General features: G+C 37.5%; 1 pseudogene; it reads left to right on the forward strand.

Moving 5' to 3' along the window:
* Positions 1 to 121,373: 121,373 nt before the first annotated feature.
* LOC101445224 (homer protein homolog 2 pseudogene) lies at positions 121,374 to 122,591 on the forward strand (annotated as a pseudogene).
* Positions 122,592 to 144,179: the final 21,588 nt, after the last annotated feature.

A 144,179-nucleotide genomic window follows, 5' to 3' on the forward strand; every position in this document is an offset into this window, starting at 1 on the left:
TAGATCACACTAAATTTTACATTTTAAAATATGGCATTCCCATATACCCCACTCCCTAAATTCCCCATCCTCCCACATTAACAACCTTTCATCAGTGTGGCACATTCCTTTTATTTAATGAATACATTTTGGATCATTGCTACAAAGCTTGGATTATTGTTTACATGTTAGTTTACACTCTCTTCCAGTCCATTCAGTGTGATATGGTAGGATATATAATATCCTGCATCTGTCCATGAGATATAGTTCAGGACAACACCAAGTCCCCAAAAAAGCCACCATATCACACCCTCTTCTTCCCTCTCCCTGCACTCAACAACTCCAGTGGTCACTGTCTCCATGATAGTAACACAATTTCTTCCATTGCTAGAGTCACAATAAGTCTATAGTAGAATACCACTAAGCCCACTCTAATTCTTATTTTATTCCTCTATCTTGAGGATCTTGGGATGGTGATGACCACTCCACCTCTAAATCAAGAGGGGCCTTAGATCCCACATGTTTGATGGATGGAATTCTGCTTGCAGTTGTGGACTCTCTCTGTTCCCTGGTGTGGTGGTTGACCAACATTTTGTTTGCTTTCAGATTTGGAGTTTAAAAATATAGCTGTTGTAAACGTTCATGTGTGGACTTTTGTGTGGACTCTCATTTTCATATCATATATATATATATATATGATATGATGTGTATATATATACCTAAAAGCAAAACTGCTGGTTTGTATGGTAAGACAATGTTTAGTTTTAAAAGAAACTGTCTTCTGGATGAACCATTTTGTGTTCTCACTAGCAGTGAATGAGAGATGTATTGCTCCATATACTCAACAGCAATTGGTATTCTCAGTTTTTAGGTTTTTATCTCTTCTAATAAACATGTGGTCATATATTATTGTGTTCATAGTCTTCCAAGTCCCTAATGACAGATGATGCTTAATTTTTAAAAGAGTTTTAATGAGTTTATTTATTCATTTATTTATTTAAATTTTAAAAATTTTAAAACAGGTTTAGATGACATAAATGTTACATAAAATATAGAGGGGACCCATATGCCCCACCCCTTCACCCTCCCACTCTTTCCCATAGTAACAACAACTTTCATTAGTATAGTACATTTGCTACAATTGATGAATGCATATAGAAACAATGCTGCTAACCATGAATTATAGTTTATATTATAGTTAAGAGCCTGTCCTGCACAATTTTAGGTAATGATAAAACATATAATGGCCTGTATCCGTCATTGCAATGTCATGCAGAACAATCCCAATGTCCTGAAAATGCCCTGATATTACACCTATTCTGCCTGCTCCCTCCTCTCAGAATCTCTGGTGGCCATGGCCTTTATATCAATGATAAACATTCTTCCATTGCTAGAATAGTAAGTCTATAATATAAAAATAATGTCTACTTTAGTCCATTGTTCATTCCCCAATCTTCAGGATTTTGTGATGGTGATGCCCACTGTTTCTAATTGAGAGGGGCCTTAGATCCCTTGGGATATATGGGTGGAACTAGCTTGCTTAGAGGTGCAGACATTCTTTGCTCCTTGGGATAGGTGTTGTCCATTACCATCTCCTTATTAGTTGTTCTACATAGGTCCAATGAACTGGAGAGTAAGTGTTGAAACTCTGCTTAGATTAAGGGTTCAACTGGCACATGAACAGACCAAAAACATAATGCTCTGGCTCATGTATTTAACAAGGATAGTGCCAACACATGGCTTTATGTAAATAACATTTAGAGAAGAGCCACATGTTGGGAATCTACAAATGAGGCTAACTCTTTTACACTGGGGAGCATAAATTCCAAAGTAAGGTCTACTGACAGGGTGCCAAATTCCTGAGATTCCCTGCACTATTTACAGTGTCTAGATATCTCTAGAACCATCAGGATCCCTACTGTTTGAGGCACTGTTTACTGTAACAGATAGTGAGATTCTGCTGAGATGAGCATAAGCATAACCTCTGGAATGACCACCAAACTCACTTTAAAATTTCTTAATCATAAAATTTCATCTGCACTGAATATTTCCCCTTTTAGGCCAAGGTCTTTTTCAGAGACATTGCTAGTTGGCATTTGGTCATAATACCTAGGTGCCAGTGAAGTTGAATTTCTTTTTATATATTGTATTTTGTATTTGTATTTTGAATTTCTTCCTAAGTTAGGATTCTGTTTATATCTTTTGCAGATTTTAAATTCAGCTTATGCTTTCTTATTTTGTGGTGTTAATATTAATTTCTACATTTGTATACAAATCTTTTATCAGATGTGTTTTGTAAGTATTTTTCCAAATCTGCATGTTTCCTTACAACCCCTTATCAATGTCTTTCACAGAGTAGATATTTTACATTTGAATAAAAACTGACTTATAAATTTTAATCTCTCATGAATCATGCTTCCATTACTATATAAAAAACTCTTTTCCAACCTATGGGACCTTAGATTTTCTTCACATTTTAGTCTAGCACTTTCACAATGCATTTTACTTTAAAATGGTATGATTCATTTTGATTTAATTTTTGTGGAATGAATTCAATCAGTGCCTAAGTTCCTTTTTTATTTGGCATGAGTGCATCCTATTGTTACCATATTCTATCTAAGTTCTTGGCTATGCTGCAGAAGTGAATTTCAAGAACACGCCAGGTGAGTTAGGCCAGTAATTAATTCAGGTAGGAAGGGAAGAGAAATGGGAGAAAATAACAGAGCAGGGCCCCAGCAGGTAGTGGGGAAGGGGCTGAAAAGGGATGAAGAGGGCTAATTTACAAGCTACAATTCCCCATTATAGATTATAAGTCCCGAGGGTAACTTGCATGGCCACATGGCAGAGGAAAAATGATGAAAGTGACATGCAGAAGGCAAGACGGGTCAATAGGCAAAAAGCTAGGCAAGAGCAAGCTCAAACCTCATGGTTTGCTTTTAAACTGCTAGTTATCCACCCCTTTGCTAATGGCAGGGGAGGGGGTTTCAGCTGTTTGCTCTTTGGATTGATTACCCTGCCCATCAATTCCTTAGTGAGGACCCAGTGATAAAGTTCCTAGGGAAGATCCAGGCTTTTCCATATTCTCAGGAAGGAAGCTTTGTTCTGGGTAGCAAATCCCAGGGTGAGATTCCTCCAGCAGCCATCATTAGGGGGTTTTGATGTCCATGTCGACTCTGTCCGGTTCTAGATCCATCTATTCCCTATCTTACTAGCCTGCTTCACTTTTGTTCCAACACCTCTTCTTGAAAAGATCATACTTTCTACACTGAATTACCCCTGTCCTCTGTGAAACATCAGTGGAACACATTTGTGTGGGGTCATTTGTCCATTTCACCAAAAAGATTTTTTAAATTATTGTGTTTTTATAATAACTGTTACAACCAAATAACATGGTTCCTACTACTTTGTTCTTCTTTTCTATTTTGTCACAGGGTACAAAAACATGGTCATAATGTTTGTTGCTTAAAATAAAGTCTGAGAGAATTTATCATGGAAATTATTGCCTTGGCAAAGTGTATTCTATTATGACCAAGGGTTTCTAGCCATCACAACTATCAAGGAGAAGCAGGAACATATCTTTTCCCTATTTTCAGAAAAGGGTACTAGATCTCTATAAAATCCATAAAAATATTAACTTAATGTAATTACAATACAAACAGTACCATTTATTATATTTTTCTGATTATGGCTTGAGGCTAAATTGCATTGTATTGAATATCTCCTCAGGAAATTCATCATCCACATGGAAACAGAAAACCAAACATATGCTTTAGAATTCATCCTCCTGGGGCTCTCAGAAAATACAGAGGTGCAGTCCCTCCTCTTTGGAATGTTCCTGTCCATGTACCTGGTTACATTCATTGGCAGCCTGCTCATCATCCTGGCCATCATCTTGGACTCCCATCTCCACACACCCATGTACTTCTTCCTCTCCAACCTGTCTTTTACTGATATCTGTTTCACCTCCACCACGAAACCAAAGATGCTGCTGAACATTCAGACAGGCAACAAAATCATAACTTTTGAAAACCGTCTCACCCAGATGTATTTTTTTCATGCTTTTTGGACAATTAGATAACTCCTTCTTGACTGCAATGGCCTATGTCCGCTTCGTGGCCATCTGTCACCCCCTGCACTACACAGTCATCATGAACCCCTGGCTCTGTGGCCTCCTACTGCTGGTATCCTGGTTATTGAGTGTTTTGGACTCTCTTTTGCATGACTTAATGGTTTTGCAATTGTCTTCTTGTACAGAGATGGAAATGGCCCACTTTTTCTGTGAACTTAATCAGGTAGTCAGACATGCTTGTTCTGAAACCTTCCTCAATGACCTTGTGATGTATTTTGCAAGTGGACTTCTGGGGGTTATACCACTCACTGGGATCTTTTTCTCTTACTATAAAATTATATCCTCAATTTTGAGAATCTCAACAGCTCATGGTAAATATGAAGCATTTTCTAATTGTGGATCTCACCTCTCAGTAGTGACCTTGTTTTATGGTAGGTATTGGAGTGTATCTTAGCTCTGCTGCTACCAAAAACTCAAAGGCAAATGCAATAGCCTCAGTGATGTACACAGTGATTACTCCCATGTTGAACCCCTTTATTTACATTCTTAGAAACAAGGACATAAAGCAGGCCTTTAAAAAGCTGGGAAACATTCTGTCTATAAAAGGATACTTTGTCTCAAGTTTACAAACGTGCTCATGATTAACAGAGATCAAACACTAGAAGATTCTTTTTTTGAAAATGAAATATTTTGTTGTCTTTTTTTGAAGATACATAGATAACGCAAAATGTAACATTAAAAATATGAGGTTCCCATATATACCACTCCCCACCCCACCCCCACTCCTCTCACACCAACTTATGGTTGTGTGGATTATCATTTGCATTGTAGTTTGCAACTCCCCACTGTCCATTCAATGGCTTATGGCATGATATGTAATGTCCTTCATCTATCCGTACTATATCATTCAGGACAACTTCAAGTCCTAAAAATGCCTCCATATCACACATCTTCCCTCTCCCAGCACTCAGCAACTCCCACAGCCACTGTCTCCAGACAGAGTAGTGTGTCAAATCCTCAGCATTGTTGCAAGTATCTGTGAATCGTGTCTTTCAGGCAGTGAAGCTTGGTTGTCACTGTGGGCCCCAAGGGGTGGGTGAGAGAGGAATAGAATAGATGGAAGATGGGACAACCGGGGGCAGTGGAAGTGTTCCACAAGATTATGCAGTGATGGATATAGGCCTTGTTAAAGTTCACCAAAAAATTAAATGTAAACCATAGTACAACCAAATTTTTATAAAATTGTACAATCTAAAATATAAACCATAATGTAAACCATAGTGAAACCATGGTTTGTATCTATGTTTCAATATCTGTTCATCAGCTATAGCAAATATACGCACATTAAAAAGATATTTGCAGGGGGAAGAGAGAAAAGTGTTTGATGTTGGCATATCAGATTCCCTTATATTGTATATGTGACTTTATTGTGATCTAAAACTTTTTTGAAGACATTATAACTTTTTTTAAACAAAGGATGAAGACCCTGAGAAAAGAATGGGAGAGAGAGCTTTTCTACTGTACATACACAGCTACACCTATTACAGTGATGAAGGCAAAATGTAAAATATATTTTATGATATTTTGCATTTTAATACCCTGATTTATTTTTTACTTTTAGTTTTTCTTAAATATAGAATAAAAATATTCTATTTTTTATCTTTAAACCTATCACTAATATTTCATTTTCCTGTTAATTGAGTTTAGAAATATATTAGCATATAGTTTTGAAGAAGTTTTGGATCACAGTGTGTTTCAACAATTGCAGGGCAGGAGCACTGGTGTGGGATGTCATTGATGGGGGATGCATGGGCAGGGGGCAGTTCTCCAGGGCATTCATGCAGGGTATATAAATATATTTTGGATATTAATTTTCATATTAGGTAGAGTTTGACATGACAACTGAGGAAGTGCTGAGTTCCTATTCTGGGAAACTATGTTGCACTCCCCAGTTGAGGAGCAACTATCCCCCAAGTGCAAGAACAAAGACCAGTGAAGAAGGATGGTCCAATGATGGGCCCTTGATACTGATGACAATGCTTATGAGCCTGTGTGCTTGAAATTTCAACTAGGTCTAGAGATGCAAGGTGCCTAAGAGTAACCTCCTGAGAGCCTCCATGTTGCTCAAATGTGGCCACTCCGCAAGACAACTCAACATTACCTTCCCTCCAGCATGGGACATATCCCCTGGGTTGAGAATCCCTCGTGCTGAGAAATTACTACCAAGCACCAGCTGGTGATACAATTAGAAAAATAACTTGAATAAAAAGGGGAAATGGGAAAGACAAATTAGTTCATATGGCTAAGAGACTTCAAAATGAGTCAGGTGTTCAGATGAGTTGGACTTATGCATCTTTCAGCAGGATCTCAGAGACAGCCTAAGTAGGTACTACCCCAGGTAGTGGTTCTCCTGAGGACTACAGAGACACCTCATTCCTATGGTCATGGCAGATGATTCTGGAGTTCAGTGCCTTGCCAGAAGATACTACTTTGGAATTTGTACCCTGAAGTGTGATGGAGTTGGACTCAGATGTGATCTTTCTACATGTGCCTCTCTGTCACTTTTACTCAAACTTTTGTTGGTGCTGGGGTTGTTGTATGGTCAGGAGACTTGAATGAGCTTCAGGAGAGTTGCAACACCTGCTCTCAAATTCATTGGATTTGCCAGTGTCAGCTAACAGGGAGGTGAGGATGGTCAACCACCATACCAGGGAACCGAGAGAGTCTACAAGTGCAAGCAGGAGAATTCCACCCATCAGCCATGTGGGATCTAAGCCAACTTTCAATTTAGAGGTGGAGTGGACATCACCATCCCAGGGTACACAAGGTGGAGGAATAAAATATGGATTAGAGGAGATCTTAATCTAGGTACTTTGTAAGTGTATAGAGAGATAATCTTGCATTTGCCTAATAAAAACTTACATTTGTTTCATTTTGGTATATCATGGATTCCTATTTCTTTTGTATTATTTTACATCATGTGTTCCTTCATTGTATTCCTGGATTCAGGATTGAAGATAGAAACTGCTGCCTGGATTTTCAGCAGTAAAATATTTCATTCAGTTTATTCTGTATATATAAAATTATAGCAGGTGCTGGAGGGATGAAAGTGTATTGCAGTCACTCCCAGATGAAAGAAACTGCTTGTGTTTTATGGTGTTAGTGAAAAATAAGCTCTCCTAGCAAAGGCTCTGTACCACCTACCAGGGCTTGTTCATTCATTCCTGAAAGAGGTCACATCCTGAACTGGAGATGTCATCTGACTGCTTTATAGTAATCCACATTCTATCTCCAAGATGTGCCTTTCTCCTGCACCTTCAAAATCATAATTCAAGCGAGGTTGTAATCAACAACACATTCCCTGATTTTTCAAACAATGATGGTTTCAATAATTTCTATCATTCTTCCAGCGATGTAAGTTTGCCCTTTATAAAATATTTCCATATTGAAGGATATTTTCTGGAAATTTCTTTCAGCACTCCCTACAATAATAGTCCTCATTTATGGGTCATAAAAAGCAAATATGTGTTTTTCTGCCTTTCCTACTATATCTTATTCTTATATTAAACCCAGATATTAAGACATAATTTCAGACTTTTATGTAAGCTTGCTGTTTTCTTCTGGGTAGACTAAGGTGAAAGCTTCATTCATCAACTGATTTCCTTGCCATCACTACAAATGGCAAACCAGAGCGGCATTTTGGAAGTAATGATTTCTCTGAGCTAATGGTCGTATTTGAAGATGTAAATAATTGCTTACATATTTTATTCACTTCAAATTCTTTGACAAAGCTGTGAATTCATTTTCACTTGTAATTTATTGACACACAGGTGCAGTCTCTGATGTGAGTCATACACTTATCAGAACTGAAATTTTCAGGAAAAGATATTTCATTCATGCAGTTTTATAAAATGTCTATGTTTTGATTACACCTTAATCTGAAAATTAAAAATCCTCAGCTTGTCACTTTTTTCTGGAATTCTCTCCAGTGCAAGTAAGAGCCCCACCTTATTCCACATTAACTTGAATTAGGATTCTCAGTAAAATCATTTTTCACATAAACCAGTTTGTCAATACCTTTCCTACGTGCTTTCTTTAAATGTTACTGCAAACAATATATTGTGAATCATTTTTTCTAAGCTATACAAGAGCAATTATGTACATTTACCACATGGAAATAGTGTCAGTGTTCTTCTCACTCCCAACAATTTGATGTATCAGTTCCCAATTGCTACCCTGCAAGACTGCTATTTTGTAATCAGTTCTGGTACAAAATAGTTTACATGAAAGGCTTATTTTTGAGCAGAAATCTCTTTCCAAATAAAAGCTTTTCAGAATTTTTACTTTAGTCCATTGTACATTATAATAACTAGATATTATTATTCTATTATAGATGTGTTATTATACTAATTAAAGAATTTTATCATTGAAATAAAGGCATTGGCCACCAGAGGTTCTGAGCGGAGGGAAGGGAAGAATAAGGAGTAATATGGAGACATTTTGGAGACATAAGAATTCTCCTACATGACCTTTCAATGATGGAAACAAGGCCATTATACATTTTGTCACAGCCTATAAAATTGTCTGAGACTGAGGGTAAACTATAATCTACAGTGTAGTCCATGGTTAGTAGCAATGCTTCAATATGTGTCCTTCAATGGTAACAAATGTACAACTCTAATGAAACAAGTTGTTAATGTGGTAAAGTGTGGGATCTTGAGGGGCTGGAGCATATGGGAATCTCCTGTATTTTTAATGTAACATTTATGTAATCTAAAGCTTCTTTAAAAATAAAAACATTAAGAAAATTTTGAAAAAGAATCTTGAGAAAAAACGTGGTAGTCATGAACACTCATGTTACTGAAGAAACTAGAGTTATGTCTTTCAATATTTGGAAGTATGGAAAAGAGTGAAAAACAGTCCAGCTAAGAAAGGTGATACTTCTGTTATAATCAGGAACACTGTATAATCAAGAAGACTCCACTGGAATTATTGACCACACAAATATGCCCCCTTTCTGCAGTCAGGGAGAAGGAGTCTCATGTCTTCAGTATTGATTAAATAGGCACCACCACCTGCAGTTTCCCCATCTGGAGGACAGGAATACAAACCAGAAAGAGGGAGAAAAGACTGCTAAGAATCACCTACCCTACTGAAGTCACACCATAAGAAGACTCAGTTGTGGATGCCAAACTTACTTACACTTTGATTGTATTTATGAAGAGAGGGTGATTGGTATCTTTCAAAATCCCCTAAGAAACTTCCTGTTTCCTTTCTAAATATTTAGCTGGTACACTGATTCATAAGGTAACATTTTTATTAAGCAAATATCATATGTGAGTGATGGAGACCTTTTCAACTTTATTATATTCTCCTCGAACTTATGTTATTACAAAGATCTTTTCTTATTTCCCCATTCCTGCATCTTCTCTTTTCCTTTAAAATAAAAAAGTATTCCTGGTTTTGTCAGTAGAATTTTATTCTTCTCCAGGATCCTAAAATATGTGAAAACAATGATTCACTATAAACTGAGGGTAAAATTTGTTCTCATGTAAAACAAAGTTTATTCCTTAAGAGTCTATAAATGGCTATAAGGGGAAAAAAGCATCCTATTGTCTTTTATCAGTGAAACTTAAGTACAGTTAGGTTTTTTTAAAAAGGGAAACCTTGCAGAGAGTTCCTAAAATATAGATTTCATCGAAAGACACTTCCATAATTTCAGTGAGAGATAAACACCAAGTTACAGAGGGAAAAACTGTTTTTTTTTCCTGGATAAGTGGGGGATTTATTTGCTGTCTGAAAACCATGAAATATATGTTACATAGAAGGAGGGCAAGATACATTTTGAGTGATCTGTGTTCTGTTTAATTGAATGTTTTATGAGTAGAATAAATACTTTGGGACCCTAACATGAGAAATTTAGAAAAGATGAATACTGCCAATTGAAGATTTACTGTCCAGAATGGGGAAGTGAGAATAAACACACTCAGGTCCAAGGAACATCATTTAAACCAAGAGAAAGTAGAAAACTGTAACAGAATGCTTATCTATTATAATGCATTGTAATAAGGCAGCCCATGCCTAAGTGAGTATATTTCAAACATAGGAGCAATTATTCCTCCCTCCACTGCCAAGAACTGAGTTTGCAAGAGAAGCAAATTCTCGAGTAACAGTATTGAATGAGAAGGTCCTGGATTTCACATTCTAATGTCTTTCTCCAATGTCACACTTCCCATTTCGCCTCATTTCCAGATCATCCCTCTCAGAAGAATTGGAAGCACCTGCATATTAATAGCTCTGAGTTACATCATCCTAAGTGTGGTTATATATATATATATATATTTTTCGTTTCCTGAATGAAAATATTTTGTATTTATTTATTATCCAAGAAGGAAAACCTCAGTGGAACATTAAATCACTGAAATCAACCTGTAGATCTGTTTCACTGTGCAAAGAAAATATGAAAGGGAATGTTTTACTGGCAGTAAATGGAGGGACATGGATAAAATGTCAAGTGTAGTAGGTCCACAGATATAAATTTGGTTTATTTTCCATTTCTGTTTCAGGATTAGTGGGTCTTTGATTCCCATGGTAGATAAATTTCTCCCATTCCTACTTGGAAATTTTACATTTTCATCATTGTACATTTTAGCTTCAGAGGTTCTATTTATTTAATTATTGAAATATACCATTTAATATAATTGCAATTATTCTTTTTAATCTTCTAAAACTCATTAAAAAGTGTTGTTTCATATTCTCTGAATATTTTCAAAATCTGAAAAACTTAAAAGCTTTTATTTCTATTGTCTGTCTTTTTTTCTGTCTTTTAGTCATGATAACTTGCTTTCTTAGGGTCTGTATAGATATTTTTAATTTTTGAAAAGATACTTAGATTACACAAATATCATATGAAAAAGATAGGGGATTCTAATATGCCCCACTCCCCACACTTCCCACATTTTCCCACATGAACAACATCTTTCATTAGTGAGATACATTCATTGCAATTGATGAACAAACTGTGGAGCATTGCCACTAAGCATGGACAAATGTTTACATTGTAGTTTACACTCTCTTCGACATAATTCCATAGGTTATGGCAAGATATATAATGGTTTGCACCTGTTATTGCAATGTCTTTTAGGACAATTCCCAATTCCAAAAAATGCCCCTGTCTTATAACACTTTTTACTGTTTCCTACCCTCAGAACCTCCAGTGACCACTACCTTCAGATTCCCTACATGTGGCTTTTCTGTCCTTTCATTTGTACTTGTAATTAGTACTAGAGTTTGTAGGTTTATGTACAAGTGACTTAAGTTTGGGGGCTGCCCATGTGCCAGCTGGGCCCTGAACCTCAATAGATTTGCAACACTTACTCTCCAGTTCATTGCTTTCACCCAAGACAACAGGCAAGGGGGTGATGATGGACAACTACATACCAAGTAACAGAGAAAGCCTAAAACTGCAAGCAACATAGTCCCATCCATCAGCTCTAAAGGATCACAGCCCCTCTCTATTAGATGTGGAGTAGACATCACCATCCCAGAATCCTCTGGTTTGGGGAATGAAATTTGGACTAAAGTAGACTTACTGGTATCTTACTATGGACTTATTGTGATTCTAGCAATGTAAGAATTTATCCATTGATATACTGAGTTTTAAAATTCTGCTGTTTAATTTGAGGACATATTTGTGTGAATTCTTGGAGGTCTCAGTGGAAAAGAGAGGATTCACGTTTTACATTATTTGGAAATTAGCAAGCTAAAACAATTTAATGTTAAGTTGTGCACCTTGAGCCTTTAAGGTCACAAAGCTTCTGTGATTTCAGACTGCATGCTGGATCCTCATTCAGAGAGCTTTGGCACTTGTAGCACCATGGTCAGGAGAAGTGTGTCTCTTCATACACATACTTGATTAATGTATTTTACTTTGTTAACCTTTACAATGCAACTATAATTCTAAGGATCCATCTTTTATACAGGAATCTCTTACCAGAGTTCCCACTTAGGATAATTTTCTAATTCATTTTCATATAGAACTTATTTAGTAATATGGAATCTCAAATTCCTTAATGTGGACAGTCTCTCAAAACTGCAGCTGGCATTTGAAATCCACTACACATCACAGTCCATTTTATTATTTATTTTGTGGCTAAACTAATTCATTCTGTTAGGCCAGATTTGGGATGAATTTGAAATATTCAGGGAAATTTGTAGGTGTGAATCCTCATATTTTAAAAAATAACACATCAAATACCTATCTACAGGGAAGCAGACTTGGCCCAGTGGATAGGGCATCTGTCTACCACATGGGAGGTCCCCATGGGAGGTCTGCGGTTCAAATCAGGGCCTCCTTGACCTGTGTCCAGTTGGCCACGCACAGTGCTATTGCATGCAAGGGGTACCATTCCACGCAGGGGTGTCCCTGCATAGGGGAGCCCCATGCGCAAGGAGTGCACCCCATAAAGAGAGCCACCCAGTGTGAAAGAAAGTTCAGCCCACCCAGGAATGGCACCGCACACACGGAGAGCTCACGCAGCAAGATGACACAACAAAAAAGAAACACAGATTCCCATGCTGCTGACAACAACAGAAGCGGACAAAGAACATGCTGCAAATAGACACAGAGAACAGACAACTGAGGGGTGGGGGCAGGGAGGAAGGGGAGAGAAAATTTTTTAAAAAAGCCTAACTACAGATTTGTGGGAAATAGAAAAAGAAGGGCAAATTGTACCTAAATCTAGAAGAAGGAGAAAAACAATATAGATTTCAGTGAAGAGAAATGAACTAGAGTATAGAAAAAACAATTGTGTGAACCAATGAAATTGTTTCTTGGAAAAGATCAATAAAATAGAAAAGGTTTATTTAGATTGAAAAAGAAACAAGAAAGAGGATGTAAATTACCAAAATAAAAAATGTAATCAGGGATGTTGCTAAATATTGCTGACATTAAAGGGATTATGAATTAAATCTATGAATAATTGTCTACCGAAATCTAGAAAATAGAAGAAATGGACCAATTCCTAAAAACATGCAATTTATCTAAATTGACTGAAAAGAAATAGATCTCAACAAAAACATAATGAGTAAAGAAATTCAATTAGTTATCAAAAACTTTTCAAAACTAGAAGTCTAGGATCAGACATATTCCAAAATGAAATCTATGAAATATTCAAAGAAGAATTAATGACAATATTTTTCATAACCTTCCAACTTGAAGTCAAGATACATATAGCTTCCAAATTCATTCTATGAGACTAAAGTTATTTTGATGCCAAAACTACATAAAGCATATCAAAGAAAGTAAAGCAAGGAGCAATTTCTCTCATAAATATAGATGCAAAGCACTTAACAAATACTAGCATGTCAAATCCAAGAGAATATTACAAGAATTACCCACTAAGACAAAATGGGATTTAAAATGAATGTTCAACTTAAGAAAATCAATGTAATATACCCATTAACCTAATGAAAAGGAAATCACATGAAAATCTAAATTGATGCAGAGAATGTGAATGATAAATTCCAACACATTTTCATGATAAAAATACTTAGAAAAAAAAGAATATAAATAACTCCCTAAACAGAATAAACAAAATATATAAGAAAACAGAGGTAATCTTATCCTCAATCCTGAAAGTGTGGAAGTTATCTCTTTGAGATCTGGAACAAAACAAGGATGACTGCTGTCAATATTGCTATTCAGCATTATACTGGAAGTTAAGAAATTAGGCCATAAAACTAAATAAAGTCTACCCAATTTAGAAAGAAAAAGTAAAATCATCTGTTTTAAGAACTGTGGTGATCCTTATCTATATCATGACAAGCTGCCCCAAGAAAACCCTAGAGATCATAAATGAATTCAACCAAATGAAACCTATCAGGTTTACATGAAAAAAAAAGTTTTATATTATACAACAGAAAGAACATTCTTAAATGGACAATAAAAAAATCCACTCACCATACCATCTAAAAGAAGAAAATGCATAGGAATAACTTTAACTAAAAAGGATGCACAATGAAAACTTCAAAAAAAAAGTTGAATGAAATAATAAAAGAACTAAGTAAATGGCAAGGTAGTCTGTGTTCATGAATAGGGAGAATTAATATTGTTAAGATGTCAGTACTACCCAAAGTTATCTACAGCTTCGATGTAATTCCCATCTAAGTCCTAAGAGCCTTTTTAGCAGAAATGGAAAAGCTGATCCTGATATATGGAAATATACTCCAGGAGGATTCCAGTACCATCTTATTATGTTGCATTTACTTATTTGCTTATCTCATGCCTTCTAAAGTCTGTGAGCTGTTTGAGCAGAAGCAAAATATCTCACTCTTCTATTCATTCCCAGAATATAACTTACTATTTACCATACAGTATTGTTGAATAAATATTTGTCAAATGATTAAGAAATAAATGATTGAGTGATTTGCACATATATTGCTAAGTTTTGGGGAGAATGGAGAAGAAGTGAGAGAAAGGAAATCTTGTTGAGAGAGGGAAGTCCCATGACTCCAAAGGAGACAGATTGGAAACAAGATATTTTAGGGTACCCAGAATCTTTTTTACTATCAGTGATAGAGAAACCATTTTGGGAAACCTTGTAATATTAGAGTTCACATCTATAGAAAGGTGACTTCCTACAGGGAAGGAAAGTGTTCAGTGGGATAAGAGATGGACATGATTCTCCTTATCTGTCTTCTGAGGTTCAAAACTGGCACGAGTTTGCTTTGTGGTTTTCTTTCTTACCTCCAGAGAAGTATGTATCTTATCAAGAAGAGAGACAAAAGAATAATTCATTAATGAGTTTCATGGGAATGAAATCCCTAAAGGTCTCTGTGGCAGGTTGATACTATTTATGAATTCCAAGAAGAGATTTCAATTATGTTTGTAAACTGGTCTGTTCCTCTGTATATGATACCCTTTGATTGATTTAAATTCATTTTTTTTACATTTACTTAATTAAATCAAGATTAGAGCTTTGATTTGATCATATCACTGGCGGTACTCGTGTTTGAGTCCCTGCCCCCTTGGTGTCCTATATAAATGAACACTCACTCATGAAGATACAGTGGAGAAGACACACAGTGGAACATAATTTCATAGATAGAGATTTTTGTTTCACTGCTTTTTCTTTTTCTAAAATTTTGGGAAGAATCCGGTTCAACACATGACATTTAGTCATCAAACAATATGAAGAATTAAATATGAATTTGGGAATGAAGAATTGAGCGACACATTGTTTCTTTTGTAAAAGATTATATCTAAACAATTTAAGAGACATAGAAATGAGTACATGCAATATCCTGAGCTGGCTCTGAATTCCTAGTGAAGAGGGTCTAGAACTTTGGACTCATCCTGTGTTGTGTGAGTTAATGAAGGCATCATATGGGACCTCATGATTGAACTGAGCCTTGAAGGAGGCATTGGAATAATTCCATGAGGATGTGGAGGTAGAAGCACAACAAAAAGAGATAAGAGGGACACAAATGTGCGTTCAGTATAACCATAGGATGTGGTGCAGTTTTAGAAATAATTCTGAATATCTGATGAACAATGATGGGCATTCATGAAAAGTTGAAAATGAGCCTTGTAAAAGAGAGTCTTGTATTCTGTCCACAAATTGGATCTTTATGTTTGAGGTTATTGGAGTCTGTGTATGGTTTAGAGAGAGTGATTTTCATGAAAACCCTTGCCAAGTAGAAAGATTTCTCTGGGTTAATATGACTCTATCTGTTGTACAAACTTTGGAAAGATGATGAGGGATGAAAATAGAAGAGTGGATGCATGGAAGGAGGTGTGGTGAGTTAGCATATGTGGGGTTGAATCATAAAGTTTTCACTATTAATGCTTGTCATAATGTCAATCATTTCATGTTTATCATTTTATTTAGTTATTCCAATTACTCTGTGAAATCGGAGTAATTTTCCAATGCATATAATTGTGTCGGTATTGAATCTTGGAGTTTTATGATCCCAGGAATTTGCATTTCACTAAAAATTTTACTTCTTAATAAACTTAATATTTAGAACAGTTTTAGAGTTGCAGAAATCCTGTAAGGATGTTATAGATAGTTTCCAAGAACCTCTTACCCCCTTTCCCCTGTTTGTACCACCTGCCATCCAAAATAACACCTTTTATTTATTTGTCATAACTTCTTAGTCACTTTGTGATTGTGGCAGCTTCTCAGACTCTTCTTGGTTTTGATAACCTGGATACTTTCGAGGAGTGTAAGTAAGATATATTGTAAAGTTTCCCTCAGTTTGAATTTTCTGATGTTCTTCTCATGATTAGACTGAGCTTATGGGTTTTTGGAAGAATGCACCAGAAATAAAGTATCATTTTCTTACCATCATAACCAGGGTGCATCCTATCAACATGACTTATCATTGTTGATATTGACTTCTTTCAGCAGTGTTTTGTGGTTCCCCAGCATAAAGTTCCTCATATCTCTAACCTTCCTTATATCACCTTTGTGAAGAAGTCACTAAGTGAAACCCATACTTCAAGAGTGGGATTTTTCTCCATGGCCTTGAAAAAGTAATATCTACATAAATTATTGATTTTTTTCCTGCAAGAGAGATTTGTCTCTTCTTATTTATTTAATCAATTATTTATTAATATCAGGATGAACTCATGAAATTTATATGATACTTTTAGTAGTGATACAATATTACTTTTCTTGTTTAATTTGTTCCACTTTTGGCCATGGGGGTAAAATGTCAGCTGTACTCTTTATCTGTAGTATAACCCCATCATTGAGAGTTTTATTTTAGCACATATTTACTCTATGGTACTATAAATTGTGCCAGTCATTTCTTGCATGTTTCTCTCCTAGAGTCAACAATTTCTCCAAGAAGACACTTATTGGATAATGGTGATAAATTCCATGTTCTGAGTTCCATGGTACTGTGCCTTCTAAGGCCTCTCTGAAGAGAGTGTGAGGAAACATATGTGTGTATATACATGTTTATAAATATGCCTACATACAACACTCTATATTTACTGATACATGAGTTAATAAATCTAAACTATTAACATATAGAACATTCTAGTCTCCTCCCTTGCTTATCTATAATCACCTATTTCACAGTGTGAAAGATATTCCCTCATCTGTCAACTATCTATGAAACTTGATTCCAGTGCAAATGCATAGAAGTATTAGAATTGTTAATCCATACATGGTGGGTTGGTACATTGTTAATTATAGAACTGTACTTTCATAGTTTCTTTTGGCTTTATTTTACAGAGTCCATTCATATCCAATATTACTTCTTTTTTTAAAGTTTAAAACATATCATTGAAAATGTCTTTAAAGATAATTAATTATGAAAATAATACACATTTATAGGGAATGAGTAGATTTTTTTCCAAAATGTTACACTGAAAAAATATAAGAAGTTCCTTTACAGCCCACTCCCCACACCCAATTACTTCATTTTTAATTGTATTGATACATAGATCACAAATTACATCAAAAAAATAAGAGGTTCCCATAAACCCCCTACCCCACTTTTCCCACATCAACAACCTCATTCATCATTGTGGTTCATTTGTTGCATTTGGTGAATACATTTTGGAGCGCTGCTGCACCACGTGGATTATAGTTTACATTTTAGTTTATACTCTCCCCCAGTCCATTCAGTAGGTTATGGCAGGATATATAATGTCCAGCATCTGTCCTTGCAATATCATTTAGGACAACTCCAAGTCCCAAAATTGTCCCCACATCACCTCTTTTCTTCCCTCTCCCTGCCCTCAGCAACTACTGTGGCCACTTACTCCACATCAATGCTCAATTTCTTCCATTGCCAGTCACAACAATGTGTGCGTAAGTGGCTCTCTGAATCTTGAAGTTTCAGAATCAGCAAGGCCAACTCTTTCTTCATCATCTCTGAACACTCTATTCTTAAAAAACTTTTTATATTTTATGGAAGTATATCATTCATACATTAGCAAGCACACTAAAGATTGTGATCTTACAAAATATACATACATAACATCACACAGGTGTCTCATACATCACCCTTTCACCAACTCTTTGCATTGTGAAACATTTGTCACAAAATGTGCATGAACATCATCACAATATTACTACCAACTATAGTTCCTATCTTACATTTGGTGTATTTTTTCCCCAACCCATATTATTTTTTAAATATATTTTTATTACAAATATTGTGAACTTGCAAAACAATCATACAGATGTGTAAATTTCCCATACAATTCCACACCCTTGTTGAACATTTGTTACAGATTATGAGACAATATGACCAGACTATTACTATCAATCATGGTCCATTAGCATCCTTTTTTTTTTAGAGTCATGCAAACCTTTATCTTTCTTTTTTTTTTAAGATTTATTTATTTATTTATTTCTCTACCCTTCCCCAGCCCGACCCCAGTTGTCTGTTCTCTGTGTCTATTTGCTGTGTCTTCTTTGTCCGCTTCTGTTATTGTCAGCAGCACAGGAATCTGTGTTTCTTTTTGTTATGTCATCTTATTGTGTCAGCTCTCTGTGTGTGTGGCACTATTCCTGGGCAGGCTGCACTTTCTTTCATGCTGGGCAGCTCTCCTTCTGGGGTGCTCTCCTTGTGCATGGGGCTCCCCTACGTAGGAGACACCCCTGCATGGCAGGGCACCCCTTGTGTGCATCAGGACTGCACATGGGCCAGCTGCACATGGGTCAACGAGGCCCAGGCTTTGAACTGCGGACCTCCCATGTGGTAGATGGATGCCCTAACCACTGGGCCACGTCTTCTGCCCATAGCATACATTTAGCACACTTTTTCCATACACCTCCTTTATCAACACAGTACAGCTTGACATTTATGCAAGAATATTATAGTATTGCTGTTAACCACAGTCTACAGGTCACACTAATTGTAGTTTTCCATATATATACAATAGTGATATACATCTGCTCTAGTTCACAGAAGAACTTGCTTGTATTTGCACCCTTAACCACAATTCTCAACTGCCTCTGGGTTTACTGTGTATTTCAGTCCTTCAGGTATTCTTTTATTTTTTTTAAAGATTTATTTATTTATTTCTCCCCCCCCACCCTGCCCCAGTTGTCTGTTCTCTGTGTCTATCTCCTGTGTGCTCTTCTTTGTCCGCTTCTGTTGTTGTTAGTGGCACGGGAATCTGTGTTTCTTTTTGTTGCGTCATCTTGCTGTGTGCTGCCTGCCATTCCTGGGCAGGCTGAAATTTCTTTTGCACTGGACGGCTCTCCTTATGGGGCTCACTCCTTGTGCATGGAGCTCCCTTATGCGGGGACACCCCTGCGTGGCAGGGCACTCTTTGTGTGCATCAGCACTGCACATGGGCCAGCTCCACATGGGTCAAGGAGGCCTGGGGCTTGAACTGTGGACCTCCTATGTGGTAGATGGATGCCCTATCCACTGGGCCAAGTCTGCTTCCCTCTCAGTTATTCTTTAGCTTTCTTTCTATTGACATTTACTTCCCCAGACTAACTTTTTCAGGCACAATCCCATTTATAATCCAGTTACTACTCACTATAATGTGTTATTATCAACTCTATCCATCACTACACTTTTAAGTCCAGTTAATTAAAACTTCTACAGGAGGAGGCAGGGCAAGGTGGTGTCTGAGTGAGTACAACTGCTAAGAAGCAGCAAAGTGGTGTTGGAGTCTTGCCGGAGCAGGCTGTTTCAGGACCTTGCAAGGCAGGTGGTGTATGGACGTCTGTTTTTTAGAGACAGTGACAGAAGTAGTGCTTGCTAAAGGTAGAATTGCAGGTTACAAGCACAGAGGTTGAAAGCTGTGGGGAGGCGGGACCCTTCCACTTATGGCTGGTGGCCACAATGTTCCCTGAGAACTGTCAGTTGTGTGGTGGTGTCCCTGGCCACCATGATCCCCAGATACGTGGTCCCCAGGTCTGTGTCCCCTAAGCTCCATAGCCCGCATTCCACACACCTACATACTCTGAGTCTGCAGTGTCCTGGGCTTCCGTTTCCCAAGTCCAGCACTTCTGGAGGTCCGGGATTGCCCAAGCCCTCCAGTTTTGGACTGAATCCATGAGTGGGAGGGATTCTGTAGAAGGTGCAGCAAAGGGGCCAAGCGAGTGAAGGTTCAATTTTCTGGTTCTCCCTCCCTCCTTTTTCTGTGTATCTGTGCTTCGAGGAGCATACCAGCTGGCTTGGGGAGAGCCTTGGAAGAAATGAGTAGTGAATCTGCTGACAAAACCCAATTCACCTAAATACCCTGTGATATGAAACTTGGTCTGGGAGAAGGTGGAGTCGGAAAATCAACTAGCCCTCTCATAGCACACCTAAAAGAGAGGGACTGTAGGAGGTGCTTTCCAAGCTTCCAATAGCATACTTGGGGTTCCTGGTGAGCTGTGGGTGCTCTCTCTCTGGAAAACAAAAGTCACTGTTTTCTGTGCAGAGCTGGTTCAACAAGGACCCACTTGAATCTCCTACTGGACCTCTCAGGCAGCTTTCCTGCTGCCCTGGGTGACAGGGAAGTAAGGAGGGGAAAAGGAGAGAATGTCAAATCCCTAAGCATTTTATTTAACTGCAAAGAGATACCTTGCTTGAAACTTTGTCTGGCATTTTATTGGGTTGTCTTCTTGTTTTCTTTGTCTTAATCCCCCAAGGTCCTTTTTCTCTTTCTTTTTCTTTTTTCTCTTTTTCTTTTTCTTGCTTACTTACCCCCTCCTTTTTGTCCCTTTTTTCCTTTTCTTTCTTTCATCTCCTTTTTTAAATTTTTTAAAATATTAGGTGCTGCAGGGAGTGCATCACATTTGCTGTATTTCCTCATCCTCCATTCCACTTTTGTGTGTATATTGATTTTGGTCACCAACACTATCCCCTTTCCTCTACATTTTTCTATCCTCCATCATTTATTGTTTCTCTTACATTACACATCTCTTTGTTTGCCCCCCTATTTTTCTGAATTTATTTCTAATACCTTTGCTCTGTTTTCTGTCTTATATTTACTTTTTATATTACTGTCCTTTTTTTACTCTTTCCCTCTCTCCTGAACACACTGGCCTTTTAATTCACACTATATTCCTCCCCATATTTAGTTTACTGTCTCATTATACATACACTACTTTTCATACTGTTATAAGTATACATACCTTACATGAGTCAAATATCCTTTCTCCTAGATCACACATGGTTCCTCTTAATATTTATTATCAATGCTACTATTGTTCATTTTTCTTCTCTTACTCTTTTGGCTTTCCCTGACCTTAATATTTTCCTTCAAGTGAACTTAGCCAACAACAAGGAAATAGAATAAGAAGAACAAAGTGACAAAGAGAAGAATAAACACACATGCAAAAACAACTAATTAAGCACCAAACTAGACAAAGAAGATAAGCAACTGATTAAAACCATCAATATAAAATGATGACAAGACAGCAACAAAAATTTACAACCCAAAATAATAATCAGGAAAACATGCTCCAATCCAATGAACAAACTAAAATCAGGAAGAGTAACAGAACATCAAACAAGAAATTAAAGCTCTCAAAACATATATTAGGGACAAATTTGATGAGGTGGAGGAAGAGATTAAGAATATGAAGAAAACACTTAGAGAGAATACAGAAGAAATTGCAATCATACACAAAAAGATAAAAGATGTGATGGTGATGAACAGCACAATTCTAGAAATCAAAAATACACTCTCAGCAAATAACAGCAGACTCAAAGAGGCACAAAAAAGAATTAGTGGTGTGGAAGACAGTATATCTGAAATCAAACAGATAGTAGAAGTGATCGATAAAAAGAAAGAAAAATTCCAGCATGGATTTAGGGATCTGAATGACAATGGAAAACACACAAACATATACATTACAGGCATCCCAGAAGGAGAAGAGAAGGGAAAAGGGACAGAAGGGGTGTTGGAGGAAATAATGGCTGAAAACTTCCCAAATCTACTGAGGGAGATGGATGTACATGTCCAGGAAGCACAATGCACTCCAAACAGCATAAATTCCAACAGGCCTACCCAAGACATATACTTGTACAATTACATGCTAGGCCACAGAAAAAGTCTCAATGAATTCAGAAAGACTGAAATCATACAAAATAATTTCTCTGACCACAGTGGAATGAAGCTGGAAATCTTCAAGGGACAGAGACCAAGATTTGGCACCAAGATTTGGAAGTTAAACAGCACTCTTAGAAAAACAGTGGGTCAAGGAGGAAATGACAAAAGAAATTAATAACTACCTTAAAACTAATGAAAATTATAACACAACATATCCAAACTTATGGGATGCAGCAAAAGCAATACCGATAGGGAAATTTATAGCCATAAATTCATACATCAAAAAAGAAGAAAGAGCTAAAATTGAATAACTAATTGTACAATTGGAGGAATTAGTGAAAAAGCAACAAACTAAATACAAAGGAAGAAGAAAGAAAGAAATAACAAAGATCAGCACAGAACTAAATGAAATAGAAAAAAAGAAAGCACTTGAAAAAATGAGCAAAACCAAGAGCTGGTTTTTTGAGATCAATAAAATTGACAAACCGTTACCTAGACTAACAAAGAAAAAAAGAAGGAAGATGATGCAAATATGCAAAATAAGAAATGAGAAAGGAGATATCAACATTGACCCCACAGAAATAAAGACTATTATAAAAGGATACTTTGAAAAACTATATTCCAAGAAAAAGGACAATTTATAGGAAATGGACAATTTCCTAGAAACACATAAGCAGCTTACATTGATGAAAGAAGAAACTGATGATCTCAACAAACCAATCACAAGTAAAGAGATAGAATCAGTCATTAAAACCTCTCAACTAAGAAGAGCCCTGGGCCAGACAGCTTCACAGGTGAATTCTACCAAGCATTCCAGAAAAAACTAACACCAATCATGCTTAAACTCTTCCAAAAAATAAAAATACAAGGAACATTGCCTAACTCATTCTATGATGCCAACATTACTCTAATAGCAAAGCCAAAGACACCACAAGAAGGGAAAATTACAGACCAATCCCTCTAATGAACTTAGACATGAAAATCCTCAAAGAAATACTTGCTAATCATATTCAACAATACACTAAATAAATTATACACCATGCCCAAGTGAGATTCATTCCAGGTATGCAAGGATGGGTCAACATAGGAAAATCAATTAATGTAATACACCATATAAACAGACTGAAGGAAAAAGAATCACATGATCATATCTATAGATGCAGAAAAAGCATTTGACAAAATACAGCACACTTTCCTAATAAAAACAATGCAAAAGATCAGAATAGAGGGAAATTTTCTCAACATGATAAAGAGCATATATGAAAAACCCACAGCTAACATCATTTACAATGTTGAAAATCTAAAATCTTTCTCTCTAAGATCAAGAAAAAAAGAAGGATGCCCACTATCAGCCCTTCTATCTAACATTGTCTTAGAACTACTTGCTCAAGCGCTGAGGGAAGAACCAGACATAAGAGCCATCCAAATTGGAAAGAAAGAAGTGAAAATTTCACTATTTGCAGATGATATGATCGTATTCATAGAAAACCCTGGGAAGTCTACAAGAAATCTTCTAGAACTCATAAATGAGTTCAGTAAAGTCACAGGTTACTAAATCAATATGCAATAATCAATACCATTTCTGTATACCAATAATGATCAATCTGAGGATGAAATCAGAAATCAAATACCATTTCCAATAGTAAATTAAAAAAATAAAATACCTAGGAATAAATTTAAATAAAGATGTAAAGGACTTATACACAGAAAACTACAAACACTGCTCAAGGAAATCAAAGAAGACCTAAATAAATGGAAGAATATTCCCTGCCCATGGATAGGAAGACTAAATATCATTAAAGTGTCTATCCTACCAAAACTGATCTATGGATTCAATGCAATCCCAATAAAAATCCACGCAGCATTCTTTAATGAACTAGATAAACTTACTATGATATTTATTTGGAAAGGAAAGTGGTCCCAAATAGCCAAAGACATATTGAAAAAGAAAAATGAAATTGGAGGAATCACACTATCTGACTCCAAAACGTACTACAAAGCTACAGTTGTGAAAATGGCATCGTATTGACAGAAGGATAGACATACTGACCAATGGACTTGAAATGAGAGTTCTGATATAGATCCTCAAATAAACAGCCATATGGTATTCAACAAGGCCACCAAACCTCTCAACTGTGAGAGAATGGCCTCTTCAACAAATGGTGCCTGGAGAACTGGATATCCGTATTTAAAAGAATGAAAGAGGATTACCAATTCACACTTTTTACAAAAATCAACTCAAGATGGATGAAAGACCTAAATATAAGAGCCAAGACCATAAAGACTTTGGAAAGCAATGTAGGGAAGCATCTACAGGACCTTGTAATAGGAAACGGCTTCATGAACTTCACACCCAAAGCATGAGCAGCCAAAGAACAAATAGATAAATGGGCTTCCTCAAAATTAAAGCCTTCTGCACCTCAAAGGATTTTGTCAAGAAAGTGAAAAGAGAGTCTACACATTGGGAGAAAATATTTGGTAATCATATATTTTATGGGAGAAATATCCTGCATTTATAAAGAATTCCTATATCTTGAAAATAAAAAGACAAGCAACCCATTTAAAAAATGGGAAAAAGATTTGAACAGACGCTTCTCAAAAGAAGTTTTACAAATAGCTAAAAGGCACATGAAAAAATGCTCAAAATCACTAGCTACTAGGGAAATGCAAGTCAAAACACAATGAGATACCATATTACTCCCATAATTCTGGCAGCTATCAAAAAATCAGAGATCTACAGGTGCTGGAGAGAATGTGGAGGAATGAGAACTCTCATCCACTGCTGGTTGGAATGCAGAAGGACCCAGCCATTCTGGAGGACAGTTTGGTAGTTTCTCAAAAAACTAGGTGCAGATTTACCATATGAACCAGCAATTCCACTGCTGGGTATATACCCAGAAGATCTGAAAACAAGGACACAAGCTGATATACACACACCAATGTTCATAGCAGCACTATCCACTGTTGGCAAAAATTGGAATCAATCCAAATGCCATCAAGAGATGAATGGATATGTCTACATAAAATACCATGACTTTAAAATGCTGTTTGACCTAAAGTAAGGGGGAAATGGAAAGGAGAAATGAGTTTATATGGCTACGAGTTTCTAAAAAAGAGTCTGGAGGCTGGCAGAAGGTTTGCCCTCATGCACAACTGAGCAGAGTCAGAGAGACAGATAAAGCAGATACAACCCCCAGATATTGGTTCCTTTGAGGGCTAAAGAGACTCACGGGAGTTATGGTCATGGCCGATGGGGTTAACTACCAGGGCAGATGGCCCCTCTTTGGAAATGGTGTTTATGTGTGATGAATCTGGACTCAGATGGGATCTCCCTTCATAAGACTTTCATGCCAATGTGCTGGAGGTGCAGTTAATGTTGGGGTTTAAGATATATTTAGGGGATTTGAATCTCTGGACTGACAATGTGATAGCCGGATCCTGAGCCTCAGCAGACTCCAGCACCTGCAATCTGATTTATTGGACTTACCACACTCAGCTAAGATGGAGTTGAAGAGGGACAACCACCACACCATGGAGCCTAGAGTGATTGCGACTGGGAGTGGGAGGATTGCATCCAGCATCCAGGTGGAATCTGACCCTCCTCTTGACATAGAGGTGCAGTGGACACAACCAATCCAATGTCCACATAGAAGAGGTGGCATTGGAATGGGAAAAGTGGACATAGAGGATGAAGGGTATGGGGAAAGGCAGGAGGAGATGAGAGGTGGGGGCGTCTTTGGGACATGGAGCTGCCCTAGATGGTACTTCAGAGGCAATCACCGGACATTGTAAATCCTCACAGGGCCCGCTGGATGGAGTGGAGGAGAGTGTGGGCTATGATGTGAACCAATGTATATGAGGTGCAGAGGTGCCCAAAGATGTACTTGCCAGGTCCAATGGATGTGTCATGATGATGGGAACGAGTGTTGTTGGGGGGGGGAGAGGGGGTGGTGGGGGGATGGGGTTGAATGGGACCTCACATATATATTTTTAATGTAATATTATTACAAAGTCAATAAAAAATTAAAAAATTAAAAAAAAAGAGATGAATGGATAAATAAAATGTGTATACATACAATGGAATACTACTCAGCTATAAGAACAAATACACTACAAACACATTTGATAACATGGATGAATCTTGAGAACTTTATATTGAGTGAAGTAACCCAGGCATTGAAGGACAAATACTACATGACCTCTCTGATAAGAAATAAGTAAACAAAGCTGTTTCAGAGAGATAGAAACAGCTTCAGAGTGACTGGATGATATGCTTAAAGGAAGTTGGGGAGTAGAGAAAGGGTGCAAGCTGACACCTGCATGGGTGAAAGCTATGATAAGCTGAATATAAGTATTTGTACAGAGGAGGGATAAAATGGGGGCATAAGGATACCTCGGGGCAGGGCTTTGTGAGCATGAGGGGGGCTGGAGATGAAAGGATGGATCAGATGGCCCAATTTTTTGGGGGGACGGTGGGCAGAACATTTGAACATAGGAAACTGTCAGGTATGTGGTTGAAATTATAAATTAGAGAAAACTCTAGAAAATATAGTATGGAAGGTTACCTGTTTTAAGATGCTTAAGGGGGGGGGTCTGACACATGGAAAGCTTCTAGGGAGAGTGTCATAATGGGTTATACTATTGGGTGGAGACCCATACAATGAGGGTGAAAGTATACCCACATCCTGGGGAGAACTGATGTTCTCAAATAGAGGGAATTTTACCTCTTGAGAGAATTGGTGGCTCCCAGTGGGTTAGGGCAGTCGAGTACGTCAAGCTCTCAACATTGTTGCAAGTATCTCTGAATATGGTCCTTCATGTAATGAAGATTGAATGTCACAGTGGGCCCTGAGAGGATGGGGAAAAAGGTGTTGAATAGATGGAATCAGTGTAACTGTGGGTCAAAGGAAGTATTCCATAAGATCATGCAATGATGGATATAGGACATGTTAAATTACACCAAAAATGTATTAAAGTCTATAGGCTAAAATATAAATGATAATGTAAAACATAAGATAACTAAAAATTTAGAAAATTGTATAGTCTAAAATATAAACCATAATGGAAACTCAAATGGAATCATGTTTGAAAGCTATTGTTTCAATATCTGTACATGAACTGCAGCAAATAGAATATGAACATGTAGAAAGATCAATGTTTGTGAACGGACAAAGGGTTTGATGTTGGATATGTGGGAGTACCATATATTGTATATGTGAATTATTGTGATCTAAAACTTATGTGAAGATAAACTTAATAGTTGGAAGAAGAAAAGAAAAGAAAGTATGTAGACACTGAGGAAGAAATGGAAGAAATTGCCTTGCCACGGTACATGCAGGGCAACACCTACAGCAGTGATGAAAGGCAAAATGTTAAAACAAAACTTTCAATTTTTCATTTTTTGATACTCCAATTTATTTTTCCTTTTTTAAATTTTTCTAAATTAGTATATATTCTGTATCTAACCTTTAAACCCATCATTATACACCATTTTGCTATTTATGGAATCTGGCAATATATTAGGCTTCCTTTCTAAAGAAGTTTTGGAGTACAGAAGGGTTCAACTATGGCAGGGGAGGAATACTGGTGTGGTGTGTTATTGAAAGGGGGCACGTGATTGGGAGGGAGTTCTCCACGGTGTGTACACAGGGTACATGAAAATGTTTGGGTATTTTCATAGTGGTTTCAGTTAAAAATGACAACTGAGGGAGTGCTGAGTTCCAATCCAGGGGAGCTCTATCACATTCCCAAATGAACAGCAACAATACCCCAAGTGCAATGTCAAAAACCAATAAAGATGGGCGGCCCAGCAATGAGCCCTTGATACTGATGGCTACGATTATGAGCTTGTGTGCCTGAAATATGAACTAGGCGTAGAGCTGCAAGGTGCTGAAGAGTTACCTCCTGAGGACCTCCATGTTGCTCAAATGTGGTCACTAAGCCAAACAGCATGTAAATGCATTACCTTCCCCCCAGCATGGAACATGACTTCTGGGGATGAACCTCCCTGGTGCCAAGGCATTACTACTAAGCACCATTTGATGATGTAATTAGAAAAAGACCTTGAATAAAAGGGCCAACTCAGACCAGCAGAATATCTCAGCCTACATGTAATATCAAGTGTTTAAAACTGCTTTTTGTCTTGGACAAAAGGGGGAAATGGAAAGGACAAATGAGTTTGTCTGGCTATGATTCTCCAAAAACAGTTGGGAGGTCATCAATGGAGTAACGTTTATACACATCTCAGCAGGGTCCCAGAGACAGCCAAAGTAGATAGAAACCCAGGTACTGGTTCTCCTGAGGGCTGCAGAGACCCTATGTTCATGGCAGATGGCTCTGCAGTTCAGTGCCATGTCAGCTGGCCCTGCTTTGAGTTTGCATTCCTGAGTGAGATGGAGTTAGACTCAGATGTGATCTTTCTACACATGCCTCTTCTGTTACTTTTACCAGACCTGTAGTTGGCTTTGGGTTTCGGGTATACTCAGGAGGCCTGAATCTCTGGACTGTCCATGTGACAGCCAGGCCCTGAGCCTCAGCAGGCTTGCAACTCCTACCCTCTGGTTTATTGCTTTTATCCTGGCCAGCTAACAGGGAGGTGAAGAAGGTCAACCACCACACCAGGGAGCCAAGAGTGCCTACAACTGCAAGCAGGAGAATTGCATCCATCATCCATGTGGAATGTTAGTCCCTTCTTGATGTAGAGGTGGACTGGACAGAACCATCCCAGGGTCTACAGGATGGAGGAGTAGGATATAGATTAGAGGTGACTTACTGGTGTTCTGCTGGGGAACTATTGTGATTAGTAAGGGAAGAAATTGTAGTAGTGATGTGAAGAAAGTGGTCACGGTAGCTGCTGATGTTAGGGAGAAGGAAGAAAAGATATGATGTGGGTGCATTTTCAGGATTTGGAGTTGTCCTGGGTGATGATGCAGGACAGCTGCCGGACATTGTGTTTCCTGCCATGACCCACTGGGTGGACTGGAGAAGAGTGTAGATTACTATGTAGACCACTGTACATGCGGGACTGCAGTGCTCCAAAATGTATTCACCAGGTGCAGTGATTGTGCCATGATGATGCAAGAGGTTGTTGTTGTGGGAGGAGTGGGGTGAGGGTGGTGGGAGGTATAAAGGGGCCTGTTATTTTTTTAATGTAACATTTAAAAGAAAATAAAGAAAAAAACTTCTACATACATTAAGCATCTTTATTCTCAAAAATCCTCTTATCTCCTAATAACATATACAATTCCATGTGTTTATTATTTGTATTTAGTTTATATTAATGAGACCATGCAATATTTGTCCTTTTGTGTCTGGCTTACTTCACTTAGTATAATGTCTTCAAGACTCATCCATGTTATCACATATGTCCCAATTTCATTTCTTCTTACTGCAGCATAATATTCCTTTGTATAGACCACATTTGTTTATACATTCAATCATGAAGGGACACTTGAGTTGTTTCCATCTTTGGCAATTGTGAACAACTTCGTTATGAACATTGGTGTGCAGATGTCTGTTTATGGCCTAGTTTTTAGTTCATCTGGATATATTCCTTGTAGAGGAATTGCTGGATCATGTGACAGTTCTATATTTAGCTTCCTCAGGAACCTACAAACTGTATTCCATGAAGGCTGCACCATTTTACACTCCCACCAACAGTGAAGGAGTGTTCCTGTTTCTCCACATCCTCTCCAGCACATATTGTTGTCTGTTTATTTTATTTTTTAATAATGGCCGTTCTATGTGGTGTTAAATGATATCTTATTGTTGTTTTAATTTGCGTTTCCCTAATAGCTAGTGATATGAAACATTTATTCATGTGCTTTTTGGCCATTTGTATTTCCTCTTTGGAGAAATGTCTATTTAAATCTTTGGTCCATTTTTAAATTTATTGCTTGCTTTTTTATTGTTGTGTTGTATGATCTCTTTATATAGCATGGAAATCAAACCCTTATCAGATAATTGGTTTCCAAATATTTTCTCCCATTGTCTTGATGCCTTTTCACCTTCTTGATGAAGCCCTTTGAATCATAGAAATGTTTAAGTTTGAGGAGGTCCCATTTATCCATGTTTTCTTTTTTTGCTCGTGCTTTTGGTGTAAGGTTTATGAATCCTTCACCTACCGCCAGGTCTTGAAGATGTTTTCCTACATATTCCTCTAGAGGCTTTATTGTACTTCCTTTTATATTCAGGTCTTTGGTCGACTTTGAGTTTATTTTTGTATAATATGTGAGATAGGGGTCTTCTTTCTTTCTCTTGGCTATGGATATCCAGTTCTCCCAACAAAATTTTTTGAATAAGCTTTTCTTCCCCAACTGGGAGGGCTTGACAGGATTGTCAAAAATCACTTGGCCATAGATGTGAGTGTCTGTTTCTGAACCATCAATTTGGTTCCATTGGTCTATGAGTCTATGTTTATGACAATACCATGTTGTATTTACCACTGTAGCTAATTATATGATTTAAAGTCTGTAAGTGAGAGTCCTCCAACTTCACTTTTCCTTTTGAAAATGTTTTTGGCCTTTTGGGGACTCTTACACTTCCATATAGACTGGATAATTATGTTTTCCATTTGCTAAAAAAAAATACTGGTGGAATTTTTACTTGTATTGCATTGAATCTGTATATCAATTTGGGTAGAATTGACTTCTTAATGATATTTAGTCTTCCAATCCATGAGCAAGAAACGTTATTCCAATTATTTAGGTGTTTTAAATTCCTTTTTGCAATGCATTATAGTTTTCGGAATACAAGTGTTTTGCATCCTAGGTTAAGTTTATTCCTAAATATTTGATTCTTTTGTTGCTATTGTACATGAAGTGTTTTTCTTGACTTCCTCCTCAGATTGTGCATTTTTCATGTAAAGAAACACTACTGAATTTTGCTTATTGATCTTGAATACTAACACTCTACTGAAATAATTTATTAGCTATAGCAGCTTTGTTGTAGATTTTTCAGGACTTTCTAGATATATAATCATCATCTGCGAATAGTGAAAATTTTAATTCTTCTTTTCCAATTTGCATGCCTTTTATTTCTTTTTCTTGTCTAATTGCTTTAGCTAGAAACTCTACCACTACATTGAAGAACAATGTGGTAGTGAGCATCCTTGTCCTTTCCCTGATGTCAATCAGAAAGTTTTCAGTCTTTCACCTTTGAATACAATGTTAGCTGTGGGTTTTTCTTATATGGCTTTTATCATGTTGAGAAGTTTCCTTCAATTCCTATTTCTTTGCGTATTTTTCTCAAGAAAGGATACTGTATTTTGTCAGATGCCTTTTCTGTGTCAATTGATAAGATCATGTGATTTTTCTTCTTTGACTTATTAATGTGGTGTATTACGCTGATTGATTTTCTTGTGTTGAACCAGCCTTTCATGCCTTGTATATAATCCACTTGATAAAGAGGGATAATTCTTTTAATGTGTTGTTCAATTTGATTAACAAGTATTTTATTGAGGATTTTTGCATCTATATTCATTAGAGAAATGGGCCTATAACTTTATTTTTTTGTAATAGCTTTATTTGGCTTTAGTGTTAGGGTGATATTGGTTTTATAGAATGAGTTTTGTAGCATTCCTTCTTGTTTGATTTTTTGGAAGAACTTGAGTCACATTGGTATTAAATCTTCTTTGAATGCTTGGTAGTACTCACCTGTGAAACTGTCTGGTCAAGGGCTTTTCATTTTGGGGAACTGTTAAATGACTGTTTCAATCTCTTTACTTGTGATTGGTTTGTTGAGTCTTCTATTTCTTTGAGCATCAGTGTAGGTTGTTTGTACATTCTTAGGAAGTTTTCTATTTTATCTACATTGTCTAGTTTTTTTAGCATAAAAGTAGCATAAAATTGTTCATGCTCCCCCTAAAATGAACTACAAAAACCATACAGTCTGACTCATGCCTATCTATTCTCACTTCTCCCTCCTCCAGAGCCTCTGTCTTCTTCAATGCACCTGTCAAACTTGGGGTCTATGCTCAGCTTGTCCCCATGCTTGTAATATCATTTTCTACATCTATGTCCCCTTTCCCTGCCTAGTCTCAATTCCTACTCCTCCTCAAGGTATCTTCTCTAATTTCCTTACCATGGAAGGGTTTTTCTTATTGCCATATCCAGATTAGGGCATCCCATTCTATTTTCTCATTGCATCCTGAATCGCCCTTCAAAGGCCAATGCCAACAATTGAACTTTTCAGTTAGACTAATGAGGACAGTTTCTGGCTCTATGGTATTCAATTTTGTATCTTCATGGAATAAATACTTAAGGTGTATTAATGCAGACATGTTGAATGAATGAACATACACACACAAATGAAATGCACACATAGTATCACACTTTTATACATTCACAAAATTTATTCAATTAACATATTGATGTCTAGTGTGCACAAGGTGTTGTGCACAGGAAACATTTCCTCTGAAGGCTTAAAGAGTAAAACGCATAATGTCATTTCAATGTCAGGGTAAATTCAGGTCCAGTAATTCAGTACTAGTGACTATAAATTATACCAGGTTAAATGTGATTCAGAAGTAGAGTGATTAAAAATCTGATCCCATCTTCCACTTTAGTACTTCCAGTAAGCAAGTCTATTCATTTTTAATGCATTCAGGTGAAAGAGGGGTACAAAAATTCTTTTAATATGATACCTAAAATGACTGGGCAAGAGCTATACAATGGTCCATTCCACCATTCATACACCACATGGTTTTCACACCTGGTCCATGCTATTTCCTCAATAAACTACTTGTCTGTGCCTGCCATTGTTTCTGCAGCCTCTAGTAATGGAAAAATGCTGTGTTTCTTGGTACAGAAGTCAGTTAAAGTTTATGTATCAGCTTGGTCTCCATGTCTTGACTGCGAGCACCTCTAGGGCTAGGGGCAACAGGGTATTCATCTGTGCACTGTTTGCACTGCAAACTATTCTGATGTTGGGGAATTATTGGTTTCTGTGTCCAAAAGCTGGAATCTCAGAAACCAAAGTTATGGACACCCAGTGTGCTACAGATGTGGCCCGATCAAAGCTTTGCTTATTATTCAATCAAGTAAAAGTGAAACCTCTGAATCAATTTAATCTAATATGCCAAGAGGAACTGACCAGTTCACAAACAAAATCTAACATCTATTTTTGGAATTCATAATCAATATCAAACTGCTACAGAGTGTGTCCAGAAACAGAACTTATATGTAGGTATTTATTATCCTCAATATATAGCAATTCAAATATGTGGAAAAATAAGGAATATTCCCAAAATGTTGTTGGATCTTTAAAATAACCACAGACAGAAGAAAGGAGGGAAACCTTTATCATGTAATCCAGGATAATTAGGAAAAAAAGGAAATTTGTAAACAAAAACTGAAAACCAAAGTGGAAGTCTATTCAAATGTATTCCAAACATACAAAACTAACTAGAATATGAGTATTCAATATTAGATTTAATGTAATGAAAAAGGACAAAAAAATGTAATTTAATGTTGAAAAGTTGGATGATGTGACTGTCATTCTCCTGACATTATTAGAGAAAAAATGTGATTCACTTCTTAATTGGTGAAGGTAAATGCAAGCATGGTGTTGATTTTCTTCAGGCATTCTATTTATTGCAGGACAATATTCAGTTACAACTTAAGAAGTAAGTCTTATTGTCCACAGAATATGTTCTATACCATAATCCATGGTGAGTGTTCCTATCTGGTCTTAATAAAATAATATAGCACCTAGGAGCAAAGATGTAGCCTAGTAATCCAGCACTGGAAGCCAAGCTGGAGAAGATTTCAATGGCTGCCATGACCTTCCCCTTGGTGCTGTGGTAGACAGAGAGGAAACTGACCCAAACCCTGCAGAACACCAGCAAGGTGTCAAGCAGGTTCCTGGCCATGAAAGCTACATTGAAGCTGCAGAGGGCCAAGCAGCCCAGGTATCCCAGGACACAGTAGAAGGCAGTAGCTGAGCCCTTAAGACACTCAATGGTAATATAACCAGGCTCAGTGTGTGCATCTTTATCAATGAATGGGGGAGAGGTTCTGAACCAGATTCCAGAGAGTATCATCTGGATTAGGGAGCAAATGGAAATAGCAAAGTTAGGTGGCCCTGATTCCAAACACTGCCTCATCCTTCTCCCTAGAGCAGGGACCTTGAATTCCAGAACCACAGTGATTGTTTTGGCCAAAACAGTGGGCACAGCCACTGCAAAAACAATTCTAAATGTGATTTGTCAGAGGATGCAGATGGCTGTGTTGGGATAAATGATGAAGAGCAAGGAGCATAGGAAACACAGGGTAAGGGAGATGAGCGGGATGTAGCTGAGGATCCATTTATTGGCCTTGGCGGTGGGAGTGTCTTGGTGCTTCACAAAGACCCCAAGAATAACAGTAGTGAGGAAAGAGAAGCAAAGAGCTGTGCAGACCAGAGTCAACCCCAATGGGTCTTTTGGAGGGAATGAGTTCTCTCATTGTTTGCATTCTGATGATCTGGACACTTCACACAGTGTTCTATATCTGGTGAGAAATGCAAAGTGTCATCAGCCCATGTTCAGTAATTCTCACTTATTCACTTGACCCAAAAGAATAACATTGGACAATTTCAGCCAAATTTGTCCAGCTTGTGATGATTTTAAATAACCCTGTGCTTTAATGTGCTTGTTGTTCCTTCCCTAAACTTTCTCTTAGACCTCTGGCTTTCTTTTAAACATTCAGTCCATCAATTTGATAACAGTGTAATTTATTTACTGTTGAGCTTCCATTCTTTTCTTGTCCACACATCATACATTTTCTAGTGGATTTTCTGCTTGTTTCTGTAGATGGTCCCTGTATAATTTTGATGTAATTCACTATTGACTAGATCTATGTTAAATAATTTATTCCAATTGTGGCTTGACCATTCATTGCAAACAGAAAATATCAGTATTAATGTAATTAACATTCATTAAACTTTTCCTTTAAGGTTGATGATATATGATGATACATGTCTTATTAAACAAATTTTCTCCTTTGAAAATGAAAACATTCTTCTCCTTTTTGTTTCTTTAAGGTTTTTATTTTTACATTTAGAATTACAATTTTCCTGATATTGATGAATCTGCATGTGACCAATTTGTTTCTAGATATGTCATTTGGTTCATTTTATTTCCTTTTTGTCCTTATGATGAAACAAAATTATAGTGACTTAAAAAAAGAAACAGGTAGAATATACATTCCCATTTCACTCTTTGTTTTAAAGTTTGTCTTAGCAAAGCTTTTTGAAAATGATCTCATAGGAATGATTTAATAAGTTGTAATTGCCCCATAAAGTTGTGATTGTGGTAACAATTGCATTGACTCAGTCAATCAACTTGGAGAATAATGATATCTTTACAATATTGAGTCCTTTCAATTATGAACATGGTTCATCCCTCCATTTATTTAGTTTTCTTTCAATTTTTCTTGATAGCTTTATTATACAGAAGTCTTTCCAAACTTTCCTAAATATTATTTTTAGGCATTTAATACTTTCAAGATATTTTAAATATCATGTTTGGAAGTTTCATTTTATAAAGCCCTATGAGTTGCATATATAAGAAGCTTTTATATTACCCTTGTATTCAGACCACTAAACTGAGTTTATAAAATCTTCCAGATCTTCAACTTATGCAATAAACTCCTTTCCAAATTATGTCAATTTTACTTTATCCTTTCAAATAATTATTCCTTCCAATCTTTTTCTTGCCAATATTGCTTTGGGAAGGATCTCCAGTGCATTGTTAGATGTGTTAATATTGAAAAGTTTTGTTTTGTTATTGATCTCCCAGGCATGAAATACTTCAATATGATGTGAAATTTGTGTTAGTTTTCAGGAAGTACCTTTTAAAGGATGAAGATGGTTCTTCTCAATTTTTATTTGATAAGTTATGCATTTGTTGTTTGTTCTAAAATCACTGGTGGGTATTGAATTTTATTAAGTATTTTCCTTCATTGACTGAGATGACAGTTTCTACTTTTCAGGGGGTACATATACTGAATTACCTTGCTTTGCCAAGATAAATCCTCTTTATAAACTATTGCTGGAATTAGACTGCAGATTACTTTTTTATGATATGTGAGCTTATGTTTAAAAAGCTAGAAACCTGTAAATTTCCTATTTTTAATGGCCTTATAAGATTTTGATACAAATGTTAAGCCGTAATCATAAATGGAGATATTTTCCCATTTTTTTCCTATTCCTTGGAAAAGTTTGAGTAAATAAGTATTATTTTTTCCTAGAAAGTTTAGTGGAATTCCCCAATAAGGCCATTGGTCAATATGAAAATTTATGAGAATGTTTTCATCTATAGATTCAATCACTGAAGAAGATATGAATCTTTTCAGATTTTTTATTTTGGGGGCCTATTTTTTGGCAACTTTTATTTTTCTAGGAATAGGTGAATATCATTTATTTTTTTTGTCTTTATTTTTTAATATTACATTAAAAAAATATGAGGTCCCCATACAACCCCCAACCCCCTCACCCCACTTCCCCCCCATAACAACAACCTCCTCCATCATCATGATACATTCATTGCATTTGGTGAATACATCTCTGAGCACCACTGCACCTCATGGTCAATGGTCCACATCATAGCTCACACTCTCCCATATTCCACCCACTGGGCCATGTGGGGACATACAATGTCTGGTAACTGTCCATGCAGCACCACCCAGGACAACCTCAAGTCCTGAAAATGCCCCCACATCTCATCTCTTCCTCCCATTCCCTACACCCAGCAGCCACCATGGCCGCTTCCTCTACACCAGTGCCACATTTTCTTCGATTACTAATCACAATATTTCATGAATAGAATATCAGTAAGTCCACTCTAATCCATACTCTATTCGTCCATCCTGTGGACCTTGGAATGGTTGTGTCCACTCCACATCTATATCAACAGGAGAGGCTTGTGAACAAAGATCACATCTGAGTCCAGCTCCATCACACAGAAACACAAACTCCAAAGTAGGGCCAACTGACATGGCACTGAACTCCAAGTGCCATGACCATAGGACCTGTGGATCTCTGTAGCCCTCCAAAGAACCAATACCCGGGGTTGTATCTACTTTATCTGTCACTGGAACTCTGCTGAGGAATGCATAAGGGCAACCCCTTTGTTAATCTCCTGGATCTTTTTGGAGACTCACAGCCATATAGACTAATTTGTCCTTTCCATTTCCTCCTTTGATTCAGGTCACACAGCATTTTTAACTCCTGGTATTATATGTAGATTGAGATATTTTGCTGGTGCGAGTTGACCTTTTATTCAAGGTCATTTTCTAGTTACATCATCAGCTGGTACTTGGTAGTAATCCCTCCATGCCAGGGAGGCTCATTCCTGGGAGTCATGTCCCAATCTGAGGGGGAGGCAACACATTTACATGCTGAGTTTGGCTTCAAGACTGGCCACATTTGAGCAACACGAAGGCTCTCAGGAGGTAACTCTTAGGCACCCTGCAGCTCTAGGCCTTATTCTTATTTCAGGTGCACAGGCTCACAAGCATAATCATTAGTATCAAGGGCTCATTGTTGGACCTTACTTATTTTTTGGTCTTTGCTATTGCACTTGGGGGATTGTTACTGTTCCTTTAGGGGCTGTGGTAGAGCTCCCTGGCTAGGAACTCAGCACTCCCTCAGTTGTTTTTAATTGTATCCACTATGAAAATATCCAAACATTTTTATGTACCCTGGATATATGCCCTGTAGAACATCCTGCCAACCATGTGTCCCCTGTCAATAACATCCCACACCAGTATTCCTCCCCTGCCATTGATGAACCTCTCTGTGATCCAAAACATCATGAAAAGTGAAACCCAATATATTGCCAGGTTCCATTAATAGTAAAATGGAATATAGTGATGAGTTTAAAGGTTAGATATAGAATACATATTAACTTGGAAAAATTAAGGTAAAAATAAATTGGGGTATCAAAAAATTTAAAAATGCAAAAGCTTTGTTTTGGATGTTTTACCTTCCGTCACTGCAATAAGTGTTGCCCTGTATGCAAATAGGCAAGGCAAGTACTTCCGTCTTTTCCTCAGTGTCTATGTCCTCTCTTTTTCTTTTCTTTTCTCCTAACTATTGAGCTTCTCTTCACAAGAGCCCTAGATCACAGTAATTCATACATACATTATATACAGTACTCCCACACATCCACCATAAAACCTTTTCCCTTCCACAGTGATATTCTAATAACTTACTCATATCATATTTACTGAAACTGATGTACAGACTTTGAGACAATAGCTTTCAAACAAGGTGACATCTGTGCTTACATCGTGGTCCATACTTTAGGATACACAGGTTTCTAAATTTTTAGTTATCCTATGTTTTACATTATGGTTTACATTATTAGTCTGTCGTCCCCTATGTGTTTATGGTGTAATATTACATGTTTTATATCCATCCTTGTGTACTCTCGCGAAACTTCTCTCTTATCCCTACATTTACCTTGGTTCTATCCATTCAACATCCATTTTCCCCTCCCCTTGTGGCCCAAAGTGACAGTCAACCTCCATTTCCCAAGGAGCCACGTACAGAGATACTTGCAACAGTGTTCAGGGCCTGACTTGCTCAGCTGCCCTAATGCCCTGGGAGCCACCCTTTCTCTCAAGAGATACAGTTCCCTCTATTTGATGGCATTAGTCCTCCCCAGGATGTGAGTCCACCCCCACTCTCACTACTTGGGTCTCTACCCAATGGTGCAACCCACCCTGGCAAAATGAGCATTCAGACATTCCCCAGGAGTCCATCCCGCATCAGACCATCCCCTCTGAGCATCCTAAACAGGTAACACTCCTGATTATATTTTGATACGATTTTCTCAGTATTTTACTCTTAACCAACACCTGACTCTCTCCTATGTTCATATGTTGCCCCTCCCTCCTCCCAATTTTTGGGCAATATTACCCATCCACCCATCCCTAGCCCCCCTCAAATCTGCAAAGCCCCACCCAAAGGCAACCCCTTGCCCCCATTTTATCTCTTCTTTGTGCTCATACTTACCATCAGCTCATAATAGATTTCACACCTGCAGACGTCGGCTCACATCCTTCCTCCACCCCCCGATTTCCTGTAAGCCTATCTTCCAGTCTCTAGCTCTTTGAGGCAGCTTGCTTATTTCATATCATTGAGGTCATGTAGTATTTGTCCTTCAATGCCTGGGTTGCTTCACTCAACATAAGGTTCTCAAGATTCATCCATGTTATCACGTGTGTTTGTAGTGTATTTGTTCTTACAGCTGCGTAGTATTCCATTGTTTGTATATACCTCATTTTATTGATCCACTTGTCTGTTGATGGGCATTTGGGTTGATTCCAACTTTTGGCGATAGTGAACAATACTGCTATGAACATTGGTGTGCATATATCGGTTTGTGCCCTTGTTTTCAGTTCTGCTGGGTATATACCCAGGAGTGGTTTTGCTGGGTCATATGGCAAATCTATGGTTAGTTTTTTGAGAAACCACCAAACTGTCATCCAGAATGGCTGGATCCTTCTGCATTCCCACCAGCAGTGGATGAGTGTTCCCCTTTCTTCACATCCTCTCCAGCATTTGTAGTCTTCTGTTTTTTTCATAGCTGCCAATCTTATGGGAATAAGATGGTATCTCATTGTAGTTTTGATTTGCATTTCCCTGATAGCTAGAGATTTGGAGCATTTTTTTCATGTGCTTTTTAGCCATTTGTATTTCTTCTATGGAAAAGTTCTGTTTAAATCTTTTTCCCATTTCTTAACGGGTTGTTTATCTTTTTATTTTCAAGATATATGAGTTCTTTATATATGCAAGTTATAAGTCTCTTATCAGATATATGGTTACCAAATATTTTCTCCCATTGTGTGGGTTCCCTTTTTACTTTCTTTCCAAACTCCTTTGAGGTGCAGAAGGCTTTAATTTTGAGGAAGTCCCATTTATCTATTAGTTCTTTTGCTGCTCGTACTTTTGGTGTGATATTCATGAAGCCATTTTCTATTACAAGGTCCTGTAGATGTTTCCCTACACTGCTTTCCAAGGTCTTTATGGTCTTGGCTCTTATATTTAGGTCTTTGATCCATCTTGAGTTGATCTTTGTATAAGGTGTGAGATGGTAATCCTCTTTCATTCTTCTACATCTGGAGATCCAGTTCTCCAGGCACCATTTGTTGAATAGGCCATTCTCTCCCAGTTGATAGGGTTTGGTGGCTTTATCACATATTATATGTCTATATATATGAGGTTCTATATCAGAACTTTCAATTCGATTCCATTGGTCTGTGTGTCTCTCCTTATGCCAATACCATGCTGTTTTCACTACTGTTGCTTTGTAGTATGTTTTGAAGTCAGGTAGTGTGATTCCTCCAATTTCGTTTTTCATTTTCAATATGTCCTTGGCTATTTGGGCCTCTTTCCTTTCTAAATAAATTTCATAGTTAGTTTTTCTAGTTCCTTAAAGAAGGCTGTGTTGGTTTTTATTGGGATTGCATTGAATGTGTAGATCAGTTTTGGTAGAATAGACATCTTAGTAATATTTAGTCTTCCTATCCATGAACAGGGAATATTCTTCCATTTATTTAGGTCTTCTTTGATTTCCTTGAACAGTCTTGTATAGTTCTCAGTGTATAAGTTTTTTACATCTTTAGTTAAATTTATTTCTAAATATTTTATTTTTTTACTTACTATTGTAAATGGTATTTGTTTCCTGATTTCCTCCTGATCTTGCTCATTATTGGTGTACAAAAATGCTACTGATTTTTGCACATTGAACTTATAACCTGTGATTTTAATAAACTCATTTATGAGTCCTGGAAGCTTTGTTGTAGATCTCTCAGGGTTTTCTATGTATAGGATCATGTCATCTTCAAATAATTAAATTTTGACTTCTTCCTTTCCAATTTGAATACCTTTTATATCTGGTTCTTGCCTCAGTGTTTCAGCAAGTACTTCTAAGACACTGTTAAATAGAAGGGGAGACAATGGGCATCCTTGTCTTGTTCCTGACTTTAGAGAGAAGGAATTTAGGATTTCTCCATTGTAAACGATGTTGGCTGTGGGTTTTTCATATATACTCTTTATTATGTTCAAAAAATTTCCTTGTATTCCGATCTTTTGGAGGATTTTTATCAAGAAAGTGTGCTGTATTTTGTCAAATGGTTTTTCTGCATCTATAGTTATAATCATGTGATTTTTTTCCTTCAATCTATTTATATGGTGTATTACATTGATTGATTTTCTTATATTGAACCATCCTTGCATACCTGGAATGAATCTCACTTGGTCATGGTGTATAATTCGTTTAATGTGTTGTTGAATACAATGAGCAAGTATTTTGTTAAGTATTTTTGCGTCTAGGTTCATTAGAGAAATTGGTCTGTCATTTTCTTTTCTTGTGGTGTATTTGTTTGGCTTTGGTACTAGGGTAATGTTGGCATCATAGAAGGAGTTCAGCAATGTTCCTTCTGTTTCAATTTTTTGGAATAGTTTCAGCAGGATTGGTGTTTCTTCTTTCTGGAATGTTTTGTAGAATTCACCTGTGAAGCCGTCTTGCCCTGGGCTCTTCTTAGTTGGGAGGTTTTTAATGACTGATTCTATCTCTTTACTAGTGATTGGTTTATTGAGATCATCAATTTCTTCTTTTGTCAATATGGGCTGCTTATGTGTTTCTAGGAATTTGTCCATTTCCTCTGAATTCTCATTTTTGTTGGAATATAGTTTTTTCAAAGTATCCTCTTATGATAGTCTTTATTTCTGTGGGGTCAGTGGTAATATCGCCTTTCTCATTTCTTATTTTGTGTATTTGCATCTTTTTTCTTTTTTTACTTTTAGTCTCACTAAAGGTTGGTCAATTTTATTGATCTCAGAAAAACAGCTCTTGGTCTTGTTGATCTTTTCAAGTACTTTCTTATTTTTTATTTTGTTTAGTTCTGCTCTTATCTTTGTTATTTCCTTCCTTCTTCTTCCTATTAGATTACTTTGTTGTTGTTTTTCTAATCCCTCCAAATGTGCGGTTAGTTCTTAAATTTTTGCTCTTTCTTCTTTTTGATATATGAATTTATGGCTATCAATTTCCCTCTCAGTACTGCTTTTGCTGCATCCCATAAATTTTTGTATGTTTTGTTATCATTATCATTTGTTTCAAGGTAGTCTTTGATTTCTTTTGAGATTTCCTCTTTGACCCACTGTTTTTCTAAGAGTGTGCTGTTTAATTTCCAAATCATGGTCTGAAATCTGGGCCTCTGACCCTTGCAAATTTCCAGCTTCACTCCACTGTGGTCCGAGATATTATTTTGTATGATTTCGATCTTTCTGAATTCATTAAGCCTTTCTTTGTGGCCTAGCATATGGTCTATCCTGGAGAATGATCCATGTGCACTTGAGAAAAATGTATATCCTGCTGTGTTTGGGTGTAATGATCTATATATGTCTATTAGATCCAGCTCCTCTAATATACTGTTCAAATATTTTGTTTCTTTAGTGATTCTCTTTTGAGATGTTCTGTCCAGAGTTGATAGTGGTGTATTAATATCCCCCACTATAATTGTAGATGCATCTATTCTTTCACTTAGTTTTTCCAGCATTTGCCTCACGTATTTAGAGGCCCCATTGTTAGGAGCATAAATATTTATGATTGTTTGATCTTCTTGACAGATTTTCCCTTTTACTAAAATGTAGTATCCTTCTTTGTCTCTCAACATTGTTTTGCATTTAAAGCCTATTTTGTCTAATATTAATATAGCTACTCCTGCAATTTTTTGATTATTGTTTGCTTGTAAGATTATTTTCCAACCATTCACTTTCAACCTCCATGAGTCTCTGGGTCTAAGATGTGTCTCTTGTAGACAGCATATAGATGGGTCATATTTCCTTATCCAATGTCCCAGTCTGAATCTTCTGATAGGTGAGTTAAGTTCATTGACATTCAGTGTTATCACTTTCAAGGAATTATTTGTGTTAGCCATATTTTGATTGGAGTTGTGTTTGTCATAATTTGTGTGCTTTTTTTCCCTTGTCTTTTTGTCTTTTTTGTTGCTCTTACACTCTCCTCGAACTCTGCCTACCTGTTTTTTCCTTTCTTCCTGCAGAATTCTCTTTAGAATTTCTTAAAGGGGAGGTTTCTTGTTGTTCTAGATATGTGCATGTACACATCTTAGCATATACACATATATTTCCTTACACTCTCTGCAGAGAGGCCCTCAAGGCTGCAGTAACAATGAGCAGAGATAATGCCCAGACTTTAGGTTTTAAAACCATTCTCCAATAAATGCCTTCTTAGAGAAATTGCTCTTTCTAGGAAAGAAATATGCAAGAAGGATCTGGAATATTTTGTAGTACCAAAAAGTAAATAGATGTAAAATAAACCCGTCAATGATAGGGTTATAGTAAAGAGCAATAGGATACACTGCAAAGAGCTACCATGGCTAAAAAGTAGAACAAATTGAAAATCAACAACGAAAGTAGTATCGTATCACACCCCAAAGTTTGAAATAAATGTCAGGAGTCAATCCTGTCAGAATTGAGCCAACTTCCCTCGAGAGTCTGTAGGACTTGGGTGGTCTTTGGCATGTTTACTACCTTTTGTCTCCCAGCTCTGAAACCTTCAACTAAGGCCCTATGGAAAGTTTCTAAACAGTTGGGCCTGGTCATGTCATTGGGATCCCATTGGGGGTCCTTGTCTGGGAACTGAGTGTGGGCATATTGATCCCTGTCCAGGCTTCCACCAGATGGGTGCTCTTTAAGCCAGGTGAAAGCTCCTTTTGTGACTCACATTCTCTCCTTGAAATTGAGTAAGGTCATAATGAGCTGCTTACAGTCAGTCAGCCCAGGTGGGTTTGCAGGTTTGAATGATAGACTGGAAGAGGTCCATCATGACCTGAGGCTTCTCCAGGTATGTGGGGTGTGACTTTTCCAGATAAAGAGATCAGTAGTAGTGAAGTGTCCTCCTTGTATATGGTCATCAGTATCATAATAAATTGGAGCCCAGGCTTCAGAGAGAGGTAGCTGCAGGGTGGCCCTTCTCCCTGCTCCACCTGTCCCTGGGGCTCCTCGTGGTCTGAGTTGCTATCTTTCAGGGACTCCTCCTGAGTGATGGCCAGCACTATGCTTCCAGTGGTCAAGATTGGTGGAGACAGCCATTGCAGAGGTGCAGAGGCTGCACTGTTTGGAGAAAGCGGCTGTGGGAGTGGCTGCGGGAGTGGCTGGGCCATGTTGCTTGGAGAAATTGCCAGCAGAACCTGCTGTGGGAGCGGCTGCTGCAGCAGCTGCGCTGTTTGCTTGGAGAAAGCAGCTGCGAAACCGGCTGTGGAAACAGCTGCAGGAGCAGCTGGCTCCTGTTTCTTGGAGAAAGTGGCCGTGGAACTGAACCGGCTGTGGAAAGGACTGTGGGAGTGGCTGTAGGAACAGCTGGGCTGTGTTGCTTGGAGAAAGCAGCTGCAGAATCGGCTGTGGGAACGGCTATGGAAGCGTCTGCAGGAACGGCTGCGAGGTAGCGCTGCTCAGGGAGGACGGTGGGTGTGGGGGCAGTGAGGTCACGCTGTTCAGGAAGGATGGCAGTGGAGACAGCTGTCAGGGTAGCGAGGTCATACTGCTCAGGGAGGATGGCAGTGGAGATGGCAGTCGGGGCAGCGAGGTTGCATTGCTTGGGAAAATTGGCTCATCTCCACTCCTCGGCACTGGCACTGTAGGAACAATCTCATAAGTTGGTGGCCCCTCTAGAATGGGCGGTTGTCACTAGATTTGGGGCTTACTTTCTCTGGACCCTTTGCAAGGCACCTGTTTGGCCTTGTTCCTGAGACAGCACCTATGGGCTTTTGTATCAGGCAAATCCTGGCTTCCTTACTCACCCTTAACTAGGGCGGACTTTGACTTGCAGTGTCCTGCCAGCCATCAATGTAGGGGAACTGGCCAGGGCACTCTGGTTTTCTCGTTAACATCTCATGGACTTTACAGATGATCCGGGGTCAAAGGTGCCCTCCTGGGGCCAGCCCATGCCAAAAGCCAGCCATTGTAGTTCACAAAGCATTCTAACATTTCCTGGTTAGAACTTTATGCCACATCTTCGTGGAAAACTCAGGGAAAGTTTTTCTGCATATAACTTAATGGGGTCCTACTTTCTGTGCTTCCCATGTTTCCTCTGTGTGTTGACACTGCACAACACTCACTCAGCCTTTTGTTTCAACCATCCCCAGCTGTGTCCATTGTGGGAACACAAGGCACCTCTTAGCCTAAGCAAGTCAGTATAAGCTCGGGACTCGGAAGAGGGTTTTTTTTCAGGGAGGTGCCCCAGACTGCCCTTGACCAGAGCGGTTACTACAGAACTGTGGATCTTTTCATGTGCTTTTTGGCCATTTGTATTTCTTCCTTAGAGATATATACAAAGAATACTCAAAACTCAACCATATATATTCTCCTGTTTCTATCATTGATGGAGAATTAAAAATGAAACATAACACATGAATCTATTTTCCTGGTTAATCATAAGCATGTCTAACCTAGTACAGCTCATGATTAAATGTCTCATTGTGTGTTTGCAGCAGGCTATGTTCTGAATGTCACAGTTACTTTCAATGGGGAGAAAAATGAAGGAAGGAAGCTTCTTCTCTGACCATTAGAAAAAACCTCAACCATAAGAATACAAACATTCTAATTTTAGAAATAGCTAAGTGATCCTAATAGTACCTTTTAAAAAAATACATAGGTAGGAAAAAATATATGAAAAAAAGTTCTACATATTAGCCATGAGGGAAATGCAAATTAGAACCTCGTAGGACAACACTACCACTAGTTTGAAAAAAATGAGAATATCAAATAGTGGCATGAATGCAGAACAACAGGAACTCATATGTTTTACTCATATGAATACCAAACAAAACAAAACTGCCACTTTGGAATATAATATCAGTTTCTTCTAAAGTAAATCATACACTTAACAAATATTACTTTAGTCCCACTTGTAAATATTTACTCAAGAGAATGGAAAATATTTCCACATACAATCTTGTACACAAATCTTTAAGCAGCTGTTTTCTTGGTCACAAGAACTCAAAAAAATAAAAATAAAAATGATCATGAACAGGGTGAAAAATAGAGGAATGAGGAGAAAGGGCAGCCTGGTAAGTGTAACTGGGGGTGTGAGTGGCCCCTCTCATCCCAGAAAAAAAAGAGACAGAGGTAATTGACTCCTAACACTAAAGACTCTGAGGCCCTCCTCTATTTACATACAAAAGGAGAGAGACAGTTCTCTGCAGAGCTGGCTGATAGACAAGGCAGATTCCCACCAACAATTCATAAGGCCACGTTTTTACATAAAAAGATGGAGATGATGCTATGGACAGAACTTTTCTTTGAGCCTTGTGATAGAAGATACCCTGAGTATATCTCCAGCCTTGGGGAGGCCCCTTTGACACAGTCATGGAACATTTTTTGTGAGGAAATGCCTCTGCCCATGTTACCAGGCAGCCTGGATCAACCAAGGCTCCTACTGCCAGCAAGTCTTAGGCCAGGTGAGCTATCAGCAGGAGGGAGGGTCACACATCAGTCACAGATCAAACCCAGGCACCCACTCTACATGGGTCCACACACCCCTTTACAGAAGTGTCCCTGCCTCCTCCTCCTGTATAAAAAGCCCAGTCCCCTGCCCCTTGAGGAACTGTGAATATTGAAACAATTCTTATCCGAGAGCAGTGACTAGTAGTCACTTCTATTGGTCTTACTTCCCGTAGTATTGTTATTGATGTCTTAACACCTTGCCTGGAATAAACAGAATCCCTGACAATTGCATACATAAGATCACAGATGGTTCCCATTTGCCCTTCCCCAAGATCTGGGGATCAGCGGTCTCTGTGTTCTCAGGCCAAGGGTGGCATCAGCTCCATATAGTGGCCACTGGCTGGCCATCCTATGGTCTTCCCCTACCAACCTCCCTCCACAGGCCTCCCCAGGATTTTCACAGCCAAAACCAGATCCCAAAGCAGAGATATATGAAGGGCAATCCCAGGATAAAGGTCTCATCCCCAAATGGGTCACCACTATGGGGACTTTGCCTAAAACACTTGTTGAATTTCAGCTTAAGAATTAACTTACCTTTAGAGACCAGTCCTCACACTGTTATTCCACAGGAAGCTTCTGAGATTAGATGGAAGGGTGTCACCTGTCACAGGAATTTAGTGCAGGTTGCCAAATGTGGCATTAATAAAGTTCTTTTAGTTATCTGAGAATAATTTCCTATAGATGGCTTCAGGCTTGGTTGATCGTTTAAGATGCAACTCTAAGGAAGCAGCTGTGGCTCAAGCAATTGAGCTCCCATTTACCATATGTAGGACTCAGGTTCAATTCCTGGAACCTCCTGTTAAAAAATAAAGGCATCCCAGACCTGTGCAGTGAGGTGCAGCCCCCAACCCCACATGCAAAATGAAGCACCAAAAAGAGGATGGTGCAACCAGATAGAAAAAAAAGATACAATCCCTTACCTTTGCTCCCAAACCCATAGCAGATTTAAATCACTTCTTTCAAATGCAGACATTCTGAAAGCTAGAAGCATCAGTGTAAATGCAGTATGGGATACAGCCACAGGCTTCTTTCAACTAATCCCCCCCCCCACCCAGGTCGCAGGTTGAAAATTAGAGGGCCTCTCGGAAACCCCCAGTCTGGGGCAAATCCCATTCCTCACTTTTCCTACCCCTATTAGAGAATCACTGGCATGGAGGCAGACATTTAGCTTCTACCCAGATGAACTTTCTAGATCTCTGTGGACATTTCCTAAAAGGACACAGCAGAGAGTTGATGGGCATAAGAGAGGGAGGGCTCTGAGAGGGTGGGGACTCCATGGAGGGAGCCAAGCACCTGGGGGGAGGAGGGTGATGTGAAGTGGTGCCCCAGTGTAGCATCACATATGTGTGATCAAGATGTCCCCGGTGCTACAATCGGAGCCTGGGCGTGACAGCTGGAGCTGGGATAAAATATTGAGAGAAGAGTCTGGGTGAAGGGAGGATGCTCTCTGGCACCTGTTCCTCCTTCTTGACTCCCCATGACATGTTTCCCACTTGGGACATACTCCTGTCCAAATCTGGGGCCAGGATCCAGGTATCTGCTCCCCTTCCACAGCTTCCCTCTCTACCCTTGGGGCAGCTAAAGAAAAAGCAGTGGAACAGCAGGTGAAGCCCCTTTTTGGGTCGGAAAGGAAATTCCACAATTCACATGCTCAGGGAACACAGGAAGCACATTAACAGGATGTGCAACTGTGGGGAATTTAAATGGAGGATTTTGTCGTTGACCCAGAAGACATAACCACCAGATGGCAGTGACAATCTATTCATCGGACATGGTGTTGACTGTTTTGTAGGATGGACCCCTACAGAAAAGCTTCCAAAGGCCACAGGTGGGACGGAGTCCACTGAAGGGGAAGCAGGGCAAGGAGTGCCAAGGCAGCTTGGGACCATATAAACATCCCTGCTTACCTACAAATTGAGAGCCTATGTTGAGCTAGTTTCCTGGGGTATGCAAAGCCAGTTAATGCTAAATGGCTAAAAAATGTTTATTGGGCTAATTTTAAGACAATTGCAAGTGTAATTATTTGAGTTTAGTTGTTCCTCAAAGATCTCAAAATAAATTTATTTCTTCACAGTTATTTTCTCAAGAGGATTTTCTGCAAAAGTGAGAGCTAGGCAAGCCAGTCATGAGAGTTTTAAAGCTACTATATATGAAATGACTCATCAGCATTCCCAACACTGCTAAGCCCCTCCCACAAATGATTTGTCCCTGACCCTGTGCTGAGGGCTTTCAATGTGGAGGGATTCTTAGGGAAGCCTCCTCCTAGGGATGCATCCCCAAGGGCTGCTGCACAGGATGACAATCATCATAAGTGTCTAACACACCATTTGGAAGGTCTTTCATTTCTTGGTAGTGTAAGGGTAAGGCCATATTGGGAAAATAGGAATAGAACTACATTAGGAAATGGGAATTGCATGTGCCTTCAGATAAATAAATAACTTAGGCTGTCTCCAAGGAGAGTGTCAGTAAATAACTTAGGGCTGTCCCCAAGAAAAGGGCCAAAAAATAACATGGGACTGATCACAAGAAAGGGCTTTTAAAAAAGAAAAAAATAGATACACTATCTTCAGCTAACCACAGTGTTCTGCTTCTGTGCCTGCTTGCTTGCTAGTAACTCTCCCCCCCCATCCTCAAAGGCTATAAAAACACCTCTTCCCTTAACTCAGGGCTGCTGTCTCCTCCGCATAGGATGAGACAGTCACTGCACACCTAATGAAGCTCTCAATTGGAACTTTATTCAAAGTCTGAGTCTGGTTAATATCACTAATCCATAACAGTAGATAGATGTTTGTTTATTAAGAGACAATTCTAGCCCAAGTAATGCCATTTATAATGGCTTCCTGATCCTTTTTTTAATGTCAACTGACTTTCTTAAAGTAAACTCCCATGGGGACTCCTAAATCAAGGCAAAGTCCCACCTGGGTCTCTTATGACCACTTTCTGTCCTGGTCTACAGACCACAACCCTGTTTCCTACTTCACACAGTTGCCTAAATAAGACTGACTATAGGCTCTGGGACCGGTGAGGCGAAACTAACTGTGGCTATATTTACCTACACACACATTCACACCAATATTAATTTTTATCTATTTATATTTGTCTATGCATATTAACTTAAAAGTACACAATATACCCTCTCTATCACTCTGTTTACAGGTGCTTTAACACAATTGTACATGATTTTTTTTTGCATGGAAACATGACAATTTAAGACAACTCCTTTCCCCCTCCTTGTCCTTTTTATATAATCCCTAACCCTCCCATTCCTCCAAAAGCTCAGGACAAATGCTGTTTTTGGTCAGCAGAATCCTGCTCATTCTCTGTCTTTCCCCACCAGCCATCCCCTGAGTGGTCACCTTCTCTGAGTCCTGTTCCTCCTGGGCCCAAGACCCACAGATACACAGCCCCCCTTTCACAGCTCTGATCCTGTGGGCAGAAGATGCAGATTAATGCCACGTGGTGGTCCAGGGTCATGGCGGGCCTAGGCATCCCTGTTAGTCCTGATGATGATTTCAAAGTAGAAATCTTAACTACTTACAGATGCTTTTAGTTCTTGGAATGTATTTTATTTAAAGGATTTCTATGAACAGGAGAGCCAGTTAGGAGAGTTTGGTATATAAATGAAATAACAAACTGGTGTTATATTATCTATGGAAAAATAAAACAATAGAGGAATTTCTGTGACTGGTCTGCCAGGTAAGGGGCTTTGAATTTTTGTGATGTGGTGGGTTTTTTTGAGGTCCCAGGGACAGAGATTGAACCTGGGACATTTTAAGTGAGAAATCATCACTTATCCCCTGAGATTTGAGATTTTTTTTTTCATTTGTTTCCTTGGTGTTTCTTTTTTGTTGTGTTTTTCAGAAGGCACCAGGAACCAAACCCAGGATCTCCCATGTCAGAGACAGGCACTCAATACATGAGCCACAGTCACTCTCCTGAACTGTTTTTACTTAACAATAACTCCCTGATCTTTTAATTGTTCATAGTAATTGGGAGAATAATAAAAGAACAATAAATCCCCTACTCTGTTAATGTCTTATTTATGCCCAGTCATTTTAGGATTTCAGTTAGGGGTCAAGAGTCAAAACAGCTTTGAAATAATTTTTAAACAAAAAAATATCTGTGATTAAAATATTAGTTTCCTTTTCATAATAACCATTCCCAAAAATGATCATGAATTTAATTCTAGACATAGTTTGCTTATGCTGGCTTACTCAAGGATAAATAAGGTAAAAGATAGTGAATCAACAAAAGCTCCCTCAGGCTCTATTCCAATTCTACAACTGACATATGTGTCCTAGGCCCTCATTTAGGGATGGGGACACTGAAGCCATGTGAAGGAAAGGGACAGACCAAGACCCATAAACGTGAAGAGGCAAGGAAGAACCAGGGTCAGCACTGGGCTCTCTTTCACATTCAGGACCCCTATTCGGGCTGACCTTTGGTGTTTTATCTGTGGGGAATGGGGTGGTTTCCCTCTCTCTGAAGCTATGTGTGATAGTCTGAAGATGTTGCCTGCAGACCAAGGTGGGGTGCAGAGAGGAATGGGGTGACCCTGAATTTCTGAGGTCCAGACCTCAACATGTGTTCTTTACCCTTAAACATGGCTACTGCTTACTGTGGTCTCATCAGCCCTGGTCCCACTGCTCAATGTCTGGTGGCCTTGGTCAGACCCAAGGGAGGAGAAGCAGATTTCCTGTTTGCTATGCAACCAGAAAATGACTCAAATTCAGAGGGCAAGTGCTGGGGGTCTTGAATGAGAAGAGCCACTTCTCTTCTGGGCTGAGGGTTCTGGCTCCAGACAAAAATGAGGGAATCCCAGTAGAAAGCTGTGCCCTACAGAGTTAGTTGGTATGTGGGGGGAAAGGGTAGATATCATTCCCAGGTTTCTGCTTTTAAAATAGTTGAATAAACTGAGAAAATTGATTCACTTGTGAAAAGTACTTGAAATCATTATGTAAACTGTGATATGATAAAATTCTTTAAGCAACTGCAATTCATTCACCAACAAGATAACAAATCCTATCAAATAGCAGTGACATGTCCTTCACCCTGTCTAACTGCTGGGTTTGGCATTCCTGCACAAAGGTCCTTTCACACAGAACCATCCCTTTCTTCACCAGCACTCTTCCCAACTTCTCTTCCTTCCTATATTAACTTCTTTTCTTCTGAAATTAACAAAGACTTTGTATAAAAAATTCAATCAAGAAAAAAAAAATGGAGAGAGGCAAGATGGTGACAGATTAAGTACACCTACATCATCTCTCCTAAGTAAAACAACTGAGTTCAGCAAAATCCTTCCTGACTGAGCTGTTTTGGGAACCGAAAAAGCAGGAGGCTTAAGGGCATCCATCTGCAGAGAGCATAACAAAAAGCGTGATTGTGCAAGGTCAAACCATGAGTTTCTGATGCTTCAGGCAGGAGCTATTGGACAGCTGAGCCCCTCCCTCAGGGCAGGAGCCACAGCATTCCCTGACCCTTGCCAGTCAGTCATCTAAAAGAGACAAATTCTGAGAGTGGGAGGGTTCTGGTGAAAGGTGGAGAGGGATCCCCTGAGTGTGGGTTCTATGGTCTGGACCCCCCTTTTTTTAGCTTTCAGAAGCATACCAGCTGGCCTCTGGAGAAACCAGGAAGATGGGAGAGGTAAATCTGCTGAGGCCGCCTGATTTACCTAGCCTCCCCGGGATAGGGAAAATTGGTCTGGGAGAAGGTGGAGCCAGGCAATTAACTAGTCCTGTGCAACTCCTCTAAGGGAGGGGGACAGTAGGAAGTGCTTAATAAGCTTCCAAGAGCGTATTTAGGGTTCCCAGCAAGGTGTGGGTGCTCTCTTTCAAAGAGACTGAGAGTCATTTCGATGCTGCCAGCTTGTTTCTTGATTGGTGTGATTCCACTTTCTTGATTTTCTCATTTCTGTGTGTAGTTATTTGGGTAATCAATGCTGTCTCATTTCCCTCCTGCATCTTTCTAAATTCCACCTTCTGTTGTTGTCCTTACATTCCAATTACCTTTGTTTAGTCCCCAATTTTCCTGACTTTTTAATTCTAACCGTTCTGTTTTCTATCCTTTATTACCTTTCTATTTTTATCCTTTCTTTTCTGTTTCCCTCTCTCTTCATCACACTGACCTGTTAATTCACACTATATTCTTTTTGATATTCAGTTTCCCATTTCCTTGTAGGTGCACCACTTTTTTATTCCTGTATTTCTACACAGTTACATTAGTTTAATATTCAATCTCTTAGGTCTTATATGATTCTTCTGCTAACATTTACTATCAATATTACTATTAAATCTTTTTTTTAACTTCTTTTGCTTCCCCTGGATGTAAACTTTTTCATTCAAAGGAACATAGACAACAACAAGGAAATAGAATAAGAAGAACAAAGTGTAAAATAGAAAACTTAATACACCCACAAAAACAGCAACTAAATAAAACCTGAGACTACATGGAGGACATAACCAACTGAAGAAACCCATCAAGATAAAATGATGAGCAGAGAGCCACAAAAAATTACAAAACATACCAATAATAAGGAAGACATGGCCCACACCAATGAAAAAAACTTAAAACCAGAAAGAGAAGCAGAACTTTGAACAACTAAACAAAGATGTCCAAACTAATATCATGGCTCATTATAATGAAGTGAAAGAAGAGATTAAGGATATTAAGAAAACACTTGCAGAGCCTATTAAAGAAATTGTAAACATATGGAAAAAGATAACAGAATTGTTGGTAATGAATGGCACAATCCAAGAAATAAAAAATAAATAAATAAAACACTCTAAGCAAATAACACCAGAATTGAATAGGCAGAGGAAAGAATCATTGAGGTGGAAAACATTAAATCTGAAATCAAAGATAGAGTAGAATTATTAGATAAGAATTTAGAAGAAATCCAATAGAGACTTAGGGATCTGAATGACAACACAAAATGCACAAATATCCCAGAAGGAGAAGATAAGGGAAAGGGGACAGAAGGTTTTTTGGAGGAAATAATGGCTGAAAAATTCCCAAACTTACTGAGGGAGATGGATGGTACATGCCCAGGAATCACAGCACAACCCAAACAGTATAAATCCCAAAGACCTAATACAAAACATATCTGCGAAATTATCTGATGCTCAAGACAAAGAGAAAATATTGAAAGCAGCAAGAGAAAAGATAACCATCGAACACAAGGGAGGCTCAATAAGATTAAGTGCTGATTTCTCATCTGAAACCATGGATGCAAGAAGACAGTAGTATGACATAGTCAAGATACTAAAAGAAAAAATTTTCCCGCCAAGAATACTCTATTGAGTAGAACTGGCATTCAAAATTGATGGAGAGCTCAAAATATTCACAGATAAACAGAAACTAACAGAGTATGCCAGTAATGAATGTGCTCTTCAAGAAATACGAAGGGGAATTCTGTAGCTTGAAAGAAAAAAACTGAAGTCAGTGTTGGAGGACAGTTTAAGACGAACATAAAAGACAAAAAAGAAATAAAAACAACATATGACACACACAACTTCAAAGAAAATATGGCTAATGTAAGTAATTTCTTGTGAGTAATAACACTGAATGTTAATGGATTAAACTCACCTGTCAAGAGACACAGATTGGCAGAATGGATAAGGAAATGAGACCCATCTATATGCTGTCTATATGAAATTCACTATACACCCAGTGATTCAAGAAGGTTGAAAGTGAATAGCTGAAAAATATTATTACAAGCAACTAATAACCAAAAAAGGCAAAAGTAACTATACTAATATCAGACAAAACAGACTGTAAAAACAAAACTATTGTGAGAGACAAAAATGGGCACTACATATTAGTAAAAGTGGTAATCTATCAAGAAAGAACAATCATAAATATTTATGCACCTAATCAGAGTGCCTCAAAATACATGAGGCAAACACTGGATAAACTAAATGGAGGAATAGATGACTCCACAATCATTGTGGGAGACTTTAATATACCATTATCATCACTAGACAGAACATCTTGACAGAGAATCAATAAAGAAACAAAGATTTGAATCATTTATTAGAGGATCTGAACCTAATAGACATATGCAGAACACTACAACAAAATACAGCATAAATACATTCTTCTCAAGTGCATATGGATCATTCTCCCAGATAGACCACAGGCTAGGCCACAGAGAAAGTCTCAATGAATTCAGAAAGATTGGAATCATACAAAATAATTTCTCTGACCACAGTGGGATGAAACTGAAAGTCTGCAAGGGCTGGAGAACCAGATTAGGCACAAGGATATGGAAGTCAAGCAACACACTCTTAGACAAACAGTGGGCCCAGGAGGAAATCTCAAAAGAAATCAGCAACTACTTTGAAATAAGTGAAAATGATAACACAACTTATTAAAACTTATGGGATGCAGCAAAAGCTGTACTGAGAGGGAAATTCTTAGCCATAAATTCATATATCATAAGAGAAAAAATAGCTAAAATTAAACAAAGAACTGCACATTTAGAGGAATTGTTGAAAGAATAAATAACCCCAAAGGAAGAAGAAAGAAAGAAATAACAAAGATCAGAGCAGAACTAAATGAAAAAGAAAATAAGAAAGCACTAGAAAAAATAAACAAAACAAGGAGTTAGTTCTTTGAAAAAAACAATAAAATTGACAAACCCTTAGCTTTTTCCTGTGTTTTTTTTTTAACACAGAAAAAAGACCAAAGATGTGAATAGACAAAATAAGAAATGAGAAAGGGGATATTACCACTGAACCTACAGAAATAAAAAGAATCATAGGAGAATATTTTGAAAAACTATATACCAACAAGAACACATAAGCAGTTGACATTCACAAAGGAAGAAACTGATGATCTCAACAAACCAATCACAAGTAAAGAGAAAATACCTGTCATTAAATCCTCCCAAATATTGAGAGCCCTGGGTCAGACAGCCTCGCAGGTGACTTCCACCAAACATCTGGAAGGAACTACCTCCAATTCTGCTTAAACTCTTACAAAAAATTGAAATAAAAAAAAACATTGTGTAACTCATTCTAGGATGTCAACATTACCATAATACCAAAGGCAAACAAAGACACCACAAGAAAGGAAATTAACAGACCAAACTCTCAAATGAACCTATATACTAAAATCCTTAACAAAATACTTGCTAATTGTATTCAGCAACACATCAAATGAATTATCCACCATGACAAAGTGGATTTCATCCCTAGTATGCAATGAAATCTAAACATAAGAAAACTAATCAGAGTAATACACCATATAATCAGGTCAAATAAAAATCACATGATCATGTCTATAGATGTAGAAAAAAGCATTTGACAAAATACCCACCCTTTCCCAATAAAAATACTGCAAAAGATAAGAATAGAAGGAAACTTTCTGAACAGGATAAAGGATATATATGAAAAACACACATCTAACATCATATACATGTTGAAATTGTAAAATCTTTCCCTCTAAGATTAGGAACAAGACAAGAATACCAATTATCACCTCTCCCATTTAAAATTGTGTTAGAAGTACCTTGTCGGGCATGAGGCAAGAAACAGATATAAAAGGTATCCAAATTGGAAAGGAAGAGGTAAAATTTCACTCTTTGCAGATGACATGATTCTCTACATAGAAAGCCATGAGAAATCTAAAACAAAGCTTCTAGAACTTACAAATGTGTTCAGTAAAGTCACAGGGTATAATATCAAATGTGTAAAAATCAGTAGGATTTCTCCACACCAATATTAAACAATCTGAGGAGGAAATCAAGAAAAAAATACCATTTGCAATACCAATTAAAAAATCAAATACCTAGGAATAAGTTTAAACATGTAAAGGACTTATATTAGAGAAAACTACACAACATTGTTAAAGGAAATCAAAGAACACTTAAATAAATGGAAGAATACTCCCTGTTCATGAATAGGAAGAATAAACATCATTAAGATGACTATCCTATCCAAACTCATCTACACAGTTAATGCAAACCCAATAAAAATCAACACAGCACTTTTTAATGAACTGGAATGTCTAACTATGAAATTTATTTAGAGGGGAAAGTGGCCCCAAACAGTCAAAGACATTTGAAAAAGAAAAATTAAATGTGAGGAACAATATTACCTGATGTTAAATCATACAATAAAGCTACAGTGGTCAAAACAACATCGTATTGGCAGAAGGATAGACACACGGACCAATGAAACTGAATTGAGAGTTCAGACACACATCCTCATATATACAGTCATCTGATATTCAAGAAAGTACAAAGCCCACTAAACTGGGAAGAATGGCCTCTTAAACAAATGGTCCTTGGAGAACTGGATATCCATATACAAAGGAACGAGAGGATTACCAACTCATGCCTTATACAAAAATCAACTCAAATAAATGAGAGATCTAAATATAAGAGCCAAGACCATAAAGACCTTGGAAGACAATGTACGGAAGCATCTACAGGAACTTGTAATAGGAAATTGCTACATGAACTTCACACCCAAAACACAAAAGCAAAAGAAAAAATAGATAAATGGGACCTCCTCAAAATTAAATCATTTTGCACCTCAAAGGAGATTATCAAGAAAGTAAAAAGACAGCTTACCCAATGGAAGAAAATATTTAGTAACCATATATCTGATAGGATCCTAATATCCAACATATATAAAAAATCCTATTTCTCAAAAATAAAAAGACAAACAACCCATTCAAAATGTGGGCAAGAGATTTGAGCAGATGTTTCTCCAAAGAAGAAATACAAATGGATAAAAGACACATGAAAAGATGCTCAACATCACTACCTATTAGGGAAATACATAGCAAAACTACAATGAGATACCATCTTACCAATTAGACTTGAGGCTATTAAAGAAATAGAGAAGTGCAAGTGTTGGAGAGGATGCAGATGAATGGGAACCCTTATCCACCGTTGGTGGAAATGTAGAAGAATCCAGCCTTTCTGGATGACAGTTTGGCAGTTCCTCAAAAACTAGCTATAGATTTGCCATATGACCAGCAATTTTACTGCTGGGTATATCCCCAGAAGAACTGAAAACCAGGGCATAAACTGATACATGCACACCAATGTACATAGCAGCATTATTCACTTTTGCCAAAAGTTGGAATCAACCCAAATGCCCATCAAAAGATGAATGGATAAACAAAATGTAGTATATACATACAACAGAATACTACTCATCTGTAAGAAAGAATACAGTACTAACACATGGGATAACATGGATGAACCTTGAGGACCTTACGTTGAGTAAGTAACCCAAACATTGAAGGACAAATACTACATATCTTCTCTGACATGAATTAAGCAAATCAGACTGTTTCAGAGAGCTAGAGACTGGACGATATGCCTATAGGAAATGTGTGTGTGTGTGTGTGTGAGCTGATGTCTACATGAGAGAAATCTATGATAAAATGTGGGTAAGTTTTTGTGGAGTGAAGGGATAAGATAAGGGCATAGGTATACTATTGGGTGGGGTTTTGAAGGCTTGGGGGGTTAGGATTGGGAGGGCGGGTCAGCTGGCCCATGTAGTTGAGGACAAGGGTTGGGGGATGGGGAGAACATGGGAGATTGTCAGGTATGTGATTAAAACTACATGTTGAGAAAACTCTTTAGAAAATATATTAAGGAAAGGATACTTGTTTAAGGTGTTTGATGGGGAACATTTGGCACAGGATGTACCTGGGACAGACTTCTAGGGAGTGTGTGAGGGTTCATCTTGTCATATTGTGTTTTATTATTGGGTGGAGATACTTACAATGAGTGGGAAGGTATTGTACGCCCATCCTGGGGAGGCCTGATGTTCTCAAACAGAGGAGAAGGTGTCTCTCAAGAGCATGGGTGGTTCCCAAAGGGGGAGGATAGACTAGAGTGTCAAGCCCTCAGCATTGTTGTAAGTATCTATGAATCTTGTTCTCCAAGCAGTGAAGCTTGGTTGTCGCTGTGGGCCCTGAGGGGAGTGGGAAAGAGGACTTGAATAGATGGAAGTGGGGTTTACTGGAGGGCAATGGAAGTGTTCCACAAGATCTTACAAAAATGGATGTAAGCCCTGTTAAATTTCACCAAAAATATATAAAAGTGAATAGTCAAAAATGTAAAACATAATGTAAACTATACAGTAACCAAAAAGTATACAGTCTAAAATATAAGCCATAATGTTAGCCATAACGGAATCATGGTTAATAGTTATATTTTAAAATCTGTACATCAGCTGTAGCAAATGCAACATGCACATGTAAAAAGATCATTGCTGAGGAAGGGGGAAAAGGGTTTGATATTGGGTATATGGGGGTCCCCTAATTGTATATGTGATTTTATTGTGATCTAAAACTTTAGAAGTTAAAATTAAATTTTTTAAAAATGATGTAGATACTGCAGAAGGAATGGAAGAGATTGCCTTGCCACTGTACTTGCAGGGCAACACCTATTACAATGATGAAACACAGAACATCAGGAACAAAGTTTTATGATATTTTTCATTTTTTAATACCCCAATTTATTTCTTTATTTTAGTTTTTCTAAATTATTATAAATTCTATGTCTAATCTATAAGCATGTCTATACTGTTTCATTATCCTTCTAATTGGATTTGGCAATATATTAGACTTAATTTTTGAAGAAGTTTTGGATTACAGATAGGATCCACTATGACAGGGGAAGAGTACTGGTGAGGGGTGTCATTGAAAGGGAATATATGGGTGGGAGGGAGTTCTCCAGGGTATGCATATAGGATATATAGATATGTTCAGATGTTCATTGGATATTGTCATAGTGAATAGAGTTACACATGACAACTGAGGGAGTGCTGAGTTCCCATCCTGGGGAGCTCTGTTGCATCCCCCAGTGGAAGAGCATAATCCCCCAGGGGCAAGGGAAAAGACCCATGAAGAAGAATGGCCCAATGATGGGCCCTTTGTACTGATGACTATGCTTATGAGCTTCTGTGCTTGATGTTTAAACTAGGCCATGAGCTGCAGGGTGCCTAAGAGTTACCTCCTCAGAGCCTCCATGTTGCTCAAATGTGGCCACTCTCTAAGCTAACCTCAGCATGTAAATGCACTGCCTTCTCCCCAGCGTTGGACATGACACCCGGGGATGAGCCTACCTAGTGCTGATGGATTGCTACCAATCACCTGCTGGTGATGCAACTAGAAAAAGACCTTAAATCAAAGGGGGAAGTGGTAAAGACAAATTAATTTGTATGGCTAAGAGATTTCAAAATGAGTTGGAAGGTCATCAGAGGGGTCGCACTAATGCACATCTCAGTAGGATCTGAAAGACAGCCAAAGTAGATACAACCCCAGATACTGGTGCTCCTGAGGACTACAGAGACAGACAGGTCCTATAGTCATGACAGATGACTGTGGAATTCATTGCCTTGCAGTGGGCCTTACTTTGGAATTTGTGCTCCTGACTGTGATGGAGTTGGACTCAGATGTGACCTCTCTACACATGCCTCTTCTGTCATTTTTACTGAACCTGTGACTGATGCTGCAGTTTGTGTATGCTCAGAAGACTGGAATCTCTGGATGGTCCATGTGTCATCTGGGCCCTGAACCTCGACAGAGTTGGAACACCTACTCTGTGTTTCCTTGTACTTACCCAGATCAGCTGATGGGGAAGTATAATGGTCAACCACCACACCAGGCAACCAAGAATGTCTACAACTGCAAGCAGGAGAATTGCATCCATCAGTCATGTGGAATCTAAGTCCCCACTTGATTCTAGAGGTGGAGTGTACATCTCCATCCCAAGTTACACAGGATGGAGGAATATATTACAGATTTTAGTGGGCTTGCAGGTATTCTACTATAGAACTACTGTGACTCTAGCAATGGAAGAAAATTATGTCACTGATGTGGAGATTGTGGGCATGGAAGCTACTGAGGGCAGGGGGAGGGAGTAAGAGGTGTGATATGGGGCTTTTTGGGGACATGGAGTTATCCTGAATGATATTGCAGGGACATAACCCACTAGGTGGACTGGGGTAGTGTAATCCACACCATAAACTATAATTCATGCTGTGTAGCAGTGTTCCAAAATGTATTCAGCAAATACAATGAATGCACCACACTAATGAAAGAAGTTGTTGATGAAGGAAAAGTGGGGGATGTGGGGGTGGGCCATATGGGAACCTCCCATATTTTTAAATGTAACATTTTGTGTTATCTATGTATCTTTAAAATATTTATATATATATAAAATATATATTAGAGGAACCAGCAAGATGGCGGCAGGGTAAGGAGCTCCTAGAATCAGCTCCTGCTACGGGGCAGTTAGTAAACACAGAGAGCTCTCTGGAGCTAGCTGAAGCACCTCTTTGGGTGCTCCAGGAAGCCAGAAGAGCATCCTGCAATGTCCTTGAAGGAGTAGACGATTCATCTGAAGATGAATCTTCAGAGAAGACTCATAAGTAGAGTACTCCATGCCACGGAGGTCGGTGCTTATCATCCACTGAAGGCACAAGCCACCTTGGGAGCTGTTCCATGGCTGGAACTGAAAGCTCCACTTCCCCAAAATGGGGGAGGAAGAGTCAGTTGGGCACGAATTTCAGCTACTGATGAGTAAATTCAGTGTGCTATGATATAATCCTGAGAACAGCTAAAGTTTGAGACTGTCCAAGTCAGAAAGAGGTGGGGAGCCACCAACTTAACTCTGCGCCTGGCATGAGGGGAAGCGGGGTAGACTGAGGATCCCAGTGCTGGTGGGCAAGGGCTTCTTCCCACCCAGATCATATTACAGCTCAAGCCTAGGCCCCAGTGCCTTATTCAGCAGGGAGGAAGCTGCAGAGACCTGCATCAGCCTCTCTGGAAAATTACCAGCCAAGCCGTGGAGGCTGGTGACTATCCTACTCTGGCTCCAGGAGCCACCCCAGAGGCTATTCTGTGGCTGGAATTGGAAGCTCCTTTTCCCAGAAATGGGGAAGGAGGAGACAGTTGGCTGCCAATTTGGGCTGCTGATTGGTAGACTCAGCTGGCTAAGATATAACCCTGGGAACAGCTGGGGTGTGAACCAGCCCAAGTCAAAAAGAGGCCAGTAGCCATCATTCTGACTTCACCTACAGCCTGAGGGGAAGCCAGGCTGACTGAAATTCTCAGTGTTGGCAGGAACCAGTTTCTTTCATGCAGATCAGCCTGCAGCCCACCTAGGCTTTCAGCCCTGCCTCTGGCAGGGAGAAGCCTGAGGAGCCCTGCACCAGCCTATACAGGTAACTGCAGGTAACTTTGGCTGTAAAAGACTGAAAAATCAGAAGTCTACCAGGGCAACTGTAGTCATCTTTGACCTGCACTGCATAGATTGCTGCCCACACCTGCAGCTCCATCCCTGTCCCAGGCAGGGGAGAAAATGTTATGAAGCTTCATCAGTCTCTCTGGGCAACTAGAGTCTAGGCCTGCACTTGGGTTATTCTACATAGCTGTGACTCTGTTCCTACCCCTGGCAAAGGAGAAAGTTGGAAGAAGCTTCATTGGCCCCTGGCACAATGAGGGCAGCTTGAGCCTCCATAGCTTACAGCACCAACTACATGCTTGGCTCCTACTGCTCAACCAGCAAGGGAGAAATGATAGGAAGCCCTAAACTAAAGAGAAAAACTGCACCCAGAATAAATTCTCTAGTAAGCCAGATGCCAAGACACCAACAAAAATAGTACAATCCACACCAAGAAATAGGAAGCTATGACCCAGTTAAAGGAACAAGATAAGCCTACAGATGACATAAAGGAGTTGAGACAACTAATTATAGATGTTCAAAGAGATCTTCTTAATAAATTCAATGAGATGGCCAAAGAGATTAAGGATATTAAGAAGACACTGGAGGTGTTTTTGGGACTTGGAGTTGTCCTGGGTGATGCTGCAGGGACAGTTACTGGACATTGTATGTCTTCCCATGGCCCACTGGATTGAACGTGTGAGAGTGTGGGCTATAATGTGGACCATTGACCATGAGGTGCAGTGGTGCTCAGAGATGTGTTCAACAAATGCAATGAATGTCTCATGATGATGGAGGAGGTTGTTGCTATGGGGGGAGGGGGAAGGAGGGAGTGGGGGGTATATGGGGACCTCATATTTTTTTAATGTAATATTAAAATATAAAAATAAAGAGAAAAAATAAAAAATAAAAAAAGAAGACACTGGATGAGCACGAAGAAGAATTTGAAAACATACATAGAAAAATAGCAGATCTTACGGGAATGAAAGGTGCAATCAATGAAATTTTAAGAACATTGGAATCATATAAGAGCAGATTTGAGGAGGCAGAAGAAAGGATTGGTGAACTTGAAGAAATGGCCTCTGAAAGTGAACATATAAAAGAACAGATGAAGAAAAGAATGGAAAAAAATTGAACAAGGTCTTGGGGAAAGAAATGACAGCAAAAGCATGCAAACATAAAAGTCATGGGTGTCCCAGAAGGAGAAATGAAGTGAAAAGGGGCAGAAGAAATATTTGAAGAAAAAATGGTAGATAATTTCCCAACCTTATTGAAGGACAGATCCCTGTCCAAGAAGCACAATGTACTTCCATCCAAAAAATATCCAAATAGACCAACTCCGAGACACATATTCATCAAAATGTCAAGGGCCTAAGGCAGAGAATTCTGAGAGCTACAAGAGAAAAGAAATACATAACATATAAGGGATATCCAATAAGAGTATATGCTGATTTCTCACCAGAAATCATGGAGGCAAGAAGACAGTGGTCTGATATATTTAAGATACTACAAGAGAAAACTTCCTGCCAAGAATCTTATATCCAGCAAGTCTGTCATTCAAAAATGAGGGTGAGATTAGAATATTCACAGATGAACAGAAACTGAGAGAATTTCTAAGCAAGAGACCAGATTTTTTGGAAATACTAAAGGGTGTGCTAGAGCCTGAAAAGACAGGAGAGAGGGGCCTGGAAGAAAGTATAGAAATGAAGATTATATCAATAAAAGTAACTAATTCTTATCGGGATTGCATTAATTCTGTACATCAATTTGAGTAGAACTGACATCTTAATGATACTTAGTCTTCCAATCCATGAACATGGAATGTTCTTCCAGTTATTTAGGGCGTTTTTTATTTGTTTTAAGATTGAGTTGCAGTTTTCTGAATACAAGTGCTTTATATCATTGGTTAAGTTTATTCCTATTTGAGTTTTATCTGTCATATTTTATTTTCACCACTCTTTTGATACTTTTAATTACTTTTATTGATATAATCTTCATTTCTAGAGTCTCTTCCAGGCCCCTCTCTCCTGTCTTTTCTTTTCAGGCTCTAGCACACCCTTTAGTATTTCCTGAAATTCTGGTCTCTTGCTTAGAAATTCTCTCAGTTTCTGTTTATCTGTGACTATTCTAATTTCACCCTCATTTTTGAAATACAGTCTTGCTGGATATAAGATTCGTGGCTGGAAGTTTTTCTCTTGTAGTGTCTTAAATATATCATACCACTGTCTTCTTGCCTCCATGGTTTCTGGTGAGAAATCAGCACTTAATCTTATTGGACATCCCTTATATGTTATGCATTGATTTTCTCTTGCTGCTTTCAGAATTCTCTCTTTGTCTTTGGCCTTTGACATTCTGATGAGTATGTGTTTGGAGTAGGTCTATTTAGATTTTTTCGGATGGGAGTACGTTGTGCTTCTTGGACAGGGATATCTATGTCCTTCAATACAGTAGGGAAATTTTCTGCCATTATTTCTTTAAATACTCTTTCTGCCCCTTTTCCCTTCTCTTCTCCTTCTGGCATCCATGACATGTATGTTTGCATGCCTTTTGCTGTCATTTAGTTCCCTGAGACTTTGTTCAATTTTTTTTCCATTCTTTTCTTCATCACATCTTTTGTATGTTCACTTTTGGAGGCCATTTCTTCAAGCTCACCAATTCTTTCTTCTGCCTCCTCAAATCTGCTGTTATATGATTCCAATGTGTTTTTTTTTTTTATTATTTCATTGATTGTACCTTTCATTTCCATAAGATCTGCTACTTTTCTATGTATCTTTTCAAATCCTTCTTTGTGCTCATCAAATGTCTTCTTAATATCCTTAATCTCTTTAACCATCTCCTTGAATTTATTAAGGAGATTTGTTTGAACAACTATGATTAGTTGTCTCAACTCCTTTATGTCATAAGGAGGCTTATCTTGTTCCTTTACCTGAGCCATAGCTTCCTGTCACTTGGTATGGATTGTAATTTTTTATTGGTGTCTTTGCATCTGGCTTACTAGAGTATTTATTCTGGGTGCAGTTTTTCTCTTTAGTTTAGGGCTTCCTATCATTTCTGCCTTGCTGGTTGTGCAGTAGGAGCCAAGCATGTCATTGGTGCTATAAACTGTGGAGGCTCAAGCTGCCCACATTTCACCAGGGACCAATGATGCTTCTTCCAACTTTCTGCTTTGTCAGGGGTAGGGACAAAGTCACAGCTATTTCTGGGAAATGGATCTTCCAATTCCAGTCACAGAACAGCTCCTGGGGTGGCTCGTGCTGCCAGAGCAAGATAATCACTGACCTCTGCAACTTGGCAGGTAATTTCCCAGAGAGGCTGGTGCATGTCCCCACAACATCCTCCCTGCTGGAGGTGGCCCTGGAGCCTAGGCTAGACCTGCAATCTGATTTGTATAGAAAGAAGCTGGTCCCCACATGCACTGGGATTTTCAGTCCATCCCACTTCCCTTAGTGCCAGGTGCAAAGTTAAGATGGCAGCTCCTAACCTCTTTCTAACCTGGACAGGCTCAAACCTTAACTGTTCTCAGGATCATACAGTAGCCCACTGAGTTTCCTCATCATAGTTGAAATTGGTACCCAACCATCCCCTCATCCCCCATTTTGGGGAAGTAGAGATTTCAATTGCAGCTGTGGAATAGCTCCCAAGGCGGCTTGTGCCTCTAGTGGAGAATGGGCACCGGCCTCGGTTACATGGAGCATTCTACTTACATGTCTTCTCTGCAGATGGGCATCCTCCTTCCACTCCTTCAAGTGTGTTGCAGGATGCTCTTCTGGCCTCCTGGACCCCCCAGACAGGTGCTTCAGCTAGCTCCAGAGAGTTCTGGGTGTTTGCTAACTGCCCAGTAGCAGGAGCTCACTCTAGGAGCTCCTTACTCCACCACCATCTTGCTGGTTCTGATTCCTCCAATTTTGTTTATTTTTCAGTGTGTGTTTGGTATTTGGGGCCCCTTGACTTTGAAATAAATTTCATAATTATTTCGTCCTATTTAGTAAAAAGTGTTTTTGCAATTTTTTATTGGGATAACATTAAATATGTAAATCAATTTGGGTAGGACAGACATCATAATGATGTTTAGTCTTCCAATCCATGTACATGGAGCATTCTTCTATTTATTTAGGTCTTCTGTGATTTTCTTTAACAATATTGTGAAGCTTTCTGAGTAAAAGTCCCCACATCTTCAGTTAAGTTTCTTCCCTGGTATTTGATTCTTTTAGTTGCTATTGTAACAGGGATTTTTTATTGACTTCCTTTCAGATTGTTCATTATTGGTGTACAGATGTGTTATTGATTTTCACGTGTTATTCTTATATCCTGCCCCATTAATTAACTCATTTATCACTTCTAAGAACTTTGTTGTAGGTTTCTCAGGGCTTTCTATGTGTAGGATCATGTCATTTGCAAATAGTGAAATTTTTACTTCTTCCTTTCCAATTAGGAGGCCGTTTATATCTTTTTCTTGCCAAAGTGCTTGAGCAAGTCATTCTAACACACTGTTAAATAATAGTGGTCACAATAGCATCCTTGTCATGATCCAGATCTTTCAGAGAAAGAATTTAGCATTTCACAATTGAATGAGATGCTAGTGGTGGGTTTTTCATATATATCCTTTATCATGTAGAGGATGTTTCCTTCTATTGCTATCTTTTAAAGTGTCCTTATCAAGATGCGTTTTCTACAATGAAAATGATCATGTTTCTTTTCTTTTAAATTGTAATGTGTTTTATTACATTGAGTGATTTTCTACTGTTGAACTATCCTTGCATACCAGTGATGAAAACCACTTGGTCATCGTGTATACTTTATTAAGTGTTATTGAATATGATGAGCAAGTATTTTGTTGAGCACTTTATATCCAGGTTCATTAAAGAGATTAGTCTTTAGTTTTCCTTTTTTGGTGACATCTATATATGCCTTTGGTGTAAGGGTGATGTTGGCATAATAAAAAGAGACAGTATTCTTTGCATTTCTATTTTTTGGAAATTTTAAGCGGGAGTGGTTTTAGTTCTCTCTGGAATGATTGGTAGAATTCACCTGTGAAGCCATCTGTTACTGGGTTCTTCTTGAGAGGGTTTTAATGACTAATTCCATCTCATTAGTTGTGAAAAGTCTGCTGAATTCATCAATTTCCTATGTTTGTGGGTTTCTAGATATATTTCTATTTTATCTAATTATCCATCTTGGTGGCACACAGTTTTTCAAATTATCCTCTCATTTCTGTAGGATCAGTAGTGATACCTTCATCATTTTTTATCTTATGGATTTACTTCTCTTTTTATTTCTTTGTTAGTCTAGTTACAGTTTTGTCAATTTTATTATTCTTCTCAAAGAACTAGCTTTGGTTTTGTTAAATTTTCCAGTGTTTTTTTTTTCTCCAATTCATTTAACTCTACTCTAATCTTTTGTCTTTTCCTGCCTTCTGCTTGATTTGATATGAGCTTGTTTTTCTTTTTCTAGTCCATCCAGGTGTGCCAATAGGTGTTTGATTTTAGCTCTTTCTTCTCTTTTAATGTACACACTTATGGCTATACATTTTTCTCTCAGCACTGTTTTTCTTGCATCTCAACAATTTTGATATGTTGTGTTCTTTTTTTCACACATTTCAAGGTGGTTACTGATTTCTTTTGAAACTTCTTCCTTGACCTACTGATTTTCTAAGAATGTACTGTTTAACATCCCTATCTTTGTGCCTATTCTGATCTCTGCCCCTTAAAGATTTTTTGTTTCATTCAATCCAAAATAAATCCCTAGGTAAGAAAGAGAAACTATCCGATTAAACTCAACAAGATAGTCTGATGTCTAGAAATCAGCAAAATATGATAAGGCATGCTATGAAACAGTAATATATAGCCCAGTCAAAAGAACAATTGAAAACTTTAAATAACTATTCAGGGATTCTCAAAAAAATCTCCTAATCAATTCAAGGAAACAAAGAAATATATAGCTGAAGAGTTAAAGGGTATTAAAAAAGACACTGGATAAGCATAACGAAGAATTTAAAAGTATAAAAGGAAACATAACAGAAATCATGCATTGAAATGCACAATAGAAGTGAATGAAAATACATTAGAAATAAACAACAGTCAATTTGAACAGCCAGATAAAAGAATCAGCAAACTTGAAGACAGGAAAATTGAAATCTTACAGACAGAAGAACTGATAAAGGAAAAAATTAAGCAGAATCTCAAGGATTTTAATGAAAGCATGAAGTGCACAAACGTACACATCCTGAGTGTTCAAGAAGGAAAAGAGGAGGTTAAAGGGGAAGAACTATTTGAGGTAATGACTAAAATGTAACAAATCTTATGAAAGACATAAATATGTCTATCCAAACAGAATAAATCCTAATAAACCTACTATGAAACATATACTACTCAGAATGTCAAAGGTCAAAGACAAAGAGAGAATCCCCAATGCACCAAGAAAATTAGATTCATCCCATTTCTCATCAGAAATCATGGATGGTGATGTCCACTCCACCTCTAGATCAAGACGGGGCTTAGATTCCACATGGCTGAAGGATGCAATTCCTCTGCCTGCAGTTGTAGGCACTCTTGGTTCCCTGGTGTGGTGGTTGACCTTCTTCACCTCCCTGTTAGCTGACCTGGGTAAGACCCATGAACCAGAGAGTAGGAGTCACAACTCTGCTGATGCTCAGGGCCCAGTTGGCACATGGGCATTCCAGAGGTTCAAGATCCCTGAGTATGCACAATCCCTAGTGCCAACCATAGGTTCAGTAAAAGTGAGAGAAGAGGCATGTGTAGTAAGGCCTGAGTCCAGCTCAATCACACTCAGGAGCAAACATTCCAAAGTAGGTCCCTCTGACATGGCACAGAACTACAAAGCCATCTGCTGTGACCATAAACCCTGTAGATCTCTGCAGCCATCAGGAGAACCAGCACCTAGGTTTGTATCTACTTTGGCTCTCTCTGGGGTCCTGCTGAGGTGTGCATAAGCATGACCCCTCTGATGACCTCCTGACTCTTTTTGGAAGACTCTTAGCCATTTATATAACTCATTTGTCTTTGCCATTTCCCCCTTTTATTCAAGGTCAAAAAGCAGTTTTTAACATTTGATTCAACAAGTAGGGTCCACAGAATGGAGGAATAAAATATGGATTAGAATGGATTCAATGACAGTCTACTATAAAACTATTGTGACTAGTAATAGAAGAAATTGTAGCATTGAGGTGGAGAAAGTGGCCACAGCAGTTGCTGAGGGCAGGGAGAAGGAAGAAGACATGTGATGTGGGGGCATTTTTGGGACCTTGAGTTGTCCTAAATGATATTGCAGGGTCAGATGCTGGACTTTATATATCTTGCCAAAACCCACTGAATGTACTGGGGGAGAGTGTGACCTACAGGGTAAACTATTATCTATGTGGTGCAGCAGTGCTCCAAAATATGTTCACCAAATGTGATGAGTATGCCACAATGATGGAGGAGGTTGCTGGAGTGGGGTGAGGGGGTGAGGGTTATACAGGAATCTCTTATATTTTTTAATATAACATTTTTTGCATGATGTATATATCTTCAAAAAATACAATTTACAAAAATGATGGGGTAGGGGTGGGGAGTGGGGTATATGGGAACCTCTTATGTTTTTAATATTTTTTGAAGTAATGTTTTTGTGATCTATTAACTTTAATAAAAAAGTGAAAAAAAAATAAATCATGGAAATGAGAAGGCAGTGATATGATACATTTAAGTAGCTGAAAATAAAAACTTCCAGCCAAGATATCTTTATCCAGAAAAACAGTTCCTCAAATATGAAGACATGTTTAGGACATTCCAGATAAACAAAACTGAGAATGTTTGTCATCAAGAGACTTGTCCTACAGGAAATTCAGGAAGTTTGTAAGCTGAAAGTGAAAGACATGAGAGAGAGGTTTAATGAAGTATAAAGAAATGAAAATTATCAGTAAGGGTAACTGAAATCATAAAATGATAAAGTAAGATATGACATAAAAAACAATGGATAAAGTGATTGAAGAATTACTGTCTTTACAGTGATATTGAATGATTAAACTACCCAATCAAAAGACATAGATTGGCAGGATAAATTTTTAAAAGTTATAAGGGAGTGGATGTGGCTTAAGCAGTTGGGCACCTGCCTCCCACATGGGAGGCCCAGGTTAGGTTCCCAGTAACTCCTAACAACAAAGGAACAAACAAGAAGCCAACAAATGAAAAAACAAAACACTCAGATGAGCAAATGTGGCTTAGTGGTTGAGTGCCAGCTTCCCATATAGGAAGTTATGGGTACAATGCCCGGCCCTGGTACCACAAAAATTCAACTATATGCTGTTAACCAGAAATTCACCTTACACAAGGATACAGATAGGTCAAAATTGGAAAGTTGGAAAAAGGTATTCCACACAAACAGTAAAACAAAAAGAACTGCAGTTGCTATACTAATACCAGTCAATTATAATTTAAATGAAAAACTGTTATAACTGATAAATAAGGAAACTCTTTAACAAAAGAGGCAATCCACCAAGAACAAATACTAATCACAGATAATTATGAACCTAACTAGAATGTTCCAAATACATGAGACAGCATTGGAAATCCTAAGGGAGAATCAGGACTTCACTACAATAATAGGTGGAGACTCCAATACATACTTCTCATCATATTAAAGATCCAGATATTGGTTCAGTAAGAAAGTAGAGAACGTGAGTAATATGATGAATGAACTAGACCTAAGATATTTGTGTTTGTGTGTATATGTATATATATATGTATGTATGTATATAATATACACACATGGAAGTTAAATGATACATTCTAAGTAACTATTGTGTCAAAATAGAAACTGCAAGGGAATTCAGTGTAACTTGAGATGAATGAAAATAAGAACAAAACATTTCAAAACCTGCAGATTGCAATGAAGTCAGTCCTGAGGGGGGAAATTTAACAGAGTCCTAAGGGCCTACATTAGAAAAGAAGAATGAACTGAAATCAAAGACCTCACTGCATCCCAAGAAGAATGAGAAAAAGAACAGAAAACTATCATATTATGATAGCCAGGCCCTGAGCCCCAACAGACTTCAGCTCCTACAGTCTGATTTATTGGACTCACCTCACTCAGCTAAGATGGAGTTGAAGAAGGACAACCACCACACCATGGAGTCTAGAGGGCCTACAACTGAAAGCAAGAGGATTGCATCCAGTATCCATGTGGAGTCTGAGCCTCCTCTTGACATAGAGGTGCAACGGACACAACCAATCCAAGGTCCACAGGGAAAAGGTGGCATTGGAGTGGGAAAAGTGGACATGGTGGCTGATGGGTATGGGGAATGGCAGGAAGAGATGAGAGGTGGAGGCACCTTTGGGACTTAGAGTTGCCCTGGATGGTGCTTCAGGAGCAATCACCGGATGTTGTAAATCCTCCCAGGGCCCACTGGATGGAATGTGGGAGAGTATGGGCCATGATGTGGACCATTGACCATGGGGTGCAGAGATGCCCAGAAATGTACTTACCAGGTGCAATGGATGTGTCATGATGATTGGAGTGAGGGTGGCTGGGAGGGGAATGGTGGGGTGGGAGTGGTAGGGTTGAATGGGGCCTCATATTTTTTTAATGTAATATTTTTACAAAATCAATAAAAATAAATAAATAAATAAATAAAAAACAAACAAAAAAAGAACAGAAAACTAATTCAAAAGCAAGCAGAAGGAAAGAAAAAGCAAAGATTAGAGCAGAAATAAATGAAAATTAGAGTATAAAAAGAAAATACAGACAATTTAACAAAACCAAATTTTGATCTTTGAGAATAGCAATACAATTGGCACTTACCTAGATTGAAAATAAAATAAAAAAGAATACACAAATATATAAAATCAGAAATGAGAGTGTGCCATTACCACCCACCACACAGGAATAAGAAGGATCATTAGAGGACACTATGAAGAACTAAATATCCCCAAATTATACATGTTAGATGAAATAGACATATTCCTAGAAACACATTCAACTGTTATTTTCTCTAGAAGACCTGACCAAACCAAGCAGAAGTAAAGAAATTAAATCAGTCATCAGATATCTCCCAACAAAGAAAAGCCCAGTACCAGATAGATTCACAGTCTGTTTCTACCAGTCATTCCAAGAAGAATTAGAACTCTTGCTCAAACTCTTACACAAAACTGAAGAGAAGGGAATAGAAACTCACTCATTTTATGAAGCCAACATAACACTTAAACCAATACCAGATAAAGATATTACAAGAAAAAATTGAGATTAATTTTTCTAATGAATATAAATGCAAAGATCTTCAACAAAATACTTGTGAATCGAACCCAACACCCTATTAAAGGAATGGTACACCATGATTAAGCATGATTTATCCCAGGTATGCAAGAGTGATTCAGCACAAGCAAATCAATTAATGTAATACACTACATTAAAAATTCAAAGGGGAAAAATCATTTGATAATCTCGGTGGTCACAGAAAAGGCATTTTAGAAAATACAGGGTCCTTTCTTGATAAAAACTCTTCAAAAGATAGGGAAAAAAGGAAACATCAGCAGCATGGTAAAGGAGCATATATGAAAAAGCCACAACTAACAGTGTACTCAATGGTGGAAGATTGAAAGCCTTCACTCTAAGATTGAGACTAAAATAACAAGATGCCCACTGTCAGTGCTACTTTCATTACTAAAAAAAAAATGCAAATTATACCACCCCATTAATGACACTTAACATTTCCATGGTGCCTTTCTTCCAATTGATGAAAGAATATTAAAATATATTACTGTTGACTGTACTCCACAGTTAGCATTATGTGTACTTTTCCCCCAATAATATCCCATTACTGCCACCTTGTATTATAGTAGTGATGTACATTTCTTTCTAGTTCATGGAAGTACATACTTATATTTGTACTATTAACCACATTAATCATCCAAAACATGGTTCATATGATTCATCCTCTAGCTTTCCTTCTGTTGCCTTACAGGACTCTAAATTTCCCATTCCAACCACAATCAACATGCACAGCTTAGTGCTGTTAATTTTACTCACAATATTATGCTACCCATCACCTCTATCCATTTACAAACATTCACTAGCAATCTTATTGAAAATTCTGCACAAATAAATCATTAGCTCCAAATTCTCAGAAGACCTAGAGGAATGGTGATTTCATCCTCCCTAGAATACCCCATTATACACACTAGAATATGTTACCATCAATTCTATCCACTTTCCCACAGTTGTCATTCACCTTATTAAAGATTCTACATACATTCAGCATTGGCTCGCACTTCTCAACCCACATTCTATCTCCTAGTAACCTACAGTCTGGAATTCAACTCCCTGATTTTATTCATAGAACTTAGATCATATTAGTGAAATTATATAATAATTGTCATTTTGTGTCTTTAATTTCACTATACAAAATATCATCAAGGTTCATCTACATTGCCATATGCATCTTAATTTAATTTCTTCTTGCAGCTGAATAGTATTACATTGTATGTATATATCACATTTTCCTTAACCAATCATTATTTGGTGGACATGGGTTGTTTCCAAATTTTAATTGTTAAGGACACACAATGAAGACTGATATGCAAATGTCTGTTCCTGACCTTAGTTTTAGTTCTGAATATATTTGTAGTAGCAAGATTGAGGGATTACATGGCAGTTCTATATTTTGCTTCTTCAGAAACAGCCAAACTTTCCCCCCAGAAGCTGAACCATTTTACATTCCCACCAACAGTGAAGAAGTGTTTCTGTTTTCCCCATCCTATCTAGCACTATTTTGCTTTAAAAAGATAATTGCCATTCTGAAAGGCAAGAAAAGTTAGCTCTTCACAGTTTTAATCTGCATTTCCTAAAAGCTAGTGATGTTGAGCTCTTTGCATTTGCTTTTGACCTTTTGTATTTTCCCTTTGGAAAACTGTTCAAATCTTTTGCCCCATTCTAAGTTGCAACTGCAATTTATTTCAACCTGCATGGACTAGATTGTTGGGAAAACCTGTGGCTATATCCCTGTCCCCAATAGAATAAGAGGGACCAGTGTTTCCTCAGTTTCTCTGGACAACTACAACCACATTCCGTCCATATGGGATAGATTGTTGCACACACATGTGGTTCCATTCATGTTCCAGGTGGGAGGAGGTAGCTGGTGCTTTATCAGTGTATATGGGCAACTGCAGTCAGTTTGAACCTGCATGGCTCAGTTTACTACTCACATCATATGTTCCATTCCTCTCCCTGGCTTGGGAAGAAGGGACATGGAGCTTCATCAGTCTCTCTGAAATCTACAGACAGATATGAACTTTCATAAACTGGGCTACTATAACCTGCTGCAGTTCCATTTGTACTCTTAGCAGGTGGGCAATGGGGGAGAAGTTTCATCAGTTCCTAGGGCAACATGGGCAGTTTCAACCTCCATGACTTCCAATAACACCAGTAAAGTAAGTCCAAATAGATCTGCTACAAGACACATACTATTCAAAATGTTGAATGTCAAATATAAATAATCATGGAAGCACCAAGGGAAAAGTGATGCATCACCTAGAAAGGATGTCCAACAATATTAAATTCTTATTTCTCAGCAGAAACCATGGTGGCAAGAAGGCAGGGCATGATACATATAAGATACTGGAAGAGAAAATCTGTCAGTCAATAATCTAATAACGAGCAAGATTGTCTGTCAAAAGTGAGGGTGAGTTTAAAAACTTAACAGATAAATAGAAACAGAGAGAGTTTGTAATCAAGAGAACAGATTTTCAGGAAATACTAAAGGGTGTGCTACAGAGTAAAACAAAGGACAGCACAGCAAGGCTTGGAAGAAAGTCTAGAAATCAATATTATATTTAAAAAGAGTGGGGAAAATAAGATATCACAGGTAAAACCTAAAGATCAAAATGGGTAAAGTATGAACTGCATTTACAGTAATAACACTCAATGTTAGTAGAATAAAATCCCCAAAGAAAAGACACAGACAGGCAGAACAGACAAGAAAAGATGTGCTTTTGAAAAGAGATGCATCATAGACCTGAGGATATAAATAGATTAAAAGGGAAAGGCTGGAAAAAGATATACCACATATTCAGTAACCAAAGAAAGGCTGGAGTAGCTATATTCATATTGGATGAAATAGACTTTAAAAGCAAAGTTGTTATTGGAGACAAGGAAGGCATTATATATTAATAAAAGGGAAAATTCACCAGGAAAAAAATAACAAACATAAACATATATGCACCTTGCCAGGAGGCTCCAAATTTTATGAAGCACACACTGGCCAAAATGAAGGGAGAAATAAATGTCTCTACAATAATAATTGGAGAATTCAATACACCACTTTCATCATTGGATAGAACATCTGTGCTGAGGATCAATAAAAAACACAGAGTTTAAATGACAAAATAAATGATAAAACCTATAAAACATATACAGAATGATGGAATCTAAGCACCCTCTAGATGTAGACGTGGAGTGGACATAACCATCCAAGGGCCAACAGAATGGAGGACTAGAATATGGATTATAGTGGACTTATTGATATTCTATTCTGGAACTATTGTGATTAGTAATGGAAGTAAATGTAGCATTGATTTGGGGAAAGTGGCCATGGTAGCTGCTGAGGGTAGGGAGTGGAAAGAAGAGATGTAATGTGGGGGCATTTTCAGGACTTGGAGTTATACTAGGTGGTATGGCAGGGACAGTTACTGGGCATTGTATGTCCTCCCATGGCCCACTGGGTGAGTTGGGGGAGAATGTAAACTATAATGTGGTCCATTGACCATGTGGTGCAGCAGTGCTCAGTGATGTATTCACCAAGTGCAGTGAATTTCCCATGATGATGGAGGAGGTTGTTGTTATGGGAGGAGTGGGGTGAGGGGGTGGGGGATATATGAGGACCTCATATTTTTTTAACAAAAAATAACAAAGTAACAAAAAAAATTTGTAACAAAAAAATAAAGAAAAAAAAAAACATATACAGAACATTGCACCCCCAAATAGCAAGATATATATTCTTCTCAAGTGCTCCAGGATAGACCATGTGTGCTATCACAAAACATATCTCAATGCATTTAAAAATACTAAAATTATACAAACACCTTTTCTAATCATAATGAAATAATGCTGGATGTCAACAACAAGCATAAAATAGGAAAATATATTTACAAATATATGGATAATTTATTTTGGAATAAATGGATAAATATTTTGGATAAATGGAAATAAATTTACAAATATATGGAAATTAAACAACTGACTAATAATTAAACAGTAGGTCAAAGGAGAAACTGTATGATATTTGAGTAAATACCTCAAGATGTGTGAAAATGAGAACACAACATATCAGAACTTATGGGGTGCAGTGAAGGCAGTACTTAGAGGGAAATTTATAGCCCTTATTGCTTACATTAAAAAGAAGAAACCACTAAGCACAGTGACCTAAGTACAAAACTTGAAGAACTATAAAATGTATGGCAAAATATTCCCAAAGCAAGAAGAAAGAGTGATATAACAAAGATCAGAGAAGAAATAAATGAAATTGAGAACCGAAATCAATAGAATTAACAAAACCAAAAGTTGGTTCTTCAAGTAGATCAACAAAATGGAGAAACCCTTAGCTAAACTGACAAAGGAATAAGAGAGATGATGCAAATAAAGAAAATCGAAGTGAAATTGGGGATGTTATTTCTGATGATTCTGAAATAAAAGAGATCATAAGAGGATACTGTGAACAACTGTATACCAACAAACTAGACTAGATAGATGAAATGGACAAATTCTGAGGAATATACAAAAAACCTACACTGACCTTAGAATAACTAGAAGAACTCAACAAACAAGGACAAGTAAAGAGATCAAAACTGTCAACAAACAAATCCTCAAAATGAAAAGCCTGGGGCAGATGGCTTCCCAAGTGAATTCTAACAAGGATTCAAATATTTAATATAAATCTTACTCAAATTTTTCCAAAAAATTGAGTGGGAAGAAATGCTACCAAACTCATTATATGAAGCAAATATCAGTCTAATATCAAAGACAGATAAATATATTAAGAAAAGAGAAAATTAAAGGCCCATTACTCTAATAAATATAGATCAAAATCCTCAACAAAATACTTGCTAATAAAATCCACTAATATATCATACAATTATTCATGATAATAATGTGAATTTTATATCACATATGCAAGATTTATTAGTGTAATACATAATATTAATAAATCAAAGAAGAAAAATTGCATGATCATCTCAATTGAGGCAGAAAAGTCATTTGAGAAAGAATATCCACCTTTCTTTTTAAAAAGTACTCTATACTCTAGAGATTATTGCTGCTCTACTAGAGACTGTGATGGAACTTCCCAGGATATTAATTTAACATTCTTTCAGTTATTGTGTTTGTCTCCACCCACTGAGACAACCCATGACCAGTTGAACATAATCACATTCCGTGAAGTCATGCCCCCTTCTCTACACATACCCCCTCACTGACACCCTGCACCAGAGTTGGGAGGTCATTCCAGAGGTTTCACTTAGGCATGTCTTAGGAGAATCTCATTGACTGCCACAGTAAACAGTTCCTCAAGCAGAGGTGCTCCTGAGGACTCTAGAGACATGAAGACACTATAGGCAGAGCAGACAATCTCAAGAACTTGACACCCTGTCAGTTACCTTGGAATATATGTTCCCCAATGAAGCAGAGTAGACTCATTTACAATTTCCCTATACATGGCTGTATTAGTCAGCCAAAGTGGTGCTCATTCAAAATACCAGAAACTGGTTGGATTTTATAAAGGGTATTTATTTGGGGTAGGAGCTTACAGATACCAGACCATAAAGCATAAGTTACTTCCCTCACCAAAATCTATTTTCATGCATTGGGGCAAGATGGCTGCTGATGTCTGCATGGGTTCAGGCTTCCTGAGCTCCTCTCTTCTAGGTCTTGCTTCTTTCTGGATTTAGGGTTCCTCTCTTCCCAGGGTTTGATTCTTCCTGGGCTCAGGGTTCCTGTCTTCTCAGGGCATGTTTCTCTTTCCTCTGTGTGCTTACTTCCCAGGGCTCCAGCTTAAGTCTTCAGCATCAAACTCCAGCATCAAAACTCCAGCATCAAAACCCCTCAACTCTATCCTTTGTCATGCCTTTTATCTGTGAGTCCCAACTCACCAAGGGATGGTTCTTCAATGCCCTAATGATGGAGCTGATATCAAATCCCTAATCAAAACTTAATCATGCCCAAGCATAGGCCAGATTACAAACAAAATCCAATATTTATTTTTGGAATTCATAATCATATCAAACTGTTACAATGGCTTTTCTGTCCCTTTTATTTGAAACTATATTTACCACAATACCTGTTAAAAAATATCTACCAAAGACTTAAATCTTCAGTCTGTTCATATGCTGGATGAGCCTTGAATCTCAGCAGCATTGTAACGACTACTCTCCAGTTCTTCAGACTCACCAAGGACAGCTAACAGAAGGGATGGTAAATGCCCATTCCAAAAAAAAAAAAAAGAGTATCTACAACTGCAAGCAAGACAGTCCCATCTATCTGTCCCATGGACTCTAAGCTCCCTCTCAGTCAGAAAGAGTGGTCATCACTCTCAAAAGTGCTCAAGACTGAGGGATGAACAAACATAAGAGGGAAATGAAACTATGGTCTAATGTAGACTTATTGTTATTCAAGCAATGGAAGATCAAGTAACATTGATATAAAGGCCCAGTCACTGGAGGTTCTGAGGGGAGGGAGAAGGAAGAATAATTGTAACATGGGGCATTTGTGGGACATTGGGATTGCTCTAAGTGATATTGCAATGACAGACACAGGCCATGATATAGTTTGACAAAACCTATAAAAAATATGCAGAGAAAAGTGTAAACTATAATGTAAACTATTCACCATGGTTAGTAGCAATGCTTCAATATGTGTTCAGCAATTGTAACAAATATACCACAGTAATGAAAGATGTTGTTAATGGGGAAAAGTATGGGAGGGGAAGGGAGTGGGGTATATGGGAATCCTCCTGTATTTTGATGTATCTTTTCTGTAATCTGAAACTTCATTTAAAATTTAAAAAATTAAAATATTTTTTTTAAAAATGGAAAAAAAAGTACTCTATGCGATAGGAATTGAAGGAAAACTTCTCAAAATGCTAAAGGACATATATAAAAAAGCCACAGTTAACATTTTATCTAATGGTGAAAGACTGAAAGCTTTCTCTCTGAGATCTGGAGCAAGACAATTTTTCTACTCTCATCACTGTTGTTCCTTGTAGTCCTAGAGACTTTAATAAAACAGTCAGTCAAGAAAAACAAATTAAATTGGTCCATATTTGAAAAGTAGTAAAATATATTCTATTCACAGCAGGTATGGTCATATACTAAGAAAGTCCTGAAAACTCTCCAAAAATCTACTAAAGCTAAGAAATCAATTTAGCAGAGTGGCAGGATGTAAGTTTAATACAGAAAAATCAGTAGTGTTTCTATACAATTATGAGCAATCTGAGGAGGAAGTCAGGAAAAAATCCACTTACAATAGTGAATCAAAATGTAAAATATTTAGTAGGAAACATATCCAAGGTAATAAGGACTTTTATTCAGAAAACTACAATGCATTCCTATAAGAAATCAAAGAAGACCTAAATAATTAGAATAATATTCCATGTTCATGGATTGGAAGATTAAGTATGACTAAGTTGTAAATTCTATCTAAATTTTTGTAGAGATTCAAAGTTATCCCAATAAAAATTCCAACTGATATTCTATTCATGAATTATTGTGATTAGTAATTGAAGAAAATGTGGCATAGGTGTGAAGAAAGTGGCCATGGTGGCTGCTGGGGGTAGGGAGTGGGAGAAAGAGATGAGATGTTGGGGTGTTTTCGGGACTTGGAGTTGTCCTGGGTGGTGCTGCAGGGACAGTTACCGCACATTGTTTGTCCTCCCATGGCCCACTTGGTGGAATGTGGGAGAGTGTAGGCTATGATGTGGACCATTGACCATGAGGTGCAGCGGTGCTCAGAGATGTATTCACCAAATGCAATGAATGTCTCATGATGATGGAGGTTGTTGTTATGGGGGGAGAAGTAGGGTGAAGGGCGTGGGGGCTATATGGGGACCTCATATATTTTTAATGTAATATTAAAAAAATAAATAAAGACAAAAATTTAAAAATTTAAAAAATAAAATAAAAAAAAAGAAATGGAAAATCAAATTGTACTTATTTGGAAGGGTAAGGAGCTCTGAATACCCAGGAACATCAGTAAAAATAGGAACAAAATTGAGGATTCTCATTTCCAGACTTTAATTCATGTTACCTAGGTACAGTGGCAAAAACAGCATTGTATTGGCATAAAAATAGATATACGGAATAATGAAACAGAAATGATATTACAGAAACAGACCCTCACATCTGTGGTCTAGTGATATTTGACAAGGCTGTCAAAACAGTAAAGCTAGAGCAGAAAAGTTTATTTAACAAACAGTGCTTAGAGAACTCGATATCCATATCCAAAAGAAAGAGTGCCCTTATTTCACACTTTATGCAAAAATAAATTCAAAATGTATTAAAGACATAAATATAAAAGCTAAACCCTAAACCTCCAAGAAGTAAATGTATGGAAACATCTTAAAGAACTTGTAGCAATCAGTGGCTTCTTAAACCTTACACCCAAAATGCAAACAATGAAAGAGAAAATGGATAAATGGGACCTCCTCAAACTTAATCACGTCCGTGCTTTAAATGACCTTGTCAAGAAGGTAAAAATGCAGCCCGCTGAATGGGAGAAAATATTTTGAAACTACCTTTCCTTTATTTTATTTTTGAATTCTTTTTATTTAATTGCCTTTTTTAAAAGATATATAGATCGAAAAAATTTTACATTAAAAAATATAAGAGGTTCCCATATACCCCACACCCCACCCCACTCCTCCTACATCAACAACTTCTTTCATCATTGTGGCACATTCATTGCATTTGGTGAACACATTTTGGAACACTGCTGCAGTGCATGGATTATAGTTTACATTGTAGCTTACACTCTCCCGCAGTCGGTTCAGTGGGTTATGGCAGGATATATAATGTCCAGCATCAGTCCCTGCAATATCATTTAGGACAACTACAAGTTCCCTAAATGCCCCACATCACATCTCTTCTGCCCTCTCCCTGCCCTCAGCAACTACCGTGGCCACTGTCTCCACATCAATGATACAATTGCTTCAATTGCTAGAGTCACAATTGTTCTATAGTAGAATATCAGTAAGTCCACTCTAATCCATATTTTATTCTTCCATCCTGTGCACCCTGGTTTGGTGATGTCCACTCGACTTATAAATCGAAAGAGGGCTTTGATCTCACATGGTTGATAGATGCATTTCTCCTGCTTGCAGTTGTAGGCACTCTTGGTTCCCTGGTGTGGTGGTTGACCATCTTCACCTTCCTGTTAGCTGACCTGGGTCCTGTTAGCTGACCTGGGTCTGATTTCCATGATATAAGAAGGGATCATACAACTCAGGAATAAAAGTGCAATCTATTAATAAATAAAAATGGGTAAATAACTTAAATAGATATGTCTTCAAAGAGGCAATATAAGTTGACAAGCCACACATGAAAAGATTCTCAACATCACTAGTTATTAGAGAAATGCAGATTAAATCTACAATAACATATCAGCCCACACCTCATATTATGGACATTATTTTTTTTTAAAGTAAAAGGACCAGTGCTTGTGATGATGTGGAGAAAGAGGAACACTTCTTCACTGTTGGTGGAAAGAGTGTATGGTATAGCCTCTGGGGAAGATAGTATGGCAATTCCTCAGGATGTTAAATATAGAACTGCCATTTTATCTGCAAATCCCTCTATGGGAATATATGCAGAAGAAATGAAAATAGTGATTTGAACAGACATTTGCACACCAGTATTCATAGCAGCATTATTCACAATTGTAAAAAGATGGAAAAAACACTAGTGTCCAGCCAATGAATGTATTTAAATATGTGCTTTATATAAACAATGGAATACTATGCTGTTTTAAAAACAAATTAAATTGGTAAACATGATAACATGGATCAACCTTGAGGACATATGGGAAGTGAAATAAGCCAAACATAAAAGCAAATAGTGTGTCCTGCCATGGCCCACTGGGTGAACTGGAGGAGAGTGTAGACTACAATGTAGATCACTGTCCATGCGGTGCAGCAGTGCTATCAAATATATTGACCAGGTGCAGTGAATGTGACACGATGATGGAAGAGGTTGTTGATGTAGGAAGGGTGGGGGGGGGCGGTGGGGGTTAGATGGGGACCTCATATTTTTTGAATGTAACATTTAAAAGAAAATAAAGAAAATGAAAGAAAGAAGGAAATAGTAAATGGCCTCACTAATATGAAATAATATGAAGAATAAACACATGGAGTTAAAAACTAGAGTATAGGTTACTAGGAGACAGATGGAGTACAGAGAAAGGGTACTGATGCTTAATGCATGTAAAATTTTTAATTGGCTTAACTGTGAAAGAGTGGAAATGGATAGAGGTGATGCTAACACAATATAGTGAGTGTAACTAACATGGCTTGCTTACAAATGGGATTGTGGCTGAAAGGGTGAGTTTAGGGATGTAAATTTCAATGGAAAGAAAGTAGAGAAAAATCTAGGATTGAATAATATAGTGAACCAGGAGGTGGATGACTATTGTGGTAAAGAATACAAATACAAGAATGGACCCCTATTAAGCTACAACAATTATACATCACTATAACAAGGTAGTAGGAATACAGTGATGAAAGGGAAAATTGCAATTAATGTAATTTGTGGAGTATAGGTAACAGAAATATTGTAATATTATTACATCAATATCAAAGAAAGTACTATATTAACACAAAGGGTCGATAACAGGGGTAATTTTTCTTTTGGACTAAGAAAAATGTCCAAAAATTTACTAAGGCAATGACTGAAGAACTCTGTGAAGAAAGTAAGAGCCACTGGTGCACAGTTTGGATAGATTGTGCAAGTCATGGGACTATACAACACATTGAACCATGTGGTTGAAGATGGATCTTGGTTAACAATACAAATATGAGAGTGTTCTCTAGTGAACTATAAGAAATGCAAAAAACTAATACATGATACTAACAATAGGAAGTATATGCAAAAATATACCAAATAGATACTATGGACTATAGTTAACAATAATAATCTCATGATGATCTTTCACAAGCTATTACAAATGTTCCACAACAAACAAGTTGGTAGAGAGGTGATATATGGGAATTTTCACATTTATGCATGATTTCATGTAAACTCATAATATTTTAATAGAATATTTATTAAAATTAATAAAATAATAGTAATAGGAAACAGAAGAGAAATTTCAAAGAGAAATAGGGTATGGGATTTTTGGCTTGAAGGGTCCCCAAGACTTTTACTATATAATTTTATCTCCCCCAACTTTTGTCATTTCTTAAGTTAAACTACTACCAAAGTAGTAGTTATTTTCTCCTACTGAAGTTTGAGACTCTCACCTTCACATGAATTTTAAGACTGAAGTTTGAGACTCTCACCATCATATGAATATTTGTTTTGTGTCCTCAGTAGTATCAATTGCCAAATTAGAGGCTGCATAGTAGCATTTATGAGAGTGGCATACACTGCTTTTGGAACTGGAGAATGGTGCAGTCATTGTGGAGGAAACTAACCATAAAACTGCCATGTGATCCATCAACCTCACTTCTAGTTATATACCCAGAAGACTTGAAAGTAGGGACATAAACAGATGCATATGAATGTTCATAGCCCATTATTCACTACTACCAAAAGTTGGAAGCAAACCAAGTGTTCATCAACCGAGGAACGGATAAGTAAATTGTGGCATAGACGTACAATGGAATATTTCCCAGCTGTAAGAAGGAATGCAGTATTAATACATAGTACAACATGGATGAATCTTGAAGACCTTAAGTTGAGTGAAATAAATCAGCTTCTGAAGGACAAATATTACATTACCTCACTGATATGACTTAAGCAAATTGAGCAGGATCACAGAGGTAGAGTCTAGAAGATAGGTTATCAGGAGACAGAAAGGTAGTAGAGGGTGGAGAGCTGATGCACAATATGGGCAAAATCTTTTAAGTTGGAAGAGGGTCATTGGGCAGTGTATGGGGTGATAGTGGTGCCGTGATGTAATTGTGTTTGAGGGCATAAGAATGTGAAGGGTAGTAGTGAGGGGACTTGGGTTGGACTATGCATGGAACTGGAGGAGGAGGATAGAAGGAAAGAGCTGATGAACTCTGGGGATTTGCAGGTGCATGGTTAAAACAAAAATTATTGGAATATCACCTTGGCAAATATGGCGGGTAAGGGTTACTGCTGCAGAGAGTCAGGATCAGGAGATATGTGGGATAGGGTGCACCTGGGTTATGCCTCTATGGAAGATGAAAGTGTTCATCTTGTCATAGTATGTTACCTCAGGGGGTGGAGACTCACACAATAAACAAGAAAATATTAAACTCCCATCCAGAGGAGTGATGCTATGTTCTCAATTCGAGGGGAAAGAATCAAGAACATGCTCAGACCTAATAAGAGAAAACAGAATAATATGTTATGCCCTCAATATTATTGAATATATCTATGACATTATTCTTCAAAATTGAAACAGTGATTACCATATGTTCCAAGGGGAGTGGGTGGGGGGAATAGAATAGATTGAACATAGAGCATTTTGGGCATTGGAATTGTTCTGCATAATCTTGCAATGACAGTTATAGGCTATTTTAAATTTTGTAAAAATTTATAAAAATTGCATGATCAAAATGTGGAAACCATTGAATAAGTTTAGAAGCAAAGCTTCAATATTTGTACATCAATTGTAATAAACATACCATACACATGAACAATTTAATAACAGAGAAATGGAGAGGGAGAGGGGTTTGGGTATATGGGAATCCCTTTTATATTCGATGGGACTTTTCTGTAACCTAAAGTTTCTTGTAGGTAAAGAACAATAACAACAAAAAGGCACTAGGAGAAAATGTGGAAGAAATTGTCACTGTACATAAAAGATAACAGATCTTATGGTAATGGAAGATGTGATAAAAAATTACTATATTATTATTTTTCTTTTATCTTTCTATATTTTATTTGCTAATTTTTATTACTAATTTGTTTTATTATTTCTTTTATTTGTTCACCTTTATTACTTTGTATTTGTGACAGTTTTATATTGACAAAGGGTCACAACTGTGGCAGAGAAGAATCACTGGTATGGGCTGTTGGTGATGGAGATTGTGTGGATAAGGGTGCACCTGGGTCATGACTATATGGCATATGAATATGTTCAAGTGGTCATGGGGTATTATTTCAGTGGCTGGAGACTCACAAAATAATTGAAGAAAAATTAAATTCTCATCCTGGGAAGTTCTTATATTATCTAATGGAGCAGCAAGAATCCCCCAAGGACATGGGCAGCACCTAGTGAAGGAGGATAGACAACTATGGCAGTCCTTCATATTGATGTTTGTACTTATGAAACTTTATTTGTGATATTGAAACTTACCCTAGTATTATATATTGCCTAAGAGTTACCTTCTGAAATCCTCCTTGTTGTTCAAATGTGGCCTCTCTCTCTGAGTCAAACTCAGCATATAAATGAATTACATCAGACATGACTCCTAAGAATGAGACACTCTGGCACAAAGGGATTATTACTAAGCATTGACTAGCAATGCATTTGGATAAAGACCTTGACCAAAAGGGGGAAATATTAAATATAAATTATTTTAATGGCTAATAGATTTCAAACTGAGTCAGAAGGTCATTCCAGAGGTTAGGCTTATGCATGTCTCAGCAAGATCTCATTGACTGCCACAATAAACAGTGCCCCAAATAGCAGACTTCCTTAGACCTCTAGAGACATCTAGACACTATAGGCAGGGGAGACAATTCCAAGAATTCACCACCCTGTCCATTGGTTTTACTTTGGAATATATGCTCCCAAATGGAACAGAGTTAGACTCATTTATAATTTCCAAACACATCCCTTTTATTCAAACATATACTTAGACCTACACTTGTTAAATATATTTTGAAGAGACTTAAATCTTCTTTTCATATGCTGGTTGATCCCTCAATATCAGCAGAATTGCTACACCTACTCACTAGCTCATTTGACTCACCCCAAAAAAGCTAGCAAAAAGATAATGATGGACAATACTCACAACAGGAAGCAGAAAGTGTCTGCAATTGCATGCAAGACAGTTGCTTCCATCATCTCCATGGAATCCAAACACCCTTTCAATCAGAGGTATGGTAGGCATCACATCCTATAATCCTTAAGATTGAGGAATAAACAAACATAAGGCAGGAATGCAACTATGGACTAAAGTAGATTTATTATTAATCTAGCAATGGAAGAACTTGTATCATTGATATAAAAGCAATGATCACCAGAGATTCTGAGTGAAGGGACAGGGAAGAATATGTGTATCATGGGGACATTTTTGGAACTTTGGAATTATCCAGCATGTCATTTGGCAATGGCAGATACATGCAGTTATACATTTTGTCAAAACCTATAAAGTTTTGCAGGTCAAAGTGTAAACCATAATGTAAAGTACAGACTATGTTTAGTAGCAAGGGTTCAATATGTGTTCATCAATTTCAACAAATGTACCACACAAGGAAAGATGTGAATATGGGAATGTGTGGGAGGGTAAGAGGTGGGGCATATGGCATCCCCTATATTTTTAAATAATAGTTTTTGTAATCTAAAACTCCTTTTAAAATAAAAAATACTTTAAAAAGGGGAGAATTATCAAACAATGAAAGAGAAAAATTATGTATATGATTAAGAGGATAACATTTGCTCCATTAAGATATCTACGAGGGGGAGTGGACTTGACCCAGTGGTTAGGGCGTCCGTCTACCACATGAGAGGTCCACAGGTCAAACTAGGCCTCCTTGACCCGTGTGGAGCTGGCCCATGCGCAGTGCTGATACGCACAAGGAGTGTCCTGCCATGCAGGGGTGTCCCCACGTACGGGAGCCCCACGCGCAAGGAGTGTGCCCCGTAAGGAGAGCCACCCAGTGCGAAAGAAAGTTCAGCCTGCCCAAAAAACAGCACTGCACACACAGAGAGCTGACACAAGATGATGCAACAAAAAGAAACACAGATTCTTGTGCCACTGACAACAGAAGTGGACAAAGAAGAAGATGCAGGAAATAGATACAGAGAACAGACAACTGGAGTGGGGGGGAGGGGGAATAAAATAAAATTAAATAAATCTTAAAAAAAACAAAGAAATCTATGAGTCAAAGTCCCCAGGAATCTTGAAGCCAAACCAAAAGAGATTTAAATCAGTCAGAATAGGGAGGTTTGTAAACTAACTTTGTTGCCTCTCTTTGTGTTTCTACTGTCAGTTACATTTGGCTAACGTCTTCTTGACTGTCTCGTATGGGTACGTAGCACTTGGTACATACCGGTGCGTGCAAACCTCTTTGAGAAGCCAGAATATATACTAATACTAATACATTTTGTTGAATCACTTTATGAGGTTTTCATACTAAATCAGCTAGTGAGCTGAAGGACTGTGATAGGTGGTAAATAGATTTCTCTAACTCTCAGTCTAGTTGTTCTAATATCATCTGTAATCTTTTTTTAAAAGATTTATTTATTTATTTATTTCTCTCCCCTCCCCCTCCCCCCCACCCCGGTTGTCTGTTCTCTGTTCTCTGTGTCTATTTGCTGCGTCGTCTTCTTTGTCCGCTTATGTCGTCAGCGGCTCGGGAATCTGTGTTTCTTTTTGTTGTGTCAGTCTTCGTGTGTGCAGCACCATTTCTGGGCAGGCTGCACTTTCTTTCCCGCCACGTGGCTCTCCTTCCGGGGCGCACTCCTTGCGGGTGGGGCTCCCCTACGTGGGGGACACCCCTGCGTGGCACAGCACTCCTTGCGTGCATCAGCACTGCGCATGGGCCAGCTCCGCACGGGTCAAGGAGGCCCAAGGTTTGAACTGCGGACCTCCCATGTGGTAGACAGATGCCCTAACCACTGGGTCAAGTCTGCCCCCATCATCTGTAATCTTACAGCATATCTTCTACACTAAAGATAGTTGCCCCTGGCAAAGGAAAGGTATACCATGAATAGATAGTTCATGAATTGAACCTGGCTTAATTGATCTTTCCATGATACATTTAGAGCTTTATTTAGTCTGACAGGAGTCTCTTCCTGAGTTTATAAAGTGTAGGAAGAGATCATAATAGTCCTCTTGTTTCTAATTTTCCTTTGATGAAATGTACCATAAAAATCTATTTGGGGAACAGCATAAGCTATGTAATACAATCTACACAATTAAGAATATTACTTTATATGCCTTATATCCACATGTAAAATAATGCCCTGGAACAGCATAATAATTGTATCTGTTGTCTGTAAAGAAAGAGGTTTTGATATGTAGAGTTAATTAGGTGTAAAATCTTAAAGGAGAATCTTAACCATCATCAGCTTCATTGCTATCTGATATCTTAGTCCCTCTTAACCAACATTATCATTTGCCCGACTTTTCAGCCTCCAGAAATTAGTAGCTCAAGTAGAATAATTACTTATTTTATTAAAATCTTAGGGTGCTTGAGGAAAATGTGCTTCTAAACGGAACTGTGGCCCCACCAACATGGTTTTGTCTCCTGAAAGTAAAAGGATACTTGCCATGCAGAAACTGAACATTTACTATACTCTACAAGGTTGTCATTTTTAACTATTTACTTTCTTATAAAAGCACCATATCCCCAGTCTCAGAGACTCTTAATATGAAGCCCAGAATAATATCTAAACATATATCTTTTTTTAACATTTGTTAAAATTTATTTTATTTTTTAATTATATTTTTTAAAGTCAATATATCACACAAAATGCCACACTAAAAAAATATGAGGGTCCCAGATACACCATTCCTCACCACCCTATCCTCATCAATTTTTAATTATATTTTTGAATATAAATGGATTACAAAAATGTCATATTCAAAAAATATAAGAAGTTCCCATACACCCCCACCCCACTCACCTCACTCCTCCCACATCCCCACATCAACAACCTCCCCCATCACAATGGCACATTCATTGCACCTGGTGAACACACCCCAGAGCACTGCTGCACCACATGGAAAACAGCCAACACTACAGCCCACATGCTCTCCAAGCATACAAAGTGGGCCATGGCAGGAAACACAATGTCCAGAATCTGTTCCTGCAACACCATGCAGGAAAACTCCAATGCCCCAAAATACTCCCACACCACACCTCCTCCTCTCTCCCCTTTCCCCCAGCAATCACCCTGGCCACCCTCTCCACATCAATACTACAATTTCTTCTATTACTAGTCACAATACTTCCATAGTACAATATCACTAAGTCCACTCTAATCCATATTTTATTCCTCCATCCTGTGGACCTTGGGATGGTGATGTCCACTTCACTTCTATATGAAGAGGGGGCTTAGAGTCCACATGTATGATGGATGCAATTCTCCTACTTGCAGTAGTAGGCCCTCTTGGTTCCCAGGTGTGATGGTTGACCATCTTCATTGACATGTCAGCTGACTTGGGTAAGTCCAATGAACCAGAGGGTAGGAGTTGCAATTCGACTGAGGGTCAGGGCCCAGTTGGCACATGGAAAGTTCAGAAATTCAAGTCTCCTGAGTATACACCAACCCTAGTGCCAATCACACATTCAGTAAAAGTGACTGAAGAGGGATGTGGAGAAAGGTCACATTTCATTCCCATCATCACACTCAGGAACACAAATTCCAAAGTAGGGCCCACTGACATGGCACTGAACTCCAGAGCCATATGCCATGACCATAGAACCTGTTGGTCTCTGTAGCCCTCATGAGAACTAGTACCCAGGGTTGTACGTACTTTGCCTATCTCTGGGATCCAGCCACTCTGGAGGATAGTTCGGTGGTTTCTCAAAAAACTAGCTATAGATTTGCTGTATGAGCCAGCAATTCCACTGCTGGTTATATACCCAGAAGAACTGAAAACAAGGACACAAACCAATATATGCACACCAATGTTCATAGCGACATTATTCACTATTGCCAAAAGTTGGAATCAAAGCAAATGCCCATCAATAGATGAATGGATAAATAAAATGTGATATATACATATAATGGAATACTATTCAGCTATAGGAAGGAATATAGCACAAACAAGTGAGATAACACGGATCAATCTTGGGGACATTATGTTGAGGTAAGCAAGCCAGGCATTGAAGGACAAATACTACATGACCTCTCTGATATGAAATAAGTAAACCAAGTTGTCTCGGAGAGCTAGAGACTGGATGATAGGCTTATAGGAAGTTAGGGGGAAGAGGAAGGTTGCGAGCTGATGCCTACATGGGTGAAATCTATGATAAGTTGGAGGAAGTATTTGTACAGGGAAGGGGAAAATGGAGGTTTAGGGATACTTTTTGTGGGGCTTTGTGAGCTTGAGGGGGCTAGGGTTGGGAAAATGGGTCAGATTGTCCAACAATAAGGCTGGGGGGAACAGTTGAACATGAAAGATGTCTTTTTTAAATGTGGTCAAAACTATAACGTTGAGAAAATTCTTTAGAAAATATAATAAGGAAGGATCACCTGTTTAAGGTGCTTAAGGGGGGGCATCTGGCACAGGGGCAGGCTTCTAGGGATTGTGTGAGAACTCATATTGTCATAGAGTGTTATATCATTGGATGGAAAACCATACGAGTGTGAAGGTGTTTCCAGAGCCTGGGGAGGCCTGATGTTCTCAAACAGAGGGAACTGTGTCCCGAGAGAGAATTGGTGGTTCCCAATGGGTTAGGGCAGTCAGGTATGTCAAGGTCTACTCATTGTTGAAAGTATCCGTGAATCTGGTCCTTCAGGTAGTGAAGATTAATTGTCACTGTGGGACCTGAGGAGAGGGGGAGAGAGGTATAGAATAGATGGAATCAGTGTAACTGATGGGCAGTGGAAGTGTTCCACAAGATCATGCAATGATGGAAATAGGACATGATAAATTACACCAAAAATGTATAAAATTCTATAGGCTAAAATGTAAACCATAATGTAAAACATAAGATAACTTAGAATATTATACAGTCTAAAATATAAACCATAACATATACCAAAATGGAACCATGTTTGAAAGCTATGTTTCAGTATCTGTATATCAGCTGCAGCAAATTTAACATGAACATGTAAAAAGATCATTAATTGGGGAAGGGGGAAAAGGGCTTGATGTTGGATATATGAGAGTCCCCTATATTATATATGTGAATTATTGTGATCTAAAACTTTTGTGAAAACAAAATTAAAAATTAGAAAAAAAGAAAAAAGAAAGGATATAGACATTGAGGAAAAATTGAAAGAAATTGCCTTGCCACTGTACATAAACCTGTTTCAGTGATGAAAGGCAAAACATCAAAAAGATATCTGTTTGATTGGGTATATCTGATGTTTCCTGTCAGGGCCCATTCTATATGTGTAAGGGGGATGGTTATTAGAAGAGTACTTGCTTTGGGATTAAGTGGCAGATAGTCACACACCCAGAAGGTAGTCTCCTTGGTTTTATTTGTTGTATGGTGTGATCGGACAACAAAGGAAATTTGTTCAAGGAAGAGGTAAATAGGACAGAATAGGGTAAAGAGGAGATAAAGGAAAGTCAAGTTCAATGTAGGATATCAGGGATAGAGATTGGGGAATAGAGCTTGGCATTTTAAGATATATAGGATGAAAAACAGAATGTTTAGATAGATGGTATAAAGGAAGGGATATGTAATATGATAAGGATATTAATAGATATCCTGATCCATGATCTTGGGCAGTATTTCTTCAACATCTGGTGCAGAAGCTAAGCTGTCTATATCAGATAAAATCTGCTTCTGAAATTCTCATGTTAATTTTAGCTTATGGTCAGAATTTGGAGTAACCTCTCAAGTGTTTTGAGCACCTTTTATTTCTGGTAGGAAGACTCAGGACAATTCTCTGTATTTTCACTGCCTATAGTGTTGGTCAATAATATGAGAAGGTCCTTTCAATCTAGGATCTAAGGCAGACTTTTGTTGATGTCTCTTCCATAATAGTAAACTCTGGGTTGAAGGTCTTGGAGATAAAGCTATAGAAGAATCTCAGGAAAGGCTGCCTATTTCTATGAATGGTGGAACTGGGTATATGCAATTAGTCCCTTATAATAATTTCACCTTTTCTTTTTTTTTCTTTCTTCCTCTTTATTATCTTTTAAATTTTATATTATAAAAATGAGGTCTTCATATACCTCCCACCCCACCCACACCACCCTCCCCACATCAACAAACTCTTCCATCATTGTGGCACATCCACTGCACCTGGTGAATACATTCTGGAGAACTGTTGCAGAACATGTACAGTGGTCCACATTGTAGTCCACACTCTCCCCCAGTCCACCCAGTGGGCCACGACAGGATACACAATGCCCAGCATCCGTCCCTGCGGCACCACCTACGACAACTCCAATCCCGAAAATGCCCCCCCACCATATCTCTTCTTCCCTCTCCCGACCATCAGCAGCCACTGTGGCCACCCTCTCCACATCACTACTACAATTTCTTCCTTTACTAATCACAATAGTTCCCCAGCAGAAAACCAGTAACTCCATTCTAATCCATACTCTATTCCTCCATCTTGTGCACCCTGGGATGGTTATGTCCAGTTCCCCTCTATATCAAGAGGGGGTTTAGATTCCACATGGATGATAGATGCAATTATCCTGCTTGCAGCTGGATGCATTCTTGGCTCCTTGGTGTGGTGGTTGACCCTCTTCACCTCCCTGTCAGCTGACCAAGGTAAGTCCAAGAAACCAGAGGGTAGGAGCTGCAAGTCTGCCGAGGCCCAGGCCCTGGCCATCACATGAACAGTACAGAGATTCATGTCTCCTGATTATATACCAACCCAAATGCCAACCACAGTTCCAGTAAAACTAACAAAAGAGGCATGTGTAGAAAGGTCATATCTGAGTCCAGCTCCATCACACTCAGGAACACAAACTCTAAAGTAGGGCCAACTGACATGTTATTTCTGTCATCTAAAAGCTGGCATGTATTGATTGTGTTTGTGTTTCTTTTAGAGGATTACAATAATTAATAAGCTGTAGCTCAGTTTTGCCTGTTATGCACTGGGAAAAGGCTAACCCCATCCCCCATATGTCTACATGTCCAAGGGCATGGTACTTCCCCACAGGTTAAACAAAGAAGCCACAGAGAGATGAGAGTAAAGGGAAAAGAAAACCTTCCCTACCTGCATATCAGAGGGAGATAAAATCCCTACAGTTCAAAGAAACGTCTGCTCCTGCAGCATTCCAAGAAACCATAACTATAGCTAGAGTGCTCATGGAATAGCTCAATACCAAGAATGAATTTAGTAAACCAGTAATTGGCATTATACAGTGGAGGTTTGCAGGGTCCATCAGGGACCCTCCATAATTGGGCTTGGCAAGTGTCTCAGTGGTGGTATCTTCACACTAAAATAAAAAAGCATTAACTGTTTTACCCTCACCTTGCTCTCAAGAGTTAGATCCACAGTACATAGATATCTAAAAGGTCTAAGAATGAAAAATTTCCCCAACTCTTGCATTGACCTGTAACCTTAACATAGTGCCTTTGCACCCCTGGAGATAGAGAGACCTCTGGAGTGGAAGTTCAGGTAAAAATATCGTTGTGCCTTCTGACCCATCCCAAGGTTTATATGAAGGGTCACAGGGAAACACCACCCTCATGTCAGTCAGAGGAGCCAAAATGGTGAGGACCACACCAGTTTGTGCGAAGGCAGAACAGCTGTTTTCCAGCTCAGGCTCCCGAGGTGCGTTCTACTGGTTTTATGCAGCTCTCAGTCTTCTCTAGGTGGAGACATAGGCTTATACAAAGCTGCAACCAGGTGGCATGGACACCTCTAATTCCTGGAGAGTTTCTTGATTGGATGGAGTCAGTTTTAGGCAGCTCATTTCTCTCTGTGTTCTTTAATATTGGAGGCAGGGGTTTCTGGTAACTTTGGGTGTCTAAACCCAAGGAAATTAAACATCCCTACCTCATATAGTACAGTGCTTAGAGTGCACATCTGTATGGACTGCAACCCCTGGCTACACTCAGATGGGGTCACCTTTGCTGTAGCCATTGCCCTTCATTCTCTGCCTTTGCTGTCTTGTTGGTAACTGTGGTAAGGGAACTCTCATGTGGTAAAGGATAAAACTTTATCTCCTTAAGACTACATTCCTCCTTACTAACTCTAAACAAAATTAAATTCATTTATGAGCAAGTGAGCTAGGAAATCAAATAATTTTTCAAAGCATCTGTATGACTTAAGCACACACAGCAGTAATATAAAAACATATTCTTTTCTTCACATCCACACCAACTATTGGTGCTTTCAGATTTGTTTTCTCTAATCTACTGAATTTGTGCCAATATCTCATTTCAGATATGCAGTTTATTTTCCTTTAGTTCTAATGGTGCAGTGTAAGCTGTCATGTATACGTGAAATGTTTATGCTTCTCCTTTTTAGAAACTCTGTTTTAAGTATCATGAGTTGCATTTATTTTGCTCACTTCATGGTCTGCTTATTTGTGCTCTTGTGTTTGAACTAGAGACAAGAATTCTTCATTTAATGGCAATCAATTTCACAAACATATTTCCATTTTTTAATTTTTATATCTTTTTATCTTCCCTCTCCTCATAAAAATCATTTCTCTATTCCTGGTTGTGAAGATATCTTCATAATATTATGATATTGATATTGTTCTTTATATTGTTTTTCTTATTCCACTTATACTTGATTTGTATATGTTTGGAAATATAAATGCAATTTCTTTTGTCAAATATTTTTGTCCAATTCCTGGCACCATTTACTGAACTATACATAAAATTTCCCCACAGTAAAATGTTGCATCTGTAATTTGTTGAGTCTTCTATATGTATCCTTTATACTGTTGTACTGATTGCTTGTCTGTTGTGTTCCTAAGCCACAATGTTTAATCACTATGTTACAGCAAGACTTTATATTTGTTAAGAAAATCTTTGTAACATTTTTTCATTATGAATAAATACATACTTGGAATTTTTAATAATAGGAATTTTCAGGGCCAATTTGTCAAATGCTTAAGAAAATTTAATATGTCTTTTTTAAAATGCTGGTGTTATCTTATGAATTGCTATCATTAACAAATTTATAATATCATGCCTTCCAAACAATAAATGTGGTCAATCTCTCCATTATTTTTGTTTTTATTTAATTTCTCTGAATTAAAATTTTCTCCATAAGATCTTGTATATCTATGTCACATATTTCCTGTATTTCATTTAGAATCCATTTTACATTTTGTTACTACTTTATAGGTGATTGATATTTCTTTTTTTTAAAAGATGTATTTATTTATTTATTTCTCCCCCCTCCCCCCCCAACCCCGGTTGTCTGTTCTGTGTGTCTATTTGCTGCATCTTCTTTGTCTGCTTCTGTCGTGAGCGTCATGGGAATCTGTGTTTCTTTTTTTGTTGCGTCATCTTGTTGTGTCAGCTCTCCCTGTGTGTGGCACCATTCCTGGGCAGGCTGCACTTTTCTTTCCTGCTGGGCGGCTCTCCTTATGGGATGCACTCCTTGCACATGGAGCTCCCCTACACGGGGGACACCCCTGCGTGGCAGGGTACTCCTTGCGCACATCAGCCCTGTGCATAAGTCCTCATATCTGTTTCCTATTTGAGACTACCCTTTAACATATTTTAATCTTTTCCTGCCTGTATTATAATAGTTGCTTGTGTAGGTAATTATAGTTCATTGTTTTGTTTCTGCATATCAATTCAAATGGAAGAATATGTCTTTCTTACAAATACACTATTGATATTTATTTGCAATATTCTCCCCATTTTCTCCATTTTCTTATTGTTTTCAGGTATTGGCAATCCTATTTCAGTGTTATAGTAAATCTCTGTTATCTTCTATTTTCCTGCTGGTTACCTTTTATTATCTTTAGTTCTGTAAATATTTTCCACAATAATTTCCTCTCTTGCATTTGATTTATTTCAAATATCATATTTGTAAATCAGAGTATTTTTTCTCTTTATTTACTTCACATTGCATGATTTTCTCTCTCTATGTATTTTTCTGTATGTCTGTAATTTTAAAATGTTACAGTCTTCCAAAGAAAAATTCAATATATTTCTCAATTGTGTGTTAGGTAGAATTAGTATTATTGATATCTTAATATCTTAATATGGCATAAACAATGTGCTGTTCATAACTTTGAAAATTAATAAAACTTCTCAAAAATATTTTGTGCACTTCTCATATTTGTTTAGAATGTTAATTTTTTCTTATTTGAGAACTAATTTCAAGAAGCAATATTTACACATATTAAAGATTAATGAATTGTAGTGAACACACATATACAAATGAATTTGGCTCATGTACTATGAACACTTTACTATATTCATTTCATTGTATATATATTCAACATCCATCCTTCTTTGTATCAATCCAAAAATATTTTCTTTTTCTTTCTAAACTTTACATTTTGATGTAATTTGGAAAAAGAAAACACAGTACTCTACCTCTCTGAACACTTCAGGCTGCTCAATTAATTATTTCAGTATGGTCCTTTTATTTTTTTTTACAACATTTAATATAAGAAACAAATTTAATTCATTCTATACAATAAATTTTTCAAGTATAAAACTCCTATAATACAATTTTACGATGTTTAGCATATCTCCATAGTAAGAGAGTGTTCTTAATAAATTGTCACTTTGCTCCCTTTCTAAGAAACTACTACTAGTCTATCCATTTATTCATTTGGTTTACCATAGGTTTAATTTTCCTGCTCTAAGACTTTATATAATTTATGTTATGAAATGTTCAATCCTCTGCTCCAGGCTCTTTTTGCAAACATGAAATGTTTCTTGATATCCATGTTACTGAATCTACAAGTATTTTTATTTTTGGTTTTAAATTGTGAGTAATGTTATATATATTAAATATCTCACTGCTTGCTTATAATTTTTCCTTTGATGGATACCTGTGATTTATCCACATTTTAGTTTTAAAGAATAAAATTGCTATGAACAATCTGGTACATGTTCCTTCAGACATAAGCTTTAATTTCTGGATAAATAACGAAGGCTGAAATTGCTGGTCTGAACACAGGAAAGGTGATATATATATATATATATATTTTATGTGAAAAAGCTTATCATTTGCAAAACACTAAAAATATCACACTAGCAACAAAATGCATGAGAGTTTAGGTTGAGCAAAATTCTCATAATTGTTAATTTTTAAATTCTGGAGGCATATAGTAGCAAGCATTGTAGTTTTAATTGTCATTTTCCTTGAGAATATTCCAATAGGAATGGTGTACTAAAATGTGAATCTAGGCTCCATAATTTAGAAAATAATTAATGCATATTTTCTAACTACAATGTAAGTAAATTAGATACCAGCAACAACCAGTTTTTGAAATTAAGCAACATATTTTAAACAATCTGAATGAAAAAGAAATTAGAAGACAATTTTAAAATATTTTGATTTGCGTGACAGTGAATGACTGCAATGGAATAGAATAAAGTACAGCACTGAGAGAAGTTTAAGACTGTAAGTGATTATATTAAAAATGAGAAAAGTCTAAAGACAAATGACCAACATTCTTAGATTTCCAACAGAAGAAGCCAGGAAAATAAGAACAAAGTGATCCCCAGCTATGTAAAACAAGTCAATAATAAAGAAAAGAGCATAAAATGGAGATACAGAAAATAGAAAAGCAACAGGAATAAAGCGATAAAGCAAAAGTTTTCTTAGAATATCAAAATGATAATTTCAACCTATTTTTGTCAATAGTAGAGGATAATTTAAAATTTCCAATATCAGGGAAGTGGATGTGACTGAACTGATTGAGCTCCCATCTACCATATGGGAGGCCCTGAATTCACTCCCCAGGGTTTCCTTGTCAAGGCAAACTGGCTTGTGCCCACAGAAAGCAGATGGCCCATGCCCTCAGAGAGCTGATAGCTTGCACCCATGGAGAGCTAACAGCCCACACCTGTGGAGTACTGATGGCCTATACCTGCGGAGAGCTGGTGCAGCAAGATGATGCAGCAAGGGGAGATAAGCAGACACAGAAGAAAACACAGAGAATGGACACAGGAAGCACACAGCACTCAAGTGGCAAGGGAGGGATAAATAAATAAAATAAATCTTTAAAAAAATTATTCAAAAAACATTTCCAATATCAAGATTTAAATAATTTTTCCAAAAACAACAACAACAACTAATGCTACTGAAATTTACATGCTTGACAGACATTCTGTCAAAAATGAAGTTAATGAGAGTTTTCAGGTGTAGGAAATTCCTAAGGCCATGAGCATATGCCAAGGATGAGAAACAGACTCAGAAAGACTGAGAGGTGCCAGTGTTTTATCTAAGGCTGACCTTCTTGGTAAGGAGTCTGGACAGACTCTGAAGGATGCATCCAAGAGGCAACAAGATAAAATATTAAAATGTATAATGTACAATAAAAGCTCACATGATGCTTAAAAGGAAATATTCCATCCAAAGTAAAAGATAAAACCTGGGAAACAATCAGCAAAGCAACAAAGAAAACTACTCTTTGAACATACCATGCAAAGACTTCAAAAAAAAAAAGTAGGCTTCAAAATATTCAAAATATTGAGAAAAAAAGACAAGTTTTCCCAATACGAAGAATGAACCAAATGAGAAAGATGCAAATAGAAAACTGTAGCTGAATACCAAAATAACAGAAATAAAACATCTCCGGGCTGTATCAACAGCAGATTAGAGCTGGCAGAATAAAGAACCAATGAGCTGGAATATAAGACAAATGAAATTATTTAGGATAAAGAGCAGGAAAAATTAATGAGAAAGAAGTGAACAGAGCTCATGAGCGCTGATAGCAAGCATACCAAAAAGCACACTGTGTTTACAGAAGGAAAAGTAAGAGAAAGGGGCAGGAGGAATATTCGAAGAAATAATGGCAAGGAAACTCCCAAAATTAATCAACGATATGTATGCACACCTTCAAGGAGCTCAAAGAACCCCATACAAGATAAAATCATAGAGGAATGTGTCCAGACACATGGTGATCATACCATCAAATGTCCAAGATAAAGAGAGAGTTCTGAAAGCTGCAAGATTAAAGCAATGTGTTTCATACAAGCAAGTTCAAATAAGAAAAAAGCAACACTCATCAGAAACCATGGAAGCAAAAATACAGAGGTATGAAATATTTACAGTGCTGAAAAAAAATACTTCATATTAAGAATTATAATATTAATAATATTGTGCCTTGTGAGACAGTCTTTCAAAAAGAAGGGAAAGATTAATAAGACATTCCCAGGTTGTTGTTTTTTATGCTAAGGAAGGAGTTGGTCAGCACAAAACCTGCCATTCAATTGTAAAGTAAGTTTTTTAGACTGAGAGGAAAGTACAGTGGTTCAAGTTGGCATACAAAAAAATTAAGATTTCCACTAAAGGTAATCCTTTGTGTAATTATAAATACAGTAATATTATATGGTATATTAGATATTTAACTCCACTTTTTACTACTTACAAGTTCTAAAATTCTAGTAAATAATATGTAATGATAAATCTATTGTTATGGATAGTCAATGTATAAAGATACAATATGTAAAAATATGACAAAAATGCAGGTGAAAGGTATAAGGACAGTGTTTGTATAAATGAGAAATAATAATTACATTTCAGTTTTTATGGCTAAGAGATTTCCAATGAGTGGAAGTCACTCCAGAGTTAGGCTTATGCACCTCTCAGCAGGATATCATTGACTGCAATAGTAAACAGTTCTTTAAACAGCCAGGCTTCTGAGGGCATTAGAGGCATCTAGACACTATAGAGGGCAGATGAGTTAAGGAATTCAGCACCCTATCAGTGGGCCATACTTTGGAATTTATGCTTCCAAGTGTCACAGAGTTAGGCTCATTTATAATTTCCCTACATATGGCTCTTATGACCCTTCTATTTACACCTATAATTTATACTATACTTATTAAATGTATGTTCTAAAGATTAAATCTTTGGTCTATTCATTTGCTGGTTAACCCTGAATCTCAGCAGAGTTGCAACACCTGTTCATTGGACCCACTCAGGACAACAAACAAGGAGATGATGATGGACAAAGCCCATCCCAAGAAAGAGAAGGTGTAAGTGTAAGCAAGATAGTTCCCTCCACCTGCTCCACGGGATCTAAATGCTTCTCAGTTAGAAACATAGTGAGCGTCACCATCCCCAAATCCTCAAGATTGGGGAATGAACAATGGACTAAAGTAGGCTTACTATTATTCCATTATAGACATTATTCTAACAATGGAAGAACTTTTATCAGTGGTATAAAAGCAGTGGCCTCCAGAGGTTCTGAGGGGAGGGAGAGGGAATAATATGTGCAACTTGGAGTCATTTCAGGAACATTGGAATTAACCTGCATGACATAGCAATGACAAATACATGCCATTATCCATTTTGTCATAACCTATAAAATTGTGCAGGGCAGAATGTAAGCTATAAACATGGTTAGTAGAATTGCTTCAATATATGTTCATCAATTTTAACAAATGCATCACACTAATGAATGATTTTAATGTCGGAAAGTGTAGGAATAGAAGGGGTGAAGGATATGGGAATCCGCTATATTTTTTATGTAACATTTATGTAATTTAAAGCCTTTTAAAAATAAAAACATTAAAAGCCTATAATTATAATCTTGTAAAAATTTCAACAAATTTACTCTGCTTATTCATAATATTAATACTGAAGTAAAGAGCTTATGGGTAATGGCATTATATGGGACTCCTATTCCTGCATGATTTTTCTGTAAACCATAACTGCTTTAATTAAGGATAAAACTGCTCACTGTGACAAATATCACTGTACACTGCTAAATAGTCAATTAATAAGAACACAGCAATTATAATTATATGTGTATCTAACAGCACAGCCACAAAATATGAGAAGCAGATATTGGCAGAATTGAAGGGACAGATAGATGGTTATACGGAAATAGTAGGAGACATTAACAAGACATTTTCAGTAATGGATAGAACATCTGGACTGATGGTCAACAGAAAAATAGAGGACAAATAATAAACTAATGTAAAATGCCAACAGTAGGGAGAATGGCATATATGGGTATATGAGAACTATTTACTATATGTAAACCAACAACTGCCCTATTAATAACATGACTATAATGTAAACAACTACTAAATTAGTTGCTAATATTAAAATTTGCAATCTAAGTAACAAATAGATTTTAAAAGTACTTTAAAATTTTTAATTTAAAAAATAATCTTGAGTTTCCCGATATGTATTTGTCAGGATTGTTGGTGATTTAATACATTTTATTTATTTTGGAAATGTAACATGAATTACATCATATTTGCATAATTCCATGCACCTATATTTTCCAGATAAACACTTTCTGCTGTTACAACATTATGCAAGGGCAAAACACATTTCCATTGCAAAATAGATAGTGGATCTAAATCTAGCAGATAAGAAAAGTTTTATTAATAAGTTTTCAGATTTCAAATTGAACCTATTTTTTAAAAAACCACAATTTATGGATTTTTAATGCAGAATATTATTATTAAAGAAGAATGTTAATGATTATCTTAAAGCTGTTATTAAATTCTTTCTCTTTTCAAACCATATATCTGTGTGAGGCCATACTTTCTTTATATTCTGCAACCAAACCAAACCAGCATATAGCAAAAGAATGAATGAAAAACCAGATATGAGAATTCAGCCATTTCCCAGTAAGCCCAAATAAAATAAAGTTTCAAAAGGATAGAATAATCTCTTCCATCTCAAAAAAAAATTTTTATTTACAAATTAGCATATTTTTGAAATGTGTTATAGTATTAAAATATTTATTTTTTAAATAATTTCAATATATTTATGTATATATGCTTTAATTTCTAATATGGTAATTCTCCATGGATATATGCTACATACTTAAAAATTATTTAGGTTTTCAATATTTTTATAGTAAAAAGTATCCCTGAAACAAAAAACAAAACAAGAAGCATAAGTGCAAGTGATTATATAAATTCAAATAAATTATGTCCTGCTAAATTTCAAGTAAGCTCAAATAATATACTTTTGTGTATATGACCCCAAAATGAGCTTGGGGTTTTTGAAACCCTTTCTGAGTGTTTCTGATGAAGGAAAAACTGTCTTATACTAAATCAAGTAAGATTTCTGCTTTCATAGATTTGACATTTTATCTCTTTTCACCAAACTTCCCCTACCAATTTCTGTAACTGTAATGATAACCTGTAGCTGTATGCGGAGACTTCTTTTTTTTTTTTTTTTTTTTTTTGAGGTAAAAGGGTTAGGTAATGAAACACAGACCTTGTAAGTGGGAAATTAGTGCTCAAACACTGAGCCACATTGACTTCCCTACATTGATTTTTTTCATTTGTTTGCTAGTTGTTTGTCTTTGTTTTTAGGAGGCACTGGAACCAAACTGGGGACCTCCAATGTGGGAAGCAGGTGCACAACTGCTTGAGTCACATCGACTCCCCTGACTTGTATTTTTGAGTCTTCATTTCTAAGACATTCTTTTTTAAGCAAATCAATTTTATTGATATACTTTAATAAAACAGACAATTCACCCAAAATTTTACCAATTTACTCTAATGTGAATAAGTTATATTTATAATATGACATAAAATTGAAAATATATTGAATAAACAATGACTGTAATATTTTGAATACTTCTCTTTTTTTTAGGTTCAACAAAAACTCATTTGGTAATCTTATTGCTAATAACACGATTACAAATTTAACTAATCTCAAGAGTTCATTCAAAGAATGCTTATAATTCAAGAGTTGGAAGAAAACTGGCCTCTCAAGACGGTGTAATCACTTTTTCCCTGGGGTTTCTGAGAAGTATGACCATACATGTTCCCCTAAAGAATAACAATATTTATAAAGAATATAGAATCACAATTGTAACTATGATTATGGGTAAATATACATTTCCTGGAGAAGTGACTCCTTGAACTGTGAAGCAGAAGCAGATTTTGTAATATCTATAATTATGCAAAATAAATATTCACTTTCAGAAGATAAACATGTTTCCTAATATTTCAGGTACCTTTTTATGCTTTCATTTGTGTTTCTTTAAAAGGACTAATGAAAAATCACTGACATGACTGTTATAGTTCTTAAGACTTTTAGTACACTTAACTGTTTCTGTGCCATATTATAAATTGATAATTACAGAGTCTGAAAGTTTCTGATTTATTATAGGTGAATAGTGTTTAAAATGGTACCTGATGCTATGAATGCAATCCACTGACTATATTCCAATACTGAAAATATAATGATACAGAAATTATCAAGAAATTGAGGTAGCATAAGCACTATGAATTAAATATTACTTGAAGATTGTAAAGGACAAATAAGAAATTCAAAGGCAACCGTGAGTGACCAAAGAATTTCATGGAAATCAATCCTTATAAGCAAAATAGCCCTTATACTATGAACACATAGGTCAATATGTCCAATGAATTTTTTACCATGAACAATCTTTTGTATTTATTTGCAAGATAATAGGGACTACTTATTCTCTCTGAAGATTGATAATATGCACTTGTACTTCATATATTTAAAATTGATGAGGAATTGGTAGCCCACTCTGGTTTTTTACTGTATGTAATATTGTGAAGTAATTGCTAAATATCTCTGAATTAATAAGGAGCAGGGACAAATCATGAACTCTCTCTCTCCTTGTATCACTAAAGGCTTGCATTTAAATATTATGATGCACTCTGAATTAGAATATATATGGTATATTTAGACCAGGAAAACTTGAGAATTTAGCATACTGATTGCACAAATGCAATCTGAAGTGATAGAGGATAGGAATGAGAGTTATTAGGATAAGCAAAATTGTGTGATTTGATAAAGGAAATTTAAAAATCACCTGGAGCTATGGTTCTGCACAATAACAAACCCGTAGATAAGTAATATCAAATGAGTATTCATTTATATTTAATAAAATGCTAAGGGACTTTTTTCCTCATAAAATTGAGGGTGACAAAAAATATGCATAATAGAAATCATAGAAAAATAATCGGTAAAATAATTATTCAGAAATGCAAAAAAATTCATATAATCAATGAAATAAATCAGTTTTATTTGATCTTTGTCATGTAAACTACTAGTCAAATTTATACTATTTTGTAATTACAAATGGAGTATTTATACAATTATCAATAATGAAATTGCAAATTCTAACATTTTCAGTAATTACTCCTCCATTATAATTTCTCCACATATAGAAATATATAGTTCTGAAATTATATCCCTCATGATTTGTAGTTTTTTAAATTTGAATGTATTTAAGATAAAAACATGTTTTCTTTAAGGTTTGGCATGATCCAGACAACCAGAAGAAAGAGAATTTTGGTTACGATAGCTATTTTGAGTGAGAGGATCTAGCAGAATCTAAAAAAGCACATAAGCAATATATCTGGATAGAAAGTTAGTCCTTCACCAAATATTGGATCTCATGCATGATGGAAGGAAGGATGCTTTGAGGAGGAGAAATGTCAGGTGGGACAATTTTCTTAGATACTGTTTGAAAGTGAGAGAGTAAGCGAAACAAACAAAAAGGGAATCTTGTATACCTGCAACAGAAAATTGGAGCCCATCAAAATCTGATAATTATTTTGTTTTGTATGGAAAGTGCTGCAGAGGAGAAAAGAAAAGGCTTCCATGCTTATCTTTTAGAACAAATGAAATGAATGTGTGATGAGATATAATCCATCTGGTCTCCTTTGGATTAAAAAATTTCTAAGAAAAATCTCAGAATTGTTCATTAATTGTGATAGAGTAACCAATATTTATTCAGGTGACCAAAGATGAGACTATTGTAGCAACATCTGAATCAGCTGGTACAAGATAGCTGTTTAAAGTTTCCTAGAAGAGTTTGAAATAATATCCTACTGAAATAGTGTAAATATGACTGAACAAATGAAGAGTTAATGATCTTGATTTAATTTTATATCATTTGATAAACTTAGAATTTTGGATCTTATTAATATCAATATTAAAAAATAGAATGGAGTTGGGAAACAAGGTAAAAAGGTAAATATATAAAAACATTGACTTCAGAGTACTGCATTTTGTCCATTTCCTCTAAGCTTAATTCTCTGTGAGAAGCTTAACAATCATGGCAGTATATTTGTTAATTGATTGGACTATCCCCATTTTGCTTTTAGTATATTCTTATTTTCTATTTTGACTACAGGGAAACAGCAATATATTAGGAAAAATGAGCAATCTTACTATTTTCACAGAATTCCTCCTTAAGGATATCACAACCACTGGAAACCTGCAAGTCCTCCAAGGTCTGATGTTCTTAATTATGTATTTGGGGGCTGTGATTGGGAATTTTCTAACTGTTATTGTAATTATAAATGACCCACACCTGCACACTCCAATGTACTTCTTTCTAGGCAATTTGTCCTTCATAGACCTTTGCGGCATTTCAGTTATTGTTCCAAAAGTGATTGTGAATTCACTGTCAAACCATAAACTAATTTCCCTCCCAGCATGTGCTACTCAAATTTTCCTGTATATCTTGTTTGGATCCACAGAGTTTTTCTTCCTGGTTGTGATGTCCTATGATCGCTATGTAGCCATTTGCCACCCTCTGCACTATGGACTGACTGTCACCCCAAGCCTGTGCACACAGGCAGCTAGTGGCGCATGGGCATGTGGGTTGGTCTATTCTTCTATCCACACAGGTATCATGTTCAGGCTTCCCTTCACAAAGTCCAATGTGATCCATCAATATTTCTGTGATGTGCCACAAATTTTGAGGATCTCCTCTTCAGGTGTTCAGTTTCATGAGTCTATGGCCTTAGTTCTAAGTGCTTATATTGTATTAGTGTGTTCTTCTTTTATGTTCAAGTCTTATATTTACATATTTTCAATGGTCCTTAGGATGCATTCTGTGGAAGCTCGCAACAAAGCCCTATCCACCTGTACCCCACAGTTGGCAATTTTGATTTTGTTTGTGGTTTCTGGGTTGACTGCTGTCTTTAGTTCCACTGCAAATGACACATCTCTTAGTAATCTCCTCATGGCTATGTTCTATACCATGGTGCCCCCATTTGTAAATCCCATTCTCTATAGCTTGCGGAACAGAGAAATTAAGATTGCTCTATGCAGAATGTTCCGCAGATGTTTTGAAATGCCTAACAATGTATTATTTCATATATGTTCTTAAATTTTAATTTCTCCCTATTAAATATCCAGAGTTTTGTTCTCTATATGTTATTTTGTTGTTTACATATGTGACAGTGAGATATACATTAGCATCCTAATTTTTCAACTCCATTCTTTTTGTAATTCAATGATTTACCAGGAAAATATTTCCCACATTTTGAAAATTCCTTTGAATGATGCTGGAATGATTTATACTAAAAATGGAAAATGATAGCATTTGTTGAAGCCACTGAATGAGTACCAAAACAGGTGCCTATGTATGTGACAGAAATTCAAGTTACAGGATACTGTTAACCTAGATGTCAATATTGAGAGTTTTACATTAGAAAATTCAATTTAAATTGCTCTCTTTGAACTAACTTTCTACAACTGTCTGCATGAATTATTATAGTCATTAGGAGTGAGAGACAGCTTCAGAATTAAAAGTAAAGTAAGGGCATAACACAAGGATATCATAGTTGCTTCCTTCATTAAAATGTAGACTATAAGAACCTGTCCTTCAACAGAGCTTATCTTTTGGAAGATTTTACTCTCATCCTCCGATCTAGCTGAGTTGCTGATTCACTTAATCTTTCTGCATGGAGAAGAAATATTACAAAGCAGAGTGAGCTGCAGCAGCAAGTGGAACTGTATTTTGCTTGCAGAATATCATATTTCTTATAGTATAGGATGAATTATCCCCACCAAAACAAATATCAATTATTGTCCTCTAAATAAAAAGTTTTAATTTTCTGATCCTCAGAAGAAGCCAGCTTTCTGATATTAATTAATCTTTTTATAACTCAGAGTTGAATCTCATGAAGACTGCCTTTTTATTTTAGCATCCTTATCTAGAAATATATTAGTCATTGGTAGTATGTTCATTTAACTTTAGCCTTCCTACTGGGACACACCAGGGAAATTCTTGAAAAACTGGTCCTAGATATGCTCAGTTAAAGGAAAATGGAAAAAAAAAAGTAAAGGATACAGGAAAATACAGGTGACTTCAAAAAGAATATCAATGGAGATATGAAAATTTTGAAAAGGAGAAAAAGAACGCCATAAAAGAAATTAAAAATTCCTTAGAGATGTTAAGCAGCAGATTGGAGATGGAAGAAGAAAGAGTCAAGCAATGTGAAGATGATACAATTGACATCATTCTGTCTGCAGTCAGAAAGAAGATACAGGAAAACAAAAAACTAAAACTAAGAAAACTTGAGGCACCTGTGAGGCATGGTTAAGCAAAACAGTATGTGCATTATTGCAGTTACAGAAGGAAAAGAAACTGAGAAAGGATAAAGATAATTGTCAAAGAAATAATGGGTGAAAACTTCTGAAACTTAATGAAAAAAATGATGTACATATGGAAGAGGTCTAATAAACACATCAAACAGGAAAATCCCAAATAGACCCATACTACAGAATTTTATAATCAAACTTTTGAGTGCTAAAGATAGAGATAATTTTAAAGCCACAGTAGAGAATCAACACATCAAATAAAAGTGAGCCTCAATATTATTAATTGCCAATTTTTCAACAGAAACCATGGGGGTTTTAAGGCACTGGGAGGAAATACTTCAAATGCTGAAAGAAAATAATTACCTACTAAGACTATTAGATCTGGTGAGCCCATCATTCATAACTGAGGAGAGGTTGATAATACATTCCCAAATACACAATATCTAAGGGAGTTTGTAACTACTAGTCCTGCCCTGCAAGCAATGGTAAAGAAAGTTTCTCAAATGAGAAAAATGATGCTAGAAAATACAGTGATGTAACATGAAGAAAAAAAGATCTCCAGTTAGGATAACAACATGGGTCACTATAAATGCTAGTACTGTTGTGTTTTGGTGTATAACTCCACTTTTTACTTCCTGAATGATTGAAAAGGAATATTCACAAGATACAATGATTAAAGCAGTGTTTTTGATTCATAATATATAATAAGTAATTGTTGAAAATAGCTATATATAGGTGTGGACAGAGGGATATAGGAGTATAGTTTGTTTGTCATTGAAGTTAAGTTGATATCTAAGCAAACAAGATTGTTACAGACTTAGGATGCTAAATAAAAGCTCCATCTTAATTACATAGAACATAAGAGAGAATATGCAAGTTTACAGGAAAAGATATTAGAATACAGCTAGCAAACTGGCGGAGGCTAAGTGTATGGATAATTAATAAATAGTGGCTCTGAAAATTCTGTTATGGGAAATGCAAAATTTTGGTAATGGAAGGTGGTAAAGGTAAAGAAACAGTAAATATTGGACATCTCACTTTCCTTGGGAATGGTTGATATGGGAAAGTTCATGTTGTGTGTCTGTGAGTGTGTTTGTGTGTGTGTGTATATATATTCACAGAATTTTTTTACAAAGCCTGAGCACATGAAGTGACAATGAAAATTAACTGCAATTTATGAGTATGGATAGGATATAATATTGGAGAAGACAAGGCCAAAAAAGGACATTCAGGATAACATGAAAAAACGTGGGGTATAGATTATAAACTTTATATCAAAGATAAATGTATTGAAATAACTATTAATATTGTGGTTACATAAGTGAGTATTCTGGTTCTTAGAAAATGTCCATGACTATATAAATTTTAATTAATGAGTATAAGGTATGCTTCCTAAACTCATATATGAATAAAGTGGATTTGTAGATGGATAGACATTTACTAGAAATAGAGAAATTTATAGACTGATGAATATATAAAATGATATGGCAAACGTGGCATGATAAAAATAGTTAAATGTTAATATTAGTAGATGTGTGTATCTATACGGATGGGGAGTTGGCGTTCTTTGCAGGGGTTTGATATTATTTTTGTTAACTGCCCTGTAACTTTGAAAGTATTTCAGAATAAAAAAGTTGAAAAATAAATAATCCTAGTAGATATGTGAAATGTGTCCATATTCCTCAAATCCCTGAAATATATCCTTTTCTTTGCAATTTTCAGTAATTGATGACACCATTAAATGTATATTAAAAATTACAATGGGTACCTGGGGAGGAGTTCTGGGAAGATGACATTGGAGTAGGCAGGCCAGGCTCAAGTCTCACACAAAAACTACAGAGAAAGTGCCAAAAGCTGTCCAAGGGACCTGCTTTGTGTATCAGCAGACATTGAGAGTTCTGTGCAACTCACAGTAGGGAGAGAGTCAGAGATTTGAGGAACGTGAAACAAAAAAAAAGCATTACTTACTACATACCCACACCACAGGGACATGTTCCCATTGTCCAAACCTCAAGACATAAATCCTGGGGGAAAACCAGGCTCACTTTAGCTGAGAGGGGAAGAGACTTTTCCCTTCCTATCAGTGGTTACACGAGAAGAGAAGAGAAGAGAAGAGGAGAAGAGGAGAAGAGAAGAGAAGAGAAGAGAAGAGAAGAGAAGAGAAGAGAAGAGAAGAGAAGAGAAGAGAAGAGAAGAGAAGAGAAGAGAAGTGAAGAGAAGAGAAGAGAAGAGAAGAGAAGAGAAGAGTCAAAGGGCTTCTCTTCAGTGAATTCACTTAGCAGAGATGGCTCTGAATCTTGGTCTGAAAGAAGAAGTAGAAAGAAATATCTTTGTGGAAAGATTTAATGATGACCATCATCTGCTAGCCCACCAGGAAACTGAAAGAAGAAAAGCTGCCTTTAGGTCTTTCTTTAGTGCCACCACTCAAAAAACAATCTATGTAACATTAGTGATCAATGGCTCAGTTTTGGTAACTTAAATTGGGCAGTTTTAAAAACAGGATAGGTTGAACCAAAACTAAAAAAGAATTGTGAAAAATACACTAGGCAAGGGAGGTAAATTGACTATCAGAGTAAATTCATTAACATATAGATGCCTAGATATCAGCAAAATATTTCAAGCCACAGTAGGAAACAGAAATAGATGGCCCATCCAAAGAAACAAACCAAATATCCTATGAGATAAAGGATTTGACAGACCTCTAATCAATGATAATGATACAAATCTCCTAAATCAATTAATAGAATTGAAGGAAAATATGACAAAAGATTTAAAGGATATTAAGAAGACACTGGGTGAGTATAAAGAACAATTTGTATGCTTGCAAAGAAAAGTAACAGACATTATGGGAATGAAAGACAGGGTGGAAGAGATTGAAAATAATGTCTTGGCACACAGCAAATTTGAACCTATGGAGGGCAGAATTAGTCATTTTGAAGAAAGAGCATCTGAACTGAATAAGACAGGAGAACAGAAAGAGAAAAGATTGGAAAAAATGGAAAAGGGTCTCTGGGGACTGAGTGACAATGTGAAATGCACAAGCATATTTGTTATAAGTATCCCAGAAGGAGAAGAGAATGGATAAAGGGCAGAAGAATATTTGAGGAAATAATGACTGAAAACATGTCAAATTTTAGGGAAGATGTATATATCAATATTCAAGAAGAACAATGTTCCACAAACACAGTAAGTCCCACTAAACCTACTGCAGGATATCTACTATACAGAATGACAAATATCAGGGATAAAGAGAGGATTCTGAAAGAAGCAAGGGAAAAGTAAAGCATCATATAAAGGAAAATCAATAAGTTTAAGTATGGACCTCATCAGAAACCACGTAGGCAAGAAGAAAGTGATATATTGTATGTAAGGTACTGAAAGAGAAAAATTGCTAGCCAAGAATTCTGTATCTGGGAAAACTGTCCTTCAAAAATGAGGTTGACAAAAAAGAAGGAAGGTCCAACAATGAGCCCTTGATATTAATGACTATGCTTGTGAGCCTGTGCACCTGAAATAAGAACAAGGCCTAGAACTGCAGGGTGCCTAAGAGTTACTTCCTGAGAGCCTCCATGTTGCTCAAATGTGGCCAGGCTTGAAGCCAAACTCAGGATGTAAATGTGTTGCCTTCACCCCAGCATGGGACATGACTCCCAGCGATGAGCCTTCCTGGCACCAAGGGATTACCACTACGTACCAGCTCATGATGTAACTAGAAAATGACCTTGAATAAAATGGTCAACTCAGACCAGCAGAATATCTCAGTCTACATATAATACCAGGAGTTAAAAATGCTTTTTGACCTGAACAAAAAGGGGAAATGGAAAGGACAAATGAGTTTATATGGCTATGAGTATCCAAAAAGAGCCAGGAGGTTATCAGAGGGGTTGCCCTTATGCACAACTCAGCAAGGTCCCAGAGACAGATAAAGTAGATACAACCCCAGGTATTGGTTCTTCTGAGGGCAACAGAGACTCATAGGTTCTATGGTCATGGCAGATGGAGTTCAGTGTCATGTCATTTGGCCCTACTTTGGAGTTTGTGTTTCTGTTTGATGGAGCTGGACTCAGATGTGATCTTTGTTCATAAGTCTTTCCTGTTACTTTTACCAGAACTGTAGTTGGTGCTGGGGTTTAATGTATACTCAGGGGACCTGAATCTCTGGACCGACCATGTGATAGCCAGGCCCTGAGCCCCAACAGACTTCAGCTCCTACACTCTGGCTTATTGGACCTACCCAACTCAGCTAACATGGAGTTGAAGAAGGTCAACCACCATACCAAGGAGCCAACAGTGCCTACAACTGAAAGCAGGAGGATTGCATACAGCATCCATGTGGAATCTAAGCCCCCTCTTGATATAGATGTGGAGTGGACACAACCATTCCAAGGTCCACAGGATGGAGGAATAGAATATGGATTAAAGTGGACTTACTGATATTGTATTCATGAACTACTGTGATTAGTAATCGAAGAAAATGTGGCATTGGTTGGAGAAAGTGGCCATGGTGGTTGCTGGGGGTAGGGAGTGGGAGGAAGAGATGTGATGTGGGGGTGTTTTCGGGACTTGTAGTTGTCCTGAGTGGTGCTGCAGGGACAGTTACCAGACATTGTATGTCCTCCCATGGCCCACTGGGTGGACTGTAGGAGAGTGTGGGCTATGGTGTGGACTATTGATCATGAGGTACAGTGGTGCTAGAGATGTATTCACCAAATGCAATGAATGTCTCATGATGATGGAGGAGATTGTTGTTATGGGGGGAGGAGTGGGGTGAGGGTGGGTGGGGAGGTTTATGGGGACCTCATGTTTTTTGAATGTAATATTAAAAAATAAATAAAGATAAAAAAAGAACAAATGTAAACTTCAGAGGAGACACAGAATTTGAAATAACTATTCAGTGATGTTCAAACAAATATCCTAATAAATTCAAGGAAAAAAGTATATATATAGCTGAAGAATTAAAGGGTATTAAAAAGATACTGGATGAGCATAAAGAAGAATTTGGAAGTATAAAAGAAACAGAAATCATGCAATTGAAATGCACAAAAGAAGTGATTGAAAATACATTAGAAAAAATGTAGCACTGATGTGGAGAAAGTGGCCATGGTAGCTGCTGAGGGTAGGGAGTGGGAAGAAGAGATGTGATGTGGGGGAATTTTCAGGACTTGGAGTTGTCCTGGGAGGTGCTGCAGGGACAGTTGCCAGACATTGTATGTCCTCCCATGGCCCACTGGGTGGACTGTGGGAGAGTGTGGGCTATGGTGTGGACCATTGACCATGAGGTGCAGCAGTGCTCAGAGATATATTCACCAAATGCAATGAATGTCTCATGATGATGGAAGAGGTTGTTGTTATGCGGGGAGGAGTGGGGTGAGAGGGCTGGGGGGGTATATGGGGACCTCATATTTTTTTAATGTAACATTAAAAAAATAAATAAAGACAAAAAAATGAGGTTGAGTTTAAAATCTTTACAGAGAAACAAAAACTAAGAGTGTGCTACCAAAGATGGTAATTACAAGAGATTCTAAAAGGATTGCTTGTCTTAAATGAAAGGAAAAAACTAGGGTGAGAGATTTGGAGAAGAAAGAATAATTGACGTTTATTAGAAAGGGTAAATTAAAGAGTGAAAAGAGTGTAAGAAATGACCATGGAAAACCAAAGGAAAAAAAATGGAGGAAGTAAGTAAAGCCTTAAAGGTAATAACATTGAATATTAATGACTTAAACTTGCAATCAAAATCATAGACTAATGGAATGGATAAACTAAATATGAACCATCCATATGCTATCTACAAGAGACTCACCTCAGACATAAGGAAAGGTCAGAAAAAAATTCCATACAAATAGTAACGTAAAAAGTGTTGGAGTAGCAATGCTAATATCAGATAAAATAGAATTTAAATGTGAAACGATGATAAGGGATGAAGATGGTCATGATATATTAATAAGTGGGGCAATTTCTCATGAAAAAATAACAATAATAAATACTTATGCACTTAACCTGAGTGCCCCACGATACATGAGGTACACATTTGCAAAACTGAAAGGAGAAATAGATGTGTCTAAAATAATAGTTGGAGACTTAAATAAAACACTATCAATATTGGCTGGAACACAAGGACAGATGATAAACAGAGAGCTTCAATAATATGTAAATGAACTAGACCTAACAGATAATTACAGCTCATTACACCCCAAAATAGCATGGTATGCATTCTTTTCAAGTGCCCATGGATCTTGCTCCAGGATAGACAATTTAAAAAATTGAAATTATACAAAATATTTTCTCTGATCATAACAGAATGAAGCTCGAAATCATTAATGAAAGGAAAAATAGAAAATTCAAAAATATATGGAGATTAAACAGAACATTTTTAAATAATCTGGGTCCAAGAAGAAATTACAAGAGAATTCCATAAATATCTAAAGATGAACGAAAATGAGAACACAACATATCAAAACCTCTGGGAAACTGCAAGGGCAGTGCTGAGAGGGAAGTTTTTTTTTTTTTATGAGAGAGTGTGACATTTTATTTTTTTTAAATTTATTTTTATTGACTTTGTAATAATATTACATTAAAAATATATATATGAGGTCCCATTCAACCCCACCCCCCCACCCCACCTCTCCCCGCCCCCAGCAACACTCGTTCCCATCATCATGACACATCCATTGCATTTGGTACCAAACGCAATGGAGAGGGAAGTTTATAGCCCTCTATTCTTACATAAAAAAAGAAGAGCTAAAATTGAAGATCTAACTGCACTGCTGGAGGAACTAGAAAAAGAATAGCAAACTAATCCCACACAAAGCTGAAGGATATAAATACTAAAGATCAGAGCAGAAATAAATGAAATTGCAACCAAAAATCAATAGAGAGAATCAATGAAAACAAAAGTTGGAATATAGAGACCAACAAAATAGAATGACAAAGAAAAAAGATAGAAAATACAAATGAAATTAGAAATGAGAGGGGAACATCACCACTGATGCCAAAGAAATAAAAGTAATCATAGGATTATGATTATATTCTGAACAAATGCACACACACAAAAAAATAGGTATTTTTTACAAGATGCACAAATTCCTTAAAAACATGAACAACTTAATTGGACTGTAGAAGAAATAGGAGTTCTCAACAAACCAATCACAAGTAAAGAGATTGAAAGAGTCATCAGAAACCTTGCAAAGATTAAAGGCACAGAACCATATGGTTTCACAGGTGAATTCTACCAATCATTCAAAGAAGATCTAATACAAATCTTGTTCAAGCTATTTTTAAAAATTCAAGAGGAAAGAACAAAAAAACCCTCTCATTTTATGAAGCCAAAATCACCCTAATAATAAAACCAGATAAAGATACTACAAAAATAAATAAATAAATTTCCAAACCAATAACTCTAATGAATATAGATGCAAAAATCCTCAGTAAAATATTTGCAAATAGAATCCAAAAGAATATTGAAAATTATACACCACAATCAGGTGGTTTTTAAATGATGTATGCAACACAAGAAAATCAGTGTACTAAACCACATTAATACATTGAAGAAAAAATTATATGATCCTCTAAATTGATGCAGAAAGGCATTTGAATAAATACAACATTCTTTTTAATAAGAATTGAAAATTTTTATTATCTTTTTTTTTAATATACAGGGACCACACAAAATGATATATTAAAAAAATATATGAGGTTCCTATATACCCAACTCCCTACTACCCTCACTCCTCCCACATAAACAGCTTCTTAAAATAGTGTGATACATTCATGGCATTTGATAAGTAAGTTTTGGAGCATTGCTACCCTCTCTTCCAGTCCATTAAGTGTGTTTTGGCAGGTAATAAAGTGCTCTGCATCTGTCCATGCAATACCATTGAGGACAACTCGAAAACCAGAAAATACCCTAATGTCACACCTCTTTTTTCCTTTCCTTGCCTTCAGCAACTCCCATGGCTACTGTCTCCACATCAATGATATAATTTCTTCCATTGCAGAAGTCACAATATTTCTGCTGTAGAATAATAGTAAATCCACTCTAATCCATATTTTAATCCTCCATCCTAAAGAAACTGGGCTGGTGATATCCACTCCATCTTTAAATCACGAAGTCATTTAGATGCCAAAAGGCTGATTGATGGAATTCTCCTGCTTGCAGCTGTAGACTCTCAGTTCCCTGGTGAGGTGGTTGACCATTCTCACCTCCGTGTTTGCTGACCTGGGTAAGTCCAATGATCTGGAGAGTAGGTGCTGCAACTCTGCTGAGGCTCAGAGCCCTGTTGGAACATAGTCCAAAGTATCCTGAGCATACACCAACCAAGGTGCCAACCCCAGGTTCAGTGAAAGTGCCACAAGAGTCATGCATAGAGATGTCACATCTTAGTCCCACTCCATCACACTCAAGAGCACTAATTCCAAAATAGGGCCATGGTAAGGCACTGAATGCCAGAGCAATCTGTCCTGAGTGTAGGGTCTGGGTGTCTCCTTAGCCTCAGGAACACCACTACCTGGAGTTGTATCTACTTTGTCTGTCTCTGAGACCTTGCTAATGTGTGCATAAGTGTGATCCCCCTGATGACTTCCTGTCTCATTTTGAAGTCTCTTAGCCATATAAACTCATTTGTCTTTAATATTTCTCCCTTTTATTTAAGATCTTTTCCTAGTTGCATCACTAGTTGATGTTTGGTAATAATCCCTTGGTACCAGGGAGGCTCATCCCTGGGAGGCATGTCCCATATTGGGGGAAGGTAATGTTTTTACATGCTGAGTTTGTCTTGGAGAGTGGCCACATTTGAGCAATGTGGAGGTTCTCAAGAGGTATCTCTTAGTCATTGTGCAGCTCTAGGCTTAGTTGAAATTTTAAGCACACAGGCTCATAAGCATAGTCATCAGTATCCAGAGCCCATCATTGGATCTTCCTTCTTCACTGTTTTTTGCCATTGTACATGCAGGATTGTTGCTGCTCCATCAGGGAGTACAGCAGAGCTCTCTGGAATGGGAACTCAGCACTCCCTTGGTTTTTGTGTGAAACTCTACCACCTATGTCAATACCCAATGAAGGTCTGAACATATCTATATACCTTATATGCATCTCCTGGAGAACTGCTTCCCACCCATGCATGCCCCTTCAATGACACCACACATCAGTGCTCCTCTTCTGCCTTAGTTGAACCCCTCTGTGACCCAAAACTTCTTCAAAATTGAAAGCTAATACATGGTCAAATTGAATAAATAGGAAAATGAAATGGTAATGATAGGTTTGAAGATTAGAAATATAATATGCAAAAGTTTAGAAAAAATAAATTAACAAATAAATTGGGGTATTAAAAATGAAAAATATCATAAGAAAATAATTTTTTGATGTTTTGCCTTTCATCACTGTAATAGGTGTTGCCCTGTGTGTACAGTAGCAAGGCAATCTCTTCCATTTCTTCCTCAGTGGCTATATTGTTGTGGTTTTTCTACTATTATGTCTTCAAAAACTTTTAGGTCGCAGTAAAGTCACATATAGAATATAGGGAACCCCCATAAACTCAACATCAAACTCTTTTTTCTTCCTTCTCCAGCAATGATGTTTTTATATGTGGATGTTGACCAAGGAAGAACTCAGAAATAGACGCTCCCTTCTGCAGTCAAGTTATTTTTGACAAGGTGCTGAAGACTGGACCAGGACAGTCTGTTCAACAAATGGTGCTGAGAGAACTGGATATTCATACCCAAAAGAAAGAAAGAACATCCTTCTCTCACATCTTATACAAAAATTAACTTAAAATAGTTCAAGGACCTAAATATAAAAAGTAACAACCATAAATCTCCTAGAAGAAAATGTAGGAAAATATCTTCAAGCTCTTGTGGTAAATGGTAGTTTATTAAACCTTACATCCAAACCATGAGCAAAAAAAGAAAATAAAAGATAAATGGAATCTCCTCAAAATTGGAAACTTTGCATCTCAAAGGACATTATCAAAGGGAGAAAAGGGAGCTGAATCAATGGGAGAAAATATTTGGAAATTACATATCCAGTAAGGATTTAACATCCATGATATTTAAAGAGACCATACAATTCAACAATTAAAGGACAAACTATGCAATTCAAATATTGAAAAACATGAATAGGTAATTGTCCAAAGAAGAAATACAAATGGCAAGCAAATATATGTAAAAATGTTCAACTTCACTAGCGATTAGGAAAATGCAAATCAAAACTACAATGAGATATTATTTCATACCTACTGGATTGGTCACAATTAGAAACTACAAGTGTTGGAAAGGATTCATTATTAAAAAATCAGAAAACTACAAGTGTTAGAGAGGATTTACTGTTGGTGGGAATGTAAAATAGCACAACCATAGTGGTTGATTGTTTGGCATTTCCTAAGTAAGTTGAATATAGATTTTCCACAGCAATACCACGACTAGGTATACACCCAGAAGAATTGAGAGCAGCGACATTAACAGAAAATTGGCATTATTCATAATTCCAAGAGATGGAAACAACTTTGATGTCCATCAAATGATGAATGGATTTAAAAAATTGTAGTGTATATATACAATGGAATATTATGCAGCTGTAAGAAGATACTAAATCCTGAAGCATATGACTTCATGCATGAACATAGAGGACATTATGTTGAATGAAGTAAGCCAGACACAAAAGTCAAATACTGTATGATTGCATTATTATAGACTGAATATATTGTGTAAACCCATGGAGATAATAATTAGATAAAGGCCACTAGGAAATAGGAGGATAGAAAATGGAAAGCTGAGGTTTAATCTGTGTAGAATTGGTAAATGGTTATAAATCTTTGGAAATGAGTAGCAATGGTGAAATACCATCATAGTGTTTGTAATCAGCAGAGCTATTATGTTGGGTATGCCTGGCTGAAAAGGAAAGCCTAAGGCATATTATTAGGTGGTAAGATAAAAAATGTAGCATGGGCCTGCATAACATATTAAAATCTCATTTGAAATATGATTAGGGGTAATATTGCATATAAGACATTTTATAAAATACAAATTTAAATAAAATAGAGGCACAACAAGAATGATGGCTATGTATGGCAGGGGAAGAATAGAGTTTGAAAAGTGATGAATTTTTTCTTTGTCTTTTTTTCCTATTAATATTGTCATTGTTGTAATGAATATACTCTAATAATGATTAAAGTGATAGATGCACAACTATGTGATTTTAACAAATACATTTGATTGTGAACTTTGGATAGATTTGTACTTTATTAATAAGTATAATAAAATTTATTTGTTTAAAAAACATATCAATTAAAGTCAAAGCATTTTATTTTTTAAAAAAGAAAGTTACCTGGTAATTGTTTTGCTAATGCTAAATAAATAAGGACAAATAAATTTATTCGTGTATTGACTTTATCTTGATTAAAGTAAGATTATCAATAAAATTGTTATGAACCTTTAAAAAAACTTTAGAGAAATAGATGTGCTCAAGCTTTTCAGCACCTGCCTACAATATGGGAGGCCCCAGGTTTGGTTCCTAGTGTCTCCTAAAGAAGACAAACAAGACAGCAAGCTGATATAATGGGCTGGCACAGCATGTTGATACAATAAGATGATAGATTGGAGAGATGCAATGAGCAAACACAATGAGAGACTTTACAAGCAGGAAGTGGAGGGGCTCAAGCCATGGGACACCTCCCTCCCACATGGGATGTCAGAGTTTTGGTTCCTGGTGCCTCCTAAAATAATAAGACAAGCATACTATGAATAGACACAGAGATCAGACAGTAAGCACAAACAATGAAAGGGAGGCAGAAATATAATAAATCTTTAAAAAAATATTAATTTGTTACTCCCTCAGTCATTTGCACAGCTGTTTTCTTGGAAGATGTAACAGTCCAATTCTATATTCAAGAAAGAGTCTTTCTAAGTCAAGGAAACAATTCTGAAAGTTTACCTAAGACACTAATCCTTTATTTTGCACAAAATCTTGGGTTTTACTTAAATTTATATTTATATGCAGACATACTGTCCAATGTGTAGATATTTGATTATGTAGATCCACTATATTTAATTCCCAGGGTAATGATAAAATCATCCTAGCTTCGTTAATTTTCCTTTCAATTTTTTGGCAATAATATATTTTTATGGTTCTTAGATTACTGAAGATCTAAATTTCTAAGCATAAGTTTTTAATTAATATTCCCTTCATGAGGGAAGGTATATCAAGCAAGAAGCTAAAGTTTTTCTAATCTGAAAATTTTTTCCAATTTTCTTGTATTTTTTGATAACTTTTAAAAATTTAAAAAGAATAAAATGCCTTAGATTACATAAAAAATACATAAAAAATATAGGGAATTCCCATACACCTCAACACTGTACATCCCAAACTTTTTGAGATTAATAACATCTTTTATTAACGTGGTAAATTTGTTACAATTGATGAACACACATTGAAGCATTGTACTGATGAAGGACTAGAGTTTACATTATAGTTTATATTTTCTCAGCTGAATTTTATAGGTTTTGACAAAATGTATACTGCCCTGTATCTGCCATTGCAATTATATGCATGACAATTCCAATGTCCCAAAAACGCATCTATTTTTTTGCTCCTACTCTTCCCTCTCCCTCCACTCAGAAATTCTGGTGACCACTGCCTTTGTATCAGTGATAAATGTTCTTCCATTGCTAGAATAATAGTAAGTCATTTTAGTCCATAGTTGCTTTCCTCACTTATGTTTGTTCATTCCTCAATCTTGAGGATTTTGGAATGGTGATGTCCAGCCTTCTTCCAAGTGAGAGTGAGTTTAGATCCCATGGGGCAGATGGATAGAACTGTATTGCTTGCAGTTGAAGACATTCTCCACTTCCAGGGTGGGTATTGCCCATCGTCATCCTTTTTTTTTTTACTTGTCCTGGGTGAGTACAGTGAATTGGAGAGTAGGTATTTCAACTCTGCTCAACTGGCATAAGAACAAAATAAAAATATAGGACTCTGAGACATATATTTTGCAAGTAAAGTGCTACTATAGGTTCAAATAAAAGGGCCAGGAGAGCCCTGTGTAGGGAAATTATAATGAGTCTAATTCTGATACACTGGGGAGCATATATTCCAAAGTAAGTCTCATTGAGAGACTGTCAAATTCCTGAAATTGTCTGCTCTGCCTATGGTATCTAGATGTCTCTCAGGAGTTCCCTTGCTTTGGACACTGTTTACTGTGGCAGTCAATGAGATGCTCTTGAGATATGCATAAGGCTAACTTCTGGAATGACCTCCTGAATCAGTTAAAAATCTCAGCCATAAGTATAATTTATATTTAATATTTCCTTTTTTGATTCAAGTATTTTTTCCAAATTCATCACTTTTTGATACTTGGTAATAATCACTTTGTGCCAGGGAGGCTTACCCACAGGAGACATGAACCACGATAGGGAGAATGTAGTGGTTTATTTGCTGAGTTTAGTTTACAGAGAGGCCTCATTTGAGCAACAAGGAGGCTTTCAGGAGGTAACACTTAGGCAATATATAATACTAGACTATGTTTCAATTTCACATGAATAGCAGGAATTCCCAGTGTGGAAATTCAACATGCTTTTTGTTATTGCTGGGTCCTCCACCCACCAAGAGGATGCCCCATGACCACTTGAACCTATTCACAGACCCTAGATGCATGCCCCAGACATTCCCCCCATGCTGAAACTTCCCACCAGTGTTCCTCCACTGCTACAGTTGTGACACTTCTGTAATAAAAAACATCCCCCAAAACAAAGCCAAAATATAAATAATAATGAGTAAAAAGGAAATAAAAGAATTTAAATATCATGTAAAATTAAAAAGAAAAATAATAAATTTAGAAATATTGCATCATTCATTGCTGTAAGGTCTGGTATCTTTTAGGTATATTGACAGTTTCTTCCCTATATTACCCAAGCGTCTTTTTTTTTCTTTTCTTTTTTTTTTTTTTTTTTTTTTGAGCTTCATATTCAAAGAAGCTTAGGTTACAGAAAAGTCAAATAGAAAATATACAGGGGCGGCTGCCCCGGCGATCCCCGGCAGCAGCGGCCCCAGCGGCACGGCGGCTGCGCAGCCCGTGTGGAGAGCGACACCCGGGCCGAGCCGGGCGCGCGCGGGCCGAGGCATGTGCCAAGCGGGCAGCGGCTGCGAGCGGGCGGACAGCGAGAGCACTGGCCCCGTCGGAGTGGCCGCCCGAGCAGCGCCGGAGACGGGAGAACAGCCCATCTTCACCACCCGAGCCCACGTCTTCCAGATCGACCCGAGCACCAAGAAGAACTGGGTGCCCGCCAGCAAGCAGGCGGTCACTGTTTCCTACTGCTACGACGTCACGAGGAACAGCTGCCGGATCATCAGTGTGGACGGAGCCAAGCTGATCATCAACAGCACAATCACGCCAAACATGACCTTCACCAAGACGTCGCAGAAGTTCGGACAGTAAGCTGACAGCAGGGCCAACACCGGCTTGGGTTTCTCCTCCGAGCAGCAGCTGATGAAGTTTGCAGAGAAATTCCAGGAAGCGAAAGAAGCTACCAGGAGAGCGAGAGACAAGTCGCAGGAGAAAACTGAGACCTCAAGGAACCATTCCCAAGCGTCCATTCCCAAGCGTCCAGCGTCTATGGGACCGAGGACGAGAAGGCCTCCCACGCCGGCCCTGCCGACGCCCACCCGAAGTCTGAGAAGGACAAGCTCAAGATCGCCTGGACCCAGAGCGCCGCCAGCGTGAAGAAAGGGGAGACGGAGCTGCAGACCCTCCGGGAGAGCCGCGCCCACCTGACCGCGGCGCTGCCGGAGTCGGCGGCCAGCGTGGAGCAGTGCAAGGGGCAGTGCTCCATCTGCAGAGACGAGAACGACCGGCTCCGGAACAAGACTGACGAGCTGGAAGAGCCGTGCAGCGAGACAGGCCGCGAGAAGAACACCCAGCTGCGGAAGAGGATTGGGGAATTGGAGTCGGAGCTCCGGCCAAAGGAGTTGAAAGATCTCCGAATACAAAGCGAACTCCTACCTCAGCCAGGCCGGAGTGTGAAAACGTGTTTGAGAAGTTAGAGGCCACGGAGAGAGAGAATCAAAACTTGGAAGACAAAGTGCGGTCCCTGAAGACGGACTTTAAGGAGAGGAAGTACCGCCAGCGCCACCTGCAGGTGGAGCTCAAGAACTTCCTGGAGCGCTCCAGCGCCAGACCGACGACCTCCGCCACTTCCGCCGCGGCCTGGCCTAGCTGGGCACCTACAGCGAGGGCGGCCCGCCCCGGGTGGCCGCTGTTGGTGTTGCTTCTGTAAATGCAGGCGCAGTCCGTCGTGTTTCCAAACCAGCTGTGCCGTCCACGCAGTCCTCCTCAGAATAGAAATCTCCTCTGGCTCCTCTAGCCCTGTGAGGGTGTGGGCAACTGGAAGATTCTGACGCAGGAATCCAGAACAAGGTCTACCTTAAACGTTTATGCAGTCAGAGCAGGGGCATTTGTATCTTTCTTAAGAGCTGTTGCAGCCATACGAACAAAGTATTTTCTAATCCAAACACGAACACCCTTTACACCAGGCCATTTTGTTCTTTTTATCTAGTAGCATTCAGAGTATTTGAGCGTCCACCAGGCACCCGTCCGTGGGAGCTGGAAGGGCACAACTCACTCTCGGTGAATACTGAGATGCTAAATAACAACTGCTTTTAGAGACTTGTGCAGAGAAAGAAGACCGGTTTCTGGTGGGTGCGTTTTTTGTCATGGAGATTGCTTGTATCCACGGCACCCCCAGTTTGTACGGTTGCGACAGTATTCTTTTTCTTGGTTTTAATTTCCCAACAGATGACTGTGCTATGGGAACAGCACACAGTGAGGGCGCCTAGCACAGTGTCCGGCCAGAGTAGGTGCTTAAACTTGTTCCATGACAAAAAAAAAAAAAAAAAAGAAAGAAAATTTACAGGATTCCCTTATATCCAAATCGTTCCCACACACCCCTATTAATAAAATTTTACATGTTTATGATGCAGTTGTTGCAATTGATGTACAAATATTTAAGCATTGCTACTAACAATGGTCAGTGGTTTATATTATGGTTTACATTTAACCAGTACACTTTTATAGGTTTTGAAAAAAATTAAAATGACCTGTATCCATCATTGCAAGATTATTCAGAACAATTCCAATGCCCTAAAAATGCCCTATGTTCCATCTATTCTATTCTTCCCTCCCATTCCCCTTGGAACCTATGATATCCACAAAGTTTCAATTTTTGAAGAATAAAATTTATAATTACATGCAATAATATTGAGTCTTGATAAATTGGTGTGTTTTCTTTTATTAAGCACTGCCAATTTTCTCAAGAGGCTCATGCCCTTCTACTTTGAAACACAGAAGGACTAGCCAGGGTAGGAGTATATTTTCTTGTTTATTGTATGGGTTTCCAACCAATAAGATAACACCTTATGACAAGGGGAACAATTTCATATTCCACAGAGGATTGCCCCAGGTGCCCTATCCCACATATGCCCCCCCAACTTCCTGCCACTAACCTTCCCCTGCCTTATTGCCCAAAAGAGTATTCGCACAACTGCAGTTTTGACAGCGGACACACAAAACACCAGAGCTTGCCTGCTCTTTCCTACAACCATACTCCCAGTGCCATGGAGAGTCAAACCCAAGCCTCATCTTTTACCCCTCACATTCTTGCACTCTTAAACTCAATCATATCACTGCACCACTATCACCCCAATCCACCACCCAACCACACTTTCCCACCTAATCACCTGCTGACTATTTGCCCACCACCTTCTACTCCCTTTCTGTCTCCTGTAAACTTATCTTCCAGTCTCTAGCTCGTCTGCTTTATTTGCTTAAGTCATATAATTGAGGTTATGCAATATTTGTACTTCTGTGACTGGCTTATTTCACTCAGTATAAGGTCTTCAAGGTTCAGTCATGTTGTCTCGTGTGAACAGTCCATTCCTTCTTAGAGCTGAGTAATATCCCATTATATGTAAATACCATAATTTGGTTATCCATACATCTGTTGATGGACACTTTGCTTCTAACTTTTAATAATAGTAAATAATGCCACTAAGATATTGTTGTGCATATATCTTTTCATGTCCTTGCTTTTGATTTTTCTGTGTATATTTCCAAAAGTGCGATTGCTGGTTATATACCAGTTCTATAGTTAGCTTCTTGAGGACTTGCCACACCCATTCTATATTCCCACCACCAGTGGTTGAAGGTTCCCATTCCTCCACATCCTCCCCCAAATTTTTATGCCTCTGTTTCATTAATAGCCACCATTCTAATAGGCTTAAAATGATATCTCATTGAAGTTTTGATTTACATTTCCCTAATAGCTAGTGATGTTGATCATCTTTTCATGTGTCTTTTAGCCATCTGAATTTCTTTTTTGGAGACAATTGGAGAATTGTCTATTCAGATCTCTTGCCAATTTTTAGTGTTGTTTTTTTTCTGTCTTTTTATTTCCAGGATATAGGCTTTCTTAATATATGCTGGATATTAGGATTTTATTGGATAAATTGTTACCAAATTTTTCTCAAACTGAGAAGGCTGCCTTTTCACTTTCCTCAAATTCCTTTAAGGAAAAAAAATTCTAATTGTGGGGAATTCCCATTTATCTATTTTATTTTTCATTGCTTCTGCATTAGGTTTAAAGGTTATGAAACCATTTCCTACTAAAAGAACTTGTAGATGTCTCCCTACATTATCTTCTAGGAATTTTATGGTCTTGGCTTTTCTATTTATGTATTTGATCCATCTTAAAGATTGAATTAATTTATTTATCTTTCCTTCCCCCCTCTCACCTCCCCCCCCCCCCGTTGTCCGCTGTGTCCATTTGCTGTGTGTTCTTCTGCATCTGCTTGCATTGTCAGGTGGCACTGAGAAACTGTGTCTTTTTATTGTTGTGTTATCTTGCTTCATCAGCTCTCCATGTGTGCGGTGAGACTCCTGGATAGGCTGCACTTTTTTCATGTGGGGCATCTCTCCTTGTGGGGCACACACCTTGCACATGGGGCTCCCCTACATGGGGGTGCCCTGCATGGCATGGTACTCCTTGTGTGTGGCAGCATTGCACATGAGCCAGCTCACCACATGGGTCAGGACACTCTGGGTATTGAACCCTGTACCCTCCATGTAGTAGGTGAATGCTCTGTCAGTTGATCTGCATCTGCTTCCCTTGAGTTACTTTTTGTGTAGGTTTTGAAATGGTATTCCTCTCTCGTTCTTTCAAATATGGATTTCCAGTTCTCCAAGAACCATTTTTAATAGTTTTTTTATTTAAAAAATACTTAAATTGCATAGATTCTACATAAAAATACAAGGAATTCCCACATACCCCACTCCCTACCCACCCAAATTTTCTCACATTAGCAACACCCTACATTATTGTGGTATATTTGTTAAAATTGATGAACACATTTTGGATAACTGCCACTAAGCATAGATTACAGTTTACATTGTAGTTTACACTCTCTATCATATAATTTTGTAAGTTATGACAAAATATATAATGGCTTGTTAAATAAAAAAAATAAAATAGAAAAATTTAAAAAAAAAGGGAAGCGGACTTGGCCCAATGGATAGGGCTTCTGCCTACCACATGGGAGGGCCGCAGTTCAAACCCCAGGCCTCCTTGACCTGTGTGGAGCTGGCCCATGAGCAGTGCTGATGCCCACAAGGAGTGCCATGCCATGCAGGGGTGTCCCCCGTGTAGGGGAGTCCCATGTGCAAGGAGTGTGCCCCATAAGGAGAGCTGCCCATTGTGAAAGGAAGTGCAGCCTGCCCAAGAATGGCACTGCATACACGGAGAGCTGACACAACAAGATGAGGCAACAAAAGGAAACACAGATTCCTGGTGCTGCTGGTAAAGATAGAAGCGGTCACAGAAGACCATACAGCGAATGAACACAGAGAGCAGACAATTGGGGGGAGGAAGGGGAGAGAAATAAAATAAATAAATAGATAGATTAGATAGATAGATAGATAGATAGATAGATAGATAGATAGATAGATAGATAAAATAAATAAATTAATGGATGAATAAAATAAATAATGGCTTGTATTTTTCATTTCAAGGTCATTCAGGACAATCTCCAAGTCCCAAAAATATCCCCATATTACACCTGTTTTTCCCTCTTTCTCTCTTCAGAACTTCCAGAGACAACTGCCTCCACATCAGTGATAAAAGTTCTTCCATTGTTAGCATCACAAAATATCTATATTGAAATATCAATAACCTACACTAGTCCCTCATTCATTCCCAAATCCTGAGGATTCTGGGGTGGTGATGCCCGATCCACCTCTAATTGAGAGGAGGCTTTGATGCCATAGGGAAGATGGATGGGAAGGCCTTGCTTGCAGTTGCAGATTCCCTCTGTTTCTTGGGATATTTGTTTTCCATCATCATCCCCTTGTTAGTTGTCATGGATGAGTCCAAAGAACTAGAGAGTATGTGTTACAACTCCATTGAAATGCAGGGCCTAGGTGGCACATGGACAGAACAAGGTTATAGGTCTCTTTGACATACACCTATCAACTCTAGCTCTAACTGTAGGTTCAAAAAGAAGGGGCAGAAGAGCCATGTATAGGGAAACCACAAGTGAGTCCAACTTTGCCACACTGGGAAGCGTAAATTCCCAACTAGGGCCCACTGGCAAGGTACCAAACCCCTGAGCTGTCAGGTTTGCCTATAGTGCCTGGATGTCTTCACTATTTGAGGCAGAATTTACTTTGGCAGTCAAAGAGATAGTGCTGAAATATGCATAGGCATACTCTCTGGATGACCTCCAGCTTCACTTTGAAGTCTCTTAGTCATATAAATGCATTTGTCTTTGCCCTTTCCTGCTTTTGGTCAATGTCTATTTCCAGTTGCATTGCTAGTTGGTGCTTGGTAGTAATCCCTTGGTGCCAGGGAGACTCATCCCTGGGAATCATGTCCCATACTGAGGGGAAGCATTTTTATATCTGAGTTCAGCTTTGAGAGAGGCCACATTTGCAAAACAAGGAGGCTCTCAGGAAGTAACTCTTAGGCATCCTATAATACTAGGATAACTTTAATTTCAAAAGTCAAGGCTCATAAGTACAGTCATCAATATCAAAGGTCATCAATGGTCATCTTCCTTCACTAGTCATTGCCCTGTTCTTGGGGGACTCTTGCTGTCCCAGCAGAGAATGTGGCAGAGCTCCCAAGGATGGGATTTTGATGTTTTTTCTGTTGTGTGAATCTCTGCCCACTGCGACAATGTCCCATGAATGCTTGAAAACTTTTATATGCCTTATAGGTATGCCCCAGGTGAACTTCATTTCATGCATCCCCTATAACTGACACTTTTCACCAGTGATCAACCCTTGTCATAGTTGTAAACCTTCTGTGATCCAAGTTTTTAAAAAATGAAGATAAGAAAATAGCCAGACACATTTAATAAGAAAATGAAGTAAAAATGATAGTTTTAGGATGGAGTGAGGCAAGATGGTCGCTGAGTGAACTTGCCTTTGCGGTCTGTCCCGGGAAGAGACGGCTGGGCGTGGCTGCAGGATCTCCAAGGTGGGGCTTTTTTGGGATTTTTGCAGGGCAGAAGTGCCTGGACATTGATTGGGTGGAAAGGTAACGGAGAGGATCGGTCTATAAGATATAATTTGGGTTCTATTGCCCGCAGGTGAGACCTGCACACGGGTTCCTCCCTCTTGGGGGTGGGGGGAGCTGTGGTCCTGCCCGGCGGCTCCGCTTTTAGATGGCTCTGCGGTGCTAAGGAGTTCGCGAGTCCTGGGCGGGCTGTTGGTGGGTTGATGCGACGGGTCGCCTTTGCGAATTGATTTGGGAAGATAGACGGTGTTTTGTTGTGAAGCAGGAGAAATTTTTGATTGCCGACACAAACAATAGCGTTTCCGCCTGAAGCCCCGCCCCCAAAAGCCCGGCTGCTGATCTGCAACTGAATTAGGCTGTAGGCAATAAAGGGACGTAATTGGGAAGTTGTTTCAGGGTGTGGCGAGGGAGGGGGACACGTCTGGAAGCCGATTAGGGAATATTTTGCGAAGCTTGGGAATTCCGGTTTTGGAATCTGTTTTCGGCGTCACAGGCCAGGCTTCGGATCTGTACCAGTAAAGTGGCTGCGGTGTAGAGGCGCCCTCTAGTGGCAGTGTTTTGGAATCAAAGGGCAGGAGCTGTCCAAAAGCTGAAGTGAGATATACCCACATTAATGAGCCCTACTAAGTAAGAGAATTGCAGGGTTCAGTCATAATATAGAGTTTGCGGATCTGACTTCCCCCATAGGGCTGGCACCCAGCTGTGGGGGTCCCTGAGGGCTGTGTTACACTGCAGGGCTCCTAGGCTTCCTGTTGACCAGATTGGAGGTTGCCAGGTCTGAATTCCCTAAACTCTGGTGGTCCACACCACAGAGACTCACACCTCTTGAGTCCTCAATATCTCAGACTTTCCATCCCTGAATCCATCACACACTGAGGTCTATCTGAGGTCCTTGAATGCCCTAGCCTTCAACGTTGGCGTTTTTTCTTTATCGTTTCATTTTGTTTTGTTTTTATTTTCATTTTGACTTATTTTTTACTTTTTTCAATGTCCTGATTTCTAACACCGCATTATCCCCTAGTCTTCTCTCACAGCGTATCCCCCAAAGTCTTTTTTTATTCAGTTATTTGGGTTTTTTTTTTTTTTTGTGGTAGGTGTTGTGTAGTGGGTGTTTTAATTCTGGTTCATGTATATCTGTTTTTTTTTTCTTTCCCCTACTTGTTCCCCACCCTTTGCCCACCCCCTTTTCCTTTCTTCCTCTCATCCCTTCCCCACCCCTTTTTTTTCTCTTTTTTCTGTTGTCTCTCTCCCTCTTGTCCCTCATATTCTACTTAGTTTATTTTAACTCAATTATACAATAGGTGCGGCAGGAAACACCTCACATTTGCTGGGTTTTCTCAAGCTCCACTGCCTCATTTCTGTGTGAACTGATTTAGGTTACCTACACTATCCTCTTTCCCCTACATCTTGATATCCGCCACCATCTACTGTCTCTCCTATATTCCACCTCCCACCTCCCTTTCTTTGATCCACAAAGAGTCTAAGTCTTAATTTCTAATACCTTTGTTTTGTTTTCTGTCTGTTATCCAATCTTGAAATTATTACCTTTATTTCTCTTTCCCTCTCTCACGAAAACAATAGCTTTTTAGCTCATACCATATTCCTCCCATATTCAATCATCTACCTCATAATAGGTACTCTACCTACTGCTATAAATCTACACAATTTACATGAATCTAACCTCCATCCTCCCAGATCTCATATTCTTGCTTTGTTAACATATATCACCAATTCTACTTTACACTTTTCCCTTGCTCACACAATTGCCTTTCCCCTACACTAATACTTTCCTTTAAAGTGAACTTAACCAACAACAAGAAATTAGAATAAGAAGAAAAAAGTGACAAATAGAAGACATAACACTTATGCAAAAACAACAGCTAATTAACCTCCAAGAGTAGACAAAGAAGCTAAGGAACTGATTAAATCCGTCAAGATAAAGAGATGACCAGAAAGCAACAAAAGTCTACAAACCAAACCAGTAATCAGGAAAACATGGCTGAATCCAATCAACAAACCAAAAATCACGAAGGGGAGCAAAACTTTGCACGAGCAATGAAAGATCTCAGAACATTTACCACGGACAAATTTGACAAAGTAATGAAAGAAGTTAACAACACGAAGATATCAATTGGAGGGGAAATTGCAGACATACGCAAAAACATAACAGATATGATGGGAATGAAAACCACAGTTCAAGAAATCAAAAATACACTTGCAGCAAATATCAGCAGACTAGAAGAGACAGAGCAGAGAATTAGTGATGTGGAAGACAGTACATCAGAAATCAAACAGATAGTAGAAGGGGTCAATAAGAAGATAGAAAAAATCCAGTTAGGACTTAGGGACCTGAATGACAATGCAAAACGCTCAAACATACGTATTATAGGCATTCCAGAAGGTGAAGAGAAGGGAAAGGGGTCAGAAGGAGTGTTGCAGAAAATAATGGCTGAAAACTTCCCAAATCTACTGAAAGAGACAGATGTACATATCCAAGAAGCACAGCACACTCCACTAGTCATAAACCCCAACAGGCCCACCCCAAGACATATACTTGTCAAATTATCCAATGCTCAAGACTAAGAGAAAATCCTAAAAGCAGCAAGAGAAAAGAAAACCATCACATACAAGGGAAGCTCAATTAGATTAAGTGCTGATTTCTCATCTGAAACCATGGAGGCAAGAAGGCATTGGTATGATATAGTCAAGGTATTAAAGGAAAAAAAAATTCCAACCAAGAATACTCTACCCAGCTAAACTAGCATTCAAACATGATGGAGAGTTCAAAATATTCGCAGACAAACAGAAAGTGAAAGAGAATACCAACAAGAAACCTCCCCTTCAAGAAATTCTAAAGGGAGTTCTGCAGGAAGAAAGGAAAAAACAGGAAAGGCAGAGTTTGAGGAGAGTATAAGAGCAACAATGACAAAAAAAAAAGACAAAAAGAGAAGGGAAAAAAATACAAACAAAATATGACAAACACAAATCCAATCAAAATATGGCTAACACAAATAATTCCTTGAAAGTAATAACACTGAATGTCAACGGATTAAACTCACCTATCAAAAGATTCAGACTGGGACATTGGATAAGGAAATATGACCCATCAATATGCTCTCTACAAGAGACACATCTTAGACCCAGAGACACATGGAGATTGAAAGTGAATGGTTGGAAAACAATCATACAAGCTAACAATAACCAAAAAAAGGCAGAAGTAGCTATATTAATATCAGACAAAATAGCCTTTAAATGTGAAACAATTGTGAGAGACAAAGAAGGATACTACATTTTAGTGAAAGGGAAAATCTGTCAAGAAGATCGAACAATCATAAATATTTATGCTCCTAATAAGGGTGCCTCTAAATACATGAGGCAAATGCTGGAAAAACTAAGTGAAACAATAGATACATCTACAATTATAGTGGGGGATTTTAATACACCACTATCAACTCTGGACAGAACATCTCAAAAGAGAATCACCAAAGAAACAAAACATCTCAACAGTATGTTAGAGGAGCTGGATCTAATAGACATATATAGATCGCTACACCCAAACACAGCAGGATATACATTTTTCTCAAGCACACATGGATCATTCTCCAAAATAGACAATATGCTAGGCCACAAAGAAAGGCTGAATGAATTCAGAAAGATTGAAATCATACAAAACAATATCTCTGACCACAGTGGAGTCAAGCTGGAAATTTGCAAGGGACAGAAGCCCAGATTTCACACCACAATTTGGAAATTAAACAGCACACTCTTAGAAAAACAGTGGGGCAAAGAGGAAATCTCAAAAGAAATCAATGACTACCTTGAATCAAATGATAATGATAACACAACATACCAAAATTTATGGGATGCAGAAAAGCAGTACTGAGAGGACAATTTATAGCCATAAATTCATATATCAAAAAAGAAGAAAGAGCAAAAATTGAAGAATTACTTGCACATTTGAAGGAATTAGAAAAACAACAACAAAGTAACACAACAGGAAGAGGAAGGAAGGAAATAACAAAGATAAGAGCAGAACTAAATGAAATAGAAAATAAGAAAGCACTTGAAAAGATAAACAAGACCAAGAGATGGTTTTTTGAGAAGATCAACAAAATTGACAAACCTTTAGTGAGACTAACAAAGAAAAAAAGAGAGAAGATGCAAATACACAAAATAAGAAATGAGAAAGCAGATATCACCACTGACCCCACAGAAATAAAGACTATCATAAGAGGATACTTTGAAAAACTATATTCCAACAAAAATGACAATCTAGAGGAAATGGACAAATTCCTAGAAACACATAAGCAGCCCATATTGACAAAAGAAGAAATTGATGATCTTAACAAACCAATCACAAGCAGAGAGATAGAATCAGTTATTAAAAATCTCCCAACTAAGAAGAGCCCAGGGCCAGATGGCTTCACAAGTGAATTCTACAAAACATTCCGGAAAGAACTGACATCAATCCTGCTGAAACTATTCCAAAAAATCGAAACAGAAAGAACATTGCCCAACTCCTTCTATGATGCCAACATTACCCTAGTACCAAAGCCAAACAAAGACATCACAAGAAAGGAAAACTACAGATCAATTTCTCTAATGAACCTAGATGCAAAAATACTTAACAAAATACTTGCTAATCATATTCAACAACACATTAAATGAATTATACACCACAACCAAGTGGGATTCCTCCTAGGTATGCAAGGATGGTTCAACATAAGAAAATCAATCAACATAATACACCATATAAACAGATGGAAGGAAAAAAAATCACATGATTATATCTATAGATGCAGAAAAAGCATTTGACAAAATACAGCACCCTTTCTTGATAAAAACACTCCAAAAGATTGGAATACAAGAAAATTTTTTGAACATGATAAAGAGTATATATGAAAAACCTAAAGCCAATATTCTTTACAATGGAGAAATCCTAGACTCCTTCCCTCTAAACTCAGGAACAAGACAAGGATGCCCACTGTCTCCGCTCCTATTTAACATTTTCTCAGAAGTACTTGCTTGAGCACTGAGGCAAGAACCAGAAATAAAAGGCATTCAAATTGGAAAGGTAGAAGTCAAAATTTCATTATTTCCAGATGACATGATCCTATACATAGAAAACCCTGAGAGCTCTACAACAAACCTTCTAGAACTCATAAATGAGTTTAGTAAAGTCACAGGTTATAAGATCAATGCGCAAAAATCAGTAGCATTTCTGTACACCAATAATGAGCAAGATCAGGAGGAAATCAAGAAACAAATACCATTCACAATAGTAAATAAAAAAATCAAATACTTAGGAATAAATTTAACTGAAGAGGTAAAGAACTTATACACCAAGAACTATACAAGACTGTTCAAGGAAATCAAAGAAGATCTAAATAAATGGAAGACTATTCCTCTTTCAAGGATAGGAAGACTGAATATTATTAAGATGTCTATCCTACCAAAACTGATCTACACATTCAATGCAATCCCAATAAAAATCAATACAGTCTTCTTTAAGGAACGAGAAAAACTAACTATGAAATTTATTTGGAAAGGAAAGAGACCCCAAATAGCCAAAGACATACTGAAAAAGAAAAACGAAATTGGAGGAATCACACTACCAGACTTCAAAACATACTACAAAGCTACAGTGGTGAAAACAGCATGGTATTGGCATAAGGAGAGACACACAGACCAATGGAATCGAATTGAAAGCTCTGATATAGAACCTCACATATATAGCCACATAATATTCAATAAAGCCACCAAACCCTCTCAACTGCGAGAGAGTGGCCTATTCAACAAATGGTGTCTGGAGAACTGGATAGCCACATGTAGAAGAATGAAAGAGGATTACCATCTCACACCTTATACAAAGATCAACTCAAGATGAATCAAAGACCTAAATATAAGAGCCAAGACCATAAAAACCTTAGAAAGCAGTGTAGGGAAACATCTACAGGACCTTGTAATAGGAAATGGATTTATGAATATCTCACCAAAAGCACGAGCAGCAAAAGAACTAATAGATAAATGGGACTTCCTCAAAATTAAAGCCTTCTGCACCTCAAAGGAGTTTGTCAAGAAAGTAAAAAGGGAGCCCACACAGTGGGAGAAAATATTTGGCAACCATATATCTGATAAGAAACTTATAACTTGCATATATAAAGAACTTGTATATCTTGAAAATAAAAAGATAAACAACCCATTTAAAAAATGGGAAAAAGACTTAAACAGACACTTCTCCAAAGAAGAAATACAAATAGCTAAAAAGCACATGAAAAAATGTTCCAAATATCTAGCTATCAGGGAAATGCAAATCAAAACCACAATGAGATACCATCTTACACCCATAAGATTGGCAGCTATGAAAAAAAACAGAAGAATACAAGTGCTGGAGAGGATGTGAAGAAAGGGGAACACTCATCCATTGCTGGTGGGAATGCAGAAGGATCCAACCATTCTGGAGGACAGTATGGCAGTTTCTCAAAAAACTAGCCATAGATTTGCCATATGACCCAGCAATACCACTGCTGGGTATATACCCAGAAGAACTGAAAACAAGGACACAAACCGATAGCAGCATTGTTCACTATTGCCAAAAGTTGGAATCAACCCAAATGCCCATCAACAGATGAGTGGATCAATAAAATGTGGTATATACACACAATGGAATACTACTCGGCTGTAAGAACAAATACACTACAAACACATGTGATAACATGGATGAATCTTGAGAACCTTATGTTGAGTGAAGCAACCCAGACATTGAAGGACAGATACTACATGACCTCAATGATATGAAATAACCAAGCTGCCCTAGATAGCAAGAGACTGAACGATAGGCTTACAGGAAATTGGAGGGTGGAGGAAGGATGTGAGCCGATGTCTGCAGGGGTGGAATTTATGACGAGATGGTGGTAAGTATGAACACAAAGAAGAGATAAAATGGGGGCAAGGGGTTGCCTTTGGTTGGGGCTTTGCGGGTTTGAGGGTGGCTGGGGATGTTCAGATGGGTAATATTGCCCAAAAGTGGGGGGAGGGAGGGGTAGCATACGAACATAGGAGAGTGTCATGTGTTGGTGGAGAGTAAAATGCTGAGAAAATCATATCAAAATATAATTAAGAGGATTACCTGTTTAGAATGCTTGGAGGGGATGGTCTGATGTGGGACGGGCACCTGGGGAATGTCTAAATGCTCATTCTGCCAGAGTGGGTGACACCATGGGGTAGAAACCCAAGTAGTGAGAGTGGGGGTGGACCCACATCCTAGGGAGGACTAATGCCATCAAATAGAGGGAACTGTATCCCTCGAGAGAAAGGGTGGTTCCCAGGGCAATGGGGCAGTTGAGCAAGTTAGGCCCTGAACACTACTCCATCTATCTCTGGACGTGGCTCCTCGGGAAACGGAGGTTGGCTGTCACTGTGGGCACCAAGGTGGAAGGGAAAATGGATGTTAAATGTGTGGAACCAAGGTAAATGGGGGGTAAGAGAGGAGTTTCATGAGAGTACACAAGGATGGATATAAAACATGTAATATTACACCATAACATAGAGGAGATGACAGACTGATAATGAAAACCATAATGTAAAACATAGGATAACTAAGAATTTAGAAAACTGTGTATCCTTAAGTATGCACCACAATGTAAGCACAGATGTCACCTTGTTTGAAAGCTATTGTCTCAGACTCTGTACATCACGTTAAGTAAATATGATGTGAATAGGGTGTAAGAGTATCGCTGTGGAAGGGAAAGGGTTTTGTGGTGGATGTATGGGAGTGCTGTATATTATATATATGCATTGCTGTGGTCTAGGGCTCCTCTAAAGAGAAGTTCAATAATTAGGGGGGAAAAAAAAAAAAAGAAAAAGATAGGATGCAGAATTTTTTCCAAGTCAACATGTGTTCTTTATCTAACCTTTAAACCCATCACTATATGCCATTTCCTAGTAAGGGACCCTGACATTATATTGGGCTTCAAATTTCAGGGAGTTCTGGATCACAGAGTGGTTCAACAATGGCAATGGAGGAATACTGGTATGGGACACCATTGACAGGTGATATATGGCTGACAGGGAGCTGTACAGAACATATGTCCAGGGTGCATGGTAATGTTTGGATATACTCATAGTGGCAACAATTAAAAACCACAGCAGGGGGGGTACTGGGTTCCTGGCCAGTGGTGCTCTGTTGTGGTCCCTAGGGGAGCAGCGACAGTCTCACAGGTGCAGCAGCAGGGACCGGGAGGGAGTGAGGGTTCAACAGTGAGCCCCTGATGCTAATGACTATGCTTGTGAGCTGATAAGCCTAAAATGAGAACAAGGCCTAGAGCAGCATTGTGCCTGGGAATTTCCTCCTGTCAGCCTTCATGTTACTCAAAGGTGGCCAGTCTCGAAGCCAAACTCAGCATGTAAATGCAATGCCTTCCCCCCAGCATGGGACATGACACCCGGGGATGAGCCTCCCTGGCACCGAGGGATCACTATCAACTACCAACTGATTATGCAATCGGAAAATGACCTTGTATGGAAGGTTCAATGCGGATCAGCAGAATATCCCTGTCTGCATAAAATAGCATGACTTTAAAATGCTGTTTGACCTAATGTAAGGGGGAAATGGAAAGGAGAAATGAGTTTATATGGCTACGAGTCTCTAAAAAAGAGTCTAGAGGCTGTCAGAAGGATTGCCCTTATGCACAACTGAGCAGAGTCTAAGAGACAGATAAAGCAGATACAACCCCCAGGTATTGGTTCCTTTGAGGGCTAAAGAGACCCATGGGAGTTATGGTCATGGCAGATGGGGTTTACTACCAGGTCAGATGGCCCCTCTTTGGAACTGGTGTTTATGTGTGATGAATCTGGACTCTGATGGGATCTCTCTTCATAAGACTTTCATGCTAATGTGCTGGAGTTGCAGTTAGTGTTGGGGTTTAAGATATATTTAGGGGATTTGAATCTCTGGACTGACAATGTGATAGCCAGGCCCTGAGCCTCAACAAACTCCAGCACCTACAATCTGATTTATTGGACTCACCACACTCAGCTAAGATGGAGGTGAGGAAGGACAACCACCACACCATGGAGCCTAGAGTGCCTACAACTGAAAGCAGGAGGATTGCATCCTGTATCCATGTGGAATCTGAGCCTCCTCTTGACATAGAGATCCCACAGACATAACCAATCCAAGGTCCACAGAGAAAAGTTGGCATTGGAGTGGAGTGGGAAAAGTGGACATGGTGGCTGATATGGGTATGGGGAATGGCAGGAAGAGATGAGATGTGGAGGCACCTTTGGGACTTAGAGTTGCCCTGGATGGTGCTGCAGGGGCAATCACCGGACATAGTAATTCCTGCCAGTGCCCACTGAATGGAATGTGGGAGAGTATGGGCCATGATGTGGACCGTTGACCATGAGGTGCAGAGGTGCCCAAAGATGGACTTACCAAATGCAATGGATGTGTCATGATGATGGGAATGAGTGTTGCTGGGGGGGGAGAGGAGGGGTGGGGGTGGTGGGACCTCATATATATATTTTTTAATGTAATATTATTACAAAGTCAATTAAAAAAATGATAGTTTTAAAAATAAAATACAAAACATTAATAATAATTTTAAAATGTAAAATTAAATATTGATATATTTTTCATCACTGTAAGATCTATTTTCCTGTATGTACAGTGATATTTTATTCTGCTTAATCCACATGTCTTTTTTCTCTTTGTCTTCAATGATACTTTACATTACAGTGTATTCATGTACAGAATATAGAGGATTCTCCCCCCATTCCCCCTTTCCTCCTTTCTCTTATTAATAAGATTTTACATGTGGAGGGTATATTTGTTTCAATTGATGTATAAGTATTGAAACATTGCTACCAACAATGGTCAATGATTTACATTTTGGTTTACATTTTGTGTCATAAAATTTTATTAATTTTGATGAAATTTAACATGGCCTGGATCCATCATTATGTTCCCAGAGCAGCAAAGCAAGAAAGTGACAGAGTTTGAAGTCCAAAAGGTTATTTTCCATGAATTTTTAACTCTGTTTTACTGACACATGAAACTTCATTCCAGAAACCTAAAATAGGTGATTTTGAAATAATAAAATTATTTTATTCTGTGTTTAAGCTGTGAAAGAGGAATGAATGTGAGAAAATGTTTAATATTGCAAGCAGGAGCCCAGTCTGAATGACACTCCTATCCTGCCTTCTGCTATTTAGCAGAGGTTCTCTATGTTACATGTGAAAAAGGGAAAAGGAAAGAAGAATGTGAAGCCTAGTGGCATGGTGAGTGTTCCATTTTAAGTAAAAAGTTGACGGTGCAAGAGTAAGTGGATCTGGAAATTTACATTCACCATTGCAAGCCATCAAGGAAAATAGAAAAGTTTGGGGAGTATGTGCAGTATTTTATTTAAGGTTTATTAAGGGCTTAGTGTAGGGATTCTTTAAGGCATTGCATAAACATGTTAAATCTCCTAAAATTATAGCACATTATGGAAAGGAATGTTCACAAGGAATTAGAGTGTCTCAACATCCATTAATTACTCAGGTATTACCAATATTGCATAGATTTGCTTATGAACAGAAAACTCTTTCTGTCTCCATTGATTCAAATTCTGGAATATATTCAGAATTTGTGGAAAAACATAATATTTTATACAATATGAAGAATACTACATTTCAAATTACACTACTTCATAATTATTAAAAAATAATTTCCACAAATAATAGCTACTTATGATAAGTTGCAAGGAAATATATTAGTAGTCATTATTGCTATTTTCTAGAACAGGGAAGATTAATTGTGGTGAAAATAGTAATGCCTGAATCAACACATCAATCAATCCCTTAATCCATTGGTTTTTCAGGTAAGGTCATCATTCCCAAGATATTGAAATATATATCTATGAAAATAAAATGTCATTGGTTTAAATTTTCAAACAGTACATTTGAAACAAAATGCAAGGAGATGTATATTCACCCTTCAATAGCTGACCTCAAAGGAATTGTTTTATGGATTTTTGCAATATTCTCAGAGATCTTCATTTTGAAATATTTTGCTAACATTAAATTAATGGAGTGGATATTATTGTAAATATATCTTGGAGACAAATTTTCTATGGATTTAAATGATCCATTATATTATATCTAACTTGATATTAGTTCAATATTTCATTGACTGAAAGTATAATTTTTAAAACATAAATCTCTAGTGGAGGTCTATGACATAATCAAGTACCATTACTTTTAACTAGTATGAGAACTTTTGGTAAAACAACATTGCAAGTGAGGGGTTATCAGAAACCAGAAAGGTATACATTGCTTAAGGGCAATTTACTTAAGAAATATAATGTTAGATACACTGTAATGAATTACTATAAATAGTACAGCTACTGATTGCATTCTGTGTAATGAGAAGGGAAAAACCAGTGTAAGGATTTTGAAAGACAGGGAAAGGCAGAAGAATAATGGTGGCAAATTAAATGAAAGCAAGATAAAGAAGAAGATAAATAGAAAGGGAATGGGCAGAGGAGGGATTGAAAAGGAGAATTACAGAAGAATAATTCTGGAATGTCATAAAAAATGTAATATGGACCTATTGAGAAAGAAAAATTTGTACCTCATCGCATGTGCCTTAAATGAAATGAAAGACTTAACCAGTATAAAGGGGAATTAAAGAAGAGCAGAGATGTGACATCAGTGTTGAAATTCTTATAACTTGTTCCATAATTGAGGAGGAAGCCAAACACTGAAGGAACAGCCAGTTGTTTTTCTGGTGTAGATCCTATTCTTATAAAATTCTTAGATGCTGGCAGGAATCAGATTTTTAAGTTTCAAATCAAAAAATGAAAAAGACTAAAAAAAGTAGGAGAAAAATAAAATATGTAATTAATAGACCAGCATTTCACAATCAATATTTCAACAAGGAAACCTAAACATTTATGCAAGTTCAAGAACATACGGTAAAGAATAAGAAAGAAAATGGTATTTAATGTGAAACATTGGCATCAATGCTAGATGAGAGAGAATAAAGGCTAGAGGAGTTAATTAGCCATAGACATGGAGAGTTCTTTTCATTTTAAAATAGCAAATAAGGGATAAAAGTGAGTGAAAATACATACCAATAATTTTTATTGAAATAAGTTTTAGCTAAGATATCTTAGGAGTGTTAAATGGGTGTAAGTAAAACTATGTTGATAATTGGAAGAGTCCGGATAACATAGATATGTTACTATACTCTATGGGTTAAAAAAATTATAATAAATTATCCTGTGTTGAAACCCTCACATAATGTAGGGAAAGGGTAGGAAATCTGGCATAATATAGAAATTGGTTTGAATATTCTTACTTAGCATTTTGCACTCAATATGTAGGAAATAGGTGGAGTGATGTTTCATATCTGGATGACCATGATTTAAAGTTCAAAAAATGGCTCCTGCAATACTTGACAAGCTGTGATGGGATCATAAAAGTAAATTGTCAGTTGGTAGGAGGGGCTAGGATTGGTGTGGTGGTAAGCTGTTAAACTCATTAGGTTCAGGAGGGATTGATTGATTTGTTGATTCAGGCATTATTATTTTTTCCACAATTAATCTTCCCTGTCCTAGGAAATAGGAATAATGACTATTACTATATTTCCTTGTAACTGATCATAAGTAGATATTATTTGTGGAAATTTTTTAAAATAATTATGAAGTAGTATAATTTGAAATGTAGTATCCTTCATGTTGTATAAAATATTATGTCTTCCCACAAATCCTGAATATATTCCAGAATTTGAATCAATGGAGACAGAAAGAGTTTTCTGTTCATAAGCAAACCTATGCAATATTGGTAATATCTGAGTAATTAATGGATGTTGAGTCACCCCAATTCCTTGTGAACATTCCTTTCCATAATGTGACTATAATTTCCCATGTTGATGAATTGAGATGTAAAATGATTCAAAATTAATTTTATTGCCTATTTACAATTTTAGAGGTCCTAACATGAGTACTAAGGGATAGTCATATTATGTGTCAGCATAGAAACAACACAAATATTTCATTTTGAGTTTTATCTTATAAAATTACACATATGCTGATAGACGAAATCTGGCTGCTTAACACTATTTGCTAAAGCTGCCAAATGGGTTTCTTTCCAATTGTTTTCCTTTAAATATAGAGGCTGTTAGATTAGAAGAGCTATATATTAAAATTTCCTGTACTATTTATGCCATTATAAAACAATCATTTATTCATTCATAAATTTATGATATCCCAAATGCATAAATAATTATAACTTTTATGTTAATTAAAAAAGAAATGTCTGACAAAGGTGTGGTTTTTAAGATAGATCAATAATATTTCACCTGGTTTTCATAATATGGAGGGATAGATTTTCAATGAAAACATTTAACTTGAAGCAAAAAATTTACAAACTATTTTTCAGTGGTAAATTCAGAACATTTCAGATTATTTGTTAGTACATATTCAAAGACTCTTTACAAAATACAAAATTATGTAAATTTATCTCTATTTCAATTATAAAGCTTCCAATTAATTGTTTTAATATACTAAGAAATAATATGGTGGAAATATGAATTTAAGTAGAACTTCATATAGGTTTTTCACATTTGATGGTCCATAATCCCTCCAGTAATGCTTGATAAATGCCAATGGTTTCTAGTGTGTGGGAAAAAATTAGCCATATTGGACAAATATATCTAAAACTTATGCAATATTTCATAACGCAATGTGCAGTTTCTTGATCTATACATTGGCAACACTATAGCACAAAGTGAAAACAGTACTACCATTACATTTAGTTCTATGATTGTCATTATCCCAGTGTTTTGATGTTATCCTTAATGGTGAAATAACAGACTTTGCAAACTATATGCTGTGTGCATTAATTTTATTGCTGAGCAATTTGACTAAAATGATACTATTGTTATTAGAGATGGTATGTAGGTGTCTAGATTCTTGGCTTCATCATGGGAAAGAATTCAAGGATGAGCCATAAATTAATTAAACAAGCAGGTAATTTATTGAGGAATAAAACAAGAGAATAGAAATACATTTTCAGAGAGATGAAGGTGGGCATTTTCAACACAGGAAATTCAAAGTTCTGCCCTAGGTCCCTTGTTTTAAGGGCTGATATGCAAGGGCTTAGGGCAAGAGGCCAGCATGGCAGCCTCTTGATGGCTACTTGTTCCATGTGGCCACAAGCCTGCTTCTTTTATAGGGTGGGTGGATTATTTAAACATGGGTTAGAGCGTTTTCTTCTTAATTCCCAGGTGGAGAGGTTGTTTCTGTGATATATAACAATTTTAAAATAATTGAAACCATGATTATAAGCACTCTATTGCCATCCAACGTCATGTAGAAAATATTGCCAAATTTCCAGGAACTCTATACAATTTTTAAATATTTATATGAACACCTTATTTATACATCTCTGATTAACAAAAGTTTAGACAATCGCTTTTAATTTTTGTAACACTTTCTAAACTCTTTTCAGTTAACTCATAACATGAAAAAAACATTTTTTTTTTTTACTTTTTACAAGGGAAATAAATCTTTTACAAAAGTTTGAAGTAAGATACATTTTAGGGTTGGCTTTGATAAATAAAATGTTAAAAGTTGTAAGGTTTAAATACTTTTTTTTTAAAGAAGAAAAACTTGTTTTTCTACTCAACTAAGGACATAACAAATGTATCATAAACTACTTGAAGCCATTTTGATAAAACAGGGTCTCTGCTTTGTATACTGATTATTCAGGAGAATATTGTTTATGACTTTCTATTGAAACAGATGAATTCTTGAAGAAATTTTCTCACTTTAACAGAGAAAAGGCCAAACTACATTTGCATGTATATATTTATACTATTTCATACTAAGGCTTTGAAAACTTTATAGATAGATTTATTAAATTTTACCCAAATTTTTCCAGAAAGATTCCTCTTCTGCGAACTTTCTGCACTTTTTGTATTCATTTAGGATTTGTATTATATTTTTCTTTTTCCTAATAGTCATTTTATTTTTGGACAAAATTCCTTTTGTTTTTCTAATAAAAAGAAAAACATTCATCTCTTATACCTTGCATACTTAAGTTAACAAAATGGTTTTGGAAACTGCCTCCAAACAAACCTCTTACAACATTCAATTACTATTAAAAATTAAACTTTTCAGAGTGAGGACTTAATTTAATATGTGCAAGCTCATCTAACTCCATTTTGAAAACTTAGTAACATTGAATACTGAAACACTGTTAAGTTCATAGGGAACACCTGCTTTCCTCAGTTTACTATTTTATCAGTACCTTAGTGAGCTATATTATGAAAATTCCAAAATTGTGAATAACCTATAAAGCATACTGATTGTCAGGTTCTGGAACACATTATAATTGTTTAATTTGTTTCAATAATAATTTTTTTAATAGTTTTATGGCTTTCAAGGACTTTTTAAAGTGAAATTTGATAATTGGGTTATTAATTACTTTCATTTTAAGGCAGTTGAAAGTTTAAATTGGGAAATTACAGGATGAACTATGACTTAAATTTCTGACCTGCTTGATAAATGTTTTAAGCTAAACTTATATTTCCTTATCTTGTCACAACCAGCTCTTCCCTACTTCCTACATAGAGAAACAGGCTCTGGGGAGTCTGAGCAAATTAAAGAGCTTAGGAAAAACAGTTTTTCCTTCCTCAATACTTCTTATCTTCAGATTTCTATATGACCTTTTTACCCTGCTTAGCTTTTCTAATTTGGGCTCCAGGAATATTCATTTAATATAAGGACTTATTTAACTTTCAGCAATTTGATTAGAGCTCTTTTAAGGACTTTTAAGTACTAGTTTGATATTTCATCCTGAGGTGTTGAAAATATACACTAAGCAAATAAGCAGACACAAATAGACACAGAAAGACAAAACTCACTTATGTTACCCTTAGTTCTTATTCTCTTTCAAAGTAAGTTTAATTAAAAATTAGCATTATATTTAAAAAATCTTTTTTGTTTGTTTGTTTGTTTTATCACTTCTTTTTTTTTATTGACTTTGTAATAATATTACATTAAAAATATATATATGAGGTCCCATTCAACCCCACCCCCCTACCCCACCTCTCCCCCCCCAGCAACACCCGTTCCCATCATCATGACACATCCATTGCATTTTAAAAGATCTTTTGAAGGCTTTTTTGATTATTTTAACCTGTACTATTAGCATGCAGCTTTGCACACATTTTTTTTTTAGTATTTGCCTTATAACTAAATTATTCCCAATCTTAAAAATACAATGTAAAACATTTTCTTTTACTTTTAGAGCTTTGCTTATCTCCCTCTTTGACTTTGACAGTCATTGGCTGAGCAACACAAATTGCTTAT

Source organism: Dasypus novemcinctus, chromosome 22, assembly GCF_030445035.2.
Source record: "Dasypus novemcinctus isolate mDasNov1 chromosome 22, mDasNov1.1.hap2, whole genome shotgun sequence".
Taxonomy (NCBI): domain Eukaryota; kingdom Metazoa; phylum Chordata; class Mammalia; order Cingulata; family Dasypodidae; genus Dasypus; species Dasypus novemcinctus.